Here is a 144,179-nt window from a genome sequence, read left to right as displayed (position 1 = left end):
CTGGGCAGGCACCATAGACATGCATATTAACCCTGGGCAGGCACCATAGACATGCATATTAACCCTGGGCAGGCACCATAGACATACATATTAACCCTGGGCAGGCACCATAGACATACATATTAACCCTGGGCGGGCACCATAGACATGCATATTAACCCTGGGCAGGCACCATAGACATGCATATTAACCCTGGGCAGGCACCATAGACATGCAGATTAACCCTGGGCAGGCACCATAGACATACATATTAACCCTGGGCAGGCACCATAGACATACATATTAACCCTGGGCAGGCACCATAGACATACATATTAACCCTGGGCGGGCACCATAGACATGCATATTAACCCTGGGCGGGCACCATAGACATACATAGTAACCCTGGGGAGGCACCATAGACGTACATATGTGATACTGTGATACTGAATACAGTATCACAGGGCATACGGTATGCACATACCCATCTATTTACCCTGCTGAATTACTGAAATGGATCCTACAGAGGGAGGGCTGTTAATTTAATGTTCTACAGCAGGAGAGAATCCAGATGATGAAAACTGGAAGGATCATTATCGGCAACTTAACTTAATAAATATGAACACAACTATTAACAACAATGAAAGGAACATTAAGGTACGAATAAGAATCAAGACTCAGTGCAATTTTGGAGGAGGGTCAGAGAGAGAACAGTCCAATAACATAGCCTACAGACAGGTATCTTGGCATACCAAAGTGCCTCGGAGACACGGGTGAGAGTGCCACAGAATCATACATGGTTCATTCTTGAATTGTGGTGGCCTTTGCAACCATGAAAAACGGACAAATAGTTAGACAATAATAAAACAATTTGTATTTATTATGTACCCCCATTAGCTGCTGCCAAGGCAGCAAAATGAAGGCAGTTCATACAATTATAAAAACAGTACATTCAGACTGTGTGCCCTCAGGTACCCTACTCCACCACATATATACCGTACAAAATCCATGTGCACGTGACTATATAGTGCGTATGCTATCGTGTGTTTATGCTCCAATGTTTGTATTGATTCACAGTCCCCGATGTTCGATAAGGTGTTTAAAAGATTTTAATATATATATATTTTTTTGTATCTAATTTTACTGCTTGCATGAGTTACGAGATGTGGAATAGAGTTCCATGTTGTCATGGCTCTATTTAGTACTGTGCGCTTTCCATAGTCTGTTCTGGATTTGGGGACTGTGAAGAGACCTCTTGTGGCATATCTTGTGGGATATGCCTGGGTGTCCGAGCTGTGTCCCAGGAGTTCAAACAGACGGCTTGGTGCGTTCAACATGTCAATTCCTCTCATAAATACAAGAAGTGATGAAATCAATCTCTCCTCCATTATTACCAGGAGAGATTGACCTGTATATTATTAACATTAGCTCTCTGTGTACATTCAAGGGCCAGCCGCGCTGCCCTGTTCTGAACCAAATGCAATTTTCCAAAGTCCTTTTTTGTGGCACCTGACCACACGACTGAACAATCGTAGGCCTGTAGGACCTGCCTTGTTGACAGTGCTGTCAAGAAGGTAGAGCAGCGTCTTATCATAGACATACTTCGCCACCTCTTAGGTACTGTAATGCAAGTCCATTAAACAATGTATTAACAAAAAGTTTTGCAGTATAAAGTACTTAGGGCAAGCAATCACATTGGCTTGTCCAGGTAGTGATGTGTGAAGTTGTAGTGACGTTTTGGGGATTTAGAGCTAAATATTATTTGGAATGTTAGAATATGAAAAAGGTATTTAAGATATTGTTTAGATCAATGAAAACAAAGGCTATTAAAAATATATATATTTTTACTACTATATCTGTCCCTCAGTTTTATTTCCTTGGAGTTACCGCCTGAAAAACCACTCATTACAAAGATATACAAGGACCTCGACCATTCCCTCCAGTGGAAAACATCGGGGGAGACGTCTTTATTAAAGAAAATTGTTAGCTAATCACACTATTTTTTATTATGTCATACATTTGAGGATTCCATTGATAATGTGGTGTGTCTGAATCCAGTGTCACTTGGGGTTAGTCAATTTAAAAAGGGAAATAACATTATGAGCTCAATTATTAATCATATCCCTTTAGTCAACTATTTTATGGGTTAATGATCTTAGATTTAAGTATCGGTGGCCTCCAATTTAAGAAAATCCTCAATAAACAAAATTCTCATTGGTGTTACAACTCCTACTGGTGGCACAATGTTATCCTAATGGTCAATACATTTCAATAAATACAAATCTAGAAAGAATGTTGCTTTTAATTACACCATACCCAAATGCCACCGTAATTCAAGAACGACTCTGGTATAAAAAATATTGATTTGCTGATGTTGGTAAACCCAGCTCTCAACACAGGTCATCGGTACTTGGTCTCCTCCTTCCCTCTTGTCCTCCAATGATTTTTTTTTATTTGACCTTTATTTAACCAGGCAAGTCAGTTAAGAACAAATTCTTATTTTCAATGACGGCCTAGGAACAGGTTAACTGCCTTGTTCAGAACAACTTGGGCAGAACAACAGATTTGATGATGTCGGAGTCTCCATCTTAAACCTCATCTGGAAGAAGTCTGTCGTGTCTGAGTATGTCAAACCTGGGAGTGAGTGAGAAAGTGAGACTATTTCAGGTGGGTGGCTTGGCAACTCAAATACAGCAGTGCAACAAGCTAGCTCACGAAGAGATTATTTGTTATTTTACAACACAGTCAAATACAAAACACTAGAGCATCCTACAAACAGGCCGTGAAGGCCAGAGGGGAAGTCAAACACAATGGAATACTGAGAAGCACTGTGACCTCTGCCCCTGTGTGATGTCAGAGATGACCCAGGACAGTGTGTGCTTTGGGATGCCTTCAAACAACTAAATAGCAGCTCAAAGGTCTCCATGATCCCCCATAGACAACAAAATATACACATCAGGGAAATTCCAAATAGGACAACATCATTACTGAGAATTCAGAATCAGAAAACAGATAATACATATAGTAGATTCTAGAATGTTGATACTCAGAATTGAAAGAAACCAGTGATCTTTAGGCCTGGCTGCCTCAGAAGGTTGCACAGAGAACCACTGCGATGGCACTGCCAATCTTCAGTTATCATAGTACTGTACTTGACAGGCACACAGCACCGGTACCATGATAACTGAAAATGGACAGTTCATAGTCTGAGGTCTAACTCTGAGAGGATTGATGATCCCACTGTCCTCCTGACTGAGACACCTGATGAGAAACTACAAGGTATAAAATGTCAGCACACACACGTAGAAATATCAATCTAACTGAAAACGGACCGTTCATAGTCGGAAGTCTGGCAGGAGTGATGTACTCCTCCTGAATGAGTCGCCTCCTGACTGACTGGTATCAGGGGATACAATGTAAACACATGTAGAAACACACACCAACATTCATATAGTCCTCTCTGTAGCTCAGTTGGACCAGCAGTACGTGAAATGTATGCACGCGTTAGATAAAAGCATCTGCTAAATGGCATATATTATTATATATTATGTACAAATGTAAACACACACCAACTTACAGTATATGTAGAAACACACCAATATTCAAGTAGATATGTGGTCCTTCTGTGGCTCAGTTGGTAGAGCATGGCGCTTGTAACGCCAGGGTAGTGGGTTCGATTCCCGGGACCACCCATACGTAGAATGTATGCACACATGACTGTAAGTCGCTTTGGATAAAAGCGTCAGCTAAATGGCATATATTATTATTATTATATTATTATTATAGATATGTTAAACAGAAGGTTACAAGCTATTTACCATTATGGCTTGGTCTTAACTTATTAACATTAATATGAGGATATTAATTGGTTAGATTACATTTCAAAATTTTCTCGCAAGATAATTAAATTAAAAATTAAAACAAAATGTGCTCTAAATATGAGTTATTTTTCAATATTTTGTAAAACGGCATTGTTGGTTAAGGATTGTAAGTAAGCATATCACTGTAAGGTGAACCTGTTGTTTTCCGTGCATGTGACACTTTAATTAAAAAAAATAATAATAATAATTATATTTTTAAGTTCGTAGAAGAATCCAAAGTATTCACCCTAAATGTTTTGCACAAACCGACCACCAAATGATTCTACAAAAATGCGACCAAATGTTTATCGGAAATGACAGAAAATATATTTGTTTGCGTTCCACCTTCAAGTTAGTCCCTGTTTTTTTGTTATGCTTTCAGCAGTTCCTGCTACAGGAGAGAACTTTGGATCGGACATCCTGCCAAGCTGACTGTTAAAAAACAAATAAATAAACGTACGTGTATGGAGAGAGAGGTGGCCGTGCAGCGCTTTACATACATGTTCTTGGCCCAGGGTCATGTCCATGAGTGCCAGGCTCTGAATGGTTGAGTCGATACAGCCGACCTGAAAGACAGAGTAAAGTGGTGGGGTGTTAGTGTATCAGAAACAACAGCACAACACACAAATGTCACAAGGGGAGCGACTTGATGTCCTCTAAGTGAAAGGCACCGCATGTGGCATTGTGGTCAAGCAGATTAGACTGATCATTTAGTGTTATACTGGTATTCAAAATTCAACATTGACATAACCCAACTAGGAATACTTACAATATTAGTGCTAGTGACACAACAAGTACAGACAGACAGGGTTCCAGACAGACAGACAGGGTTTCCAGACAGACAGATAGGGTTTCCAGACAGACAGAGAGACAGACAGGTTTTCCAGACAGACAGACAGGGTTTCCAGACAGACAGAGAGACAGACAGGGTTTCCAGACAGACAGACAGGGTTTCCAGACAGACAGACAGGGTTTCCAGACAGACAGGGTTTCCAGACAGACAGACAGACAGGGTTTCCAGACAGACAGACAGACAGACAGACAGACAGGGTTTCCAGACAGACAGACAGACAGGGTTTCCAGACAGACAGACAGGGTTTCCAGACAGACAGACAGACAGGGTTTCCAGACAGACAGAGACTGTTTTAGGTTTTTAGTCTGGAAGACACAGAGGGTGGGTAGTCTGGAAGACACAGAGGGTGGGTAGTCTGGAAGACACAGAGGGTGGGTAGTCTGGAAGACACAGAGGGTGGGTAGTCTGGAAGACACAGAGGGTGGGTAGTCTGGAAGACACAGAGGGTGGGTAGTCTGGAAGACACAGAGGGTGGGTAGTCTGGAAGACACAGAGGGTGGGTAGTCTGGAAGACACAGAGGGTGGGTAGTCTGGAAGACACAGAGGGTGGGTAGTCTGGAAGACACAGAGGGTGGGTAGTCTGGAAGACACAGAGGGTAGTCTGGCTGTGTATATCACATGCCATGTCAGCATGCAGTGTCAGTGACTGTGGCCTTTATGCCTAAAATCTGGTCTTCAGCTTGAATATGATTCAATTACTTAACCACTTTATCTAAGAACTAAGGCAACATTGTCTCAAGTCATTCCGTGTTCCATGAGACTACTGGGATTCCAAACTCAGTTTTTTGTCAGAACCAAATATCTAGGAAAGGTCTGTCCTGATGAAAACGTAACAGAATCAGGACATAAGAGCTACATTGAAAATCATATTATAAAACACACAGTCTAGACCGAGCATTTACAATGGTCATTTTCAAACCGTAACATTGCATAAGGAGATCTTCTCTCATGACAAAGTATCCCTCTCCCACTTCAACCAGTCTACAAACCTCCTAATGGGAGACTAAGCAACTGCAGTCACGAGACTTGGAAACAGCTGCTTTAGGTTAGAACCTCAAGCCTCATCATTGAATCATATCAGATTTTCCACTAAAGCCATCAACATAGATAAATAACCCTGACATCTCCTTAGATACGTGTAAACAAACACTACACAATATCAGTTTTAGCGTGAGGTTTTTGAGGTCGCTCATTAAACATGGCCCTGTTCTCAACTGTCATTGGGTGAGGCCTGAGGGGAAATGCCTAGAATCCACAACTCCAATATGTTTTCAGTTGCAGCCATTCTAGCCTTTCAAATGATCAGACCCTGTGACCCAGGCATCGCACACTACAATGAGTGAGTGGAAAGACAGGGGGGAATGTTCTCAATTCAAGCCATTGACATTATATTTGGCATCTCCTGACCTGGCCGATATGAAATTGTAAAATTGAATTAGTTCACATTGGAAGCCATTAATTTGATAAATAATTAAGCCAAGAAATGAGGAAGCCAATGGAGTGGTATAATCCCATGCCCAAGAAGCGTAGTTGTCTCTGAACAACAAGGAATATATATATTTTTTAAAGTATTCCACTATGTTGGTCTGGAAGACTCATAGTGACTCATAAAAACAGAAGTGTATGTACAATTTAGTTTTTTGGTTTCACACATTCAGAATTATTATTATTTTTTTAAGTTTTTAAGTTTTCATCATGCATAGAAAAATCATCAGAAGCACAAGGAGACATATGACATAAGGTAACATATGGTCAATTACTGGATGGAACAAACTTACAATCGGTCTTCAACCAGACATACAACAAACATGCAGATACTGTCAAATAATTTCAAACCGAAAAGTTCAAGCTCGCATACTTCATATAATATTTAACAATTTGCTAAATCAACTGAATTGAGTCAACTTTCAACAGATAAATAACTCACAAAAATAGTCCACCACTACGTACATCAGCTGTCCTCACCGGGCGCTCCTAAATGCAGTGAAGGTAACATAGCTCCCGTTTACTACGACCACTAAGATAGCTGCCCGCCTGCTGCCAGTTCTACTCATTAGCCACTGAACAAACACACAGAGGCCTCAAAAATAAACCTTATATGCTTCAAATATTAACCCAGGAGACCCCAGTGACTCCTCTATCGCCTAGTCTTCTCCTTCCCTCCTCTCGGCCAATGAGCAGACTCTCTCCACGGGCCTAGTTTAGTAGAAAAGAGAACAACAATACTGGGCATTCAAAATGATTCATCAAATTCTCCTGGCTAACTGGACTCACATGCTCTTATGAAGGGGGTGACCAGTGGGAGTCAGGAGGAGTAAATTGGTGTCAGACTCAGTAGCTAATTTAATATTTTTTTTTTTTATAAAGTGCATTTTGACTCTTAAAAGAGGAGAGTTCTGCATCACATTCACATCGTTATCATATCACCATATAGATACAGTGACTTAACTTTCAATTCTACTTATAAAAATGCGAAATAGGCATTGGTCAGAAGCGGGGAAAACGAAGGAAATTCACATGAGCACCACAATGCCTACTCCAGCCATGCTCTACCAAGGTTTTCCACCACACAGCTTTCACCTACTACAGTAGTTGTGTTACTTCAAACAATGTGTAGGCAGGATTCAAACCTTCTCAAAAGCCTAATTCATACTCTTGGACAAGGTGCTCCCACAATAATGTGATTTGTGCCTCATTCAAGTATTGTAATCTTCACACGTACACCACACTAATCCCATTACACTACCTTTTCAAACTTTTTATTTTTTGAAAACAGTATTTGCTTTTATACTTACAAGATGCTTGATTGATTGAGCTGTTTTGTATTTTAGTAATGTGGTGCCTGCCTGTATTTCCCTAAAACTTTATTTAGCAATTCATGTCATTGATAAAATAAGTCTAAATGTTTTTGGGGACTTTTTTTATTTAACTAGGCAAGGGGTCAGTAGGTACCCAACATAACCCCAACTCCATATCCACATACTACCTCAATCAGCCTGACTAACCAGTGTCTGTATGTAGCCTCGCTACTTTTATAGCCTCACTACTGTATATAGCCTGTCTTTTTACTGTTGTTTTATTTCTTTACCTACCTATTGTTCACCTAATACATTTTTTACACTGTTGGTTAGAGCCTGTAAGTAAGCATTTCACTACACCTGTTGTATTAGGTGCACGTGACAAATAAACTTTGATTTGATGTGGATGGAGTGTGTTGGACACAGTAACTCATACAGTGCCTTCACGCCACTTGACCTTTCCAACATTTTGTTGTGTTAAAGCCTGAATTTAAAATGAATTCATTTGAAATTGTGTTACTGGCCTAAACACTATACTTCATAATGTCAAAGTGGAATTATGTTTACAAATTAATAAAACATTTAAAAGCTGAAAATGTCAAGTCAATAAGTATTCAACTCCTTCGTTACAGCAAGCCTAAATACATTCAGGAATAAACATGTATTTAACAGGCAGTCTTGTCCTGACTGGCGGGATCCATTGCCACCTGTCAATATCCGCTGTTCAGATCCAGATTACTGAAAATAGTTGCTCCAGCCAGAGATTCCTGTATGACATTGATGTTCGGTAGAGGAAAGGCATCGCTTCAGCCTGAAATCAGTGCACTTCCAGGTTGAAGGGTCAGAGCGCAGCCAATGGGATGGTTCTGACATCGAAACTGATCAGTGCAATGAAGAACATATAGTCCAGGCCAAGGACCACAGCAAATGCAAAAGCCGGGATCTGGAATAGTCACAGGAAGGGTGATAATCTCCTCATGCAGCTTTATCAATCCAGCCCTAGGGATTGGTCGGTTCTCCATTGGCCAAGGACAATGGTCTTTCCTCCCAGGTTCGAAGCTCCTCATGCAGTAATACCATATTTCTCTAGAGGGGCTCCTGCATCAGGGTGTAAGTTAACCCTGTGTCCATTATGGCTTTCCCTCTCCAGTTCCTAACAGTCAAGGGGACCAACAGTTGTTGAGGAATAGGAATAAGACAGCCAGGGGTCTGAAGGCTTCATGGATGGCATTGAGGAATAGGAATAAGACAGCCAGGGGTCTGATGGCATTGAGGCCGACCCAATTGAATGAAAGCCACCATGCCTGTCGGTCTTCTGTCCTTTGAACATTTTCTGTGTCCTGACGCTGGCCATAGAGAGGGCAGGAACCTGGAGGATGTTGGATCTTACACCTCCAGCACATTACTGGACTCTTGTCTTGATTCTTGGGCACAAACTGTTGAGACGGTTTAGCCCCAGGAAATTTGTTGGGATACCGGGATGAGGGAACAAGATTGAGTTTAGAGCTGGGGCTTCCAGTCCTTCTCAAACTGGGTCCCAAGACACACCAGATCCTCCACATTCTGCACACGTACGTGAAGTTGGCTGATAAGGTGGGGAGATTCCTCAATCATAAATCGCATTTCCCCTGTGAGAGAGTTTTTCCATGTCATCCATACCATCTTTCAGGTGAGCACACACTTCTTTCACAAGAGGCCAACGCCTTTGCTTTCTGTTCCCCCTCAAGACAAGTCATGACTAAATGATGGTTAGTTTGGAGTGTTTTGAAACTTAGCATTTTCCCTTGAACATCCTGTTTAAGAGAGTCTTGCTCATTATTCTGTCTCTGAACATTTTGTTAACCTCAGCCACACATCTTTCTGATGGGCCTCCACACTTCCACTAAGTTTTGCGAATGGCATTCTTCTGCATTGTAAAACTATACTGAACAAAAATATAAACACAACGTGTAAGTCCCATGTTTCATGAGTTGAAATAAAAGATCACAGAAATGTCCATACGCATCAAAAAAAGCTTATTTCTCTCATTTTGTGCACACATTAGTTTATATCCCTGTTATTGAGCATGACAGGTGTGGAATATCAAGAAGCTGATTAAACAGCATGAGCATTACACATGTGCACCTTGTGCTAGGGACAATAACATGCCACTGAAATGTGCAGTTTTGTTACACAACACAATGTCTCAAGTTAAGGGAGTGTGCAATTGGCATGCTGACTGCAGGAATGTCTACCAGAACTGTTTCGAAAGAATTGAATGTTCATTTCTCTACCATAGGCCACCTCAAAACATTGTTTTTATAAAATTTGGCAGTATGTCCAACTCGCCTCACAACCGCAGACCATGTGTAACCATGCCAGCCCAGGACCTCCACATCTGGCTTTTTCACCTGTGGGATCGTCTGAAACCAGCCACCCAGACAGCTGATGAAACTGTGGGTTTGCACGACCAAAGAACTTCTGCACAAACTGTCAGAAACCGTCTCAGGGAAGCTCATCTGTGTGCTTGTCATCCTCCCTATAGGGTCTCGACCTGACTTCAGTTCAGCGTCGTAACAGACTTCAGTGGCAAAATGCTCACCTTCGATGGCCACTGGCACTGTACCGGGCAGATAGCGTGTATAGCATTGTGTGGGCGAGCGGTTTGCTGATGTCAACGTTGTGAATAGAGTGCCCCATGGTGGCAGTGGGGTTATGGAATGGGCAGGCATAAGATACAAGTGGAACAACACAATTGCATTTTATTGATGGCAATTTGAATGCACAGAGATACCATGATGGGATCCTGAGGCCCATTGTTGTGCCATTCATCCGCTGCCATCACCTCATGTTTCAGCATGATAATGCACAGCCCCATGTCGCAAGAATCTGTACAAAATTCCTGGAAGCTGAAAATGTCCCAGTTCTTCCAAGGTCTGCATACTCACCAGACGTGTCAGCCATTGAGCATGTTGGGAAGCTCTGGATCGACGTGTACGACAATATCCAGCAACTTTGTACAGCTATTGAAGAGGAGAGGAACAACATTACTCGGCCACAATCAGAAGCCTGATCAACTCTATGCGAAGGAGATGTTGCGCCTCATGAGGCAAATGGGGGTCACACTTGATACTGACTGGTTTTCTGATCCCTACCTTTAAGGTATATGTGACCAACAGATGCATATCTGTATTCCCAGTCATGTGAAATCCATAGGTTAGGGCTTAATTTATTTCAATTGAGCGATTTCCTTATATGAACTGTAACTCTTTGAAATTGTTGCATGTTGCATTTATATTTTTGTTCAGTGTATTAATGGTGTGTCCATTGTTGTTCCACTTGTTCAGTGAGCACAGAGACACCTCTCCCAGTCTGTCTGGGCAGGGTAACAGGAAGAGGTTGAGGGGAGGGTAACCTTGGAGAGGTTATATGCGATCCAGAAGCCTGGGGATAAGGGAGAATTCTCTCCAACTCCTGAATCCTGGTCAGAATTTCCATTGGGCATGTCCACCTTGACACTGTATGGGGTTCCAGTAAAATACACAATTCAACAATATTGTGTGTATGTTGTGTGTTCATAGGTGCTTTTCTCCAATGCTGTTTGGGCGCTAGTTCTGTAGCGGTGTTAGAGATTGCCGCTAGTTCTGTAGCGGTGTTAGAGATTGCCGCTAGTTCTGTAGCGGTGTTAGAGATTGCCGCTAGTTCTGTAGCGGTGTTAGAGATTGCCGCTAGTTCTGTAGCGGTGTTGTTAGAGATTGCCGCTAGTTCTGTAGCGGTGTTGTTAGAGATTGCCGCTAGTTCTGTAGCGGTGTTGTTAGAGATTGCCGCTAGTTCTGTAGCGGTGTTGTTAGAGATTGCCGCTAGTTCTGTAGCGGTGTTAGAGATTGCCGCTAGTTCTGTAGCGGTGTTAGAGATTGCCGCTAGTTCTGTAGCGGTGTTGTTAGAGATTGCCGCTAGTTCTGTAGCGGTGTTGTTAGAGATTGCCGCTAGAGATGGGCGCCATGCAGGTATTTACCCTACCGATATGAAAAGAGTAGGAGAGAAAGTACCGGTACACACACACACACAAGACTGGCTAGAGTGTAGCCTGTTTGCTAAATATCCTGTCTCTCCATTGGCTAAGGCACACCATATGAGCATAAGTACACAGCACAGAAGGAAACCAATCAACAACACCTCATACAATAATAGAACAACTCACAGGTGACTTCATAGAGGCAACTGACAAAGAACCCAGATATCAGCAGCTGAGAATTTGAAATAATGGGTATTATTTCCAGAGGGACGAGTGAGTGGGACATGAATGTGTGTCTGCCTGCGTAGACCAAAACAAAACAGGCCTTAAAATATCCGAAAGTCTCCGTGGCCAAATCACAAAATTCCCACTTAAACTCAATCCAGTTGAAACAATAATTAAAAATAAACTAACTTAATAACAACCTCCTCCCTTAAACACAATGGTCAATAAATTCTGCAGTGCAAAACCAGAAAAACGGATTGAAAGAGTGCAAGAGAGAGAGTTTGGCTACTCCAGTGTTGAAGTTATATTCGTCCCTCTGACACACGCTTTGGTTTGTTTGAATGTCTCCCAGAAGCTTCACAACAATGTTGCTAATCATCCATGAGATCTATGGAAAGAGCAGTCCCAACAGGTTTCAGTAACACTGGCGACCTGGTTTAAAACTTTAAAAATAAAGAATACTTCTGTAAGAGTTGTATCCAGAGTCAAAACTGCCTCGCCAACCCCGGGAGCTATCACACAGAAACTAAAGATAGATATTTATGTCATCCTTCCTGACAACTGGTGCACTTTTAAAGCGGCAGCGCATGGTGAAGGTTCCGTGCAGGATTTTGCCATAAGGTCACATACAGTAGCAAGAAAAAGTATGTGAACCCTTTGGAATTATGTGGATTTCTGCATAAATTGGTCATAACATTCTATATGATCTTCATCTAAGTCACAACAATAGACAAACACAGTGTGCTTCAACTAATAACACACACATTATTGTATTTCTCTTGTCTATATTGAATACATCATTTAACCATTCACAGTGTAGGTTGGAGAAAGTATGTGAACTCCTAGGTTCATGACTTCTCCAAAAGCTAATTGGAGTCAGGAGTCAGCTAACCTGGAGTACAATCACTGAGATGAGATTGGAGAAGTTGGTTAGAGCTGCCCCTGGGGCGGCAGGGTAGCCTAGTGGTTAGAGCGTTGGACTAGTAACCGGAAGGTTGCAAGTTCAAACCCCCGAGCAGTTAACCCACTGTTCCTAGGCAGTCATTGAAAATAAGAATTTGTTCTTAACTGACTTGCCTGGTTAAATAAAAAGCAATAAAATATCAAAAACTCACAAAATTTGAGTTTGCTATTCACAAGAAGCATGTGAACCATGACTGGAACAAAAGAGATCTCAGAAGACCTAAGATTAAGAATAATTGACGTGAATGAAGCTGGAAAGGGTTACAAAAGTATCTCTAAAAGTGTCTATAAATGGAGAAAGTTCCGCACTGTTGCTTCTCTCCCGAGGAGTGGCAGTCCTGCAAAGATGACTGCAAGAACACAGTGCAGAATGCTCAATGAGGTAAGAAGAATCCTAGTGTGTCAGCTAAAGACTTACAGAACTCTCTAGAGTCTAGACCATGCTAACATCCCTGTTGACGAGTCTACGATACATAAAACACTAAACAAGAACGGTGTTCATGGGAGGACACCACGGAAGCAGCCACTGCTGTCCAAAGAAAAACATTGCTGCACGTCAGAAGCTGTTCCACAGCGCTACTGGCAGAATATTCTGTGGACAGATGAAACTAAAGTTGAGTTGTTTGGAAGGAACACACAACACTATGTGTGGAGATAAAAAGACAAAGCACACCAACATCCAAACCTCACCTCAACTGTAAAGTATGGTGGATGGAGCATCATGGTTTGGGGCTGCCTTGCTATCAGACAGATTTCCCAAGTTTGTCAAGACATTTTGCAGGAGAATGAAGCTCAACAGGACATCACCCAGAAGTTGGGTGATGCAACAGGATAATGACCCAAAACACATAGCCTAAATAAGTTCAGGAGTAAAAATGTGCTTAACAAGTCACATAATAAGTTGTATGGACTCACTCTGTGGGCAATAATAGTGTTTAAAATGATCTTTGAATGACTCTCTCATCTCTTTACCCCACACATACAGATAATTGTAAGGTCCCTCAGTCGAGCAGTGAATTTCAAACACAGATTCAGCCACAAAGACCAGGAAGGTTTTCCAATGCCTCGCAAAGAAGGGCACCTATTGGTAGATGGGTAAAAATTTTAAAAGCAGACATTGAATGTCCCTTTGATCATGGTTAAGTTATTAATTACACTTTGGATGTTGTATCGATACAACAAGTCACAATGATACAGGCGTCCTTCCTAACTAAGTCGCTGGAGAGAACAGAAACCGCTCAGGGATTTCACCATGAGGCCAACGGTGACTTTAAATCAGTTACCAAGTTTAATAGTCGTGATGGGAGAACATTGAGGATAGATCAACAACATTGTAGTTACTCCACAATACTAACCTAAATGACAGAGTGAAAAGAAGGAAGCCTGTGCGGAATAAAATTATTCCAAAACATGCGTCCTGTTTGCAATAAGGCACTAAGGTAAAACTGCTAAATAATTCACTTTGTCCTGAATACAAAGTGTTATGTTTGGGGCAAATCGAACACACCACATCACTGAGTACCACTCTTCATATTTCCAAGCATAGTGGAGGCTGCATCATGTTTTGGATATGCTTGTCATTGGAAAGGACTAGGGATTTTTAGGGGATAAAAATAAATGGAATAGAGCTAAGCACAGGCAAAATCCTAGAGGAAAACCTGGTTCAGTCTGCTTTCCAACAGACACTGGGAGACAAATTAACCTTTCAGCAGGACAATCATCTAGAACACAAGGCCAAATAGAGATAGGGTGCAGCCTGCCAGCTTAGTGGAGACTGCCACTAGCACAGTCAGTGTAGTCAGCTCAGCTATCACCACTGAGACCGTGTCTGTGCCTCGATCTAGGTTGGGCAAAACTAAATATGGCGGTGTTCACTTTAGCAATCTCACTAGGATTAAGACCTCCTCCATTCCTGTCATTATTGAAAGAGATAGTGATATCTCACATCTCAAAATAGGGCCACTTAATGTTAGATCCCTCACTTCCAAGGCAGTTATAGTCAATGAACTAATCACTGATCATAATCTTGATGTGATTGGCCTAACTAAACTATGGCTTAAGCCTGATAAATTTACTGTGTTAAATGAGGCCTCTCCTCCTGATTACACTGGTGACCATATCCCCGCGCATCCCGCAAAGGCGGATGTATTGCTAACATTTACGATGCCAAATTTCAATTTACGCAAAAAAATGACTACGTTTGTCTTTTGAACTTCTAGTCATGAAATCTATCCAAGCCTACTCAATCACTTTTTATAGCTACTGTTACAGGCCTTCTGGGACATATACAGCATTCCTCATTAAGTTCCCTGCATTCCTATTGGACCTTGTAGTTATGGCAGATAATATTCTAATTTTTGGTCACTTTAATAATCACATGGAAAAGTCCACAGATCCACTCCAAAAGGCTTTTGGAGCCATCATTGACTCAGTGGGTGTTCTGGACATGTTAGTTATTTAGCACCCCCTAGTGGCAGTTTATGTTCAGCAGGCTAGAATTTACCTGTTTGTGTCATGTGACAGGAAGCAGTTTCAGAAGTAAAGCAATGCGTAAGATGTGCATGAGGGTAGTTACAATCCATCTTTATAAATTTCGTATGATGCAATGTCTGTAAGTACATTGGTTTATTAACACAATAAACATTTATCATATAATTTTCATGTTTCTGTAAAAGATGAGTAATTGAGTTAGCTAATGCAAAGTGGCTTCAATGCTATATCTCCCTAGGGATATCTAGCTGAGTAATATCAAGTATACAATTGCATTCTGGTAACTTTATTGTATATATATATATATATATATATATATATATTTGGCTCTAGATTGAGTACTCTTATTCCTTATTTAATACATTTAGGGCAGTTATTGTGGAAGACATTCTTTATATGTTTGACAGAGAAGTTTCCATTAAAGAAAATCCTTTGAGTTCTATTAGATAGCTCTGAATCCACGATGTCGCAGAGGTTGAAAAGGCATAACACATACATTTTTTCAACAACAGGTTATGGTCAATAATGTCAAAGGCTGCACTGAAATCTAACAGTACAGCTCCCACAATCTTCTTATCAATTTATTTTAATCAGTCATTTGTGCCAGTGCAGTACATGTTGGGTGCCCTTCTCTATAAGCATGCTGTAAGTCTTTTAATTTGTTTACAGAGAAATAGCGTTGTATTTGGAATACAGAAGATAGCCCTATTTAGTAAAAGACCAAGTCCATATTATGGCAACAGCAGCTCAAATAAGAAAAGAGAAATGACAGTCCATCATTACTTTAAGACATGAAGGTCAGTCAATCCGGAACATTAAGAACTTTGGAAGTTTCTTCAAGTGCAGTCACAAAAACCATCAAGTGCTATGATGAAACTGGCTCTCTTGAGGACCGCCACTAGAAAGGAAGACCCAGAGTTACCTCTGCTGCAGAGGATAAATTCATTAGTTACCAGCCTCAGAAATTGCAGCCCAAATAAATGCTTCAGAGTTCAAGTAACAGACACCTCTCAACATCAACTGTTCAGAGGAGACTGTAAAATCAGGCCTACATGGTCAAATTGCTGCAAAGAAACTACTAATAAAGCACACCAATAAGACGAAGAGACTTGCTTGGGCCAAGAAACACGAGCAATGGACATTAATTAGACAGGTGGAAATGTGCTCTTTGGTCTGATTTTTTGTTTCAACCGCCATGTCTTTGTGAGATGGAGAACGGATGATATCCGCATGTGTGGTTCCCACCGTGAAGTATGGAGGTGGTGGCGTGATGGTGCTTTGCTGGTAACACAGTCAGTGATTTATTTAAAATTCAAGGCACACTTAACCAGCATGTCTCCCACAGCATTCTGCAGCGAAACGCCATCCCATCAAGTTTGCGCTTAGTGGGACTATCATTTATTTTTCAACAGGACAATGACCCAACACACCTCCAGGCTGTGTAAGGGCAATTTGACCAAGGAGAGTAATGGAGCGCAGCATCAGATGACCTGGACTCCAATCACCCGATCTCAACCCAACTGTGATGGTTTGGAACCAGAGTGAAGGAAAGGCAGCCAACAACTGCTCAGCATATGTCCTTCAAGACTGTTGGAAAAGCATTCCAGGTGAAGCAGGTTGAGAGAATAAAAAATAAAAAAACATTTCACCTTTATTTAACCAGGTAGGCCAGTTGAGAACAAGTTCTCCTTTACAACTGCGACCTGGCCAAGATAAAGCAGAGCAACGCGACAAAAACAACACAGAGTTACACATGGGATAAACAAACTTAGTCAATAACACAATAGAGAAGTCTGTGTACAGTGTGTGCAGATGAAGTAAGGAGGTAAGGCAATAAATAGGCCAATAGTGGCGAAGTAGTTACAATTTAGCAATTTACACTGGAGTGGTAGATGTGCAGATGAGGATGTGCAAGTAGAAATATTAGTGTGCAAAAGAGCAGAACAACAAAAATGGGGATGAGGTAGGTAGTTGGTTGGATGGGCTGTGTACAGCTGCAGCGATCGGTAAGCTGCTCTGACAGCTGACGCTTAAAGTTAGGTGAGGGAGATATAAGTCTCCAACTTCAGTGGTTTTTGCTATTTTGTAAATGACATCGCCGAAGTCAAGGATCGGTGGGATAGTCAGTTTTACGAGGGTATGTTTGGCAGCATGAGTGAAGGATGCTTTGTTGCGAAATAGGAAGCCAATTCTAGATTTCATTTTGGATTGGAGATGCTTAATGTGAGTCTGGAAGGAGAGTTTACATTCTAGCCAGACACCGAGGAATTTGTAGTTGTCCACATATTCTAAGTCAGAACCGTCCAGAGTAGTGATGCTAGTCGGGCGGGCGGGTAGCGATCGGTTGAAGAGCATGCATTTAGTTTTACTAGCATTTAAGAGCAGTTGGAGGCTAAGGAAGGAGTGTTACGGCGTTGAAGCTCGTCTGGAGGTTTATTAACACAGTGTCCAAAGAAGGGCCAGATGTGTACAGAATGGTGTTATTTGCATAGAGGTGGATCAAAGAATCACCCGCAGCAAGAGCGAAATCATTGATGTATACAGAGAAAAGAGTCAGCCTGAGAATTGAACCCAGTGGCACACCCATAGAGACTGCCAGAGGTCTGGACAACAGGCCCTCCGATTTGACAAACTGAACTCTGAGAAGTAGTTGGTGAACCAGGCGAGGCAGTCATTAGAGAAACCAAGGCTGTTGAGTCTGCCGATAAAAATATGGTGATTGACAGAGTCGAAAGCCTTGGCCAGGTCGATGAGGACGGCTGCACAGTACTGTCTTTTATCAATGGCGGTTATGATATCGTTTAGGATCTTGAGCGTGGCTGAGGTGCACCCGTGACCAGCTCAGAAACTGGATTGCATAGCGGCGAAGTTACGAATGCCAAGAAATTGCAGGAATGTCAAGAGAGTGCAAAGCTTTCATCAAGGCAAAGGGTGACTACTTTAAAGAATCACAAATATATTTTGGATTTGTTTAACACTTTTTTGGCTACTACAGTCGTGGCCAAAAGTTGAGAATGACAAATATTAATTTTCACAAAGTCTGCTGCCTCAGTGTCATTAGATATTTGTCAGATGTTACTATGGAATACTGAAGTATAATTACATGCATGTTATAAGTGTCAAAGGCTTTTATAGACAATTACATGAAGTTGATGTAAAGAGTCAATATTTGCAGTGTTGACCCTTCTTTTTCAAGACCTCTGCAATCCGCCCCCTGGCATTCTGTCAATTAACTTCTGGGCCACATCCTGACTGATGGCAGCCCATTCTTGCATAATCAATGCTTGGATTTTGTCAGAATTTGTGGGGTTGGGTTTGTCCACCCACCTCTTGAGGATTAACCACAAGTTCTCAATGGGATTAAGGTCTGGGGAGTTTCCTAGCCATGGACCTAAAATATCAATATTTTGTTTGCCGAGCCACTTAGTTCTCTTTTTTGCCTTTTGGCAAGGTGCTCCATCATGCTGGAAAAGGCATTGTTCCTCACCAAACTGTTCCTGGATGGTTGGGAGAAGTTGCTCTCGGAGGATGTGTTGGTACCATTCTTTTTCATGGCTGTGTTCTTAAGCAAAATTGTGAGTGAGCCCACTCCCTTGGCTGAGAAGCAACCCCACACATGAATGGTCTCAGGGAGCTTTACTGTTGGCATGACACAGGACTGATGGTAGCGCTCACCTCGTCTTCTCTGAACAAGCTTTTTTCCCCCAGATGCCCCAAATAATTGGAAAGAGGATTCATCAGAGAAAATTACTTTACCCCAGTCCTCAGCAGTCCAATCCCTGTACGTTTTGCAGAATATCAGTCTGTCCCTGATGTTTTTCCTGGAGAGAAGTGGCTTCTTTGCAGACCTTCTTGACACCAGGCCATCCTCCAAAAGTCTTCGCCTCACTGTGCATGCAGATGCACTCACACCTACCTGCTGACATTCCTGAGCAAGCTCTGTACTGGTGGTGCCCCGATCCCGCAGCTGAATCAACTTTAGCAGATGTTCCTGGCGCTTGCTGGACATTCTTGGGTGCCCTGAAGCCTTCTACACAACAATTGAACCGCTCTCCTTGAAGTTCTTGATGATCCGATAAATGGTTGATTTAGGTACAATCTTACTGGCAGCAATATCCTTGCCTGTGAAGCCCTTTTTGTGCAAAGCAATGATGACGGCACATGTTTCCTTGCAGATGACCATGGTTGACAGAGGAAGAACAATTACATTTAACTCCAAGCACCACCCTCCTTTTGAAGCTTCCAGTCTGTTATTCAAACTCAATCAGCATGACAGAGTGATCTCCAGCCTGGTCCTTGCCAATACTCACACCTGTGTTAATGATAGAATCACTGACATGTCAGCTGGTCCTTTTGTGGCAGGGCTGAAATGCAGTGTAAATGTTTTTGGGGATTCAGTTCATATGCATGGCAAAGAGGGACTTTGCAATTAATCGGATCACTCTTCATAACATTCTGGAGTATATGCAAATTGCCATCATACAAACGGAGGCAGCAGACTGAAAATATATATTTGCGTCATTCTCAACTTTTGGCCACGACTGTACATGATGTGTTATTTCATAGTTTTGATGTCTTCACTATTATTCTAAAATGTAGAAAATAGTAAAAAGAAAAGAAAATCCCTTGATTGAGTAGGTGTGTCCAAACATGACTGGTACTGTATGTAAATGACATTCATTATGGGGTATTGTGTGCAAAAAAATAATATTGGCTTTGAATTTTTTATTCATTTTAAATTCAGGCTGTAACACAACATTTTATTTCACCTTTATTTAACCAGGTAGGCCAGTTGAGAACAAGTTCACATTTACAACCGAGACCTGGCCAAGATAAAGCAAAGCAGTGCGACAAAAACAACAGAGTTACACATGGAATAAACAAACGTACAGTCAGTAACACAATAGAAAGTCTATATACAGTGTGTGGAATAAGTCAAGGGGTATGAATACATTCTGAAGGCACATTATACACATCTAAGAAGTAGAAAACAAGTAACAAATAATGCCAGTTTATATACATTATGTTTCACTACTGGGGTTTCAAATGTATCAAAGTAATGAAGTGGGTTACCTTCTGTATTTGTACAAAATGATGAGCCTGTGAAAGCTGTTGTCGATGACAGGTTTGTCTAACCGGATACTTGCCAACATGTGGCTGACTGATCCATTCATAGTTATGCTCACAGTGAAGTCAAGTCTTCACTATGCTGCATGTTCTGCTGCCATCTGTACATCTCTCCAACAACTGCAACAGGCAATCTGATGAGATGGTGTTGGCTGGGAGGGCCTGTGACAGACAGGGTGATATAATAGAGAGCAAAGTGGTAAATTGCATTTTTTTTTTTCTAGAGAAAGGACAAAGCTTTTTGCTAGTGCACTTCACAACAAAAATGACTCTACTAGCTGTATCAGATTGGCTGGGGAATTAGCCTACTAGTTCATCAAGCCAGGTATTTTTGAATGCAACTTTTCAAACATACATAACCAGATGTCTATGGTCTAGCTACCGGTATACTCACCACCACTGCACTGGGGACCAACGAACTCCAACCACCTATTCCGCATGATGGGGTCCTTCGGAAGAGCATGCAAACCATAGTTGGTCAATCCGTGTCGGGATTTTCAGTCTCAAAACGGCTCTGAACACGTTGGAGCGATGAAAGGGATAAGTTGGTTTTTAGGGGAAGTCACTCTTTAAAAAAAAGGTATATTATTCAACATTTCCATGATTTTTTTTTGTTGAGAAAGCTAAAGTCTGTAATTGGCAGTGTTATTGGAACCTTTCATTCGGCCTCTGCCAAAAGGTCTGTGCCTTAATGGCACAGGTGATGTGCTTGCATAACTGCAAGGGTTGCTGGTTTAAACCCTGGTCTGCTGGCTGTTGCTCTCTAATAGCTCAAATCAGTTTTGGAATAACTATTAAAGTATGTGTAGAATTTACCACGCATAGTCAAAGGTAAATTGTCTGCAGTTTTCAGAAGGTGAATAACTCAATTGATTGACAGCCTTACATTGTAAAATATGGTCTCAATTACCATTGAAAGTTATATACACTGCTCAAAAAAATAAAGGGAACACTAAAATAACACATCCTAGATCTGAATGAATGAAATATTCTTATTAAATACTTTTTTCTTTACATAGTTGAATGTGCTGACAACAAAATCACAAAAATTATCAATGGAAATCAAATTTATCAACCCATGGAGGTCTGGATTTGGAGTCACACTGAAAATTAAAGTGGAAAACCACACTACAGGCTGATCCAATTTTGATGTAATGTCCTTAAAACAAGTCAAAATGAGGCTCAGTAGTGTGTGTGGCCTCCACGTGTGTGTATGACCTCCCGACAACGCCTGGGAATGCTCCTGATGAGGTGACGGATGGTCTCCTGAGGGATCTCCTCCCAGACCTGGACTAAAGCATCCGCCAACTCCTGGACAGTCTGTGGTACAACGTGGCGTTGGTGGATGGAGCGAAACATGATGTCCCAGATGTGCTCAATTGGATTCAGGTCTGAGGAATGGGCGGGCCAGTCCATAGCATCAATGCCTTCCTCTTGCAGGAACTGCTGACACACTCCAGCCACATGAGGTCTAGCATTGTCTTGCATTAGGAGGAACCCAGGGCCAATCACACCAGCATATGGTCTCACAAGGGGTCGGAGGATCTCATCTCGGTACCTAATGGCACACAGGCTAGCTCTGGCGAGCACATGGAGGGCTGTGCGGCCCCCCAAAGAAATGCCACCCCACACCATGACTGACCCACCGCCAAACCGGTCATGCTGGAGGATGTTGCAGGCAGCAGAACGTTCTCCACGGCGTCTCCAGACTGTTACGTCTGTCACATGTGCTCAGTGTGAACATGCTTTCATCTGTGAAGAGCACAGGGCGCCAGTGGCGAATTTGCCAATCTTGGTGTTCTCTGGCAAATGCCAAACGTCCTGCACGGTGTTGGGCTGTAAGCACAACCCCCACCTGTGGACGTCGGGCCCCCATTACCACCCTCATGGAGTCTGTTTCTGACCGTTTGAGCAGACACATGCACATATGTGGCCTGCTGGAGGTCATTTTGCAGGGCTCTGGCAGTGCTACTCCTGCTCCTCCTTGCACAAAGGCGGAGGTAGCGGTCCTGCTGCTGGGTTGTTGTCCTCCTACGGCCTCCTCCAAGTCTCCTGATGTACTGGCCTGTCTCCTGGTAGCGCCTCCATGCTCTGGACACTACGCTGACAGACACAGCAAACCTTCTTGCCCCAGCTCGCATTGATGTGCCATCCTGGATGAGCTGCACTACCTGAGCCACTTGTGCGGGTTGTAGACTCCGTCTCATGCTACCACAAGAGTGAAAGCACCGTCAGCATTGAAAAATGACCAAAACATCAGCCAGGAAGCATAGGAACTGAGAAGTGGTCTGTGGTCACCACCTGCAGAACCACTCCTTTATTGGGGGTGTCTTGCTAAATGCCTATAATTTCCACCTGTTGTCTATTCCATTTGCACAACAGCATGTGAAATGTATTGTCAATCAGTGTTGCTTCCTAAGTGGACAGTTTGATTTCACAGAAGTGTGATTGACTTGGAGTTACATTATGTTGTTTAAAGCGTTCCCTTTTTTTTGAGCAGTATATAACATTGACTGAGGTCGTATAACTCCGCCATAGAGACTAAACAAAAACATCCTATGTACACAAGAGCCACGTCTTTTTTGTGCCTTTTACATCTTGTTTCTAGCCTAAAGTGTTGCAGAGTTAAGCATCCTATACATTTATATGGTTGGATCAGAATCACCTTTATAATCATTGGCCAGTAATGGAGAATTAAGTAAAAAACCCATCTCCATCCATTGCTAATTTAGGAAATCGCTAGCTAGCCACCGGAGAACAACTACACGATGCAACAATTTAATGTTTTTCTGTCAATGACATTTGGCTTCTGATGCGATTGGTGTGAAGCCAAATCCAAACTGGCATCCCTTGACACTTTTCTTTGGTGCGCAAGGACCATTCGCAGCTGAGATCACTCAGTATAGCTGTTATTTTACAATTATTTATCAAGGGAAGACAATTGCTTGCTGGCTTCCCTTGCATTCAATGCTACGGGTACTGTTTCGTTCGCTCGGATGCTTTCTCCAGTGAGATATATTTAGCCTCTTGAAGGACATTTATGAAACACAGATGAAAGATAAAATAAATGTTTTCCCTTGGCATCACGCTAATGTACGGTAGCAGCGTGGCAATTTGCCCAAAGCTGTTGTTGGTTTTGAACTGATGTACATTAGCTAGCTATGTTTTGTGGAATATCGGACTAGCATTTGGACGTGAGCTAGCTGTTGTGTTCTGGCTCTATCTAGCTAGCTAGCGAATGACTGAAGTAATCTGTGTAAAAACATCCCATAACGAAATATAGCTAGCTACGTTTCTTACCCTGTTCAGTACCTAGCGAGCTTTTAGCTGACTGATGTTACCTAGCTACAGAGGCTAGCTGTTGGACAAGCAAGCTAACATTAGTTAGCTAATCAAAATATATGTTTGCATTTATTGATTAACATCAGCTTGAATACCACTATATAGATATCTATCTACAGTAGCCTAGGTTTGTTCCATACACTTCTGATTGGCAGCCTGGTGCAAGCAGTGGTGTTGTTGCAACAGAGTTGATCGACACGGTGTTAGAACTGAGCATTGGCAAAAAAAAAAAAAAGTTGTTAGCATTGTCAGAAATGCTACAAAAAAATGTAGCACATCATTGGTTCTTAATGGACAGAAATTAGCATGTGAGAGTGATAAATTATACATTTAATCAAAACGATTGCCCCTAAAAGGTCTAATGGTCACTTTATGGATGCTGTAGTCTCGTTCTTATCTGACGCCGAGATGTTGAGCTAGAAATTTTATTTTTTTCCTAATGCTAACAACCCTGTTAAAAATCAAGTATGTGGTTCTCTAATGGCCAGACGGCTCACAAGAGGCAGGGAGTGCATTGTGTACCTCCAACCAAGATGATTTGAACATTTTCATTGACATTGGTGTCATATTGGTTTAGATATTATGGTATTATTTAATTTAACATTAAGCTTCAATCAATGCAAATTATTGGTCAGCGCAACAATCCTAAATTCATGGCCTTTTTAAACCAACCACTTAGCTAACCAACATTAACACTTATTGCATTCCACTGGTGATTAAAGACGTGGGACACATTTCTTCACACGTTAAATCACAAAACTACAGTGCCTTGCGAAAATATTCAGACCCCTTGGATTTCTTCACATTTTATTATGTTACAAAGTGGGATTCAAATTGATTTGTCATTTTTTGTCAACAATCTACACAAAATCATCTAATGTCAACGTGGAAGAAAAATTCTAACACTTTGTAAAATCTTAATTAAAAAAAGGATATTAACTAAAATACAGTCGTATTCAGCTCCCTGAGTCAATACCTGTTAGAAACCCTTTGGGCATTGAGTCTATGAGAGCTTTGCTCACCAGGATTGTGCAATAAATGCCCATTTTACTCCTGAACTAATTTAGGCTTGCCTAAACAAAAAAGGGGCGGAATACTTAGTTACTAATATTTTATTTATCTTTAAAAATATATATAATTTATCTTCCACTATGAGTGTGTGCATATTGTTGACAAAAAAATAAATTTAATCCCACTTTGTAACACAAACAAATGTGAAGAAATCCAAGGGGTCTGAATGCTTTTGCACCCTCTTATAAAAACTTTAATGAACACTCCATTAAGCACATTACATAGAACATGCAGTGTAATGTGTCCCTAGATTGGTAGTCACTATAGTCTAGACTGACATCCTAACACAGTCTTAACATTTCTCACACCACAAGGCTTCATTGTCTGTCACCGACTCGTGTTCGATAAACCCATGCAGGCGCGCTGGTTATAACATACTGACCAGGGCCTGTGTTATCAAACCATCTCAGAGTAGGGGTGTTGATTTAGGATCAGTTTTGCCTTCTCAGTCATACTGAATACGATTATATGGACATGGGGGGAGAGACAACTCTCCGAGTTGGGCATCTCCGGCGCGGCCCACGCTTGGATTGCGTCCTACCTGACAGGTCGCTCCTACCAGGTGGCGTGGCGAGAATCTGTCTCCTCACCACGCGCTCTCACCACTGGTGTCCCCCAGGGCTCTGTTCTAGGCCCTCTCCTATTCTCGCTATACACCAAGTCACTTGGCTCTGTCATAACCTCACATGGTCTCTCCTATCATTGCTATGCAGACGACACACAATTAATCTTCTCCTTTCCCCCTTCTGATGACCAGGTGGCGAATCGCATCTCTGCATGTCTGGCAGACATATCAATGTGGATGACGGATCACCACCTCAAGCTGAACCTCGGCAAGACGGAGCTGCTCTTCCTCCCGGGGAAGGACTGCCCGTTCCATGATCTCGCCATCACGGTTGACAACTCCATTGTGTCCTCCTCCCAGAGCGCTAAGAACCTTGGCGTGATCCTGGACAACACCCTGTCGTTCTCAACTAACATCAAGGCGGTGGCCCGTTCCTGTAGGTTCATGCTCTACAACATCCGCAGAGTACGACCCTGCCTCACACAGGAAGCGGCGCAGGTCCTAATCCAGGCACTTGTCATCTCCCGTCTGGATTACTGCAACTCGCTGTTGGCTGGGCTCCCTGCCTGTGCCATTAAACCCCTACAACTCATCCAGAACGCCGCAGCCCGTCTGGTGTTCAACCTTCCCAAGTTCTCTCACGTCACCCCGCTCCTCCGCTCTTTCCACTGGCTTCCAGTTGAAGCTCGCATCCGCTACAAGACCATGGTGCTTGCCTACGGAGCTGTGAGGGGAACGGCACCTCAGTACCTCCAGGCTCTGATCAGGCCCTACACCCAAACAAGGGCACTGCGTTCATCCACCTCTGGCCTGCTCGCCTCCCTACCACTGAGGAAGTACAGTTCCCGCTCAGCCCAGTCAAAACTGTTCGCTGCTCTGGCTCCCCAATGGTGGAACACACTCCCTCACGACGCCAGGACAGCGGAGTCAATCACCACCTTCCGGAGACACCTGAAACCCCACCTCTTTAAGGAATACCTAGGATAGGATAAAGTAATCCTTCTCACCCCCCTTAAAAGATTTAGATGCACTATTGTAAAGTGGCTGTTCCACTGGATGTCATAAGGTGAATGCACCAATTTGTAAGTCGCTCTGGATAAGAGCGTCTGCTAAATGACTTAAATGTAAATGTAATGAGACACTGATTCTAGATCAGCATTCCTACTTTGACAAGCTTCGTAAATACCGGCCCAGATGTCCGCAGCACATAAGGGTCTGTAACACAGTTGAGGGCCTGACTCAATCACAACATGTAAAACACCGCATCCAGCCTGTTTACCTACATTCCCCTGTAATGATGAGCCAAGTCTAATCTGTATCTGAGGGACAGCTGTCTGTCTGTTTCTGTCTGATGGTACATACCACACTAAGAATGGCAAACATTTGTTTTATACATAAACAGATGGGGATTTAAAACGTGTGAATTAAGGAGTCCAAGTAAAGCCACACTGTGCCTGGCATGCAGTGTACTGTACACAACAGCTGTAATGAGAGTCATACATAGTCCAGGGCCCATGTCCACAAAGCATCTTTGAGTAAGAGCGCTGATCTAGTATCAGTTTAGCCTTTTAGATCATAGTGAATAAGATTATATGGACAGATCCTAGATCAGCGCTCCTACTCAAAAATGCTTTGTGGATACGGGCCTGGAAAAGAGGTCTTCTGACCTCTATGGGACATCAGGGCTAAATAAATAGTCCTTTCACCAAAAATAAGAGCTTAAACATGACTTAAAAGAGCTACAAACGAAGAGCCAGTTTTGTTGCTATTCTTAAAACTAAATTTTCAAGCAAATATTCTACAATCTCCATAAAAACAATATGCACATTTCCCCACCAGAGGTGTGTTTCCATCAAACGGACTTGTTGTGGATAAAAGGCTGTGAGTGATGACGTAGGGCACACAAATATAATATCTTGTTGGATGACGTAGTGCACACAAATATAATATCTTGTTGGATGACGTAGTGCACACAAAAATAATATTTTGTTGGATGACGTAGTGCACACAAAAATAATATCTTGTTGGATGACGTAGTGCACACAAATATAATATCTTGTTGGATGACGTAGTGCACACAAATATAATATCTTGTTGGATGACGTAGTGCACACAAATATAATATCTTGTTGGATGACGTAGTGCACACAAATATAATATCTTGTTGGATGACGCTGGGACAATTGGCCCCATGTCTCCTGGTCGTGTCCGGCTGAGACAGAGCCTGGACTCGAACCCAGAATCTCTAGTGGCACAGCTAGCACTGCGATGCAGTGTCTTAGACCACTGTGCCACTCAGGAGGCCCCTACATTTGGCTTTTTAAGCAAATAGTGGCTAACCAGGGATGGGATAATGTAGTAGCCAGGAACTGTAATTTTCTGACAGTTTGCAATGGAACACGTGAAAAAAATGCATGTACTTTCAGAATTGATTAGCGAGATGCTCATTGGTGGGCTATCTGTTGGAGACCCATGGGCTAAAGCCAGCAACAGGTCAGTGGAGCAGGCAGTGTGCTCGCGCTATAAGGAAACATCTGTTGGGCTGATAGACTTGATCTTCTCTCAATCAGTAGAACGACGTCAGTTCAATTACTTGAATTCCATTTTGTTAATTTTTTTGATTTCAGTGAGCTCAATGTGCAGTTTCTGTAGAGATAAATTAGATCAAGCCTGAACTGTGCGATGTAGTAGGGAGCTGTATTTTCACAGTTTAGCACAGAAAACATGGTAATTAAAATAAGCTTTTATCCAAGGTCTACCATTTTCCATTTTTAGAAGTGGGAGATTATGTTGTAGTTTACTCTCACATGACCACGTGGTCTAGAATGGAATACAATTGCAGCCCACAGGTGGAAAATGGGAGGACACATTCAACATGTCGAATCGTAAGTATTAGAGATAACTAGAGATAAAATTCTTTATTTTATTAATTTAAAAAAATGTATTTTACTAGGGAAACCAGTTAAAAACAAATTCTTATTGACAATGATGGACTACCCTCCCCCAGACAAATCCTCCCCTATGCCAGGCAACCCTGGGCCAATTGTGGGCCGCCCGATCACGGCCGGTTGTGACAAAGCCTGGGAACGAACCAGGGGCTGTAGTGACATCCAGCATTGCCTTAGACCGCTGCGCCACTTGGGTATGCCTCTGTTGACTGGAAACGTTATTTTGGTGATACCAAACAGTTTAGATATGGTTGATCAAGGACACCAGGCTACAGAAGTTTCTGCAACGAATCATCTCTAAACTATTTTCTTGTTGCGGGACAGAGGAAAAATAATAGCTGCAGTCCAATTCTGTACGAGTGCACACTTCTGAGAGAAGGGGGAAGAATTGGAACATAACCAATATCATCCTTTCAGCAGGCAGATATAATCAATATATTTATAAAGACATTTTTACGGTAGCAGTTTTCACAAAGTACTTTTAAGGTAGGAAAGGAACATGGTCTCACCGAGAAGTCAATGGGATTGTTGGTGATCCCCTTCAGCACAGCCTTCAAAGGATGCTTCATAAAGGGAGCCCACATGAGCAGGGAAACCAGGTAATAACCCAGAGAGCGCTGGGTGTTAGTCATGTTCCACCACGACGCCATACAGCAGGCCTAGCTGGTAGAACAGCACTGTTCCTACAGGGGCAGCATCAGGATACGATTGTGTTCAGTAGGGACATTTTTTTGAAACAGGGAGTTTCCACTTCAACTTAATCTGTGTCTGATAGCCTTGAGAGTTGTGCAGACCTCACTACCCTCTGGAGAGCCCTCAACCGTAAGGCTCTCCAGAGGGTAGTGAGGTCTGCACAACGCATCACCGGGGGCAAACTACCTGCCCTCCAGGACACCTACACCACCCGATGTTACAGGAAGGCCATAAAGATCATCAAGGACAACAACCACCCGAGCCACTGCCTGTTCACCCCGCTATCATCCAGAAGGCGAGGTCAGTACAGGTGCATCAAAGCTGGGACCGAGAGACTGAAAAACAGCTTCTTTCTCAAGGCCATCAGACTGTTAAACAGCCACCACTAACATTGAGTGGCTGCTGCCAACACACTGTCATTGACACTGACCCAACTCCAGCCACTTTAATAATGGGAATTGATGGGAAATGATGTAAATATATCACTAGCCACTTTAAACAATGTTACCTTATATAATGTTACTTACCCTACATTATTCATCTCATATGCATACGTATATACTGTACTCTACATCATCGACTGCATCCTTATGTAATACATGTATCACTAGCCACTTTAACTATGCCACTTTGTTTACTTTGTCTACATACTCATCTCATATGTATATACTGTACTCAATACCATCTACTGTATGCTGCTCTGTACCATCACTCATTCATATATCCTTATGTACATATTCCTTATCCCCCTACACTGTGTATAAGACAGTAGTTTTGGAATTGTTAGATTACTTGTTGGTTATCACTGCATTGTCGGAACTAGAAGCACAAGCATTTCGCTACACTCGCATTAACATCTGCTAACCATGTGTATGTGACAAATAAAATTTGATTTGATTTGTCCACAGACGCAACGAGCATGTGCCTTGCAAATGCTGTGTTTCAACATCTATGACAATGTGAGGGGGTCCAAGGCCTCCAAAATAGATTGGAAACATTTCCCAATTTAAAATACAGTCAAGAGCTGGTGGGCAACATTCATGTTACAAGGAGAGATCATTACTGATAATCAATAATATTACAGGGCCAGGGTTACAAATGATTATGCATGTTTTAGTAATACCAATATGTTCATTATCCTTGAAGGGCTGATGAGTTCATGTGTGTGACACTGAAGTGTGAACTGCCATGGACAGTTTGATGTACATGCATGCATTCACAGGTATGTGGCTGCAGAGTACAAACAACATCAGTCTTTTGGGGGTGTGATATGCACTGGCTGTAGCCATTCATCCAGTGTAGCCAATTTAGCGACTTTGTCGCTATATTTAGCGAGTATTCAGACCCCTCTAGTGAGACATTTTCAAAAAAAAGCGACTAGCGACAAATCTAGCGACTTTTTCTGGTGTTATTGGAGACTTTTGGAGCCCCGCCCCCGCCCCAAAGCACTCACAGGCGGCCCAGTCAGAGCAGGAGATGTTCAGTTAAAAAATCCAGTTAGATTTTTTTTGTACACAATGTAAAAAATGTTATGGTTAAAAATGTTCATGGTTTTACTGTGACTTGTTGTTGGCTCCTAAATGGACCATAAGGTTAAAAACCAAACCCCCCGCCAAAAATAATTAAATTAAACACTAAGTAACTCCGCCAGAGGGTCTCTTTTGCCGGTCCCAAGCCCGGATAAAGGAGGAGGGTTGGAATTGTGACATTTATTTTTTTTTTTTCAGTTCTAAACATATTTCGGGTGATATTTACTCACCTTTTGTCTCTCCAAGACGTTATTCCTACAGCGTCCATCACAATTACGTGCACATGGCCAATTATGCAAATTAAGCGATGACGTCAGTTAGGACAGCCAATAGCTACTTTCCTTACTGAGGAGTTGGCAACACTGCATTCATCCTTTCATGACCTGATTTCAATTTTGGTCCCTTAGGTTACCTTGTCCAGAAGCCTGATGAAGCTGGCTACAAAATCTAGAAGATAAGAGTCATTACAATCAGTCAATAAAGGTTTAGCTCCACCCCAGAGACAACCACATCTTGTCTATGGCATATGCAGCATTAAATGGACTGTGCGTCTACAAATAACTAATTTGTAGGATTAAATGTGTATGTGGTGATAAAAGCATATTCTACAAAAGAGACATCGTTAGTCTTTGGTTGAACACAAACAAAACAGATTATAAACTAGAGACAAACGACATGTCATCAAAAAGGATCACATACATATTTATTATTCTGTTCCCTATTCATCCTGCATACGATGTTGTTCAATAACTTGTCCGGTTGACTGATGTCCATGTTTTTTGTGCCAACAAGCAACAATTCAGTCTACTTGGGCGTGCTGGCATGGGTGAACTTGTAACTGCGTAGTAACAGCTAGCTCTCGTGTAATACTGCGACGATGTTTTGTAGCCCACTTACCTCGGAGTTCTGGGTTATCCTCTTTAGATCGTAAGTTTTGCTTTTGCAATTTAGCGTTGATAACACTGGTGTTTGTCTGAAAAGATTACAACCATCGTAGGTGAGCTCCCGGCTCGCCGTGTTGTTGTTATTTCCACACATGTTGATAGTAGTCACTAGTTACCACAACTACAAAGGCGTAATTGGCTAACCCCCGCCAACTTCTACATTTTATCTTAAAATAAGACTTTAAACCAAACCCTAACCACACTGCTAACCTTATGCCTAACCTTAAATTAAGACCAGAAACCATTATTTGTAATAATTAATTTTTACGATATACACTTTTGATTTCGTGGCTGTGGTAACGAGTGACAACCCAAAAGCAAGACGAAGCAGTATTTCTCCAGGTGGCGCTCCAACACTTCTTTATTTTAATTATTTTATACGACCATAGGCAGGCTATATCAAACTACGTAGCGCACAAGGTTCAGTAAGAGAGAGTCAACGCTGCTCACACAGTGACAGAAATGCTTTCTCACAATATTGACAAACCTGTTGACCGTGCAAGGGGTAAAAAAAAATATATATATATCATCAATTGTTCATTAATTTATCTAGCCTAAATCATTGGGCGCGTTCGAGCGGATCACTTTTGTCAAGTCTTCAAAGTGTGTTGCATTATGGTTATAAAAATCTTCCCACTGGGGACTAAGGATACTGCCGCGTTCAAGACAACTTGGAAATCTCTGACTTCTGACTTCACTGCGTTCAATTTTTTAAAAATAAACTCAGACTGGGAAAATCGTTTTGAATGGTCATTCAACTCAGAATTCCAAGTCAGAACGCGGACTAGCAACAACCCACTCTTTTCTGTACTTCAGGCTGTACAATTTTGATTGAGACATGTTGATTGAAGTAAGTTCTGTTCAAGATCAAACATTCGTGAGCAACTATATTCATTTGGTTTGGCTCGTCGAAGCCGTACTACTGCTGCAACTATTATCTGCAATTTACTGAAATTCTGGCTGGCCTGCTGCTGTCTGTGCACGAGCTGAGCGCTTGCTGTTGACGTCACTCAATGCCAGGCACGTGTGTAGTGACTGAGTGTGTGACAGAGAATTTCGTTTTTGTGTAATTTAGAGGGAAAATGCGTGCATTTTAGCGTTTGAGTCACTTTTCAAAAGTTGCTAAAATTTCCAAATACATTTTTAAAAGTAGCTAAATTTGTTAGTTGCTGTTTGAAAAAAAGGTAGCTAAATCTAGCAACAAAATTGCTAAATTGGCATCACTGGATGCACTTCCCCCGACTTCACTCGCTGACTTAAACATACCTGATAACAAGTTGTCTCTTGTTGAATGACAAAAATACTTTATTGAAGAATACCTACAGTTGACCAATCATTGACAAAGGGGAATACACATTGGCTCCGGAACTTCGGTTTGCCATGAGAAAAAATGTTGTGTGACAGAACATCCGAAAAAAAGACCTTACCGAAGTCCAAAACGAACAAAAACTTATTCTGATGTGTTTCTACTGGGAAGCATATGGACATCGCTTTAACCTACCCATTATCTCTCAACATGGTATTCTATGTTATTGGGATTTTAATTCGTATCCTCAGTAGCTGAAGCAGCAGCTTTTCATCCTGGGGTCCACACACAACATGACAAAATAAAGAACACTAATGGACCAGAACAGCAACACAAATTTAAACTAGGAATAATATGACTAAATAACAATAGGCCTACGACTATTTTGGTCTAAATAAAAGGCCATAAATCCACACAAAAAAACCATAGCATGTCCTTATTTAGAAAACACCAAACAGCAGAAAATAATGTGGTGCATATCTAGGGCAAAGGGTATTATTAATTTAATTCCTACAGAGTAGGCAATAAAGTGTGTTATACAATTCACAGGACAACTTCGACATTTGACATTTGAGAAACATGGGTGAACGTCTAATTCTGATGTAAAACTGTGAGCGATGGTAAAGCAGCCGGCGAAACGGTGGATGTCAGACCCAAAGACCGCCAGAGTGCGCTATTATTCCTGACGTCGTTAGATTGGGGGTGTGTGGATGCGAGCGTCCTCACCGAGTAGCGAGACAAAGCAGTTTTCTTGTTATGAACTTCTTCCTCCTCTATCCGCGTCAAGGTCTTCGAAAAAAGAGCTCATTTCAAGAGCCAAACTAGAACTGCTACAGGAGTCGTCCGCAGTAGGCGATTGCACTTTTGCACACAGTGGATAGACTTGGCCAGCAAGGGTGCATGGAGAATTCTGATCGAACAGAAGTTCTCGTCTAAACGCACAAATTACAGTTTTATGGGAAGGACGTGCTGATTACAACAATAACATTGGAAAATGGTTCAACAAAAGATATTCCGGGCGGTTATCATGGGACCTCCAGGTTCAGGGAAGGGCACAGTGTCGGGGCGCATAGTAAAACGTTTCGGATTATCGCATCTTTCAAGTGGAGACCTTTTGAGAGCCAACATTAAAGCCCAAACAGGTAAGATTAGACCATGGTGCAGTTCTAAACCTCTCCACATAAAGCAGATAATGGAAATGGCTGCTATGGCTGATGAAAACAAGCAGAATGTGAAGTAAACCATACCCTAGTCAGTTTTCTCTAAGTAGTCAGATTGTTCCCACTTGCTTGTGTTTGGTGTTGCTCATGCATGAACAGCAGCAGTTAACACATTGGATAGCGTAGATGTTGCTACCATGTTCAGACCCACTGGACACGGACGTAAATTCAACGTCTATTCCACGTTGGTTCAACAGATTACGTGGAAAACAACGTTGATTCAACTAGTGTGTGCCCAGTGGGTAAATTGTAGGTGTGATATTAATACTTGTAAAAAATAATCATTCATAAACTAAAATGAATATGAAAATATCGGATGCAATCAGATTCTTTTGGATGTTATGCACAACATGTAAACACTGTTATCCACAAGGTGATGCAATGAAGCATGCGATGTCTTGAAAACGACGATGGTGGTTGGTCATTATCCGACTCTCCTTGGGAGAAGGAAAGAGTTTATTTTTATTTATTTAAATTAAAGATTTCAGAGATTTCAGCTACGCAGTTACAATACATTGCAAACAAAATTCTCCCCAGCAGTAACAAAAAAAGTGTTGTTCTGGTCTGGCTATGATAAGAGAAACAGTTCAGTCCAGTTCCACAATCATATTCTTATCTTGCTGCAAAAAGCTCGAGTCTGACTGGTGAGCAGACAAGACCCTGATCTTATATTATCGAGTGGAAAGAAGAGTTGTTAAAGAAAAAAACGATTTCTACAGCTATAGTAGACCTGTGCACAGGTAACCTGATATCTGAACTACCTGCCACCTGAGCTTTCTATAGTGAAGGTAATGTGGTCCGGTATGTAACTGCAACTTATTATCACGCTGCTCAAGCTCTTATCTTGACTGAAGTCCCATCAGATGTGAGGACCATCATAAACTGAGGAGTAGCCTATAGCAGACCACTGACTTTCAAGGACTTTGTTCCCACACGCCCTTGCTCCTTTTTCTCCCACACTGGAATGAAATGAAACCCATAAAGGACTATAGAGTTCTTTCAGAACACCCACATTTAAAACATGACAAAATACTTTGTTTTATTGCCCATACAATCTGTGATCTAGTTATCAGTTTAATAGTACATTTAAAAAAAAAAGTACACACACACTTGGCACACAGCAAGCCATGTGCCAAGTCCTCAAAGAATGTAATAGTTCAAAGAATGCAAGCCTGAATTATTTTCAGTGTGGTGTGTAGCTTCTTTGTTCTAGCCTGAGATGAGCTCCACTGTGCACAGTAGGCTAGCATTCTATGCTGCTCCTTAAATGGCCCAGGCCTGCAAAACCTCCTCCCCCAACTGTTATAGGAATTATTTTCTGTATTATAGTCAGACAGACTCAAACTTTTTTGGGGCCGGGGACCGCTTTTATGATAGCAAATGAATCAAGGACCCCCTCATAATCAGAACACTATTCGAGTGAGATGAAAAAATAGCAAACAAGGAGTTATGACTTCGGCAGTGCATTGCCCTCGGGGCCTGGGAATTAACATTTTAAAGGCCCGCCTCTTGGCATTGGAGAGAACATTTTGTACCTTTTCAAGCTAATTTCCTGCAGTTCTACAAATTTTTACATGAGGCAGAGAGAACTTTGTAATTTGAATAATTTATTGACAGAGCTGAGCTCTTTGTGTTCCTGTATCTCTTCTTCTGGCAGAGCAGGAAAATATATATGACAGCTTTGTGTTTTATCCTTTCAGAACGGGGTCTTCTGAGATAATAAAAAGTTAAGATCACAGCTCTGATCCTTGTGTTATTCTGCATCCTCTCCTGGCAGAGCTAGATCTTAGCTTTATGTTGCTCTGAGTACCTCCTCTCCTGGCAGACCTAGGTCTTAGCTTTATGTTGCTCTGAGTAACTCCTCTCCTGGCAGAGCTAGATCTTAGCTTTATGTTGCTCTGAGTACCTCCTCTCCTGGCAGAGCTAGATCTTAGCTTTATGTTGCTCTGAGTACCTCCTCTCCTGGCAGAGCTAGGTCTTAGCTTTATGTTGCTCTGTGTATCTCCTCTCCTGGCAGAGCAAGGTCTTAGCTTTATGTTGCTCTGTGTATCTCCTCTCCTGGCAGAGCTAGGTCTTAGCTTTATGTTTCTCTTGAGTACCTCCTCTCCTGGCAGAGCTAGGTCTTAGCTTTATGTTGCTCTGAGTACCTCCTCTCCTGGCAGAGCTAGGTCTTAGCTTTATGTTGCTCTGAGTACCTCCTCTCCTGGCAGACCTAGGTCTTAGCTTTATGTTGCTCTGAGTACCTCCTCTCCTGGCAGACCTAGGTCTTAGCTTTATGTTGCTCTGAGTACCTCCTCTCCTGGCAGAGCTAGGTCTTAGCTTTATGTTGCTCTGTGTATCTCCTCTCCTGGCAGAGCTAGGTCTTAGCTTTATGTTGCTCTGTGTATCTCCTCTCCTGGCAGAGCTAGGTCTTAGCTTTATGTTGCTCTGTGTATCTCCTCTCCTGGCAGAGCTAGGTCTTAGCTTTATGTTGCTCTGTGTATCTCCTCTCCTGGCAGACCTAGGTCTTAGCTTTATGTTGCTCTGAGTACCTCCTCTCCTGGCAGAGCTAGGTCTTAGCTTTATGTTGCTCTGAGTACATCCTCTCCTGGCACACCTAGGTCTTAGCTTTATGTTGCTCTGAGTACCTCCTCTCCTGGCAGAGCTAGGTCTTAGCTTTATGTTGCTCTGTGTATCTCCTCTCCTGGCAGAGCAAGGTCTTAGCTTTATGTTGCTCTGTGTATCTCCTCTCCTGGCAGAGCTAGGTCTTAGCTTTATGTTGCTCTGTGTATCTCCTCTCCTGGCACACCTAGGTCTTAGCTTTATGTTGCTCTGTGTATCTCCTCTCCTGGCAGAGCTAGGTCTTAGCTTTATGTTGCTCTGTGTATCTCCTCTCCTGGCAGACCTAGGTCTTAGCTTTATGTTGCTCTGTGTATCTCCTCTCCTGGCAGACCTAGGTCTTAGCTTTATGTTGCTCTGTGTATCTCCTCTCCTGGCAGACATAGGTCTTCTGATGAAGTGCATAATGTGTACATGTTTAAATACTAAAGATGACAGCTCTGATCTTTATGTTCCTCCGTGATTTCTTGCAGAGCTGGGTCTTCTGATGAAGTCATGCATCGATCAGGGTCAGCTGGTACCTGATGATGTCATCTCCCGTCTCATCCTGACAGAGATGAGGAGCATAGAGCAGAGCAGCTGGCTGCTGGACGGTAAGCAGTAAGCACCTGCACCACACGCATTTCGCCAACAGCGAGCGAGAGGGAGGATGACAATGGGGAAAGATAAAGTTTGTATCAAAGGGCAATATAGGTCGGACTTAAACAATGTGTTGGAAGCTGCAGCATTACCGCTAGACCAGCCAGGCCACCCATTACTCAGATTTAGACACATCAACATAGACAAGGCAATAGGCATATGTTTTAAAAAGGCATTCAGTACACTCCAGACACCTTCAAGTGAGTAGGAATATGCTTTGGATTTGTTTCTAGGAAACATTTAAATTATTTGAACAGCTTGCTGCTGAACAGTAAGCAGCACCTGCACTCGTTAAGCTATTCTTGATAATGGTGCCAGAAGGGATGGCTGTCGTTTTACGGGCTCCTAACCAACTGTGCTATTTATTTATTTTTTTGCATTGTTTGCAGCTTATTTTGTACACAAATTTGCTGCTACCGACTCTTATGACCGAAAAGAGCGTCTGGACATCAGAACAGCGATTACTCACCACAAACTGGACAAAGATTTTTTTCTTTAATAAGTCCGACACAAAGGATATGCTGCTTTCCGGAGAACAGGCCCAAATCTCCGTCATTAGCGTGAAGAAAGGGGCGGAGATACCGAGGGAGAAGGTCGGGGTGCCCTGTTAGGATTTGTAGGCGAGTGAGTAAATTTACATTATCATTGCCATTACAATTATTGGGCAACGTGAAATCACTGGAACGTGAAATCACTGAAAACAAACTTTATGATCTACGGTCAAGCTTATCCTATCTACGGGACATAAAAAACTGTAATATCTTATGTTTCACTAAGATGTGGCTGAACAACGACATGGATAATATAGAGGTGGCTGGGTTTTCCGTACATCGGTAGGACAAAGCAGCTACGTCTGGTAAGAAGAGGAGCTGGGGTGTGTGTCTATTTGTCAATAACTGCTGGTGTGCGATGTCTAATGTTAAATAAGTTTCTAGGTATTGCTCGTCTGAGGGAGATTACCTAATGATAAGCTCTACCAAGAGAGATCTCATCTATATTATTCATAGCCGTCTATTTACCACCACAAACTGATGCTGGCACTAAGACCACCTCAGTCACCAGCTTCATCATTAAGTGTATTGACGACGTCGTCCCCACAGTGACCAATACGTACAAATCCCAACCAGTAGCCATTGATTACAGCCAACATCTGCACCGAGCATGTCAAGCCCGCTGAGGCACGGGAGCCTGTCGAGCCCGCTGAGGCACGGGAGCCTGTCGAGCCCGCTGAGGCACGGGAGCCTGTCGAGCCCGCTGAGGCACGGGAGCCTGTCGAGCCCGCTGAGGCACGGGAGCCTGTCGAGCCCGCTGAGGCACGGGAGCCTGTCGAGCCCGCTGAGGCACGGGAGCCTGTCGAGCCCGCTGAGGCCTCCCAGGTAGCTCCGGGTCGGACACCCGGACCCGACATCACCTCCAACACCAAAACTAAACAAACAAACATTCCCTGATGCTTCCCTTTGTTGAGTCGTCATTCTGTGACGATGTACGCTGAGAGTCGGGAAGCAAGTTCAGGGAGTGACTACATAAATAAATGAACAAAACTCCACAGAGGAACTCTAGTCAGAGTGACGATTGGGTTCTTGGTCAACCCCCTGACAAAGCCCCCCCGATCGCTCAGTTCGGCTGGGCGGCCAGCTCTAGGAAGAGTTTTGGTGGTTCCAAACTTCTTCCATTTTAAGAATAATGGAAGCCACTGTGGTCTTGGGGACCTTCAATGCTGCAGACATGTTTTGGTAGCCTTCCCCAGATCTGTGCCTCAACACAATCCTGTCTTGGAGTTTTACGGACAATTCCTTCCACCTCATGGCTTGGTTTTTGCTCTGACATGCACTGTCAACTGTGGGACCTTATATAGACAGGTGTGTGTCTTTCCAAATCATATCCAATCAATTGAATTTACCACTGGTGGACTCCAATCAAGTTGTAGAAACATCTCAAGGATGGTCAATGGAAACTGGATGCACCTGTGGTCAAATTCAATTCTCATAGCAAAGGGTCTGATTACTTATATTAAGGTATTTTATTTTATTATATATTTGCAAAATGTTATTTTGTCATTATTGTGTGTGTGTGTGTGTGTGTGTGTGTGTGTGTGTGTGTGTGTGTGTGTGTGTGTGTGTGTGTGTGTGTGTGTGTGTGTGTGTGTGTGTGTGTGTGTGTGTGTGTGTGTGTGTGTGTGTGTGTGTGTGTGTGTGTGTGTGTGTGTGTGTGTGTGGCTGTATATTGCTGAGGATTTAAAAATAGAATAAGGCTGTAACGTAACAAAATGTGGAAAAAGTCAAGGGGTCTGAATACTTTCTGAAGGCACTGTAAGTAGGGGTAAAGTGACTATGCATAGATAATAAACAGCGATTAACATTTGAATAATTGTTCTGCAATCTCATGGCTTGGGGGTAGAAGCTGTTTAGGAGCCTTTTGGACCTTGACTTGGCCCTTTAGTACCACTTGCCGTACTGTAGCAGAGAGAACAGTCTAAGTTGGCAATTTTTGGGCCTTCCTCTGACACCACCTAGTATATAGGTCCTGTATGGCAGGAAGCTTGGCCCCAGTGATGTACTGGGCGCTACGCACTACCCTTTGTCGTGCCTTGCGGTCGGATGCCGAGCAGTTGCCATACCAGGCGGTGATGCAACCGGTCAGGATGCTCTAGATGGTGCAGCTGTAGAACTTTTTGAGGTTCTGGGGACCCATGCCAAATCTTTTCAGTCTCCTGAGGGGGAAAAGGCGTTGTCGTGCCTTCTTCACGTCTGTCTTGGTGTGTTTTGTGACAGTTTGTTGGTGATGTGGACACCAAGGAACTTGAAATGCATTGAAGAAGAAGGTACGAGGGAAGGAACCTTGGACCTTTTCCACCTATACGGTTAAGGAGGAGGCGAGAAGAGATGAGAGGAATCGCAGAAAGATGAATTGGAAAAGAGCCATGTCTCTGGGCCTCTACTTTCCTGTCAGGGTTCCCCCTTGGGAAGATTGTGAACATAAAACTCTGGAATGGACATTCTCAAGCTATGAAGGTTTATAACATCAACCAGTAGTGTATTATATATCTCTATGCTTCCACTGGTCTCTCCTGTCTGGAAGGGTTCCCCCGCACCGTGACTCAGGCGGAGACTCTAGACGGCGTGTGCAGGGTGGACACAGTCATCAACATGGACGTTCCTTTCCAGACCATCAAACGGAGACTGACCTCTCGCTGGCTCCACCTGCCTAGCGGACGCGTCTACAACATCGACTTCAACCCACCCAAGATCTCTGTAAGTATAGTCTGAGTCACGGATGTATTTGACGGCTACATACGGGGCGGCAGCGTAGCCTAGTGGCTAGAGCGTTGGACTAGTAACCGGAAGGTTGCGAGTTCAAACCCCCGAGCTGACAAGGTACAAATCTGTCGTTCTGCCCCTAAACAGGCAGTTAACCCACTGTTCCCAGGCCGTCATTGAAAATAAGAATGTGTTCTTAACTGACTTGCCTGGTTAAATAAAGGTAAAATAAAATAAATTTAAAAAAATACTACTGAGCTATATTAAAGCTTCTGCTCCAAATGTATGTGGCCAAGTTTTAACACACAGGCCTTATTACAACATAATTAGAATGATTACACATGTAATAACCATGTAACAGGATAGTAGAAACACACGTATACACTGTGTGTATTTAAAAAAAAATATTTGATAAGACCTCTTTTTTTAAATTGTTCCATCTCTCCCACCACACAGTTGCTCTTGTCGTTCGCTAGCTTTAGCTGAATCTCAAGCTGCTCTTTCACCATGCAACCACCTGACAGCGCCTGGCTCACTTACAAGTCATGCTTTCAAAATATGGGTACTAAAATAAAAAAAACAATCCTTAAACGTTAAAGTAGGGCACAGACTGCGTGTACCTGCGGCGTGGAGAGATTTAGAGGAGAAAGAGAGACAGATGGAGGAAGAAGGGATTAGACAGATAAAACAATGGTGCATCCCAAATGACACCCTGTTCCCTATATAGTGCACTACTTTAGACCAGAGCCCTATGGCCTATACAGGGAATAGGGTGCCATTTCCGAACGCATCCAGTGTGGCATTTGTTTGCTGTGGCAATCCAAGTGGGGACCTTTTGCTCTCGTCCATGCATTTTAAACTGGAGAAAACAAGACATTGTTAGTACACCTGGGTTCAAATAGTATTTGGAATCATTTCATATACTTGAGCTGTGTTTGATTGAACTTGCCTGGCGCAATGAAACCAATAGAAAAGTCCTAAAATTGCAAACCCTGCCCACCTGGCACTCCAAACAGGCTAAAGCCTGTGCTCAAAGCATTACGATTTCAAAAGGTGGTAGCATGGTGAATTAGGAGCTTTTAAAAGAGCAGCTTGATATTTAGCTAAAGCTAGCTAATGACAAGAGCGACTGTTCTTAACCATGAAAAGAACACTTAATGAAATCTCCTTCACCTCTCCCAGCAGCTTTCTGTATTCTGCTCTTTAGAGCCTGTGCATTGTGAGCCTGTGCATTGTGAGCCTGTGCATTATACCTGTGTTAGTGTTGCTTTTTTGCAATTACAAACATGCTGGTAGGAGGTTGAATGCAATTTGAATAGTAAGACTTTCAGGTTAAACACTTACCTACAGTAGTGTTTGTATTCCAACGTGTTGAGTCTGAGAGGACTAATAATTCATACAATAGAGGTGCAAATGTAGTCAAAAAAGCAGTGTTTCATGTGAATTGTGCAAACAGGATGAAACTTCAGTAGATGACAGCCTCTTACTAATCTTTGCACTTCAGAGGCTGCTTGATCTGGGAGGGAGGTGTATATGGTCTACTTTCTCTTTCTCAAGGGTCTGTTCAAGTTTGCTTTCTGTGCCACCTAAGGCAAGGTCATGATAGGTTGTTTTCTTTTCTTCTACTAACCATACAGGTTTCTGCATGATTGTTCACTTCCCCCTCCATGCATTTCTTAAATCAGGCAGTACTGGCTTAGGCTGTGTGATTTACACTTTTACGTACCACTATGTCAGTATGTTGGACTACTAAATCGTACAATATTTAAATATTTTATGATTTAACCTTTGTTTAACTAGGCAAGTCAGTTAAGAACAAATTCTTATTTACAATGACGGCCTAGGAACAGTGGGTTAACTGGCCTAGGAACAGTGGGTTAACTGGCCTAGGAACAGTGGGTTAACTGGCCTAGGAACAGTGGGTTAACTGGCCTAGGAACAGTGGGTTAACTGGCCTAGGAACAGTGGGTTAACTGGCCTAGGAACAGTGGGTTAACTGGTCTAGGAACAGTGGGTTAACTGGTCTAGGAACAGTGGGTTAACTGGTCTAGGAACAGTGGGTTAACTGGTCTAGGAACAGTGGGTTAACTGGTCTAGGAACAGTGGGTTAACTGGTCTAGGAACAGTGGGTTAACTGCCTTGTTCAGGGGCAGAACAACATTTTTTTTTACTTTGTCAGCTCTGGGATTTGATCTCGCAACCTTTCGGTTACTGGCCCAATGCTCTAACCACTAGGCTATATACCTCAGTGTAGCTCAGTTTGTGTAAGATGCTAGCAACGCCAGGACCGTGGGTTTGATTCCTGCTTGGGCCCCCTATATGAAAATGTATGCACGCACCATTGTAAATTGCTATGGATAAAAGTATCTGTTAAATGGCATATCTTAACACGCTCACTGTTTGGTCTGTTTTGGTTGGTCCTCCTGGCTAAAGGGCCTTGATGATGTCACTGGAGAGCCTCTGATTCAGAGAGACGATGACACACCAGAGACCATCACCAGGAGGCTGAGGTCCTACGAAAACCAGACACAACCCGTGTTGGAGTACTACAGGTAATGTCCCAAACTCTGTCTGTCTGTCTGTCTGTCTGTCTGTCTGTCTGTCTGTCTGTCTGTCTGTCTGTCTGTCTGTCTGTCTGTCTCTGTCTGTCTGTCTGTCTGTCTGTCTGTCTTGAAAGCATTATGTAGTTGAGTACTAGGTTGTATTCAGTAGACTAGACTGTAGCAAAAACATTTTGCAATGGAATGCGGAAATATGTGTTCTTATTGGAGACAATCAGGGAGTACCTACCTGTTTCAAAACGTTTCAAAACTAGTGCTTATGTTTATTATGATGACTGTTTCTACCAACAGGAGCAAAGGGATGTTGGAGACATTCTCAGGAACGGAAACCAACAAGATCTGGCCTCACATTCAGGCATTTCTGTCCAAAAAACTCTTCCCCCAAAATGATAAGGTTGTTGGGAAAGCCTAGAATCCACCCTGGGAACGGATGGATTAGTTTAACACACCTTAAATGGAACTTAACTCTTTGGTCCAAACCATAGCAGTATCTCTGTGCCTATATAAGACCATGCCACTTAGTACAACATATTGTAGTTGGATAAGGACCACTTGTTCAACCAATGTCACATTCTCTCTGTTCATTCCATGTCGCCTGATCCCAGATCTGTTTATGCTGTCTTGCCAACTCTTATTGTCACTGTCAAGCTAAACATCGATCGTAGTATCTGGGATCAGGATACTCCATATGTAACTTGTTGCTAGGTGATGTGGATTTGTGTCCTTGGTCTGTGTGTGTGTGGGTGGGTGGACAGGACAAGACTTGAGGCTAAAGTGCCATTATGTGAAGTGGTCTTGAATTAATCCATGTTTGTAGGGCCAAGTGCCTGTTGTCGACTGTACTTTATCATGTAGTAGAAGTTTTTAAATGATGGAAAATGTGAATCACCATGCAGTTATTAATACATTAAAAAAATACTGATTTTATGCCTATGACTGACGACACTGATTGTAGGGAAACATTTGTCACCATTTTAAGCTGACATTTTAAATTGTTAAAGTGAAATGTTATATTATTACCATAGTAACCACATTTCCATCCAGTTTTATTTGAGTGAAGTCATATCCTATAAAATGAAATAAAATCATCACGACAGCTGTGATGGAAACAGGTTTCGATGTAATTTTGTAAATGCTGACAGATCATTTGTTGGTTCGACATGGTGGGATCTTTTTGTGTCAGTAAAATAAATGTATTATGCGGTAAATAGTGGTGGAAACGTCTATGCGCAAAATATTGAAATAACCATATGAAAGTACATTTGGAGTCACGCGATGATATAGTGTGTATGATCCTCCAACTACGACTCAGGAAACCATACAGTTTATTAGGCTACAGATGAAATAAGTCATGAAGGGTGGTGGAACTGCACGGTGATAAACTTGATGCTGCCAAAATTCACACAGAGTCAGAATAATCAGGACAAGGCTCAAACTCTGCCTTCGCCGCACCTGCCATTGCGGTTAATTCATCCTCACTCGTGTCACGTTCAAGTTCCTTCTGTAGCTCTTCCAAAGGTTCTGTGATCCAACACTCCATATTCACTCAAAACATGTTCCACTTTTCTCATTTTTTCCCCCATCCACCATCTTACCCACTCACCTCATGGCCACACGGGCGTAAATATCTTTTCCCCTCAAATTGTCTCAAGGCTTAAAAATCCTTCTTTAACCAGTCTCTATGTGAAGTGGGTTTAGGATTTAACAGGTGACATCACTAAGGGATCACAGCATTCACCCAGTCAGTCTGTCATGGGAAGAGCAGCTATTCCTAATGTTTTATACACTTTGTTTATTATGTGTATTTAGTCTGAGTATAGATTTGTCATCTAATGGCTGTCTCTATATTGAAAAGCTATTATATGCAGTATTTTTTGTAGCACATTATGACCTGTTCTTTGACAATCTCTCATGGGCAGAATATGTAAACATAAAATGCAATAGATCTATTATGAGCACTGATAGTTAATGAGCAGCTATAGTTTTGGTGCCTCGTTTTTTTCCATCACTGGTTATTTGGACAAATCACAACTGAGGTGTTACCATTTTTTTTTCAGATTTTGGAAAGGCAGTCATTAAGCCCATAACTTGCAGAGAGGATGGAGCTACTCGTTCTAGCATCTCACGGACCCAGAATTTAATCGAGCAGACTTTAGTTCTGTGTTACCCTGAGATTAGCTCTTTAATAATCAGTGATAAATGACTTATATATCCATAAATGTATGAATATACAGTATCTTAAACAATATACTTGTTCTGTAATAAGTTATTATCGAGTCTCACTATCTGGAAGAGACTGATCAGGCTGATAAGATTTTATTATAACTATCATGAAAAAAACAAAAAACAGTGAAAAGCAACAACAGATTTCAATTCATTTATTTCATTAGATTTTTGCAGAACGTTTCAAATGTGTTCAGGTAGACCTAACGTATTATAGCCATTTACTCTGCACAGTTGTTTTAAAGCGGTTCTATTTCAAACAGCACAGACTAGTACAGGATGTTTTCACATTATGGCAGCCAAAGTCAGTTCTACAGGTTGTTTCCAGTTTCACAATCAATTATGTGAGCAGTTGCGTTTAGCAGCCATACATTGATATGTTGAGAAGCTTATTCTTCTGTGATGGACAGAGCAATACATTTTATGAGTGTTGGTTGAGGATGAGTGACCAGCAGTAACAAAAGTAATAACAGCTAACTCATTGCTTTGCATAGTGAAGTCGTCATTATACTACCATGGTAGTATATCACCATTAAATATTGTCCTAATGACAAACTGGACACACAGGAGCTGAAAGAGCACAGGGCCCTCATCCAGAGTGTCAGAATAGGAGTGCTGATCTGAGATCAGTTTAGCTTTTTAAATCATGAATTAGAGGGGGGAGGGGCAGACCTTTTAAACCATTATGAATGAGAGGGGGGAGGGGCAGACCTTTTAAACCATTATGAATGAGAGGGGGGAGGGGCAGACCTTTTAAACCATTATGAATGAGAGGGGGAGGGGCAGACCTTTTAAACCATTATGAATGAGAGGGGGAGGGGCAGACCTTTTAAACCATTATGAATGAGAGGGGAGGGGCAGACCTTTTAAACCATTATGAATGAGAGGGGGAGGGGCAGACCTTTTAAACCATTATGAATGAGAGGGGAGGGGCAGACCTTTTAAACCATTATGAATGAGAGGGGGAGGGGCAGACCTTTTAAACCATTATGAATGAGAGGGGGGCAGGGAGAGGGGGAGGGGCAGACCTTTTAAACCATTATGAATGAGAGGGGGAGGGGCAGACCTTTTAAACCATTATGAATGAGAGGGGGAGGGGCAGACCTTTTAAACCATTATGAATGAGAGGGGGGAGGGGCAGACCTTTTAAACCATTATGAATGAGAGGGGGAGGGGCAGACCTTTTAAACCATTATGAATGAGAGGGGAGGGGCAGACCTTTTAAACCATTATGAATGAGAGGGGAGGGGCAGACCTTTTAAACCATTATGAATGAGAGGGGGAGGGGCAGACCTTTTAAACCATTATGAATGAGAGGGGGAGGGGCAGACCTTTTAAACCATTATGAATGAGAGGGGGAGGGGCAGACCTTTTAAACCATTATGAATTAGAGGGGGGCAGACCTTTTAAACTATTATGAATTAGAGGGGGCAGACCTTTTAAACTATTATGAATTAGGGGGGCAGACCTTTTAAACTATTATGAATTAGAGGGGGGGGCAGACCTTTTAAACTATTATGAATTAGAGGGGGAGGGCAGACCTTTTAAACCATTATGAATTAGAGGGGAGGGGGCAGACCTTTTAAACTATTATGAATTAGAGGGGGAGGGCAGACCTTTTAAACCATTATGAATTAGAGGGGGAGGGCAGACCTTTCAAACCATTATGAATTAGAGGGGGGGCAGACCTTTTAAACCATTATGAATTAGAGGGGGGAGGGCAGACCTTTCAAACCATATTGGAGGTGTTGACCAGACCTTAGACTAGCACTCCTATTCACACTTAGTGAATATGGGCCCAGAGCGTTTGCACGTGTCTATGACAGTTTTCTGTCTATGACGAGTGGCTCAGTGGTGTTGGACAGAACGTTAGAGACTGCAGAAATAGGACTCCAGGATTAGGCCTCTTGTTTCTTCAACCAAAACATGGTGCACTTTTATTTACGACAAGAGCAAGTTTGATTGTAATGCTCAGGCTTTTCCCCTCCTACTAAAGGAAGGAAAGGGGGATACCTAGTCATTTGCCCAACAATTCATTCAACCAAAATGAGTCTTCTGCTTTTAATCCAACCCCTCTGTATCAGAGCGGTGCGGGGGGCTGCCTTAAAACAACGTCCATGTCGTTGGCGCCCGTAGTTATTGTTGGGGGTTAACTGCTTTGGTCGAGGGCAGAACGGCCAATTTCTCTGTTACTGGCCCAACGCTCTTAACCGCTAGACTTCCTACTTGTGAAGCCTACTGTAGATGGACTGTTATCTCCCTTCTTCACACCCATAAGGTTGATTAACGGAGTCACAGGAATACCCCAAAATATATAAACAAAAACAATTCTAAAAAGTTTGAAGTAGTTCTTGTAAATTCATGTGTAAAGATGACTTCCTTACAAAGCAAGGTTCACTCTGCTAAAACAATCAAGATATGACATGAGTAGAGATACTCTAGCTATATGAGAAAAGGTAAGGTAAGTGCCTCAAATTACCTACCACTCGCTTTCTTTAAATAGATTGTTTTGAACAAATATAAAGTGCAAGACACATTCAGGCGCAGATTCTGCTGCATACAAAAATAAGTCTCTGTGGGGAGCTCAGCCCTTTTCCTATTGAGAGTGTCAATTCCTATGGGAGAGATGGAGGGAGTGTGCACCACAGTCGTTATGTCTCCATCATGCGCAGGTCGTCTGTTTCTGGATTAACTTCCTCCTTGGACCGTCTCCCTTCTTTGTTCGTCCACAAGCCGGACTCCAGACAACGCTTCACATGGTACTCTGCCACCTGGTGGTACAACCAAAACAGCAACTTCAACTCACGAGATAAAACCAAAATAACTTAAAATGCAATAAGCCATAACTGAGTAATCTAAAGAAGAAACAGACACCTGTATATGATATGATATGATTAATGCATCTTTATGGGTTAGTTCTAAGGTTGCCTGTTCCAAACACCATTTCCCCTGGGAAGTGTGTAGTCTGGGACGATAATCCACCTGCTGTGGGGCATCTTGACACTGACACTGATAATTCCCCATTTCATCAGCATTCATCAGGACCAGTATTCAACAACCCTCTCAGAATAGGAGTGCTGGGCCCGTATCCACAAAGTGCCTCAGAGTAGATAATTGGTCTTAAGTTCTGAGGAGACATTTTACTCCTACTCTTAAGGGTAAAAATAAAAGCTATGCATGAAACATTTTTAGTCATAAGAGTCTCACCTTGTCGACAGATATTTAGGAGACCTCACGAGCTGTCCTAATCAGTTAACCCTTTACACTTGTAGGAATTGGCCTATATGGATAGGGCTAAATTGAAAGGTTTCTTATAGAAGAAATTTGAAAAGCATATGCATAACCATGGTAGCAATTAAAAGGGAACAGTTTGGAGATAATGGGGAAATTATTAGACCAAAGTTGAATCCAAAACATTACACTTGATTTTACAGTATTTTATTTTTTTACTGTACTGTTATTTGTTGATAACAAAATCTGAAGGTAATCTGGATACATTCAGTAATATATGAATCTTCCTGGAAAATGTGGTGTAGGCGCAACATACGACAAATAAAGTACAAGGGTTTGAGTGAGAGGTCTAACTGGTGTCTCCAAGTGGCTACACACTTCTCCAAAGTGTGCACAGTACATGGAGAGTCTACAATTGTAAAATACTTTTTGAGCCCTCATAGCTGGACCATTGAGGAACTACAGCAAGCACACTTGTAATAGTTGTGTTTGGAATGCAACCCTGCATCCCCGCAATCACAGAATGACTTGATGTTTATGCACTCTAAAAAAACGGTCCATTATAAATCACAATCCGGGTCAGATGGGCATCCTTTAAAAGCTTGTTCTATTGCCAACGAGACTAGCTTAGTTATAAAATATGACATTTGTGTTAGGCTTTCACAATGCAATTCAGGGAAAAATATCCTTTTGGAGTGTACACAAAGGAGTCATAAGTGCATTTATGTACGTGTACCGCAGAAAACCCTCTTTACGTAAAGAAACATGGGCTCATTCTGTTCAGAACAACCCAGGGTATGACGCCATTTCATCTTGTAACTGTACATCAAACGGTGATTATACATGTTGACACTGTATATGACCGGAGTTTTATGATATGAAATGTGAAGTGCACATTAGGAATCATGGGTATTTGGCTTGCTTCTATTGACATTAATGCAGTATTTATCATCATCATCGTCTCATATTTCAAAATTCACAGTCCTCTAAATTTACAGCATTCCCCCTCACTAAGACAACAAAAACATTTGCTAAAGTTGCCCAATTAGTGGGAGGGATGGGGGCAACTTAATGTAGCGTGCAGTGCTCAAGTTCAGAACGGCTGTCAGTCAAAAGCCTAGTGCTGTGAGGCAGAGCATGTTACTGTACAGTCACTGCGTTCCAATGTATGCATTTATCAGTGACCGAATCTTCCATTGGAGTGTAAAGGGGTAAGAGTTGCCAGCAGGTGTCTTGATAATAGAAAATTGCAGCGAGGCAGTGTTTTCCTGCGCCACATGCAACTGCTTTGGAGTTGATAACATTTTGATAGGATCAATCCATTAATAATCTCTTGTGCTTTTGACAATGATATGACATGCATAAATACTTAGAACCACTAGGGTAATAAATCAAACATTTTAGATTAGATTATTTAATTACCTACATGTTATTTCAAGTTATCCCTTTGGAGTGCAACATCACATTGCAATTAAATGAAAAAGCCTACACTGGGCACGCCTATAATTTGGGCAATTGACGGCATCTAGGGCTTATGTTTACTTTGATTGTGTTAGATGAAAATGATAGATCTTTCAAAACGTTATACGCAATGGACTTCATGCCTACTGTGTCAACACGATTTAGAGTTGTAAAACGAGTGACCAGTGTGTTGATATAACAGTAATATTGTCAATTCTACTTTTAACAACCATCAGAATTGGTTAAAGAAAGGTTATGCATGCCAACATATTAGGCAATAATTAACAGTAGGCAAAGTGATCTTGTCAGGCGACAGTTATATCAAACACTTTAACATGGCAACATTTGATGTACCTTCACAGTGCGCGTCTGAATAGAGTTCACAGCTGGCGATGGCTCATCGCAATTGGTTATTCTCCATCATTTGTAACAATGTAAATGAGGGTCATCACTATCTTTCCTTTGCGGAACCGCAAACTGTTGTGATTACCAGCTGTGATAAACTTTTATGACTTGATTTTACTCGTGGCTCAGAGTTTGTCTGGGAAGTGTCTTAAAACAGGTTCAGTTTTAGGATGATGTCAAGACTAAAAAGGTAACCGGATTCCTAAAACCTTTTCATCTAGGATCAGCTCCTCACTCCCTGTCCATATAGTTGTATTTATTATGATCCAAGAGGCTGAATTGATCTGGGACTCTAAAATAGGCCCAGTGCTTAGTGAGACGGTGGGGGAGAGGTTTGGAAAGTTGACCTGCCTGAGCTGCTCTGAATGGATGTACATGGGATGTGTACCAAACGGCACTCTATTCCCTTTATAAAGCACTACTTTTGAATGAGTCCTGGGCAAGAGTAGTATAATATATAGGGAATAGGGTGCCATTTTGGGACACAAAGGGATTAACCCAGTCTACTGCTCAAGCTGATTATAATGCTTATGTAACAGGAGTTTCTTTTCTGCGTTCATTGGCCCACATCTAGTTCCAACAGGGGCCCAACTGCTAACTAAGTGTTATTTGTGGAGGAGGACATGTTTCATTTCCTTGTTTCACTCTCTCTTTTAGGATTTGACATAGAGTCAGGTTTCAGGGGCCAGTTGGGGGTGATTCTCTCTCGCTCTCTCTCTCTCTCTCTCTCTATTCTGTTCTAGAGAAACACACTGACTGAATTTACTTCAGTTTTTAAAAATAGAGAGCACGGCTTGAAACTTGAACATTAACTTGAGCTCTTTGGATATTTCCATCTTTTAACTCAATGTTTATATAAGAAATAAGGCCCCTCGTCTCACAGTATAGCTGACATTTTTTAAGCTTCCCGAGGTTATACCTTGTACATGTGGTAGCAATTGGCATAGGAGTAAATAATAGTTATTAACAAATAGTGTGGCTGAATAAAGATCTATTTCCCATGTACAGTACGTGTCTGACTCTGTAGTCAGTCTACTAAGAAAACAGACCTGTAGCCATTACCTGTGGATTCATGGTGCTGAGAACATTCTGGAGAATCTGCATGTCTTGCAGCTGGAACCCTGCCTTCAGATCCTGTTTCAGAACGGAAGAAATATATCAGAACAAAACATTGAAATTACTATATTAAATTGTTACCATACAGTTGCATGTCAAAAATTCAAATATGTCATTTAGAATACTCACTGGGGGTAAAGATTCTAGAACCTCTTTGGGATCCAGATGACAGCGTGCTGTACTGCTCTGGAGCGGTGTGTCATTGGAGAGGGTCTCTCCTTTGAACTTGACAGTGTACTCTTTTACTCTCTGCTTAAAGGCCTCTAGCTCAGCATGGAAGACATTTAAGTACCCCTCTTGTCCTGCCTTACACAGGGGAAAATATGACAATGGAATTAAAGACTTACTTGATCATCCTCGGGTTGACAAGAGGAACTTGGAATCATAATAAATAAAAATATATTTTACCCCCTTTTTTCCACCAATTTGGTGATATCCAATTGCGATCTTGTCTCATCACTGCAACTCCCCAATGGGCTCAGGAGAGGTGAAGGTCGAGTCATGAGTCTTCCGAAACATGACCCGCCAAACTGCGGTTCTTAACTTCTTTGGGGTAGGGGGCAGTATTTTCACATCGCAATGAAAAGAGTGCCCAGAGTAAACTGCCTGCTACTCAGGCCCAGATGCTAGGATATGCATATTATTAGATTTAGATAGAAAACACTGAAGTTTCAACATTTTTTTGAATGATGTCTGAATATAACAGAACTCATATGGCAGGCAAAAACCTGAGAAACAAATCCAATCAGAATGTGGGAAATATGAGGTTTGTAGGTTTTCAAGTCTTAGCCTATCCGATATACAGTGTCTGTGGGGTCATATTGCACTTTCTAAGGCTTCCACCTTGTTTCAGGCTTCTACTGTGAAGTAGGAGAGAATGAGAGCTGATTGAGTCATGGGTCTGCCAGAAGGCCATGTGCACAGTCAGGTGCTCGCCAGTGAGAGTTAGCTCTGTTCCCTTTCATTTCTAAAGACAAAGGAATTCTCCAGTTGAAACATTATTGACGATTTATGATAAAAACATCCTAAAGATTGATTATATACATCGTTTGAAATGTTTCTACAAACTGTAATACAACTTTTTTGACTTTGCCTGGTCCATTGCACATTTGGATTACTGTACTAAATGCGCAAACAAAAATTAGGTATTTGGACATTTATTGTGGAACTGGGATTCTTGGGAGTGCATTCTGATGAAGATCAAAGGTAAGTGAATAGTTATAATGCTATTTCCGACTTTTGTTGACTCCATAACATGGAGGGTATCTGTATTGCTTGTTTTGGTCTGAGCGCTGTACTCAGATTATTCCATGGTGTGCTTTTTCCGTAAAGCTTTTTTGAAATCTGACACAGCGGTTGCATTAAGGAGAACTATATCTTAAATTTCATGCATAACAGTTGTATTTTCATCAACATTTATGATGAGTATTTCTATAAATTGACGTAGCTTTCTGCACTTTCACCGGATGTTCTGCAGGCAAAACATAACGCGCCAATGTAAACAGAGATATTTGGATATAAATATGAACTTTATCGAACAAAACATAAATGTATTGTGTAACATGAAGTCCTATGAGTGCCATCTGATGGTTAGTCATTCATTTTCTCTCCATTTCTGCTTTTTGTGACTCCTCTCTTTGGCTGGAAAAATGGCTGTGTTTTTTTGTGACTAGGTACTGACCTAACATAATCGCATGGTATGCTTTTGTCGTAAAGCCTGTTTGAAATCGGACACTGTGGTGGGATTAACAACAAGTTCATCTTTAAAATGGTGTATAATACATGCATGTTTGAGAAATTTTAATTATGAGATTTCTGTTGTTTGAATTTGGCGACCTGCACTTTCACTGGATGATGGTCAGATGGGACGTTAGCGTCCACCCCCAGCCAAACCCTCTCATAACCCGGGCCAATTGTGCATCACCCTATGGGACTCCCAGTCCCTGCCTGTTGTGACAGTCTGGGAACGAACCCGGGTCTGTAGTGACGCCTCAAGCACTGCGATGCAGAGCCTTTGCTCCGCTGCACCACTCGGGAGGCCTCTTATAAAAAAATAATAGTGTTCTCTAAACATTAAGAGTGTGTTACGCAGTTGTAGATGCATGATTACAGCTGAGAAAAGCAACAAATATTTTGGAATTAAACCATGCAGCCTCTTAAAATCATATCAATATGTAAAACACTGGTAATCATACAGAAATTCTTACACTGTTTTGGCATGAAAGCATGTAGCTGTATATCATTGTGATGTTGTAGGAGTCTGTTGTGACTCCTGTCTCTCTCTAGTGGTAATTTGACCACATTACATCACTGTACAGTACAACTTTTTAGTGAATGACAGTTAGTTACATAACATGAAATAATAACATAAAATCTGTCAAAACATTGACAAGTTTGATCATTAAATCACGCATTAAAACATTTGATCAATCCTCAACTTAGCTTATCAATAACCACTGGTTATATGGTGGGTGAACAATTTGCCTTATATTACTTTGCAGTATAATGACTTGACAGTGACTCAGCAGACAGACAGGGATGGTTAGAGAGAGCCTTTGCGTAGTCTTAGGATGCCTCAAATAGCACCCTATTCACTTTATAGTGCATTATGTTTGACCAAAGCCCTACGTGACCCCCGTGTCAAAAGTAGTGCACTATTATATAGGGAATAGGGAGCCGTTACACCCCATTCTTAGGGTGCCTGATGTGGTATAATGACTTAACCGTGACTCGTCAGCAGACAGACCAGAATAGCTCGATGCTTACTTTGGCTTTGTGGAAGAAGTGACGGAAGCAGCCTCTGGGATCCTGCTGGGAGGTGCTGGCCATCTCCAGGATAAACTGCATAGCAACAGCCTGGTGAGCGACCTGCTCCATCAACGCCTCTTTCTGTGGTTGAATAGATCAAAGTGGAGAAAAAATGTGAATCCAGCCGTATAACACAAATCAAGTCTGTAGGTTATACTATAAAGTCAATGTTCGTAAACCTGAACAAATATCTGTCAGGAGGAAGGGAACAGGATAGAATCTCTAACATAAGTGACCCATAGTCATAAGTATAAAATTATCTCATTCAGAAATGTAATTTGTTAGAAAAGATGCTGAAGGATCAGTCTGGCCTTTTAACAATAGTTAGATCTGTCGGTCAGTAAACAATAGTTTACACATCAACACTGAACAGGAAACATACGGCCGGCTGATATTGGCGTTTAGAAATCTAAAAATCTATTGTACCAAATTCTAGCTGCAAATAAATTCACAGGACAGTGTGATATTTTTCTGACCTCGTCGGCCTGAAGTCTAAAGCACCAGAGGATCAGGTAGTTGGCCGTCTCCTCACAGATGAGGTGATGCAGGTCAGACAGGAAGCGCTGGCTGTCATCCCACCTCCGCAACATGCCTGACCAATCACAATGGAGACACATCGGACCAATCACAATAGAGACAACGGACCAATACCATTCCACAATGCCACACCTGCTGCATCACCATGATAAACAGTAGACTAAACATTTCACTCACCAAAATGTCTCAATTCTTTTTCATACTTCTGAACAAAGGTTTTGCTCTTGTCGTGAACCTCCAATTCAACGTTTTTACTATTAATAATACTCTATAGGAGAAGGAAAGAGAAGCACAGTCCACTGAGAAGAGGGTAGCAGCATTCCAAATATAGCGACCGGAGTAAGGACGAACGGGTGTGTCGAAAGAAAAGGGAGTGGGTCAAAAAGCACTCTGCGATAGTTTGGACTTTGTTTTTAAGAAAGAGTCAGTTGTATTTCATTGTTAGTTTAATAACTGAAAATGTGTAAAACTGACTAAAAGTATTGATGGTGGTGTACTGTTTCTTCATGAGTTGTATGCGTGTGCTTACTGTGACGGTCACCCTAATATTGGCTACCACGTAGTTACTTCGCACGCAGTTGCCAGACAATAGCGCTTGGTCAAGCGGCAGTGAAGGGCACTGTGTCACCATTCATGCCCTACCCATTGAGTAATATGTATGTAGTCTACGTATCAAGGTGACATCTAGATGGCTATCAATATTAGTTATTTCTTGTGTAGGCTACTTTAGTACTTGAAATAAAATAGTGTGAGAAAATGAACGGCCACGTTAGTTACCACCGGCGACACTACAGTGATACCAAGTACGAAGCATTTCAAGTCGGCAGGCACGTAGATACAACACCGGTGCACAGGTCGCTGTCTTATCGACTCCTAGTGCAGCACAACCAGCCACGCAAAAAACGTGGCTGATTGGCAACAAATCTGCCCAATTAGCAGAGTCGCTATACACACACCCACTCCTTTCGACACACCCACACTCCGGTTGGCATATTGGGCTGCAGCTACACATACTTGATTCATTCCTCGCTTTCTCCTCTGACCTTCTCATTCAATGTGCTTTGATGAAGTGAGAAGGGCGCACACAAGGCATCAAGGAGATACAATTTAGAGAAATCTAACTTGGTTTGCATGTCCATCATTCCTCACATCTTTTCTCTTCGGCCTTCTTAAAACCCATTTGATCAGAAGTTCTGAGGGGAGGGATCATGGACTTTCTCATCCAATGGAGTTTGAGGAGGCGGCGAATAACGCAAGGAATAAAGGAAATGCAATTGAGATTCCCCAAACGTGTGTCTGTAGGTTCCCTTTCAGTCTGTCAACTTCGGTAAAACATACTATGGGGGGGTTGCACTCTTGCAACTTCGGTTGAAGGATCTACAAATCACACCTGACAATGAAATCCATGTCTCGCTGGAAGCTCCGCCTTCCACAGTTGATAAGCATGAGAATCGGATTCATTCCTTCACTTATGCCATTCTTCACCTTGGTGTGAACAGGAATGATTCAAGCTACGTCTGAGCACGTGCGCCATCGTGCATAAATGTATTTTGTCCCACTACACCAAACACGATCACGACACGCAGGTTAAAATATCAAAACAAACTCTGAACCAATGACATTCATTTGGGGACAGGTCGAAAAGCATTAAACATGTATGGAAACCAATGAGGAGATGGCACGTGAGTACCTGCTTTTATAAGCCAATGAGGAGGTGGGAGGCAGGACTTGCAGCACGATCTGCGTCAGAAATAGAACTGATTTCTATTTTAGCCCTTGGAATAGCAGACGCTCGTTGGCATGCGCGAGCAGTGTGGGTGCAATAATTGAATAACATGGATTTATAAATTTATTTAGCAACGCTCGCGACGTGTCCGGTCTGGTCAGCATGTTACGTTGCACCAACTAAACTGTCCCTTTGTGGTAGACCAAAACCTGAGGACTCTCCTTCACTGCAGCCGACGTGGGCAAAACATTTAAACGTGTTAACCCTCGCAAGGCTGCAGGCCCAGATGGCATCCCTAGCCGCGTCCTCAGAGCATGCGCAGACCAGCTGGCCGGTGTGTTTACGGACATATTCAATCAATCCTTATCCCAGCCTGCTGTGCCCACATGCTTTAAGAAGGCCGCCATTGTTCCTGTTCCCAAGAAAGCTAAGGTAACGGAGCTAAACGACTACCGCCCTGTAGCACTCACATCAATTGTCATTAAGTGCTTTGAGAGACTAGTCAAGGACCATATCACCTCCACCCTAGACCCACTCCAATTAGCTTACCGCCCTAACAGGTCCACAGACGACGCAATCGCAACCACATTGCCCTAACCCATCTGGACAAGAGGAAAACCTATTTAAGAATGCTGTTCATCAACTACAGCTCAGCATTTAACGCCATAGTACCCTCCAAACTCGGCATCAAGCTCGAGACCCTGGGTCTTGACCCCACCCTGTGCAACTGGGTACTGGACTTCCTGACGGGCCGCCCCCAGGTGGTGAGGGTAGGTAACAACATCTCCATCCCGCTGATCCTCGAGTGGTTTAAGGGGAAACATTTAAATGTCTTGGATTGGCCTACTCAAAGCCCAGACCTCAATCCAATTGATAATATGTGATATGACTTAAAGATTGCCGTACACCAGCGGAACCCATCCAACTTGATGGAGCTGGAGCAGTTTTGCCTTGAACAATGGGCAAAAATCCCAGTTGCTCGATGTGCCAAGCTTATAGAGACACACCCCAAGAGACTTGCAGCTGTAATTGCTGCAAAAGGTAGCTCTTCAAAGTATTGACTTTGGGGGGAGTGAATAGTTATGCACACTCAAGTTCTGTTTATTCATCTTATTTCTTGTTTGTTTCACAAGAAAAAATATTTTGGATCTTCAAAGTGGTAGGCATGTTGTGTAAATCAAATGATACAAACCCCCCCAAAATCCATTTTAATTCCAGGTTGTAAGGCAACAAAATAGAAAAATGCCAACGGGGGGTGAATACTTTCGCTAGCCACTGTATGCGTTGCCATCCTAGGGTCACACACTACTCATAAAGCAAAATATTTTACCTGTATTATTCAAAAACATTAAATACTGTACATTTTTATATATATATATATATATATATATATATATATATATATATATATATATATATATATATATATATTGGCCAAATCACACAGCCTTATTTAATACACAAGTGAATTTGCCCCAATACTTTTGGTCCCCTAAAATGGGGGGTGGGGGACTATGTACAAAAAGTGCTGTAATTTCTAAACCGTTCACCCGATATGGATGAAAATACTCTCAAATTCAATCTCAACATCTGCACTTGAACCTTATAGTCATTATATCATTTAACATCCAAAGCACTGGAGTACAGAGCCCAAACAGCCAAATTGTCACTGTCCGAATAACTTTGGAGCTCACTGTTTATTTCCACCTATATGGCCCTGTGCCCTCCCTTCCGGGGCTCTGAAGAGATGTTTTAAATTGAAAGAATGAAACCAAGCCTTACACCCATCACCCGTGGTAGGCGGGGCTTCCACCGAGGCGTGGATTTCATTGGCCTTGTCAGGCGTGAATTGTCGATCCTGCAACAGAACACGCAAGTGTGCAACTCCCCATAGTATGCTGTACCTTGTTTTCCCCTCCTTCGGGGAACTGTAGTTATAGTCATAACGTTACATTTTCTAAGGCTGTGTCTAGACTTGACAGTTCATGCAGCTTTAGTATTCTGATCATGAATTCCAAACCCCTCCTGCATCTACACCTACATTTAAAATGTGTCTACCATGTCCGGATTCCTTTTTCCCTGGCTATATTCAAATGTTAGTATACATTGTACAAACGCTGGTGGGAGGAGTGCTGATAACGTCGCCCACTGTATGTGCTTTCTGTAGCCTGATTGGGGGGGGTTCTCCTCAGTCTGGACACACACGCAATGCATTCCTAACCACCTCTTGAAGTGGTCAGCCAGATCTGAACACTATCAGACCACAAAGCGACTTGGTGTCTAGAGCGGTCTTTCAATGCGATCTTCGATTCTGATAGCAGAAGTCAAATGTAAGTGTCAAGTGTAGACACGACCTTAGTTACCTTGTCGAACATGTCCCGGCTGCTGTCAGCGCTGAGCACGGGGCTCCTGCTCCCTCCCAGCATGCTCTCCTTCCGGCGCCACTCATGTTCAGTCTGCGAGAGCTCCGATTGGCCGGCGACAGCGCGGGCGCGCTCCTGCTCGACGCTCTCGGAGCCGTGCAGCTCCATCCCACACAGCTGGTCCTGAGCCTCCACTAACTGCCAGCTGGAAACAGAGGCCTTCACACACTGCTGCTGTCTCTGGCACAGGGACACCATGGACTCTGCACTGGCATCCTCCTGGAAGAAGATAATTAGCTTATTATGAACTGGTATCAGAATATCTTTGTAAGGAGACCCTCACACACTGCTGCTGTCTATAATCATGGCCAGTATTCCTAAAGCCTCTCATTCTCCTCCTCCTGATGACGATGCATTGCTGTAACTCTGTTATGGCGAACTGTGTGCAATAGTTATACATGGACATGTAAAACCAGAGGTTGTGAGCTAATAATAACATGAACACCACCCACAAGCTTCAGCTGTCAACTCAATAGCGCATTAATGGATATAACTATCAGGGAATAGAGATGACAGCACACACTAGATATGGATGCTTATGTTATCCACAGTAGCTGGGAAAGCTATGCAAGTAGCTAGCTGTTACTGCTTGACTGGCTAAAGAAGAATTACAGCAAGTATTACTGAGAAACAAATTTGGTGTAGAGAAACAAATTTGGTGTAGCTAGCTAGTGCCATATTCACCAATTTGCTGTGTAATACCTGTAGACCACTGTAAATTAGTCAGTGACACTCACTTGTCTGGGTTAAGGACGACTGGCTTAGACTCGCTAATGTCAAACCTGGCAATGAGACAATGTCATGAAAATAACCTGACAAGCTAGCTAAATCGTATTGAGTTTAATTGGCTGGCTACTAGCTAAATAACTAGCTACTGTAACGTTAGTGTATGTTCAGTCATTAAACGTCGTTCGTTAAGTAGAAAGTTACAAATGAAGGAATCGGACTCAATTGCTCAGACTCGTTTCCATTGTTGACATTATGTAATGTACTTGACTTGTTAGCTAGCTAACTAATTACATCTTGACTGTAACTATTTTTATCACTGATTTAACATCACGTAAGGGTTTATCGAATAGCTAGCGGCAGGCTAAATAACTAGCTAATAACAGGGGAGGTGGTGGGTTGGGTTGGCTTGCCTTTATTTCCTCCATGACTGACGTACCTACCAAGCTGGCTAACAACGTAAAGAATGAATTGGTAAATGTGCATTGGCATTTAGCCTCACAATACCTGCAGTGATGAGCTGTGAAAGCTACTTGGCACAGAAGAGGCAGAGGCACTGTAACCCTCTTCTTCTTCGGGAAACATAGGGGAGTTTCCAGTCCCGAACCACTCCATCGCTGCTGCTGCTGCTGCTCCGTCTCGACCCGCTCAAAACACCCGAGGCCGAATCTATCAATTGGGAAAATATCGATATCGGTTAAGTTCTTCCAAAGAAAGGCAAAGCGCTAGCAAAAGTGATATTTGGATCAGAGCACAAATACACAGCAGCCTCCATGCTTTTATTCAAGTACCACGTGGTGAGGAACTTTGATCACGTGGCAAATATGTTTTGGCATTTTATTTATTATTTATATTGATGACCAATTTTACTATACGTGTTTTAATGTGGAGCACGTTTCAGGACAGAAATAGCCGAGCATTTCTGTACTTAAAAATAAATGAAATCGCCGTGAGATTATTTTATTAACGGGAGGAAACGTTTACCTGTTTTCAAATATCTATGTAAGTATAAAATTATATAATGATAAAAACTACCAGGTAGCCATTTCCATCACTATACTATCACAGTGCCATCCGTTTTGTCACCAAAGCCCCATACATTACCCACCACTGCGACCTGTACGCTCTCGTTGGCTGGCCCTCGCTTCACACTCGTCGCCAAACCCACTGGCTCCAGGTCATCTACAAGACCCTGCTAGGTAAAGTCCCCCTTATCTCAGCTCGCTGGTCACCATAACAGCACCCACTGTAGCACGCGCTCCAGGAGGTATATCTCTCTGGTCACCCCCAAAACCAGTTCTTCCTTTGGCCGCCTCTCCTTCCAGTTCTCTGCTGCCAATGACTGGAACGAACTACAAAAATATCTGAAACTGGAAACACTTATCTCCCTCTAGCTTTAAGCACCAGCTGTCAGAGCAGCTCACAGATTACTCCTTTGCACCCCATTATTTCTATTTCTATTTTGCACATTCTTCCACTGCAAATCTAAAATTCCAGTGTTTTACTTGCTATATTGTATTTACTTCGCCACCATGGCCTTTTTTTTGCCTTTACCTCTTATCTCACCTCATTTGCTCACATTGTATATAGACTTATTTTTCTACTGTATTATTGACTGTATGTTTGTTTTACTCCATGTGTAACTCTGTGTTGTTGTATGTGTCGAACTACTTTGCTTTATCTTGGCCAGGTCGCAATTGTAAATGAGAACTTGTTCTGAACTTGCCTACCTGGTTAAATGAAGGATAAATAAATAAAAATAGTACATTCTATTCTATTCTGTTATTTTCTAAACCTCGCGAGACATAGACGAGAACGAGAACTTGGTGGTGTCCGTTCTGAATCCTTCCGGGCAAAACCTCTATCATTTCAATTTCATTTCCTTGCTCGTGCTAGCTAGCTAGAGGCAAGTTATAACGTAAGTCTATTTTTTCACCTTCAAAACATTGTAAGATAGCATGTATTGTGGTTAATTCGGTTAACATTCAACCCATGTCACATCACATTGACATAGAGTTGATAGGTAGGTAACGTTCACACGTGAGATAAATGCTTTAAAATGCTAGCAAGCTGCCTTGCTAATTTGTGGCCAGCTGGGTGGGCCAGTTAGCTAGTTGGACATGGGTTAGCTAGCTACTGGTAACAACCCACCATGCATAATATGTCACATCTCGCACCACTCTGGGCTAGTTGTCAAATTAGTGAACAAAAACAGGATGTTACAACAGAGAAGATTCTCTTTGGGTACATGTTGTGTATATTTCCTCATCTAGTATGAGCCGTCTAACAGAGGGCTTCCCATCATGCTGTACTGTTCGATAGTGGCCAATAGGTGGCAGGAGAGTACAGTAGAGCTCCCTGCATCAGAGTCTGCTGCTGCTGTACGAGTCAGTTGTGAGAGCCAATAACATACCACGAGGAGAGAAACAATCCAGACGGCAGACCTAAAATAACATCCTCAACCTCAAAAGCATGTCTCACAGCCAGCTGGCAGCAATGCCCTTTCGTGGTCTGCTGTTCCCACAGGGTGTGCGCGCGCAGGGACGCTTCAGCTCTGGTTCATAACTTGTTCAAGTGAAATTCTGAAATATGTAGGACATGGGTCTTCAACCTTCTGCTGCCCATGGACCCCATCTCAGGCAAAATGGCGTCCCAGGGACCCTCATCACACGTTAGCAAAATAAATGTTGCTCCAAATGTCTTGTCTTATCATCAGGTGAATGATAATAGCAAGGAGAAGTAATCAACATTTGAAAATTAATAGATTTGCTATAGTTAAAAAACATGTTTTACCTCCCACATTATAATTGGAAAAGGAAATGTAAATAACATAGGAGTTACCTTTCTAGCTAATAGGCTAACACATTTTTGCTAATAGTAACTGTTTAGCTGGTAAACAAAGGTTAGCCATGTATTAAGTCAAGAAAGCTTACCAGCAGCCAGCACCACTTGCCGCACTGGTAGCCTATTGACTGGTAGCCTGTTGACTGGTAGCCTATTGACTGGTAGCCTGTTGACTGGTAGCCTGTTGACTGGTAGCCTGTTGACTGGTAGCCTATTCGTGGGTGCTTTTTCAAAGCCTATGTCAGATACTCCAGTGAGTGTATTTGACTCCAGTGAGTGTATTTGACTCCAGTGGGTGTAATTTGCTCAAAATTAGGAGTTGAGAAATAAAGTTAGTTTATTCTGTTGTTGCTAGAGATATTCATGACAACATTCATGACAAAATGTATGGACCCCTTGTAGTATCTTGGACCCCCGATTGAATACCCCTGATGTAAGATAAGGGTTTTTTCAAGTTAATTCAAGTTTTTTTTTTTTTATAGTGATAGAGGAAGAAATCGATAGTCACACACCGGGATATTATTTTTGTGCTAGTCAGCTGTACATGCACCAAAACTCAGTATTTTTCTTCTTAATAGCTTGTCCTCCATCTTTAAAAAAAATAGGGAGCCAATTTGTTTTCATCACTTTTATTTCCATGACTGATCAAACTCATTTTGTCATGGCTCTCTCTTGTCCCTCTGCTGCAGACATATGGTGAGCAATATGTTTGAACATGGAATCGCAGTATAGAATCTCAATACATAGAGAATTACAATACATATCATATCGGTAACCTAAGTGTGATCCTCCTAAGTGCGGTCCTTCTGTAGCTCAGTTGGTAGAGCATGGCGCTTGTAACGCCACGTTAGTGGGTTCGATTCCCGGGACCACCCATACGTAGAATGTATGCACACATGACTGTAAGTCGCTTTGGATAAAAGCGTCTGCTAAATGGCATATATTATTATTATTATTATTATTATAAGTCGCTTTGGATAAAAGCGTCTGCTAAATGGCATATATTATTTATTATTATTATTATTAGATTATTATTATTATATTACTAAGTATTGTGATAATATTGTATCGTGAGGTCCCTGTTAATTCCAATTTATGGACCCTTTTTTTATACATTTCCATTTGAATTAAGGCTGGGAATTGCCAGGTAATCACGATAGAATATGTTTTGCAATTGTATAGGTATTGCAATTCGATACTGTGATTTTATTGCGGTTTGATGCTCCAAACATATTGCTCACCGTAAGTGTTGATCAGTCATGGAAATAAGTGCTGAAAACAGATTGTCTCCCTATTTAAAAAGATGGAGAACAAGCTATGAAGGAAACATACTGGAGTTTTGGTGCAGCTAAGGCCCTCTAGTGCAAAAAAATATTTTGCGATATGTAACTATTTTTCCCCCAATCACTAATATGAATACAGCTTGTGAGAAGTTCTGGTAATAGGGTAGCAACTAGAGGTCGACCGATTAATCGGAATGGCCGATTAATTAGGGCCGATTTAAAGTTTTCATAACAATCGGTAATTGGTGTTTTTGGGCGCCGATTTCTGATTATTATTATTATGATTTTTAAAATGTTTTTTTTTTTTATACCTTTTATTTAACTAGGCAAGTCAGTTAAGAACACATTCTTATTTTCAATGACAGCCTAGGAACTGTGGGTTAACTGCCTTGTTCAGGGGCAGAACGACAGATTTTCACCTTGTCAGCTCAGGGATTCAATCTTGCAACCGCACAGTTAACTAGTCCAACGCTCTAACCATTGCACTCCACGAGTAGCCTGCCTGTTACGCGAATGCAGTAGAAGCCAAGGTAAATTGCTGGCTAGCATTAAACTTATTGTATAAAAAACAATCAATCATAATCACTAGTTATAACTACTAATTCAGTTTAGCAGGCAATATTAACCAGGTGAAATTGTGTAATTTCTCTTGCATTCATTGCACGCAGAGTCAGGGTATATGCAACAGTTTGGGCTGCCTGGCTCATTGCGAACTAATTTGCCAGAATTTTACGTAATTATGATATACATTGAAGGTTGTGCAATGTAACAAGAATATTTAGACTTAGTGATGCCACTCGTTAGATAAAATACCGAATGGTTCCGTATTTCACTGAAATAATAAACGTTTTGTTTTCAAAATGATAGTTTCCGGATTCGATCATCTTAATGACCAAAGGCTCGTATTTCTGTGTGTTATTATGTTATAATTAAGTCTGATTTGCTAGAGCAGTCTGACTGAGCAGCAGCAGGCCCGTAATCATTCATTCAATTAGCACTTTTGTGCGTTTTGCCAGCAGCTCTTCGCAAGCACAGTGCTGTTTATGACTTCAAGCCTATCAGCCTAATGGCTGGTGTAACCAATGTGAAATGTCTAGCTAGTTAGCTGGGTGTGCGCTAATACTGTTTCAAACGTCACTCGCATTTAGATTTGGAGTAGTTATTCCCCTTGCGCTGCAAGGGCCGTGGCTTTTGTGGAGCGATGGGTAACGATGCTTAGAGTGTGGCTGTTGTCGATATGTTCCTGGTTCGAGCCCAGGTAGGGGCGAGGAGGGGGACGGAAGCTATACTGTTACACTGGCAGTACTATATTGCTTATAAGAACATCCAATAGTCAAAGGTATATGAAATACAAATGGTATAGAGAGAAATAGTCCTATAAATACTAATCCAGGCACTTGTCATCTCCCGTCTGGATTACTGCAACTCGCTGTTGGCTGGGCTCCCTTCCTGTGCCATTAAACCCCTACAACTCATCCAGAACGCCCCAGCCCGTCTGGTGTTCAACCTTCCCAAGTTCTATCACGTCACCCCGCTCCTCCGCTCTCTCCACTCGCTTCCAGTTGAAGCTCGCATCCGCTACAAGACCATGGTGCTTGCCTACGGAGCTGTGAGGGGAACGGCACCTCAGTACCTCCAGGCTCTGATCAGGCCCTACACCCAAACAAGGGCACTGCGTTCATCCACCTCTGGCCTGCTCGCCTCCCTACCACTGAGGAAGTACAGTTCCCGCTCAGCCCAGTCAAAACTGTTCGCTGCTCTGGCCCCCCAATGGTGGAACACACTCCCTCACGACGCCAGGACAGCGGAGTCAATCACCACCTTCCGGAGACACCTGAAACCCCACCTCTTTAAGGAATACCTAGGATAGGATAAAGTAATCCTTCTCCCCCCCCTCCCCCTTAAAAGATTTAGATGCACTATTGTAAAGTGGCTGTTCCACTGGATGTCATAAGGTGAATGCACCAATTTGTAAGTCGCTCTGGATAAGAGCATTTGCTAAATGACTTAAATGTAAATGTAAATATTAACTACAACCTAAAACCTCTTACCTTGGAATATTGAAGACTCATGTTAAAAGGAACCACCAACTTTCATATGTTCTCATGTTCTGAGCAAGGAACTTAAACGTTAGCTTTCTTACATGGCACATATTTTACATGGCACATATTACTTTCGTCTCCAACACTTTGTTTTTGCATTATTTAAACCAAATTGAACATGTTTCATTATTTATTTGAGGCTAAATTGATTTTATTGATGTTTTATATGAAGTTAAAATAAGTGTTAATTCAGTATTGTTGGAATTGTCATTATTACAAATAAAACAAATAAAAGAATTGGCCGATTAATCGGTATCGGCTTTTTTGGTCCCACAATAATCGGTATCGGCGTTGAAAAATCATAATCGGTCGACCTCTAGTAGCAACTATGTCATTTAAATGAATATAACAACAAGAAATGTGAAAATTATTTGATCAGAAAATAACTCAAAATTTCTAATGTGGATGAAATTATGGTTTGAGTTTGGGATGCATAACTGAACTTTAGTCAATAACTAATTAAATGTTCCCAGTCAGGAAGTGTCTACGCATTATATTGTGAATTCCCACCAATCAGGTGCTGCTAATCAGGCCTGCAATGCCAGTCAGGGTATGTCCCCATTCACCCTGATGTTTGTTTGTATACCAGAACAGGCATTCCCGTCTGTTGCTGAACTCAACTACCAGTATGTATCTCCGCCCAATACTGTCTCCCCCTCCCTCACATTGTCTCCCCTCCTCCCCCCTAGGAACGTGAGACCCCTCAGACTTACGACGCAGCACAACCCACTGGAGAGGAATGAGCCAGGCGACACAACAATTGGGTCAGTAGTTAAGCCAAACAAACACTTGTCTGGGGCCTACACACACGCATCAGTCCAGACACCAAGCTTAAATACACAAACACACATGTTCTGGTATAGTTTTGCCTCTGTCGGAATGACAGGAAGGATAGTCCCGGCAGGTGTAAAGGTATAAAAGTTGACACACACACACACACACACACACACACACACACACACACACACACACACACACACACACACACACACACACACACACACACACACACACACACACACACACACACACACACACACACACACACACACACACACACACACACACACACACACACACACACACACACACACACACACACACACACACACACACACTCCCAAGTGGAGTGCTCCTCCATATACAGCTCTGAGTCCCTGCTTACCTGTCACTCAGCAGCTCACCCAGACAATTGAGAAGCGACATGTTCCACATTCCTGAGCCCCCCCCCCCCTCTTTTTTTCTCTCTGTGGAATTAGGTTGGGGGATAACTGCTAAAGTAGAGAGAATAGCAACGGAGAGGGAGAAAGATGTATACGATTTCTATGAAGTGTGCTATGTTCTTCCGCCATGCATTGTGTTTTGCTTTGCTTTGGTGAGTCTGGAAAGTGTCTCTGTTGTGTAGGCATGAACCAGCTCTGATCCATGAAGACCTGAGAGTTAAAGTGTGGGTAGGGAGAGAAAGAAAGAAAGAGAGAGAGAAGCCCTTTGGTCTGCTTTCCCAGGCTGTCCGTCAGGAAGGCTGGATTTTGTACACCGTGACCACCGCGTTGCCCTTTCCTGGGGAAATCCGAGACAAACAGACAGCAGTGGGGGGAGGGGAACAGGAACACTAGGCCTGGGAAGGAGAGGAGGGGGGAGAGCGAGGCAAGAGCTTTTGGGAATGCTTAGGAACATACCCAGTCTACACCTCCCCTTTTGTTACAAGGCCTTTTTAAACCCCAGCCCTCCAAAATATGTGCCCTGTCCTCTGTTCTCAGAGGGTGTTATGGCTTTAAATCAAACCAAAAGCAAAGCAGAACTTCTCCAAAACTCGGTCAGTAACCCTAAACAACTGCTGTTAATACTATCCTATCCCACTCCTTTTGAGTTAATGATAATCCAGTTATTCTTAAAGGGGAACTGACAACGTTTTAACTCGTTTGCAGTCGTCCCCACAGTGACCGTACGTACATAAGTTTGCTGATGACACAACGGTGGTAGGCCTGATCACCACATTCACATCGATGGGCTGTTGTGGAGCAGGTGGAGAGTTTCAAGTTCCTTGGTGTCCACATCATCAACAAACTGTCTTGGTCCAAACACACCAAGAACGTTTTGAAGGGGGCACGACAATGCCTTTTCCCCCTCCAGGAGACTTATTTGGCATGGATCCCCAGATCCTCTAAAAGTTCTGTAGCTGCACCGTCGAGAGCATTGCCTCACCGCCTGGTATGGCAACTTTTGGTTACTGGCCCAATGCTCTAATCACTAGGCTACCTGCCTCCCCTTACCCTCTACAGGATCAGTGTCCTTCCCCATGGGATGGTTAAGCTAATGTAGACTAATGTGATTGGCATGAGGTTGTAACATTTCCCAGGACATAGACATATCTGATGTGGGCAGAAAGCGCAGAAAATACATCTTTACGTAGCAAAGACATATAGATGACCTGGAGCCAGTGGGTTTGGCGACGAATATGAAGCGAGGGCCAGCCAACGAGAGCATACAGGTTGCAACTAAGGCTGGTAATGTCAATACAGTCAAACTAGCTAATAGGCTAGTGTATCTATTTAGGTAGCAAGCTAAAACGATGGAGCCTAACGTTAGCCAGCTAGCTGGTAGAAGGATGTCATGTCATTGGACAACTAGAGATGCAGGTGTCATTTGGTTATCTGGCAAGAACTGGAACAACATATCTCCTACATTCGCAAATTCACTCTGGCTTTCTACTCCAATTCAGAGCACTCTCGTCTGTGTGCCAGAGTGCAGAATAGCTGATGAATTTACGATCACACAACACCCACTGAATATGACCGTGTTGGTAAATCAAATCAAATCGAATTTATATATATATATATATATATTTATATAGCCCTTCGTACATCAGCTGATATCTCAAAGTGCTGTACAGAAACCCAGCCTAAAACTCCAAACAGCAAGCAATGCAGGTGTAGAAGCACGGTGGCTAGGAAAAACTCCCTAGAAAGGCCAAAACCTAGGAAGAAACCTAGAGAGGAACCAGGCTATGTGGGGTGGCCAGTCCTCTTCTGGCTGTGCCGGGTGGAGATTATAACAGAACATGGCCAAGATGTTAAAATGTTCATAAATGACCAGCATGGTCGAATAATAGTAAAGCAGAACAGTTGAAACTGGAGCAGCAGCACAGTCAGGTGGACCGGGGACAGCAAGGAGTCATCATGTCAGGTAGTCCTGGGGCACGGTCTTAGGGCTCAGGTCCTCCGAGAGAGAGAAATAAAGATAGAATTAGAGAGAGCATATGTGGGGTGGCCAGTCCTCTTCTGACTGTGCCGGGTGGAGATTATAACAGAACATGGCCAAGATGTTCAAATGTTCATAAATGACCAGCATGGTCGAATAATAGTAAGGCAGAACAGTTGAAACTGGAGCAGCAGCATGGCCAGGTGGACTGGGGACAGCAAGGAGTCATCATGTCAGGTAGTCCTGGGGCATGGTCCTAGGGCTCAGGTCAGTTGAAACTGGAGCAGCAGAATGGCCAGGTGGACTGGGGACAGCAAGGAGTCATCATGCCAGGTAGTCCTGGGGCATGGTCCTAGGGCTCAGGTCAGTTGAAACTGGAGCAGCAGAATGGCCAGGTGGACTGGGGACAGCAAGGAGTCATCATGTCAGGTAGTCCTGGGGCATGGTCCTAGGGCTCAGGTCCTCAGAGAGAGAGAGAGAGAGAGAAGAGAAAGAAGGAGAGAATTAGAGAACGCACACTTAGATTCACACAGGACACCGAATGGGACAGGAGAAGTACTCCAGATATAACAAACTGACCCTAGCCCCCCAACACAAACTACTGCAGCATAAATACTGGAGGCTGAGACAAAGGCAAAAAAAAAAACGTAGGCAAAAAAAGTCAGTTAGTCACGAACCCTCTAGATAACATGTAAACAGCCTAGCTAACCAGCCCTGCTAGGGCGAGTAAACTGGTCAAAGTGTTCTCTCATTTGTGTCTGAAAGGAGCAAGCTAGCTAACTTTAGCCAGTTAGCTTAGGTGTTTGGTTGGGATAAGTATGCATTGGCAGGCAAGCTGCAGAAGGATTAATAGGCTACAATTCTACATCGTTTCAGTGCAATTTCATTCAGGTGTATTTTGTGGCTTTTGGCAAATACGTTTGAATGATTTTAAAGTCTCGCTGTTGCTACTGCCTGTAAACACACAGTCCAGTTCAAAGTAAATGATGGCAGGCTTGTGTGGCAATTGGCTTGTTTGTATAAAGGGCTATTGTAGCTCTGATTGGTCTGTGGTGCACCAGTTTGCGTCCACTCCGGTCCTGGACGAGACAAATGTTTTATTTACTGTCTGAATGTACGTCCGCTTTCCTACTCTATATTGTTATATCATTTTCACATGCCTTACTATACGTAATTCACAAACATTCTAAGAATTTGTGAAAATGACCATATCTAAGTGCTGGCTTGTCAGAAAATGTTTTTTAAAAGTATATTCTTCCTGGGGGGTGTATATGAACCGATTTTAATAAGATGTCATGTTGCTAAAATTCTGTCAGTTCCACTTTCAGTAGTAGTGATATAAACATTGATGGAGTGGTTAGTGTAGCAATAGGCTGACTTCAGAAACAACATGTGCTAGTGTGTTTGTTATGCTTCAGGATTCGGGAGGTTAGGCATATCTAGTGTGAGTGAAAAATGGAGCTGAAAGAGAGTGAGAAACACACTAACCCCTATGCCAATGACAGGTTGGGGTGAGAGGTCAGTAGGGGTCAGTGTGTAACCCCATATCAACTGTGTGACCTCCAGGTGCTGACCCCACGGCACTGAGAGAACAACTCTTTGACTTCTGGACCAGGAAAGAGCTAGAGCCGGTGAGACAGAAAGCTGCATTTACAGTGTGAATGTCGTCAACTTCACAGTGTATGTGTGTGTGTGAGGAAAAAGCTTGAGGGAAGGAATGAGCCAGCAGTGCATCATCATGTCGCATGCCAGGTCTATACTGGGTATATCTATGAGAATGTTGAGTGAATGACTGTGCGTCTGAAATATTGTGTAAAAGATCAAGCCTCAAGATTACAATCTCTCAAACAGACACGCATTGTTTGTAGATATTGACTAACTGTGCAAATTGTGAGAGATGTTGAATGAGAAAGGGAAAGTGTGTGACAGAGTACTGTGAGTACCAAAATCTAAAAAAAAAATCTAAATCTAAAACAAGATTCAATACTTTAATGCCAAACAAAGTGTTATGCAACTGATAGCTTTATGTGTGAATTTGAGATTTTAGCATAAAAGTTAATATGCAGAGATTGATTTGACACAGATGGAGAGTGTGTATCTAAACCCCCCCCTTCCCCTGCCTTCCATTCATCTCTTCCCCTGTCCTCTCAGCTGCGAGCTGTAGCCTTCAAGGGCTTCTCAGACTTCCAGACACCCCTAGAGGACCTGCTGTGTGTCCTAGAGGGCTGTCCAGGCAGGCAGAAGGGGAAGGCCACCACCATGGGCCACAGCATCCTCATGGAGTTTGAGCGCTGGAGACGCACACATCCCAAGGTCCGTCTCAGTAAAGGAAAACAGCACGCTCCGTTCCACTGAAGATCCTCTATTGTAAACAAGTATAAAGGGTGCCAGGAACCAAAAATAGTTCACATAAAATGGCCAGCACTTTATTTCACTTGAATATGATTTAAAAAAAAAACTTGGTTCTGTTTTGTCATTATGGAGTATTGTGTATTGATTGATGAAAACAACAAACAATTGAATCCATTTTAGGATAAGGCTGTAACGTAACAAAATGTGGAAAAAAGGGGGTAGGGGTATGAATACTTTCCAAAGGCACTGTATGCTTGTGGTTTATTAATTAAGACATGTCGCTACTTTGAGCTAAAGAAAATAATCACGAAGCGCCAATTGTAAATCTCACCTACCTCCAGGTGACCCTCCAGGCCGTCCCAGAGGTCTCTAAATTGGGATTGCAGCGTCGTGCTCTCAGCCTTCTCACGGACGCCCAGCCCAGCTTCATGGATCCTCTCATAGACATCTACCAGCTGGGGAATCTGGACCGGAGCATCCTGAGGCTGCATATCATCAAACTGCAGGCTGTCAACTGCTACAGGGAGGTGGGTTGGTGTTCTGCTATTCTTCTTCATCTGGTTGTTGTGGTGTGACGGGGTGGATGGGAATCAAATGGGTTAATCATGATGGAGTCAGACAAAGCTATATTAGGTGAATGAATAAAAACTATACATATTTTTTTTGGGGGGGAATCAAAATTAATGTTTGGGGATTTTCACAATTTAAATAAACGTTTTCATTGTTTTTCAGGCTGCGTTGTTAAGCATGAAACTGGAGCTTCAGAATGAAGTGGATATGGAGGAGGTGAGCGATCAGAACCTGTTATTAAAAGCAAAGTTGTGTGTTGGTACTAAACCGTGACACCCCCCCCCCGTGTGTGTTGCAGATGTGTGTCCCTCTGATTCTACAGGACAAGCTTCCTATGGCCGAGTCGTTTGTAAGGGGCCATCCTAGACTGGAGGAACGTATGGTCACACTGCTGGACTCCTGGTGCCATCCTGACTTCAGCATAGCACAACTACGCAGGTATTTTGTGTGTGTGCGCGTGCGCGCAACTCTTTCTGTGTGTGTGTGCGCAACTCTTTCTGTGTGTGTGTGTGTGTGTGTGTGTGTGTGTGCGCGCAACTCTTTCCGTGCGTGTGTGTGTGTGTGTGTGTGTGTGTGTGTGTGTGTGTGTGTGTGTGTGTGTGTGTGTGTGCGCGCAACTCTTTCTGTGTGTGTGTGTGTGTGTGCGCGCGCGCAACTCTTTCTGTGTGTGTGTGTGCGTGCGCGCAACTCTTTCCGTGCGTGTGTGTGTGTTTGCGCGAGCAACTCTTTCTGTGCGTGTGTGTGTGTGCGCAACTCTTTCTGTTTGTGTGTGTGTGTGCGCGCAACTCTTTCTGTGTGTGTGTGGCATTAGTGGGTGGTTTATGTTTCCTTGTGCTTCACTGCAGGCAGTTTCCCCGCTTGTCCCTCTCCAAACATCAAACTGATCAAATCCAGCCCAAGATGCTCAGCAAACAAGTGTTCCGACTGATGGAGAAATTCAACATTGACCCAGGTGTGTGTGTGTGTTCGTTCTGATAGTGCCCATGTGTATCACCGATCATCAGTGTGCCTGCTCTACATTTTCATTGGTTTCAATGGTTTCACTTTGCAGGCCTGTGTCCCAACTCTGTGTACAAGCGTAAATCAGACTCCATGCGTTTCCTCATGTATAAAAGGTTTGTAGAGGTAAGCAGCAAACCTGGGTCCGTTTAACGTGATACATTTCAGTCCTTTAGCAGGCGTTCTTATGCAGAGTTACTTGCAATCAGGTCAATTAAAGTATGTTACCTTATGTTCTGTGAGGCCTCTGCTTCCCGTCCCATTCACATGTCCTCACTTCTCACCATCTCTGACTTTCAGAAAGGCATGTCAGAGGAGAACTGGAGGGACCATGTACAGGTACGACGTGTGAAATCAGCTTCTCAATTTGCTTAGTTTAGTCTTTTAAAAACACACACAACAGGGCCCATGCATGATATAATTTCAGTATCTCCGTCATTGGTTGGTTGGTTGATTGGTGTGTGTGTTCAGTGTTCACTGCATTGACGAGTATGATCAGTCGACAGTGGCAGACGACCCAGAGCTGCAAATCCAGTTGGTTGAGTTGATGGTTAAGTATGGTGGGATGGTCAACGCTGCCCAGTGGTCACTACACTACGGTCTCCCCAAAGATCGTCTGCCGTTTGGGGTGTGGGACACACAGGAGAGCCTACCACCCTCGCTGAGGTACAGAGCTGTAGAGAGAATGAAGGAAAATAAATGTAATCTATCAGTCAATCTACGTCTCTGTTGTCCGCAGTCCACATATTTCTCATATATTCATTCATTCAATCTGCCTCTTCTTCAGGGAGGTATCTAAAGGCTGCAATGCTGAGTCGTGGGACCCGTCCCAGGCACACCGTGATAGGTTCTACCAGCTGCCAATCACCAGGGACCATGTCCACTTCCTGGAGACCGTGGAGGGGCTACAGCGCTGCAGAGACACAGTGCTACAGGTATCAATCAATCAGAGAGGTGGTTCCACAGATGACTCCTCACTGGCTTGTGTGTGTGTGTGTGTGTGTGTGTGTGTGTGTGTGTGTGTGTGTGTGTGTGTGTGTGTGTGTGTGTGTGTGTGTGTGTGTGTGTGTGTGTGTGTGTGTGTGTGTGTGTGTGTGTGTGTGTCCGACAGCACGTCATTTTAGTTTATAAAGGATCTCTTGTAGAAAACTTGCAGACTAAATCCCATGTAAGCACCTATGAAAAATGTAAACAGTGTAAAATAATAACATTTATCAAATCAAATTTTATTAGTCACATGCACGGAATACAACAGGTGTAGACCTTATTCACAACCCCAAAATATCTTCCCTCCTCTCCCCTGTTCTCCAGCCTGGTTGTATAGTAGGGGTGGATATGGAGTGGAGGGCAGGGTTCGGTGCAGTGTCTCCCCAGCAGAGGGTAGCTTTGATCCAGATAGCAGTGCCAGGCCAGGTGTTCCTGTTGGACCTGTGTGCCCATGGATTCTCTCAACATAACATCACTGTCACCTTCATCAGGAGCCTCTTCTCTGCTACCACGGTCCTCAAGCTGGGTGAGTGAAGGGATTGGTGTATATTGGATTTATTTTTGTCTTCAAAACATTTGTGGAATGGGTCTTGATATGCCTTCTGTTGTCTGTCCATGTGTCGACCAGACCTACAGTACCAGTCAACAGTTTTGGACACACCTACTCATTCAAGAGTTATCTTTATTTTTACTATTTTCTATATTGTAGAATAACAGTGAAGACATCAGAACTATGAAATAACACATGGAATCATGTATTAACCAAAAAAGTGTTAGACAAATCAAAATAAATTCAGCAAAAACTGTCAAATGCGTTTATTTTCAGCAAATTTAACATGTGTAAATATTTGTATTAACATAACAAGATTCAACAACTGAGACATAAACTGAACAAGTTCCACAAACACGTGACTAACAGAAATGGAATAATGTGTCCCTGAACAAAGGGGGGGTCAAAATCAAAAGTAACAGTCAGTATATGGTGTGGCCACCAGCTGCATTAAGTACTGTGGTGCATCTCCTCCTCATGGACTGCACCAGATTTGCCAGTTCTTGCTGTGAGATGTTACCCCACTCATCCACCAAGGCACCTGCAAGTTCCCGGACATTTCTGGGGGGAATGGCCCTAGCCCTCATCCTCCGATCCAACAGGTCCCAGATGTACTCAATGGGATTGAGATCCGGGCTCTTCGCTGGCCATGGCACCCACAGAATGAGCAGTATGGCTGGTGGCATTGTCATGCTGGAGGGTCATGTCAGGATGAGCCTGCAGGAAGGGTACCACATGAGGGAGGAGGATGTCTTCCCTGTAACGCACAGAGTTGAGATTGCCTGCAATGACAACAAACTCAGTCCGATGACGCTGTGACACACCGGCCTAGACCCTCTCCCTCCAAATAGATCCCGCTCCAGATTACAGGCCTCGGTGTAACGCTAATTTCTTTGACAATAAACACGAATCCAACCATCACCCCTGGTGAGACAAAACCGCGAATCGTCAGTGAAGAGCACTTTTTGACAGTCCTGTCTAGTCCAGCGACGGTGAGTTTGTGCCCATAGGCAACGTTGTTGCCGGTGATGTCTAGTGAGAACCTGCTTTACAACAGGCCTACAAGCCCTCAGTCCAGCCTATTGTGGACAGTCTGAGTACTGATGGAGGGTTTGTGCGTTCCTGGTGTAACTCTGGCAGTTGCTGTTGCCCTCCTGTACCTGTCCCTAAGGTGTGATGTTCAGATGTACCGATCTTGTGCAGGTGTTGTTACACGTGGTCTGCCACTGCGAGGACGATCAGCTGTCTGTCCTGTCTCCCTGTAGTGCTATCTTAGGCGTCTCACAGTAAGGACATTAAAATGTATTGCCCTGGCCACATCTGCAGTCCTCATGCCTCCTTGCAGCATGCCTAATGCACCTTCACACAGATGAGCAGGGACCCTGGGTTTTTCAGAGTAGAAAGGCCTCTTTAGTGTCCTAAGTTTTCATAACTGTGACCTTAATTGCCTACCGTCTGTAAGCTGTTAGTGTCTTTGTAACAGTATTTTTATTGGAATTTCACAATTTTCACCCATAATAAGAGATACAACAACAGAGACAAAGCAAGAAAAACAGCACTCACGTACACATACCTGCATATATATATATATATATATATATATATACATACATACATACATACATACATACGTACACCATTTTCCTCTTCCTGCTCGGCGCTTCTCTCACCCCATCACCATCATTGCGTCTCTCAATATATACATTTTAAACAAATTTACAAACAGAAATTAAACAAGAAAGCTCAGTTTAAACCAAGAAGTTAGGTTCCACACACGGAACGTACAGTGTAATTATGAAATACATAGATCACCACCATTCTAAGAGAATCCTTGTAGCATAATAGCTGATACCTCAGGTTCTAGGTCATTTAGATAAGGTTCCCATACTTTGTAGAACTGATCTGTTTTAGAATGCAATGTACATGTCAGATATTCCAGAGGCACCCATTCAAATAGTATCTTATGCCAATCTTTAATAGAAGGAACCTTATCACTAATCCACTGTAAAAGGATGTTTTTCCTCGCTGCGAAGGTAAGGATGTTGTAAAGCCTCCTCTTACCCACAGAAGTAACATGCCTACTAGGGAGACCTAACAGTAAAGAAACTGGGTCCAATTCTAGATCAACCCCTAGGATCTTTTCAATTTCTTGCAGAACACCAGACCATTATCTTTGTATTTTGGTACATGACCATAAACAATGTGTTAGGGTGCCTGTATCAGTTTTACATTTAAGACACTGAGGAGAAGAGGAAGAGGGGCTAAAAGCATGTCTGTGATTTGAGGATATATGCAATCTGTGTATTATTCTTAATTGGATTGCTCTAGTACGATTACATATAGATGTTGTTTTTGCATATCTCCAAATGTCCTCCCACCTCTCTTTGTCAATAGTAACAGACAATTCTTTCTCCCACACTTGTTTCACCCTCTGTGTTGACAGCAGAAAAGGACCTTACAGCATCATAAAACAGACTTACAGACATTTTCCTTTGTGGGAAAAAAAACGTTATTTCAATGACAGACATATCAGGGTTACCAAATAAGGTGGTGCTCTTCAGAATATGTCTTACTTGTAGGAAGTGGAAAAAGTCCTGCTTTGGGAGTCAATATTTCTCGACCATCTGCTCAAATGACAAAATCTTATCAGCAAATAAGTCATTTAGTCTGCGTATGCCCTTATTAAGCCAAAAGTGAAAGCCAGCAATCCTGGACCAAAATCTGGGTTGTTAAGAATTGGGGTAAGAGCAGAGGTTGGTTTGGACCTTCCCAGGAAGCGTTGAACTGACCTCCATACTTTGAGTGTGTTAAATGTAATGGGATTATTGCAGTGATCTTCTACAGACTTGAAACTTCTGAAAAATAAAATATCCTGTTAGGGGTATTTTGAAAGAGAAGTCTCAATGTCTACCAAATAGAGGAGTCATCGTTTGTGATCCAGTCAGAAATATAACATAGGTGGGCACACCACTGATAGAACCTGATATTGGGCAGATCCAAGCCACCCATAGAACTTGGCAGCTGCAATATTGCTATTTTAAGTCTTGGCTTGTGTTTACTCCATATAAAGGAACTTAGCCATCCATTTACATCCTTTATTACCTTATTTGAGAGTAATACTTGGATCTCTTGGATTGGGTAAAGTAGTCTAGGTAAAATGTTCATTTTCAAGAGGGATATTCTACCCAACCATGAAATCGGGAGAGAGTTCCAGCGCTCCAGATCCTGTCTTATTGTATCAAACAAGGGAACAAAATTGGCTTTGTACATTTGCTAAAATTTAGGCGTTACAAATATACCCAGATACATAAAACCTGAGGGAGACTATTTTAGGTACAGAGTGTAGGCTACCAAGTGGCATAGCCTCTGACTTAGTTAGGTTAATCTTGTAGCCTGAGAATTCAATAATATTAATAAGAGATGTAATTGAAGTCTCGGGACTAGAGATGAATATCAGGACATCATCAGCATACAAGCTTATTTTATGGTGAACATCACCAATGAGCAGCCCCTGTATAGCAGGCGTTACCCTGATGGCCTCGGCCAGTGGTTCCATAACAAGTGCAAAGAGGAGAGGGGACAAAAGACAGCCCTGTCTGGTACCTCTGTATATAGAAGCTATTTGACCGTAGCCCATTAGTAAGGACAGCAGCCTGAGGATCATCATATAAAACTTTCACCCGTTTTATAAAGTTGTCCCCCAGACCAAATTTATTTAGAGCAAAGAATAGGTAAGACCACTCCACACGATCAAATGCTTTCTCAGCATCTAGGGAGAGCACAAGACCATCCATAGCACTTTGTTGGTAGGCTTGAATTACATTAAGAAGCCGCCTGACATTGTTGCATAACTTACGGCCCTTAATGAAGCCAGTTTGGTCTCCTTTCACAATTAGTGGCAGTGAGTCCTCTAATCTTGTGGCTAAAATTTTAGAAAGCAATTTTCTATTCACATTCAGAAGGGAAATTGTTCTGTACGAGGAACAAAACTCTGGACATTTTCCCTTTTTTGAGAATAAGTGATATGTTGGCTTCTCTGGTCCTGGGGACTTACCATTTTGCAAATTCTTAATTGCGAACATGATCTCTTCCTCGGTAATAGGGGCATTAAGGAGAGACCTCTGTTCTTCGGAGATAGTAGGGAGCTCAATTTTAGAAAATAAGTTCTCCATTAATTTGGGTGCATCATTTGGCAGTTCTGAGGCATAAAGGTTTGCATAACATTTCTTAAATGAGTCATTTATAAATTTATTTTCATATAATTGATTGCCATCAGAATCAGTTATAGTGTCAATTGACTGAGAGTGAGTTCTCTTTTTAGCTAGGTATGCCAAGTACTTTCTTGGATTATCGCCATGTTCATAAAGCTTTTGCCTGACAAATCTCATTTTTCTTTTCAGCGTCCTGTGTTAGAAGAGAGTACGCTTTACAGGTTTCCCAAAGGAGCGAGGGGTTATCTGTTGATTGAGAGTTAATAGAGAAAAATGCTTTAAACTCTGTAATAAAATATGATGTGAAAATGTATTCTTTTAATGCTGAGTTTATATTTTATATTTGAGATTATTCAAGTAGCCACCCTTTGCCTTGACAGCTTTGCACACTCTTGGCATTCTCTCACCCAGCTTCAATACATAAATAAATACAAAATTCACCTGGAATGCTTTTCCAACAGACTTGAAGGAGTTCCCACATATGCTTGTTTGCTGCTTTTCCTTCCCTCTGCGGTCCAACTCATCCCAAACCATCTCTATTGGGTTGAGGTCGGGTGATTGTGGAGGCCTGGTCATCTGATGCAGCACTCATCACTCTCCTTCTTGGTCAAATAGCCCTTACACAGCCTGGAGGTGTTTTGAGTCATTGTTCTGTTGGAAAAACAAATGATACTCCCACTAAGCCCAAACCAGATGGGATGAGGTATCGCTGCAGGATGCTGTGGTAGCCATGCTGGCTAAGTGTGCCTTGGATTCTAAATAAATCACTGACAGTGTCAACAGCAAAGAACCCCCACACCATCACACCTCCTCCATGCTTCACGGTGGGAACCACACATGCGAAGATCATCCGTTCACCTACTCTGCATCTCACAAGGACACGACAGTTGGAAACAACAATCTCAAATTTGACTCATCAGACCAAAGGACAGATTTCCACCGGTCTAATGTCCAGTGCTCGTGTTTCTTGGCACAAGCATGTCTCTTCTTATTGGTGTCCTTTAGTAGTGGTTTATTTGCAGCAATTTGACCTTGAAGGCCTGATTCACGCAGTGTCCTCCTGAACAGTTGATGTTGAGATGTGCCTGTTATTTGAACTCTGAAGCATATATTTGGGCTGCAATTTCTAAGGCTGGACTCTATTGAACTTATCCTCTGCGCAGAGCTAACTCTGGGTCTTCCTTTCCTGTGGCGGTCCTCATGAGAGTCGGGATTCATCATAGTGCTTGATGTTTTTTTGTGACTGCACTTGTAGAAACTTTCAAAGTTCTTGACATTTTCCGAATTGACTGACCTTCATGTCTAAAAGTAATGATGGACTGTCGTTTCTCTTATTTGAGCTGTTCTTGCCACAATATGGACTTGGTCTTTTACCAAATAGGGCTATCTTCTGTATACCCACCCCTAACTTGTCACAACACAACTGATGTGGATCAAATGCATTAAGAAGGAAAGAAATTCCACAAATTAACTTTTAACAAGGCACACCTGTTAATTGAAAAGCATTCCAGGTGAAGCTGGTTGAGAGAATGCCAAGAGTGTGCAAAGCTGTCATCAAGGCAAAGGGTGTCTACTTTGAAGAATGTAAAATATATTTTGATTTGTTTAACAAACTTAACAAACTTGGTTATGACATGATTCCATATGTGTTATTTCATAGTTTTGATGTCTTCACTATTATTCTACAATGTAGAAAATAGTAAAAATAGAGAAAAACCCTGGAATGAGAAGGTGTGTCCAATCTTTTGACTGGTACTGTATGTTCAAGTAATTGTCCTAACACTTTAGATGCGCTTTATTGAGCTCGTCTGACATGATGTAATGAACCAATGGAATAATCCAGGCAGACTCGATGAAATACTATTTGAACCCTGGTGTGATATTACTCTGTCTGTGTCCAGGTTATGGGATGGCAGGGGACCTGAAGTGTCTTCTGGCCACATGGGCCCAGTTCTCTGAGGAACCTCTGAAGATGGAAGGAGTGTTAGATCTACTGAACGTGCACCAACAGGTACAGTACACTTCACCTCAGACCCACCTGGTCTCCTGTAGCGTGATGGCCCTAGAGAGTGTTATGTACATACTGTATATCTGACCAAACATGACCAAGAACATCTGATTATTTTCACTATCTAGCTGCAAGTTTGAGGCACGGTCATAACTACAATCAAGTTCTTCTGGGGGTATAGATTTGTATTTTTAGATGGTAGGCTATATAGGTTAAAAAGCAACAAAACTACATTTAAGCAATAATGCTTGGGGGGGGTGTGATATATAGCCAATATACCACGGCTAAGGGCTGTTCTCAAGCACGACGCAACGCGGAGTGCCTGGACACAGCCCTTAGCTGTGGTATATTGGCCATATATCACAACCCCCCCAAAGTGCCTTATTGCTATTATAAACTGGTTAGTAACTTAATTAGAGCAGTAAAAATAAATGTTTTGTCATGCCTGTGATATATATACGGTCTGATATACACGGCTGTCAGCCAATCAGCATTCAGGGCTCGAACCATCCAGTTTATAATATAAGATTATATAAAAACAGGCTGTGTTACTATAGCATTGAAAATAGGCCTCCCCTGTTCTGAAAGTGACCAGTATGCTGTATGATCCCTAGATGCAGCGTAGCACCAGCAGTCGTGGTAGCGGGGGACCTCGCGGCGTGCTGGTTGGGGAGGGCCCAGCAGAGAAGGGTCTCAGTCTCCTGGTCCAGCAGGTCTTGGGGAAACCCCTAGATAAGATGGAACAGCTGTCTAACTGGGAGAGACGACCACTGAGGACGAGTCAGCTACGCTACGCCGGTAAACCCACACACACATTCTAGTACTGCTATGCAGGCACACACACATACCAACTGTGAGATACGACCGCTCCGGGCCAGCCAGCTCCGCTACGGAGGTGTTCACACACACACATACCAACTGTGATCAGCCTGTTGTCATCTTCTTTACCATTCTCACTGTGCTCCAGAATGCCAGACACATCTCTCACGCTCTTTGTCTCTCCTTGTTCTCCTTTCTCTCTCGCTCGCCACTCTCTCTCGCTCTCTCTCGCTCGCCGCACTCTCTCATTCCTGCAAAGGCCAATTTAGGGAACTGAACTGGAGCCTCATTCCAATGTCCATACTTCCTTTCATAGCTACTTCTTAGAATGCATGCCAAATATATGTCCTCATACTTCAGTAGTATTCTAGTGTAGACATTTTAAACGCTGTCTGTCTCTGAAGAGATAAAGGGACAGACGATACTATCTCTCTCTTTTGATCTTCGGTCTTATCTTTATGGCTCTCATCTCTTCATCTTTTATTTTTTCCAGTGTTTTTCTCTCACGCCTTCTCACGTCAATCTCCTCTCTCTCTCTCTCGCTTCTCTCTAAACCTCCTCTCTATCTCTCGCTCTCTCACCTTCCTCTCTCTCGTCTCTCTCTCTCACACACTCCTCTCTCTCTCTCCTCTATCCCTCCTCTCACCATCACCTCTCTAGCTGTCGATGCATACTGCTTACTGGACGTCTACTCGGCCCTCTCTCGTGACCCAGCAAGCTTTGGGCTGCCACAGGACTTGTGCTCCATCTCCTCACTTCAGACGGAGAGGAGTAAAGAGGAGAAGAAGCGGAAAGAGGAGAAGAAGAAGCAGGCCCGGCGCCGAGGGGTCAGAGGCTAACTACAACTTCTTCACATTGACACCACTGTTGTTTTGTTTGGTTAAGGGTTAGCCAGGGTTGTCATGGCTACATTTTTTTAAAAACATCACGAAACTTGAATTCCAAGTGTGTTACTCCCTATAAAAGGTCAGGAAGTATCTCCCCATTTCAAAACATTTCTCTCTACTGAACACAACCGATGTTTAAAGCTTTCTCTCTAATATCAGGCACACCAGGAGTCAGACCCAGCCCCAACCCCAACCCTAGGCCCAGAGAAAAGCCCCCAGCTTGGGGAGGACAGTCAGAGTCCACTGCCCCCACGCATGGCTCCTCAACAACTGCGTGTGGTGTGTGACAACATGCTACAGGGTCTGGGGCGCTACCTGCGCTGTCTGGGGGTCGACGTGGTACTGCTGGAGAATACGGATGACCATAGGGTGGCTGCACAGGTAGGATAGACAGTAGGACAGACACACTGAGGCAGAAAACGGCTCAGATGATGACGCTAACTCTCTATATTTTCTTCTGTTCCTCAGTTAGCCCGAGAAGATGGACGAGTCATACTCACCTGTGGTCAGCCGTACCAGACGGTAAATATGAACTGCATGTTATAGAGTGTGTGTCTCACGTCTGTTTTTGAGCAGGGTTCTGACAATACAGTTTGTATATGCGGAGTCAGGAGATGTTCCGTGTGTGTTTGTGTGTCTAGCTGAAGTCCCAGGTGGGAGAGGGTCGCTGCATTGCGCTGGACTGCTCAGAGAAAGCCCGGGACCAGGCAGTACGAGTCCTGAAACACTTTAACGTCCAGCCAACCCAGTCGGACATATTCAGCCGCTGTCAGGTCGGTCAACAGTGTGTGTGGGTGTGATCGTTTGTACTTGTGTGTGTGCCATGGTTTCTGGTAGGAAAGTTTGGCACTGGACAAAGTGTCCGGCAAGATTTTCATTTACCGGATATTTGAGAAATTTACCAGATATTTACTTTTTAAGTTACTCTGCCATTTTGAAAGTGATGTCCACCCTGTCCTGGACTTTACCCAAATAAGTCTATGAAAACACTGTCGTTGTTAGAATCTTAACATCCCTAACAGAATTTGTGTTTATAAGCAGTTTGTAAGAATTTGCCCCTTACTCTCTGCTAGTCAACCTACACAGCTGATGGCCCATTGAATCTACACCTAAACTACACAGAACAAAATAGAAACGCAACATGCAACAATTTCTAAGATTTTATTGAGTTACAATTCGTATAAGAAATCAGTCAATTGAAATAAAATCATTAGGCCTTAATTTTTTTTAATGTATTATTTATTTTAACTAGGCAAGTCGGTTAAGAACAAATTCTTATTTACAATGACGGCCTTTACAATAACTGGCTTGTTCAGGGGCAGAACGACTCAGGGATTCGATCTCGCAACATTTTGGTTACTGGTCCGACACGCGGCCCACTAGGCTACCTGCTGCCCCTAACCTATGAATTTCACAAGACTGTGAATACAGAGATGCATCTGTTGGTCACAAGGTAGGGGTGGGTGTGGATCAGAAAACCAGTCAGTATCTGGTCTGATATCCATTGGCCTCATGCAGTTCCACAATTCTCCTTCGCATAGAGTTGATCAGGCTGTTGATTGTGGCGTGTGGAATGTTGTCCCACTACCCTTCAATGGCTGTGTGGAGTTGCTGGATATTGGCTAATTGATAATCATATATTTGACTTTGAAGTTGGAGCATATTGACTGGTATTTCCATCAATGAATATAAAGCATTATTTTACCTTTTTTTTCCTTCTCCTGGACAGTTTGACCCATCAACAATTGTATTTATTGGCTTTTCATTTTGGGGGAGGGCTAAAAGCTGGCAATAACCAGCTGCGGAAACCCTGCTACGTGCATATATGTGTGTGTGTTCACTTACATTCATTTTCACATGGACGGTTTCATCATTTCTGTCTCACTTTGAAGATGACAATCTACATAATGAAATAATTAGATAGAACACACATCTTATTTCCAGGTCACTTCCTGTTCATAACATCATGTGACTGTGGTTGTGCATTATGTCATCATAGACTTGTTTACATTATTCTTTAGGTATAATACATTATTCTTTAAGTGTTATACCTAAAGAATAATGTATTACTGTTGAACAAGGGTGTGGAACTCTTATGAACATAAACAACAGAAACATTTTGGTTGCTAGGGTGACGTGTACAGAATAAGCCAGCTCGTGGTGGTTTTCTTTAATGTATTTGCCGTGAATGATAAACAGAAATACAGTTATGACGTGTTAACAGAGTTATTTGTCAGTCATTTGTCCAAGAGGATGTCCAGTACTATACAGTATCTCTAAGACACATGTCATGTCCTGGAATGGTGGAAAGGAATTGAGTGTGTCAGGAAGTAGCAGACGGATAGAACGGCGCTGGAGACCAGTTTCCTGTAAATCATCATGTTTGAAGTGCCTACTGTGGTAATATCACTGGAACAATGGGATCTTTACTGTGTGCTGTAAACAGGAGGCGACTGCTGGGAACCGACAAGACAGACAGACAGACAGACAGACGGACTGAGCAGAGAGAGGGGTCAGCCACAGAGAGGAGGAGGAGGAGGAGGAGGAGGAGGAGGAGGGCAGAGAGGAGGAGTAGGGAGACTGAGGAGGATGGGGGAGGAGGATGGGAGAAACTGAGTAGAATGGATGTGAAGCAGAGGAAGGTGAAAATATGCAGAAAGAGGATAAATGAGATTGATAGAGAGAAAGTGAAATATGTAGACAGAGGATAAACGAGATTGATAGAGAGAAAGTGAAATATGCGGACTGAGAGGAAAAAGAGATTTGAAAGAGAGGGCCCGAGAGAGGATGAAATGGGAAAGGTAGAGGGGGTAGAAAATCCCAGAAAATGATGTTCAGACATGATTCATTAATAGCATAATCCCTTCAAGTCGTCTGTTAATTCGTTTATTTCAAATCAAATAAATCAAATCAAATCCAATTTTATTTGTCACATACACATGGTTAGCAGATGTTAATGCGAGTGTAGCGAAATGCTTGTGCTTCTAGTTCCGACAATGCAGTAATAACCAACGAGTAATCTAACAATTCCAAAACTACTACCTTATACACACAAGTGTAAAGGGATATTTGTACTCTCATAACTACAGAAGTCCATCCCTTCATGTTCTATTGGGCCAGACCTATAATGTTTTGATGTTTTCTACTTTTAAGTGTGGGAAAATAAGATATGCTTCTTATTACAGTGCCGCCGGAAAAATATTTTGACCCCTTGACTTTTTCCACATTTTGGTCTTGTTACAGCCTTATTCTAAAATGGATTAAATTGTTTTGTTTTTCTCCCTCAATCTACTCACAATACCCCATAATGGCAAAGCAAAAACAGGTTTTTAGAAATGTTTGCAAATGTGTAAAAACACAACAACAAGCCAGTCAGACCTACAGGACATATTTTAGACCAGACCTGGGTGTTCTGTCCTCCTAGGTATTGTCTCCTTCCCGAATGTGTCCTTGTCTTTAACCTCCCGTAACGTCGTAACTCGTGACTGACTGACTACTGGACAAGTATCTCCCTCCTCAATGCCTCCAGCCACCATTTGTCCAAGGCAGTTTGCCTCAAATGGTTCTGTCTCTGACCACACTGCTTTTTCTAACCCATACAGTATCTGTGGAAGCGAAAGGACCTTAGTTTAGTTTAAGAGTTGGTTTGTGGTCTGAAATATGTTAGATTGCTGCTGAAGACTCATGAAAAGCTGCTACACAAAACCACTGTCTTAAATTAAGCCAAGTGAGCAGCTTTCTTGTTCTGATCAAAATATACAATAGACTGAAATAAATACACCCTTAAAGTCCAGTTTGTTGTGTAACGTAGGCCATTGACAAACCACTTCTATATAGTCAGTGGTGAAACAGTGAAGGGAAAGGGTATGTTAAGTCATGTGAAGGCATGCGTGATACGACGGGGCAGAGGGGCTTATATTGGGAAGGAAGGGTGCGTGTCTGAGCTCTCGTAGGCACCCCTGGGGCTGGGGGTGTGTTGAAAGCCCACCCAGGGGATGTTAACCCCTTTGTTATCTGATTGTAAAGTCTTTTGATTCGCTTTGTGGTGGGTGTCTTTCTCTTGACCAGGCCTCAACTCCCACGGACACACACTCACCCTCACACACGAGCACGCACGGACACACACACAGTGGATGGGTGTCTTTCTCTTGACCAGGCCCAGTCTCAACTCCCACCAAAACCCTACTTAGCCCCTCTTCCCCGTTACACACACACGCGCGTACACACACTCACCCTCACACACGAGCACGCACGGACACACACACAGTGGATGGGTGTCTTTCTTGACCAGCCTCAACTCAGACCCCTCCCCCTTTCTGCTCCCCCGTTCCCCCTGAAAGCCTCTCTCTGGGAGGCACTAGAGGTCATTCCTGGTCGTGGACCTCCTCTATACCCCCTGTGTGGCCCATTGATACATAGCCTGACCACAGCCTGAGAGAAGACCATGTCATTTATAATCCCCTTTTTCTCTCTCTTTTTCTCGCTTTCTCTCTCTCTTGCTCTTTTTCTGTCTATCTCTCCTCTCCACTCACTTGTCTTTGACTGTTTTGAAGTTGTGTGTGCAAATGTGAGATTGGATTCCATTTTGCTTCTCTAAAAGCTGACCTTTCTACCACAGTCTTTACAAACCCAGCGATAATTCCCAACTCTGACTCTCTTCCGCAGGACTTTCATCCAAATGACACAACAGTATTTAGTGAAACGACCACTCTAACAACTGGGAGAAAGGGGTAGACTAGCTCTCTGTAACAGTAGTTTCTGAGATGAACTCAGCATGTGCTTAGATCAGATAATTGTGTCAGTCTGCCAGCCTTTGGTCTCTGTATAGCCAGACATGTATTTTTTAGTAGACACTCTTATCCAGAGCGGCTAACAGTAGTGAATTCATACTGGTCCCCCGTGGGTATCGAACCCACAACCCTGGCATTACAAACGCCACGCTCTACCTACTGAGCTACACCTGGCCAGACCTCAACAATATAACCAAGGCTCTCAGGAAGGGCTGGTGGGTTACTCATAGAAATCATCTGGGATTCCTACAGTAACAGAACGACAGAGTCCATTCCAGACCGAAGGTTGAGCAAATAAGTCACGGAGCACTGCACTACCGTCACTCTAGCTGTCAAATATCACAATGTGTTTTTATATCTTATCGCCTGAGACGAACAGTCCATTTAGTGCCCAACGGTCTACTCCATTGTCGTTAATGTAAACACCTCGCATCATATTACTACAGTTGGTTTACCATTAACTTTACTGATAACTAAGTAGTGAATCATGAATTTATTCATATTATTGTGGACGCATGAGAGATTCAAGTGTGTGTGTGTGGTGATTCTTATATACCAAGGAGGTTTCACTTCTGTTCTGCTGACCTTATTTATCCTTTTAGATCTCTGTAGAATTGACCCTTGACGTGCCCATATCATTTTAATCTCTGAACTCCTTCCGCTCTCTGAATTCCATGAAGGGGATAGGTGGATAGAGTTAGGTTCACAGCCCACCACTCCCACCAGTGGAGGACGGCTTATTATAATGTCTGGAACAGAGTAAATGGAATGGCATCAAACCATGTGTTTGACACCATTCCACTGATTCCACTCCAGACGTTATTATAAGCCGTCCTCCCCTCAGCAGCCTCCACTGGTGATAGTGGTGGTGAGGGAGTGGTGGACTCTATTCGCTTTATAGTGGACTACTTTTGACCAGAGACGTAGTGCACGAAGGTGCGTTTTGGGACGCAGGCTTCTGACTCTACCGTACCCATCCCAATCTATATCTAGGACGGGGGTGGGCAATTCCAGTCCTCCAGGGCCTGATTGGTGCCACAGTTTTGCCCCAGCTAACACACCTGACTCCAATCATCACCTAATCATGATCTTCAGTTTAGAATGCAATTTGATTAATCAGCTGTGTTTGCTAGGGAAGGAGAAGAAGTGTGACACCAATCAGACCCTCGAGGACCAGAGTTGCCTACGCCTGATCTAGGGAATAAGGTGCCTTTTGGGACGCAGAACTCTGACCCTGCTGTACCCTTCCCAATCTATATTTTCCGTCAAATGCATCAGATGTTTGCCCCGGACTTTAAAATAAATAAATAAATGAGATAGACATCTGCTTGCCTAGCTGCCTGTCTAGCCCCAGCCCTAGACAGACGCAGCAGTGCAGGACTCAGGTTCCCACGAGCCACAGTGAGAGAAGTGAAAACAGCAACAGGAACTGCAACAGCGTGAGAGAGGGTGAGAGTAACAAACGAGTGAGGGATTGATAGTGAGAGAGAAAGGGAGAGATTGATAGTGAGAGGGAAAGGGAGAGATTGATAGTGAGAGGTGAGAGAGAGAGAGAAAGGGAGAGTGATAGTGAGAGGTTAGAGAGAAGCGGTGAGAGAGATTTCTAGTGTGGGGGGAGGAAGAGGGAGGGGAGAAGTACGAGAGAGGGAGGGAGAGGCGATTGGAGTACTCGGTGCTTTGAAATTTGATCTACAAAGAGGGCAATGGGCTGAGAGAAAAAAAGGAAGAATGTAAGAGGATGAGACAAGTTTTAAATTTCCCTTCACTGGGTGGGTGTGTGAAGTGTGTTACCCTTTACTGGGAGTGTGAGAGTGTATCTGTGTGTTAGAATCTGGGTTTGGCCTTGCCACACAATTAACACCTTATGCTCAATCACTTACACACACACATGCATACATACACACATACATACATACATACATACATACATACATACATACATACATACATACATACATACATACATACATACATACATACATACAGTGGGGCAAAAAGTATTTTGTCAGCCACCAATTGTGCAAGTTCTCCCACTTAAAAAGATGAGGCCTGTAATTTTCATCATAGGTACACTTCAACTATGACAGACAAAATGAGAAAAAAAATATCCATAAAATCACATTGTAGGATTTTTAATGAATTTATTTGCAAATTATGGTGGAAAATAAGTATTTGGTCAATAACAAAAGTTTATCTCAATACTTTGTTATATACCCTTTGTTGGCAATGACAGAGGTCGAATGTTTTCTGTAAGTCTTCACAAGGTTTTCACACACTGTTGCTGGTATTTTGGCCCATTCCTCCATACAGATGTGATTTTCTGGATTTTTTTTTTCTCTCCTCATTTTGTCTGTCATAGTTGAAGTGTACCTATGATGAAAATTACAGGCCTCATCTTTTTAAGTGGGAGAACTTGCACAATTGGTGGCTGACTAAATACTTTTTTGCCCCACTGTACATCACACACTTACAGTGCATACGGAAGGTAGTCGGACCACTTCTCTTTTTCCACATTTCGTTACAGATGTATTCTAAAATGGATTAAATAAATAAAAATTCCTCATCAATCTTCACACAATACCCCATAATGGGGCGGCAGGGTAGCCTAGCGTTGGACTAGTAACCGGAAGGTTGCGAGTTCAAACCCCCGAGCTGACAAGGTACAAATCTGTCGTTCTGCCCCTGAACAGGCAGTTAACCTGTTCCTTGGCCGTAAGAATTTGTTCTTAACTGACTTGCCTGGTTAAATAAAGATAAAATAAATAAATAATGACAAACCCTTATTTACAGACGTTTTCAGACCCTTTGCTATGGGACTTGAAATGGAGTTTATTTCCATTGCTCATCCTTGATGTTTCTACGACTTGATTGGAGTTTGATTGGACATGATTTGGAAAGGCACACACCTTTCTATATAAGGTCACACAGTTGACAGTGCATGTCAAAATATTTAGGTCCTCAAGAACAGTGGCCTCCATCATTCTTAAATGGAAGAAGTTTGGAACCACTGAGACTCCTAGAGCTGGCCGCCCAGCCAAACTGAGCAGTTGAGGAAGATGGGCCTTGGTCAGGGAGGTAACCGACACAGCTCCATAGTTCCTCTGTGGAGATGGGAGAACCTTCCAGAAGGACAACCATCTCTGCAGCACTCCACCAATCAGGCCTTTATGGTAGAGTGGCGAGACGGAAGCCACTCCTCAGTAAAAGGCACATGACAGCCAGCATGGAGTTTGCCAAAAGGCAACTAAAGACTCTCAGACCATGAGAAACAAAATTCTCTGGTCTGATGATGCCAAGATTGAACTCTTTGGCCTGAATCCCAAGCATCACGCCTGGAGGAAACCTGGCACCATCCCTACGGTGAAGCATGGTGGTGGCAGCATCATGCTGTGGGGGTGTTATTCAGCGGCAGGGACTGGGAGACTAGTCAGGATCAAGGGAAAGATGAACGGGGCAAAGTACAGAGAGATCCTTGATGAAAACCTGCTCCAGAATTCTCGGGACCTCAGACTGGGGCGAAGGTTCACCTTCCAACAGAACAACGACCCTAAGCACACAGCCAAGACAACGACCCTAAGCACACAGCCAAGACAACGACCCTAAGCACACAGCCAAGACAACGACCCTAAGCACACAGCCAAGACAACGACCCTAAGCACACAGCCAAGACAACGACCCTAAGCACACAGCCAAGACAACGACCCTAAGCACACAGCCAAGACAACGACCCTAAGCACACAGCCAAGACAACGACCCTAAGCACACAGCCAAGACAACGACCCTGAGCACACAGCCAAGACAACGACCCTGAGCACACAGCCAAGACAACGACCCTGAGCACACAGCCAAGACAACGACCCTGAGCACACAGCCAAGACAACGACCCTGAGCACACAGCCAAGACAACGACCCTGAGCACACAGCCAAGACAACGACCCTGAGCACACAGCCAAGACAACGACCCTCAGCACACAGCCAAGACAACGACCCGAAGCACACAGCCAAGGCAACGACCCGAAGCACACAGCCAAGACATACAACAAGTATGAATCGCTGAGTTGCGTGGTGAAAAGTCTGTGCCCTTGAGCTAGGTGCTTGATAAGTGTCTGCTAAATTACTAAAATGTAAAATGAGGAGGGGTGAAGGAGGTTAAGAGGGGGAGAGAAGTTCCTCAGACATGCCAAGACATTCCTAGGAGAAACAATCCCAAATATTTCCCACTATGTGGCGAAGGGTTGGTGTCTCCTGTTACTGACTGGGCTTGGAGCAAAGTCACACACACACCTTTCATAAACACTGACTGACAGGCGGTCTGCAGACTGAGGAAAGACTGAGGCCCTGTAGATGATTGTGTCTCTGCCTGGTGTGTGAAAGTCGAGAGACAGAGAGAAAGTCGAGAGAGTCGAGCGCGTGAAAGTCGAGCGAGTCGAGCGCGTGAAAGTCGAGCGAGTCGAGCGAGTGAAAGTCGAGCGAGTCGAGCGCGTGAAAGTCGAGAGAGAGACGAGCGCGTGAAAGTCGACAGAGACGAGCGCGTGAAAGTCGACAGAGACGAGCGCGTGCTAAAGTCGAGAGAGAGAGGGAGCGCTAAAGTCGAGAGAGAGGGAGCGCTAAAGTCGAGAGAGAGGGAGCGCTAAAGTCGAGAGAGGGAGGGAGCGCTAAAGTTGAGGGAGAGGGAGCGCTAAAGTTGAGGGAGAGGGAGCGCTAAAGTTGAGGGAGAGGGAGCGCTAAAGTCGAGAGAGAGAGAGAGAGCGCTAAAGTCGAGAGAGAGAGAGAGCGCTAAAGTCGAGAGGGAGAGAGCGCTAAAGTCGAGAGAGAGAGAGAGCGCTAAAGTCGAGAGGGAGAGAGCGCTAAAGTCGAGAGAGAGAGAGAGCGCTAAAGTCGAGAGAGAGAGAGAGCGCTAAAGTCGAGAGAGAGAGCGCTAAAGTAGAGAGAGGGAGGGAGCGCTAAAGTTGAGGGAGAGGGAGCGCTAAAGTTGAGGGAGAGGAGCGCTAAAGTTGAGGGAGAGGGAGCGCTAAAGTCGAGAGAGAGAGAGAGAGAGAGAGCGCTAAAGTCGAGAGAGAGAGCGCTAAAGTCGAGAGAGAGAGAGCGCTAAAGTCGAGAGAGAGAGAGAGCGCTAAAGTCGAGAGAGAGAGCGCTAAAGTAGAGAGAGAGAGAGAGGGAGAGAGAGCGCTAAAGTCGAGAGGGAGAGCGCTAAAGTCGAGAGGGAGAGCGCTAAAGTCGAGAGGGAGAGCGCTAAAGTCGAGAGGGAGAGCGCTAAAGTCGAGAGGGAGAGCGCTAAAGTCGAGAGGGAGAGCGCTAAAGTCGAGAGGGAGAGCGCTAAAGTCGAGAGGGAGAGCGCTAAAGTCGAGAGGGAGAGCGCTAAAGTCGAGAGGGAGAGCGCTAAAGTCGAGAGAGAGAGCGCTAAAGTCGAGAGAGAGAGCGCTAAAGTCGAGAGAGAGAGCGCTAAAGTAGAGAGAGAGAGTCGAGAGCGCTAAAGTCGAGAGAGAGAGCGCTAAAGTAGAGAGAGAGAGAGCGCTAAAGTCGAGAGAGAGAGAGCGCTAAAGTCGAGAGAGAGAGAGCGCTAAAGTCGAGAGAGAGAGAGCGCTAAAGTCGAGAGAGAGAGAGCGCTAAAGTCGAGAGAGAGAGCGCTAAAGTCGAGAGAGAGAGAGCGCTAAAGTCGAGAGAGAGAGAGCGCTAAAGTCGAGAGAGAGAGAGCGCTAAAGTCGAGAGAGAGAGAGCGCTAAAGTCGAGAGAGAGAGAGAGCGCTAAAGTCGAGAGAGAGAGAGTGCGCTAAAGTCGAGAGAGAGAGAGTGCGCTAAAGTCGAGAGAGAGAGAGTGCGCTAAAGTCGAGAGAGAGCGAGAGAGCGCTAAAGTCGAGAGAGAGAGGGAGCGCTAAAGTCGAGAGAGAGAGAGAGAGAGAGCGCTAAAGTCGAGAGAGAGAGCGCTAAAGTCGAGAGAGCGAGGAGCTCTAAAGTCGAGAGAGAGAGAGAGAGAGAGGAGCGCTAAAGTCGAGAGAGTGAGCCGCTAAAGTCGAGAGAGTGAGCCGCTAAAGTCGAGAGAGTGAGCCGCTAAAGTCGAGAGAGTGAGCCGCTAAAGTCGAGAGAGTGAGCCGCTAAAGTCGAGAGAGGGAGCCGCTAAAGTCGAGAGAGGGAGCCGCTAAAGTCGAGAGAGGGAGCCGCTAAAGTCGAGAGAGAGAGAGAGAGCGCTAAAGTCGGGAGGGAGGGAGAGAGGGAGCTCTAAAGTCGAGAGAGAGAGAGAGAGAGGAGCGAGTCGAGGTGAGCGCTAAAGTCGAGAGTGAGCCGCTAAAGTCGAGAGAGTGAGCCGCTAAAGTCGAGAGAGGGAGCCGCTAAAGTCGAGAGAGGGAGCCGCTAAAGTCGAGAGAGGGAGCCGCTAAAGTCGAGAGAGGGAGCCGCTACAGTCGAGAGAGGGAGCCGCTAAAGTCGAGAGAGGGAGCCGCTAAAGTCGAGAGAGGGAGCCGCTAAAGTCGAGAGGGGGCCGCTAAAGTCGAGAGGGAGAGCGCTAAAGTCGAGAGAGGGACCCGCTAAAGTCGAGAGAGGGACCCGCTAAAGTCGAGAGAGGGACCCGCTAAAGTCGAGAGAGGGACCCGCTAAAGTCGAGAGAGGGACCCGCTAAAGTCGAGAGAGGGAGCCGCTAAAGTCGGGAGAGGGAGCCGCTAAAGTCGAGAGATGGTCGAGGGCGATAGAGAGCGCGCGACAGTCGAGGGCGATAGAGAGCGCGCGACAGTCGAGGGCGATAGAGAGCGCGCGACAGTCGAGGGCGATAGAGAGCGCGCGACAGTCGAGGGCGATAGAGAGCGCGCGACAGTCGAGGGCGATAGAGAGCGCGCGCGCGACAGTCGAGGGCGATAGAGAGCGCGCGACAGTCGAGGGCGATAGAGAGCGCGCGACAGTCGAGGGCGATAGAGAGCGCGCGACAGTCGAGGGCGATAGAGAGCGCGCGACAGTCGAGGGCGATAGAGAGCGCGCGACAGTCGAGGGCGATAGAGAGCGCGCGACAGTCGAGGGCGATAGAGAGCGCGCGACAGTCGAGGGCGATAGAGAGCGCGCGACAGTCGAGGGCGATAGAGAGCGCGCGACAGTCGAGGGCGATAGAGAGCGCGCGACAGTCGAGGGCGATAGAGAGCGCGCGACAGTCGAGGGCGATAGAGAGAGCGCGACAGTCGCGCGTGAGAGAGAGAGAGACCGCGACAGTCGAGCGTGAGAGAGAGACCGCGACAGTCGAGGGAGAGAGAGAGACCGCGACAGTCGAGAGAGAGAGAGAGACCGCGACAGTCGAGAGAGAGAGAGAGACCGCGACAGTCGAGAGTGAGAGAGAGAGACCGCGACAGTCGAGAGTGATGGAGAGAGAGAGACCGCGACAGTCGAGAGTGAGAGAGAGAGAGACCGCGACAGTCGAGAGTGAGACCGCGACAGTCGAGTGAGATAGAGAGACCCGACAGTCGACAGTGAGAGAGAGAGCGCGAAAGTCGAGTGATGGAGAGACCGCGACAGTCGACAGTGAGAGAGAGAGAGACAGTCGACAGTGAGAGAGAGAGAGAGACAGTCGACAGTGAGAGAGAGAGACCGCGACAGTCGAGAGAGAGAGAGACCGCGACAGTCGAGAGTGAGAGAGAGAGAGACCGCGACGGTCGAGAGAGAGAGAGACCGCGACGGTCGAGAGTGAGAGAGAGAGAGACCGCGACGGTCGAGAGTGAGAGAGAGACCGCGACGGTCGAGAGTGCGAGAGAGACCGCGACGGTCGAGAGTGCGAGAGAGACCGCGACGGTCGAGAGTGCGAGAGAGACCGCGACGGTCGAGAGTGAGAGAGAGCGCGCAACGGTCGAGAGTGAGAGAGAGCGCGACAGTCGAGAGCGAGATTGTTGAGATTTTTGTTTATTTCACTTTTGTATATTATCTACCTCACTTGCTTTGGCAATGTTAACACATGTTTCCGATGCCAATAAAGCCCCTTGAATTGAATTGAGAGACCGCAACAGTCGAGAGTGATGGAGAGATACTGCGACAGCCGAGAGTGAGAGAGAGACCGCGACAGTGACTGCTGTCCCATGTTCAAGTTGATTCTCGCGCCTGTCTGTCTGTCCTGTAAGACAATAGAGTAGAGTCTCAGGAAGTGAAGCGGGCTGATGTTGACATCCCTGGATGAGCCATAAGATGAGCTGTCTGTCAGCAGCATCTGGTCTGAAAGGAACCACGTCTCCTCTGTTTTCTCAGTCGTTTTGGCCTGGGGATCACATAGTACAAGGATGACACCTCTAGGTGTGTGTGAACCGCTTGTCTGTGTGTGTGTGTGTGACTGTGTGTGTGAGAGAGGCCGTTCCATGCATGTTACCTTACACTGTTAGCCAGAATGACGGACCCTGTGTGTCTTGGTGTGAGAGACTGTGACTGTGTGAGGACGGACCCCGGGGTTGGCGTGTTCAAGGACACTTCATTAAAGATCCTGGGGATCGTTTTAGAGTTAATAATCTGGCCACCGCTTCCTGTTCACACCCCTCCCTCCCCCGTCTCCCCCACACTGGGCCCTCCAGCTCTCCCTCTCTCTCTGATTCAGATTAGCCGTGGCGAGGAATCCGGAGCACCTGGCTGCTGGAATGTCCTGTTTGTCTTTGCTCTGTTTGTGCTTTTGTACGCTGTGTTTTGATTGGCTGGCTGGCATTGTGTGTGTGTGTGTGTGTGTGTGTGTGTGTGTGTGTGTGAGACTGCCTGCGAAAGGTCCTGGGCTGGCCTGATGTGTCCCATTGTCTGGGAGCCAAGCTGCTTCCTGCCACTGCTTTCTCCTGTAGCCAGACCAGAGAGGTGTGTGAGAGAGGGGGGAGGGGGGACCCTCAATGGGACTTTTCCTCCAAACACCAATACAATGAAGTAGTGCGTAATTTCCGCTGTACCCCCCCACCACATCTTTATAACACACACACTGCTTCTCATGCACTCAATAATGAACCTATATTATTCCACCAGTTGCTCTGAGCTCTTTCTCCAGTTCTAGAATGGACTCTCCTCTCTAGCCTACACTGTTCTGACTTACTGTTCCTAGTGTTCTGTGTAGTAGTCAGTTACGTGTGTGTGTTCTGAGTTGTAGTCATGTTGTAATGTATTAAATTACAGTGAGTGTTGGGGTCTGACACCGTCTAAATGGAAAAGGTCTGACTAAGGGGCCAATGTGAGGCCTTCAGCAAAATAATGACAGATCGAGAGAGATGGGGGGGGCATGGAGGGGGAGATAGAGGGGGAACAGTTGGAGAGAGAGGGGGAGCAGTTGGAGAGAGGGGGAGCAGTTGGAGAGAGGGGGAGCAGTTGGAGAGAGGGGGAGCAGTTGGAGAGAGAGGGGGAGCAGTTGGAGAGAGGGGGAGCAGTTGGAGAGAGGGGGAGCAGTTGGAGAGAGGGAGGGGAGCAGTTGGGGAGAGAGAGGGGGAGCAGTTGGGGAGAGAGAGGGGGAGCAGTTGGGGAGAGAGAGGGGGAGCAGTTGGGGAGAGGGGGGAGTAGTTGAGGAGAGAGAGGGGGAGAAGTTGGGGAGAGGGGGAGAAGTTGGGGAGGGGGAGAGAGGAGAGAGAGGGGGAGCAGTTGGGGAGAGGGGGAGTAGTTGGAGAGAGAGGGGAGCAGTTGGAGAGAGAGGGGAGCAGTTGGAGAGAGGGGGAGCAGTTGGAGAGAGAGGGGGAGCAGTTGGAGAGAGGGTGGAGCAGTTGGGGAGAGAGGGGGAGCAGTTGGGGAGAGGGGGAGAGCAGTTGGAGAGAGTGAGGGGGAGCAGTTGGGGAGAGGGGATGAGCAGTTGGGGAGAGAGGGGGAGCAGTTGGAGAGAGCGATGGGGGAGCAGTTGGGGAGAGGGGGAGAGCAGTTGGGGAAAGAGGGAGAGCAGTTGGAGAGGGGGGGGCAGTTGGGGAGAGAGAGGGGGAGCAGTTGGAGAGAGGGGGCAGTTGGGGAGAGAGAGGGGGAGCAGTTGGAGAGAGAGGGGGAGCAGTTGGAGAGAGGGGGCAGTTGGAGAGAGAGGGGGCAGTTGGAGAGAGGGGGGCAGTTGGAGAGAGAGGGGGAGCAGTTGGAGAGAGGGGGGCAGTTGGAGAGAGAGGGGGAGCAGTTGGAGAGAGAGGGGGAGCAGTTGGAGAGAGAGAGGGGAGAGCAGTTGGAGAAAGAGGGAGAGCAGTTGGAGAGGGGGGCAGTTGGGGAGAGAGGGGGAGCAGTTGGAGAGAGAGGGGGGCAGTTGGGGAGAGAGGGGAGCACTTGGTGAGAGAGGGGGAGCACTTGGTGAGAGAGGGGGAGCACTTGGTGAGAGAGGGGGAGCACTTGGTGAGAGAGGGGGAGCAGTTGGGGAGAGCAGGGAGAGCAGTTGGAGAGAGTGGGGGCAGTTGGAGAGAGGGGGAGCAGTTGGGGAGAGGGGGAGCAGTTGGAGAGAGAGGGGTGAGCAGTTGGAGAGAGAGGGGGAGCAGTTGGAGAGAGCAGTTGGAGAGAGAGGGGGTGAGCAGTTGGAGAGAGAGGGGGTGAGCAGTTGGAGAGAGAGGGGTGAGCAGTTGGAGAGAGAGGGGGGGCAGTTGGAGAGAGCGAGGGGGAGCAGTTGGAGAGAGCAGTTGGAGAGAGTGAGGGGGAGCAGTTGGAGAGAGTGAGGGGGAGCAGTTGGAGAGGGGATAAGCAGTTGGGGAGAGAGGGGAGCAGTTGGAGAGAGCGAGGGGGAGCAGTTGGGGAGAGGGGGAGAGCAGTTGGGGAAAGAGGGAGAGCAGTTGGGGAGAGAGGGAGAGCAGTTAGAGAGGGGGGCAGTTGGGGAGAGGGGGGGCAGTTGGGGAGAGAGGGGGAGCAGTTGGAGAGAGGGGGAGCAGTTGGGGAGAGAGGGGGAGCAGTTGGGGAGAGGGGGAGGGGGGAGCAGTTGGGGAGAGCTGGGGGAGCAGTTGGAGAGAGGGGGGCAGTTGGGGAGAGAGAGGGGGGAGCAGTTGGAGAGAGAGGGGGAGCAGTTGGAGAGAGGGGGCAGTTGGAGAGAGAGGGGGGCAGTTGGAGAGAGGGGGCAGTTGGAGAGAGAGGGGGAGCAGTTGGAGAGAGAGGGGGAGCAGTTGGAGAGAGAGAGGGGGAGCAGTTGGAGAGAGAGGGGGAGCAGTTGGAGAGAGAGAGGGGAGAGCAGTTGGAGAAAGAGAGGGGAGAGCAGTTGGAGAGAGGGGGGCAGTTGGAGAGAGGGGGAGCAGTTGGGGAGAGAGGGGGGAGCAATTAGATGGAGGGATAAAATATGGAGAGCGAGCAAGAGACAGAGGAAATATGAATTCCTGCTGTGTGGTGATGTCATGAGAACTGGCCCAGGGCAGACAGAGCTGTTTATGTTCTCCAGAGTAGAAACCGCTCTGGGGGTGGGGTGGGGTCACTTTTTTGCACCCGCAGCACAGGGAGAGAGCCGAGCAGTGTGCATTCTCAGAACGGAGTGGAGGGAACACCAGCAAGGAACTTAGTCATAGCCTACAGTAGCTAGCTAGCAGGTGTGTGTCTGTGACACGCAACGACCCCAATTATACATCCTGCAATATCAACTAACCAAGCTTCTAGAGCTGCCTGGCATTCTTTCCAGTTATAGTAATAATATGCCACTCGTTTTATCCAGAGACTCACACTAGTAGTTTAGGGCTATCCCTGACTAAAAAAAAATATATTGGTCGACCGAAAGTGGTCTGTTCTTCAGATCAATAAATTGTTTGAAAATGTTAAAGATGTATTTTTCCATATATAGAGACATCCGATGTGTTTTAATAAAATCACCTATTTTTTTAAAAATTGAATTGTTTTATTTTACCTTTATTTAACTAGGCAAGTCAGTTCAGAACAAATTCTTATTTACAATGATGGCCAAACACGGACAATGCTGGGCCAATTGTGCCCCAGGTGGCATTGAGCTTGTCTGATGCTTAACTCTTACAGTCTTCATGAAATAAGACCAATGCCTCCGATGGCACCAGAGATCTAGATAACCAGAAGAAAAAAACCTTCAACTGACTCAACTATTCTCCTCCTGCTGGCTTTCACAGATTCTGCCACTACTCTCCTGAAGTTGCCGGTAAAAGGCTACACGAAGAGTCAGCAACCTTTCTCATGTTGAATGCCAATTCATCTTACCATTTCTACCGATCTGCATGCCAGTTATGGTTTTCATGTGCACATTTTTGTGAAACAGTTCTATTTCATTTATAATAACGTATCTCAAAACCATGTGGTTAATCAAAATTATATCCAAATCGAAATGAAAATGATACAAACCTAAAAAAGTTACTTCTATTGCCATTGCCAACAATGTACAAATAGCCTACATAAAGCCAACAAATAAAAGCATTGCATCCTGCAGGTAGAAAATATCCTGATTTAAAAAGAAATATCCTTTAAATCATATTGGCTACACATGGCCTGTCTGCAACCAACTTGAAACATTGTATCAACTATTAACTTGGGTCTGGCCTGAAGCTTGAGCTACTGAACTGAACTTGGGCCAGTGAGCTTGGGACAGACACAGCTGTAGGCTATTTACGCAAGGGATAAGAGCGGAGTACTGACACCTCAAATGTTCTACTGTTTGAGCTCCTGTTCCTCTTTATAGAATATTAGCTCAAAAGTATTGAGGAGCTCCTGCACCTAAATATAAACAGTACTAGCACCCAAAATGAGTACCAGAACATATTTCAGTTCAAGTCAAGCACTGATGAGAAGAAATCAGGTAGGCCTATTTTATGACTTTTCCACTGAATCAGAGCATAGCATTTTTCCCCTTCACTCTGAGTTGTTATCGAACGGGAGAGAGCTGGAAAGATTTTTCTAATTAATTGAGGAACTATTGTCATTCTCAATGTATGTAAAAACAGACTTTGTTTACTTGCTGTTTGAGGTGAAGAAAACATTACTTTAGGAAGCTCCACAGGTCATTAGTGGTGTTGCGTTAAGCCAATCAGAAATCAGATCCCCAAATAGGCACCTGTACAGTGCATTCGGAAAGTACTCATACCCCTTTACTTTTCCACTTTTTGTTACGTTACAGCCTTATTCTAAAATGTATTAAATAGTAGTTTTCCTCATCAGTCTACACACAATACCCTATAATAACAAAGCAAAACCTTTTTTTTTTATGTTTGCAAATGTATAAAAAAAAATCATATTTACATAAGTATTCAGACCATTTACTCAGAACTTTGTTGAAGCCCTTTGGCAGCGATTACAGCCTTGAGTCTTCTTGGGTATGATGCTACAAGCTTGGCACAACTGTATTTGGGGAGTTTCTCCCATTCTTCTCTGCAGATCCTCTCAAACTCTGTCAGGTTGGATGGGGAGCGTCGCTGCACAGCTATTTTCAGGTCTTTTCAGGGATGTTCGATCGGGTTCAAGTCTGGGTTCTGGCTGGGCCACTCAAGGACATTCAAAGACTTGTCCCGAAGCCACTCCTGCATGGTCTTGGCTGTGAGCTTAGGGTTGTTGTCCTATTGGAAGGTGAACCTTAACCCCAGTCTGAGCTTGTAGCGTCATACCCACGAAGACTTGAGGCTGTAATCGCTGCCAAAAATCTGTCAACAAAATCATGAGTGAAGAGTCTGAATACTTTTTTATTTGTTCTAAAAAACAGTTTTGCTTTGTCATTATGGGGAGAGAGAGGGGGAAAAACAATGTAATCAATTTTAGAATAAGGCTGTAACGTAACAAAATGTGTGAAAAGCCCAGGGATCTGAATACTTCCCGATTGCATTGTATATATATTTGTTACTGCTCGACTACAACATTCTCGGTCGACCAACAGCCTAACAAACAAACAATTGACCATTTGACTATTTGGGGTCTGCCCTAGTACAGAGAATACAATACACGTTTAGGTATGTGTAAATGATCCCTGCAGGAATTGAACCCACAACCGTGGCGTTGCTAGCGTTTGACTTATATACATATACAGTCTTCAGTTTAAAAACGTGCTTTTTTCATTCATTGTTGGAATAAAAATACAGTTCCTAATTCAGTTCAAAGACCCTAAAAGCCAATACAAACTGCAAATGCATCCAATGCGTTTGTAGATTCACAAGCTTGATGTAGTTATTGCATGCTAGGAATATGGGACCAAAGAATAAATGTTTGGTAAGTTACATTTTTCCAAATACTTCAGTGGGGTACTAGATCTATACAGTGCTTTCATTAGTAAATGGTTCATCAGGTGTATGAAAATAACCTCAAATATAAGTTTATATTCTGTACTTTTGCGCTCAAATCCAAAATGTAGTATAGAGTCAAATTTTGAGCATCACTGTCCAAATACACATGTAGGGAAGTGTACATTGTGCAGAGACGGACATAATTTCCATTACAGAATTGCAGAAGTGGTGGGACTTTTTAGTAGAGGTGTCTGTGTGCTTCTGTAGACGTGTTTAGTCTCCTTGACTCAATGTTATTGATGCATCTCAACTGGTTGTGTCTAGTACTTTTACACTAGTTACGACCAATAAACTTTGATTTGATTTGACTGTGTTGGGTCTCCTGGTCTGTGTTGGGTCTCCTGGTCTGTGTTGGGTCTCCTGGTCTGTGTTGGGTCTCCTGGTCTGTGTTGGGTCTCCTGGTCTGTGTTGGGTCTCCTGGTCTGTGTTGGGTCTCCTGGTCTGTGTTGGGTCTCCTGGTCTTGTCCCCAGTGTTCTGGTCTCTCGCTGCTTGGTCTCTGGTAATATAGCTTGTGTAAACATAACATGACAGGCATTTAAAGAAATTGCTCTCAGGTCATAGTGTAAGAGGGACATTAAGAAGAGATGTGGATTCCTCATACACACACGCACATACTCTCACACAGAGACACCCACACACACTCACACAGAGACACCCACACACACACACACACTGTGCAGGGGAATGTTAACTGTGTAAGCAGCACCAGGGTTTAGACTCACGCTGTTCCCTGAGGAGGCCCCCAGCACTAGTGCTGAGTGATTAACCGAGAGTCCACGCTGATCCCTGAGACCCCCAGCACTAGTGCTGAGTGATTAACCGAGAGTCCACACTGATCCCTGAGACCCCCAGCACTAGTGCTGAGTGATTAACCGAGAGTCCACACTGATCCCTGAGACCCCCAGCACTAGTGCTGAGTGATTAACCGAGAGTCCACGCTGTTCCCTGAGGAGACCCCCAGCACTAGTGCTTAGTGATTAACCGAGAGTCCACGCTGATCCCTGAGGAGACCCCCAGCACTAGTGCTTAGTGATTAACCAAGAGTCCACACTGATCCCTGAGACCCCCAGCACTAGTGCTTAGTGATTAACCGAGAGTCCACACTGATCCCTGAGACCCCCAGTACTAGTGCTTAGTGATTAACCGAGAGTCCACGCTGTTCCCTGAGACCCCAGGAGACCCCCAGCACTAGTGCTGAGTGATTAACCGAGAGTCCACGCTGATCCCTGAGGAGACCCCCAGCACTAGTGCTGAGTGATTAACCGAGAGTCCACACTGATCCCTGAGACCCCCAGCACTAGTGCTGAGTGATTAACCGAGAGTCCACGCTGTTCCCTGAGGAGACCCCCAGCACTAGTGCTGAGTGATTAACCGAGAGTCCACGCTGTTCCCTGAGGAGACCCCCAGCACTAGTGCTTAGTGATTAACCGAGAGTCCACGCTGATCCCTGAGGAGACCCCCAGCACTAGTGCTTAGTGATTAACCAAGAGTCCACACTGATCCCTGAGACCCCCAGCACTAGTGCTTAGTGATTAACCGAGAGTCCACACTGATCCCTGAGACCCCCAGTACTAGTGCTGAGTGATTAACCGAGAGTCCACGCTGATCCCTGAGACCCCCAGCACTAGTGCTGAGTGATTAACCGAGAGTCCACGCTGATCCCTGAGACCCCCAGCACTAGTGCTGAGTGATTAACCGAGAGTCCACACTGATCCCTGAGACCCCCAGCACTAGTGCTGAGTGATTAACCGAGAGTCCACGCTGATCCCTGAGACCCCCAGCACTAGTGCTGAGTGATTAACCGAGAGTCCACGCTGATCCCTGAGACCCCCAGCACTAGTGCTGAGTGATTAACCGAGAGTCCACGCTGATCCCTGAGACCCCCAGTACTAGTGCTTAGTGATTAACCGAGAGTCCACGCTGATCCCTGAGACCCCCAGTACTAGTGCTTAGTGATTAACCGAGAGTCCACGCTGATCCCTGAGACCTCCAGCACTAGTGCTGAGTGATTAACCGAAATGTAGGTTATTTTTTGTTCAATTATTTGAATTCCATTTTGTTCCGTTTTTTTCTTCTTCTGTGAGTTCAATGCACAGATTGCACTGCAATATCTCTAAAATGTCTCTAAGATAAATCAGATCAGGACCAAACTGTGCAATGTAGTAAGTAGGGAGTTGTAGTTTCCAACGGGCCAATATTCTATGTAGTTTAGCGCAGAAAACGTGATAATTAAGTACAATGACCATAATCCATTGAGTGGCTACTTGTCCGGTCTGTGTTACTTGTATGCTTGCTATGTGAGGGGATACGTAGAGAGCAGTTGCTTCGTGAGGTATCGCTACCTGAAAATACATTACCTAAGTGATTGATAGTTGGTATTCAGCCTTGTTTACTTTGATGAACTACTAAATAGTGATTTTGTCAGACAGCAGCTCTATAGAGATGAGCTGATGACTTGGAATTAAATAATACATTCATCAAATAAAACAAATGTAATATACACTATAGGTCGACCGATTATGATTTTTCAACGCCGATACCGATTATTGGAGGACCACAAAAGCCGATACCGATACTTATTTATTTGTAATAATGACAATTACAACAATACTGAATGAACACTTATTTTAACTTAATATAATACATCAATAAAATAAATTTAGCCTCAAGTAAATAATGAAACATGTTGAATTTGGTTTAAATAATGCAAAAACAAAGTGTTGGAGAACAAAGTAAAAGTGCAATATGTGCTATGTAAGAAAGCTAACGTTTCAGTTCCTTGCTCAGAACATGAGAACATATGAAAGCTGGTGGTTCCTTTTAACATGAGTCTTCAATATTCCCAGGTAAGAAGTTTTAGGTTGTAGTTATTATAGGACTATTTCCCTCTATACCATTTGTATTTCATTAACCTTTGACTATTGGATGTTCTTATAGGCACTTTAGTATTGCCAGTGTAACAGTATAGCTTCCGTCCCTCTCCTCGCTTCTCCCTGGGCTCGAACCAGCAACACAACGACAACAGCCACCATCAAAGCAGCGTTACACATGCAGAGCAAGGGGAACAACTACTAGAAGGCTCAGAGCGAGTGACGTTTGAAACGCTATTAGCGCGCGCTAACTAGCTAGCCATTTCACTTCAGTTACACCAGCCTCATCTCGGGAGTTGATAGGCTTGAAGTCATAAACAGTGCAATGCTTGACGCACAGCACAGCGAAGAGCTGCTGGCAAAACGCACGAAAGTGCTGTTTGAATGAATGTTTACGCACCTGCTTCTGCCTACCACCGCTCAGTCAGATACTTAGGTACTTGTATGCTTGTATGCTCAGTCAGGACACGCTAGATAATATCTAGTAATATCATCAACCATGTGTAATTAACTAGTGATTATGATTGATTGTTTTTCATAAGATAAGTTTAATGCTAACTAGCAACTTACCTTGGCTTACTCCATTCGCGTAACAGGCAGTCAGTCTCCTTGTGGAGTGCAACGCGAGAGAGGCAGGTCGTTATTGAGTTGGACTAGTTAACTGTAAGGTTGCAAGATTGCGTCGCCTCATGGGTCTCCCGGTCACTGCCGGCTGTAACACAGCCTGGGATCGAACTTAGAGGCTGTTGTGATGCCTTCGACCACTGCGCCACTCGGGATGCTGAAATCGAAAATCTTTATTGATTTTGTAGTAATTGAACCGGAACCTAACCGGCCTCAAAAAGCAATAATCGCTCAGCATTACCCAGCACAAACCCAGTGTGTGTGTGTGTGTCAGAATGATGTGTGTTTTTGACGTATTGCTGGTTGACATTTGGCTATGTGCTGTCTTGTGTGATCCATCACTGTGATGTATTGTTGGTGTGTGTGTGTTTTACGTGTGAGAATGCTCATGTGCGTGTGTGTGTGTGCGTGTGCGTGCGTGTGCGTGTGTGTGCGTGTGTGTGTGTGTGCGTGCGCGTGTGAGCGTGTTTGTGTGTGTTTTACGTGTGAGCATGCTCGTGTGTGCGTGTGTGTGTGCATGCGTTTGCATGTTCGTACGTGTGTGTGTTGGGAATGGAGGTCAGCCTGATCCTGGCAGCGTTTCCCCTCTCCGCTATCCAGCCTGCTATGCTGCCTGCGTGATGTTATCAGGGTTGGGAGTCTGTTTGCTTTGGGAGTGCTGGGCAGTCCGGGGTGGAAACGAGACACCCCCAGGGGACAGCCGAGGTAGAGGGCCCAGGAAGTTAAAGACTTTGGCCTGGGAAAGGGCTGCTGGGGCTGGGAGGCTGGGAGAGGGAGAGACCCGGACCAGTACTGAAAGACCGAGTGGATAAAAATGGAATGGAAAAATAGCTAGCTAGCCCCGGTTGGGTTGAGATGATGATGCGCTACTTGCGTCTACCTTCCCTCCCCTCCTTTCCTCAAGACAAAAGCAGTTTTCTCACAGGAACAGGAAATGTAGGCTGCGCCAGCAGTTTAACTCTTGTGGTGAAAGAAGAACAGAAAGAGGATTCACCTTTTTATGTAACCTTCATTTAACCAGGTTAGACTAATTAGGGTTAACTTAAGTGCCTTGCTCAAGGGCACAGAGATTTTCACCTAGTCGTCTCAGGGATTCGAACCAGATACATTTCAGTTACTGGCCCAACTCTCTTAACTGCTAGGCTACCTGCCGCCAGGTAGGTTGAGGGGTGGGTGAGGGCGTATAGAGGGGTGGGTGAGGGGCGTGGCAGTGCCAGTACAGGAAGTCTAAATATGGTAATTTGAAAGACTGTTAAATTGAAAGTGACTTACAGAACTGTCTTGTTCAGTATGGCCCATACATCAATCCAAAACAAAATCTGATGCTGTGACTCCATGCTCTCTAACCCACAAAATGTGATGTTATTATATAAACATTATCAGAAGCTTATGCATAGACAACAGGCTGCGTTGAGACAATGACTTATCAATGGCCCAAGCCCAGCTCAGTTAATACCTACCATTGTGTTGCTGAGTCATCATAATGCTTCAGCAAATGTACATTATCCTTGGGGCGTTGGTAGACACAATGTAAGTAACCTAATTTATGTACCTCTATCTGCCCTGAATTCCTCTGCTGATCCTACAGCTATTGTATGCTGTAATCATATGCCTATATCATGTGCCTTTGAACCAGATTAATACTGTTTGGACTGAGGGGGTGGGCCCTAGTAGGAAGTCCACTGTGTGCAGTTCACCCTGCACTACTAAAAATAACCTGAGCATGTCTTCCTCTGCTAAGCTTTCCAGTAAAGCACGAAAAATAATCAAGCATCCCAGAAAAGTTTTTAAAAAAGCCCACGTTAACATATGTAGCTTTAGAAACAAGGTTCATAAAATCAATAATTTGCTCGTAACAGATTACATTCATGTTCTGAAAATCACTTAGACAGTACCTTTGATGATACAGTGGTAGCAATACATGGTTTAAGAAATACATAAATGCCAAAGGTGGAGGTGTTGCTGCTTATATTCAGAACCACATTCCTGTAAGCTTAGAGAGGATCTCATGTTAAATACTGTTGAAGTAATATGGCTACAGGTTCATCTGCCTCACCTAAAGCCCATTCTGGTGGGAAACTGCTATAGACCACTAAGTGCTAACAGTCAGTGTCTGGATAATGTATGAAATGCTTGATAATGTATGTGATATCAATGGAGAGGTATACTTTCTGGGTGATTTTAAATATTGACTGGCTTTCATCATCATATTGACTGGCTTTTACACTATGAAACAAAGATAAATGAAATAACGAATGATAGTAATAAGCTTTGGAGCACCTTAAAATTAAAAAATCTATATATTTTTTTACTCCTTTTTCTTCCCAATTTCGTGGTATCCAATTGTTTAGTAGCTACTATCTTGTCTCATCGCTACAACTCCCATATGGGCTCGGGAGAGACGAAGGTTGAAAGTCATGCGTCTTCCGATACACAACCCAACCAAGCCGCACTGCTTCTTAACACAGCGCCATCCAACCCGGAAGCCAGCCGCACCAATGTGTCGGAGGAAACACCGTGCACCTGGCAACCTTGGTTAGCGCGCACTGCGCTCAGCCCGCCACAGGAGTCGCTGGTGCGCGATGAGACAAGGATTTCCCTACGGCCAAACCCTCCCTAACCCGGGTGACGCTAGGCCAATTGTGCGTCGCCCCACGGACCTCCCGGTCACGGCCGGTTACGACAGAGCCTGGGCGGGAACCCAGAGTTTCTGGTGGCACAGCTAGCGCTGCAGTACAGCATCCTTAACCACTGCGCCACCCGGGAGGCCCTAAAATTAAATTTTGGGCAAAAAGGCAAAAAGGCAAAAAGGCAAACTCTACTCCATTTATTCAATCAGATGGCTCATTCATGGTTCTGTAGCTCAGTTGGTAGAGCATGGCGCTTGTAACGCCAGGGTAGTGGGTTCGATCCCCGGGACCACCCATACGTAGAATGTATGCACACATGACTGTAAGTCGCTTTGGATAAAAGCGTCTGCTAAATGGCATATATTATTATATATATTATTCATTACAAAACCCACTGAAATGACCAACTACTTTAATGATTTTTTCATTGCCAAGATTCACAAACCTAGGCATGACATGCCAGCAACAAATGCTGACACTACACATCCAAGTATATCTGACCAAATTGTGAATGACAAGCATTGTAAGTTTGAATTCCATAAAGGAAGTGTGGAAGAGGTAAAAAAAAAGATTGTTGCCGATCAACAATGACAAGCCACTGGGGTCTGACAACTTGGATGGAAAATTACTGAGGATAATAGCAGACGATATTGCCACTCCACCCCTAAATTTAAGCCTACGAGAAAGTGTGTGCTCTCAGGCCTGGAGTGAACCAAAATGTATTCCCCTACCTAAGAATAGTAAAGCCCCCTTAACTGGCTCAAATAGCCGACCAATCAGCCTCTTACCAACCCTTTGTGAACGTTTTGAAAAAATGATGTTTGACCAGATACAATGCTATTTTACAGTAAACAGATTTTCAGCATGCTTATAGGGAAGGACATTCAACAAGCACAGCACTTGCACAAATGACTGACTGGCTGAGAGAAATTGATGATAAAAAGATTGTGGGGGCTCTTGTGTTAGACTTCAGTGTGGCTTTTGACATTATCGATCCTAGTCTGTTGCTGGAAAAACTTGTGTTATGGCTTTACACCCCCTGCTATGTTGCGGATAAAGAGTTACCTATCTAACAGAACACAGAGAGTGTTCTTTAATGGAAGCCTCTCCAACAAAATCCAGGTAGAATCAGGAATTCCCCAGGGCAGCTGTCTAGGCCCCTTACTTTCTTTCAATCTTTAGTAGTGACATGCCACTGGCTTTGCGTAAAGTGTGTCTATGTATGCGGATGACTCAACACTATACACGTCAGCTACCACACCGAATGAAATGACAGCAACACTTAACAAAGAGCTGCAGTTAGTTTCAGAAGAGGTGGCAAGGAATAAGTTTGTCATAAATATTTTAAAAACTAAAAGCATTGTAGTTGGAACAAATCATTGACTAAACCTATTGGAGTAACCCTGGATTGTAAAACTGTCATGGTCAAAGCATATTGATACAATAGTAGCTAGGATGGTGATACATCTGTCTATAATAAAGTGCTACTCTGCATTCTTAACATCACTATCAACAAGGCAGGTCCTACAGGCCCTAGTTTTGTCACACCAGGACTACTGTTCAGTCAATGCGGTCTGGTGCCACACTTAGGAAAATTGCAATTGGTTAAGAACAGGCCAACATGGCTGGCCCTTGGATGTACACATAGAGCTAACATCAATAATATGCACGTCAATCTTTCCTGGCTCAAAGTGGAGGAGAGATTGACTTCATCACTACTTGTATTTGTGAGAGGTATTGGCATGTTGAATGCACCAAGCTGTCTGTTTAAATTACAGGCATTACTCGGACACCCATGCATACCACACAAGACATGCCACCAGAGGTCTCTTCACAGTCCCCAAGTCCAGAACAGACTATGGGAGGCACACTGTACTACATAGAGCCATGACTACATGGAACTCTATTCCACATCTTGTAACTCATGCCAGCAGTAAAATTAGATAAAAAAAACTGATAAAAATACACTTTATGGAACATCGGGGACTGTGAAGCAACGCAAACAAAGACACATGCATACAAACACACAATGACTTACACATTATACACATGTATTTTGTGTTATAGATATGTGGTAGTAGAGTAGAGGCCTGAGGGAACACACTTAATATGTTGTGAAATCTGTTATGAATGTATTGTGATGTTTTTAAAATGTATAACTGCCTTAATTTTCCTGGACCACATAATAAATACAAATGAACTCAGAAAAAAATTAACATCCCTTTTTCAGGACTCTGTCTTTCAAAGATAATTTGTCAAAATCCAAATAACTTCACAGATCTTTATTGTAAATGGTTTAACTTCTTAAGGTATAGGGGGCAGCATTTTCACTTTTGGATAAATAGCGTGCCCAATTTCAACTTCCTGCTACTCATGCCAAGAATATAAGATATGCATATTATTAGTAGACTTGGATAGAAAACACTCTGAAGTTTCTAAAACTGTTTGAATCATGTCTGTGAGTATAACATAACTTATGTAGCAGGCAAAACCCAGAGGACTAACCGTTCAGATCTTTGTTTTTTTGAGGTCTATGTCTGTTCAGTGGGTTCTCGTTGGGAAACGATATTTCTTAGGAACTTGTTTTCAGTTCCTACCGCTTCCACTGGATGTCACCAGTCTTTGGAATTTGGTTGAGGTTAATTCTTTGTCAAATGAAGAAGTACGGCCATCTAGGAATGGCGTAACACTGTTGAGAGTTGCGCAACACTTGAAAAGTAGCTTGGTTTGTTGTCTTCCTGTATTGAACACAGATAGAACCGTCTTCAATTTGATTGATTATTAACGTTTAAAAATAACTAAAGTTGTATTACAAAAGTAGTTTCAAATGTTTTGCCAAAGTTTACAGGCAACTTTTGAAATATTTTGTAGTGATGTTGCGCAATTTGAAAGCTGTTTTTTGGAGATGCCGTGACGCCTCTTCCACTGAGATGCAGCGCCTCGCCACTCGGGTGCCCTCGTTTCTAATGAGGTAGGACAGTGCCAGACCAGGTCTCTCGGCCGTCCACCGCTTCCCAGAGCCAGTGTGTCTGTGTGTGATCACCAAGGTGACAAAGATTCGACTGATTCCAATCAAAGCAGCAGCTCCATTGATGTGAGAGATGGGGCCAAGATGAGGGTTCCAGGTGATTGGACACCCGTGTACCTGTCCATCTAGATAAGCCCCTCCCCCCTGGATGGATTCCTTTCTTTCTGTTCTCTTCCCGTCCTTTTCCTCCGTCAGCCTCTGTCTATTTTTGTGAACTTGTGGCCGGTTCCCACAGTGTGGTTCCCATGGTTATCAGCATGGAGATAGCGAGCGAAGGGAGTGAGATGGGGGGGGGTTGACAGAGAGCGGGAGAGAGCAGTGCTGCACTGACTGCTTTGAGAGCGAGCATAGTGGGCTCAGCTCTGTCACTGGAGGGAGAGAGGGTGGGGGGGTGCAGTTCATGAATATCAGTGTAGTGCAGGCTGCTGGAGAGGGGAGGGGTGCCCTGCCTCTGAGATAGAGGGCTGAGGTGGGGTAGGATGGAGCGAGGCGGAATAGAAGGGGGAGGGAGAGCTGTTTAGGGGGCGAAGGGGCACTGAAAAAGGGACAGATTCAGTTCCCACACTTATAATTACTGTGTCACAGGAGACTGAAAGGGACTGCCGCTGGCCCTGGGGAATTTAGCCGGGGGGAGGGAGGAGAGTGACACAGGAACTCTCTGCTCTTTCTATTGACTTTACCTCATTGCTTTCACACCAGTAGAGGTGACCCCCCCCACACACACACTCCTTTCCATACCACCCCAATTCCTTAACCACCTCCTCCTCGCTGCTTTTTAACATCCCCCTCCTCTCTTCTCCTTCTTAACCTCCTCCTCCCCTCTCTTCTTTCTTACCCTCCCTGTCCTCTCTACTTCCTCTTCATCTCCCCCTCCTCTCTACTTCTTCTTAACCTCCCCCTCCTCTCTTCTCCTTCTTAACCTCCCTGTCCTCTCTACTTCTCCTTCACCTCCCCCTCCTCTCTACTTCTTCTTAACCTCCCCCTCCTCTCTTCTCCTTCTTAACCTCCCTGTCCTCTCTACTTCTCCTTCACCTCCCCCTCCTCTCTACTTCTTCTTAACCTCCTCTCTTCTCCTTCTTAACCTCCCCCTCTCTTCTCCTTCTTAACCACCCCCTCCTCTCTTCTCCTTCTTAACCACCCCCTCCTCTCTTCTCCTTCTTAACCTCCCCCTCTCTTCTCCTTCTTAACCTCCCCCTCTCTTCTCCTTCTTAACCTCCCCCTCTTCTCCTTCTTAACCTCCCCCTCTTCTCCTTCTTAACCTCCCCCTCTCTTCTCCTTCTTAACCTCCCCCCTCTCTTCTCCTTCTTAACCTCCCCCTCTTCTCCTTCTTAACCTCCCCCTCTTCTCCTTCTTAACCTCCCCCTCTTCTCCTTCTTAACCTCCCCCTCTTCTCCTTCTTAACCTCCCCCTCTTCTCCTTCTTCACCTCCCCCTCCTCTCTTCTCCTTCTTCACCTCCCCCTCCTCTCTTCTCCTTCTTCACCTCCCCCTCCTCTCTTCTCCTTAACCTCCTCCTCCCCTCTCCTCCCCTCTTCTCCTTCTTAACCACCTCCTCCACTCTTCTCCTTAACCTCCCCCTCCTCTCTACTCCTTCTTAACCTCCTCCTCTTTCCTTCTTAACCTCCCCCTCCTCCTTCTTAACCTCCCCCTCTCCTCCTTCTTAACCTTCTCCTCCCCCTCTCCTCCTTCTTAACCTTCTCCTCCCCCTCTCCTCCTTCTTAACCTCTCCCTCCCTCTCTCCTCCTTCCTAACCTCCTCCTCTCTCTTCCTTAACCTTCTCCTCTTCCTTCTTCTAAACTCCTCCTCCCCTCCTCTCTTCTCCCTTTTAACCTCTCCTCCTCCTTAACTCCCCCTCTCCTCCTTAACCCCCCCTCTCTCCTCCTCCTTAACCTCCCACTCCTCTTTCCTCCTTCTTAACCTCCTCTCCCTCCTTTCTCCTCCTTAACCTCCACCCCCATTCTCCTCTTTTAATGGTGCTTTTGTTGCTTTTGGTGCTTTTGTTTTGTCTTTCTCTCTCCCCATCTCTTCCTCCGCTGCGTTCTACCTCCTCAGGCCGCTGCATCTCTTGTTGACTATGGCGCTCTGAGGGAGAGCTTTGATGTCCCTTTGCGCGCTCTCTCACACACACTCTCCATCAACTCAATCCTACTTCTATCTAGGTAGTTTCAGCCATAATTGTGTGAGACAGTAAAAACATTGTACCTGAGGAGGCGTAAGATCAAAGTGTAGAAATTCACTTCTCCTTCCCCGTCCCACAGCTTCCTCATCTTTCTCCTGCACCTCACCCTAGTCTCCCAACCCTGGCAAGGTCCTTGTCCACCACCCCACACACCCTTCCCAGTCCCATCCCACAGCTTTCTCAGGGAGAGGCTCCTGCATTGCAGAGCACCAGCCACTGTCAATATTTACAGTTGATTATGAATCACGTAACATTACAATGTCATCCCGTGCATGCTTGTGTGTGCTTGTATCAGAACAAAGGTGTGAAATATGCGTCCGCGGTAGCGGGGTTGCGCAACGGAATCTGGTGGCGCTCCCATGACGGAGCCGTCAGACAGAAGCTTGGGAAGAGACAAGACAGAATGTTGACTTTGAGTGAGTGGGCGGGTGCACTCACTAACCGTTGTTTTGGAACAGTTATGATCTGATTGTCTGTCGTAGGGAATCCTGTCCGCCGTTCATTCCATTTATATCTGCAACATTGTCAACATTGTTCTTATCTCTCAATAAACCCGTGGGAGTGCCGATTTAGGATCAGTTTCATATCTTAGTTCATATTGAATAAGATTACGTGTACGGGGGGGTGATCCTAGATCAGAGAGGACAGGGGGTGAGAGGACAGGGGCGTGATCCTAGATCAGCACTTATCCTCTTAGATGCTTTATAAATACGGGCCCTGGTCTCTGAATTCTCAGTATATTTTATGAGATATGACTAGTGGTTCTATTGAACCTGATCATTACAGCACTATATGTGTTGCTAATAAAAACACAATGTTAGCACAGTAATAACACTGCCTTAACACAGTTAGGGTTGGCACACGCAAGGTGTTGTTGTGAACAAGTCTTTTGGTTCCCTTGGCAATGCCCACCACAATGCAGCAGCAGCACACATAGAAATATAATGAATAGAAGGGTCTTAGAACCTCTAACCCTAACAATTAGCTTAGTAAATTCCTGGGTATTGTAGAATGTTCATTCAAATGATGTTAACTGATGTGGCTCATGCAATGGAATGTATTTATTTTGTAATGTCAGTTGCGTTGAATCAACAAATTACAGAACATATTGATGGGTACACTTCCTACTTTTACTTCCTGCTTTTCTCCTATCGGTACACTCCCAATGGCCGCCGGTCCTCCCCATCAAGCCATCATTGACTTGAATGGGGATACCCATTCTATTCATTCAATTTCTATGGCAGCTCATGCGGAGGAGAGTGGATTGCTATTCCAACGGTTATTACGGAGACTGCAGTCATTTGGTTGAACAATTACCGTCATCCAAAACTCCATGAAAATGGAATGTAGTATTCTAGGCTCCAGTTACAGCATGTTTCAATCTATAGCTACTACTTGTCCCTTAATCTATATTCCCAAAACAGTTTCTTCTGGTCAGCAACACTCACAGACTAGCTGTTGAATACATTTTTTTGGGGGGGGGTTAGCTGTTTTTAAACTCCTTCAAAACTCATTACCCCAATCGCATTGTCCAAGGACCTTTTCAACATGTTGGTTGCCTGAGCTGTTTTGAGTTAGTAAGCCTCACCTATCTGGCCTGGTAAAGAAAGAGAGAGAGAGAGAGAGAGAGAGAGAGAGAGGTGAAAGGGAAAATAGAATGAACTCATAGGGCCAGGGAACAGTATTTGTGACTATCTAATGCTGAGACTACACTGAGGGCTAGGAGGGCAACAATCAATGGGGGTTTCTGTGCATGTGTGGAGCCCCTGTCTGTTCCCAAGCCACTACCAAACAAAGCCACTACCGGCCGGGATCCTGGGGCTAAGCCAAGGACATAAAGACTCCTCTTAATCAATTGCTCTGTTTCCTGGCCCTCTTTTTGCACTCGAACCTAAAGTACCCTTTTGAGCTCCGTATGCTAGGCAGAAGAAAGAATGGGATTCTTCCTGATGAATCATGAATTTCTGTTTTTCTGACATTAACCTCCACTGATATAAAATTGGAGCTGACCCATCCCTAGACAAACTCCTGTTGTCCTGATTACATTCCTGCCAAGAAAATAACTAGAGATGGCCGAAACCAACAGTGAGCACAACCCAACATTATCTAGGCTACATAACCCAACACTATTAACATAGCACAACATTATCTAGACTCCATAACCCAACACTATTAACATAACACAACATTAACTAGACTCCATAACCCAACACTATTAACATAACACAACATTAACTAGACTCCATAACCCAACACTATTAACATAGCACAACATTATCTAGACTCCATAACCCAACACTATTAACATAACACAACATTAACTAGACTCCATAACCCAACACTATTAACATAACACAACATTAACTAGACTCCATAACCCAACACTATTAACATAGCACAACATTATCTAGACTCCATAACCCAACACTATTAACATAACACAACATTAACTAGACTCCATAACCCAACACTATTAGCATAACACAACATTAACTAGACTCCATAACCCAACACTATTAGCATAACACAACAATATCGCAGTTCACAAAGTTGGAGGAAAACGGAAAGGAAAAAGCATGTTTGAAAAAACCCAGAAACTTGCACCGGCATCAAAAGTCAGCAAAACCCAACATTATCTACGCTACTGTGCCTTCGGAAAGTATTCAGACCCCTTGACTTTTCCCACATTTTGTTGTGTGACAGATTTATTCTAAAATGGATTAAATAAGTAAATAAATCACAGCAATCTACACATAATACCCCATAATGACACAGCCCCATTTTATGTTTTATGTTTTACATTTTAGCAAACAGAAATACCTTATTTACATAAGTATTCAGACCCTTTCCTATGAGACTTGAAATTGAGCTCAGGTGCATCCTCTTTTCATTGATCATACTTGATGTCCACCTGTGGTAAATTCAATTGATTGGACATGATTTGGAAAGGCACACAACTGTCTATATATATATATATATATATATATATATATATATATATATATATATATCCCACAGTTGACAGTGCATGTCAGAGCAAAAACCAAGCCACGAGGTCGAAGGAATTGTCCGTAGAGCTCCGAGGCAGGATTGTGTCGAGGCACAGACCTGGAGAAGGGTACCAAAACAATGTCTGCAGCATTGAAGGTCCCCAAGAACACAGTGGCCTCCATTCTTAAATGGAAGAAGTTTGGAACCACCAAAACTACCCCTAGAGCTGGCCGCCCAGCCAAACTGAGCAATCGGAGGAGAAGGGCCTTGGTCAGGGAGGTGACCAAGAACCCGATGGTCACTCTGACAGAGCTCCAGAGTTCCTCTGTGGAGATGGGAGAACCTTCCATAAGGGCATTCATCTCTGCAGCACCAATCAGGCCTTTATGGCCAGACATGACAGTCCACTTAGAGTTTGCCAAAAGGCACCTAAAGATTCTCTGGTCTGATGAAACCAAGATTGAACTCTTTGGCCTGAATGTCAAGCTTCACGTCGGGAGAAAACCTGGCACCATCCCTACGATGAAGCATGGTGATGGCAGTATCATGCTGTGGGGATGTTTTTCAGCGGCAAGGATTGGGAGACTAGTCAGGCAAAGATGAACGGAGCAAAGTACAGAGAGATCCTTGATGAAAACCTGCTCCAGAACACCCAGGGCTTCAAATTGGGGCGAAGCTTCACCTTCCAAAAGGACAACAACCCTAAGCACACAACCAAGACAACGCAGGAGTGGCTTCGGGAAAAGTCTCTGAATGTCCTTCAGTGGCCCAGCCAGACCTCGGAATTGAATCGAACATCTCTGGAGAGACCTGAAAATAGCTGTGCAGCAACGCTCCCCATCCAACCTGACAGAGCTTGAGAGGATCTGCAGAGAAGATTGGGAGAAACTCCCCAAATTAAGGTGTCAAGCTTGTAAGCGTCGACTCGATGCTGTAATCACTGCCAAAGGTGCTTCAACAAAGTACTGACTAAAGGGTCTGAATACTTATGTAAATATGATATTTCTGTTTTTTATTTGTAATAAATTTGCAACAGTTTCTATAAACCTTTTTTAATTATTATTATGGGGTATTGTGTGTAGATGGAGGAGAGAAAAATAATGTAATCCATTTTAGAATAAGGCTGTAACATAACAAAATGTGGAAAAAGTCAAGGGGTCTGAAAGGCACTATTAAAAAAAAAAATATTTAACTAGGAAAGTCATTTAAGAACAAATTCTTATATTCTTATTCTTATTTTTTTTGTCGGCCTAGAAACAGTGGGTTACCTGCCTTGTTCAGGGGCAGAATGACAGATTTTGTACCTTGTCAGCTCGGGGATCCGATCTTGCAACCTTTCGGTTACTAGTCTGATGCTCTAACCACTAGGCTACCAGCCACGTACAGAACCTATCATTATCAACATAACCCAACATTGTCTAGATTGCATAACCTAACATTATCAACATAACCCGACATTATCTGACTTCACAAAGCTGTATGTTGGTGGAAACACAAATGGAAAAACATGCCAAGCTGCTGACCTGTCTGTGACATTAGCCGGAGTTAGACTGTAGATATTCAGTCATGACAGGACCCTAGCTGTTCAGGGTTCATCACAGGTCAGACCTACTCATTAACCCAGATGCACTAATCAAAGAGCTGCAGGGTCTCTGTGATGTGAAAGTGGGGAGTTCAAACTCAATGAGTTTTCTACTGCAGAGCAGCAAAATGCACACACATTACCCCCTTAAACAAGTCATTTCCATAGTTGTAACTGGGAAAGTCAACAACAAAAAAGCACTTTTTGATGGTTTGAAAGGTTTTGTTTATGTGCCATCATATCAGTTCATGTATACATACAGAACCAGTCGAAAGTTTGGACACACCTACTCATTCAAGGGTTTTTCTTAATTTGTACTTTTTTCTACATTGTAGACTAATAGTGAAGACATCAAAACTATGGAAATAACACATGGAATCATGTAGTAACCAAAAAAGTGTTATAAACAGATGTGCTTTTTATTTTGCATCTGTATCAATGTGTTGGCTATCGTTCCTAGCATACCAACTACCACATAGCAGAGACGTCAGGTAACTAACTACTAGTCGAGAGAGAGGCTGATCCTGGAGAATCTCTCGCCTGCTCTCGTTCTCTGTCTCCAACACCCCTCCCCCCAGTTCCCATGCTGTTACTCTTCCCTCCCTAGCTGATCTTTACCTGAATCACTCCACTCTCCTCTCGCTGCAGTTTGAATCAAATCACTAATGCTCCATTGGCTAGCGACCTAGGTCACTCGCACTCCATTGGTTAGCGGCCCAGGTCACTAACAGTCCATTCGCTAGCGGCCCGGGTCACTAGAGCTTCATTGGCTAGTGGCCCGGGTCACTAGTGCTCCATTGGCTAGCGGCCCGGGTCACTAGCTCTCCATTGGCTAGCGGCTCGTGTCACTAACACTCCATTGGCTAGCGGCTGGCTCACTCGCTCTTCATTGGCTATCGGCACTGGGTTGTGTGACCCAGCAGTCGGCCAGTCCTGCCTCCAGTGTGCGGTCCAGGATTTTCCCATGGGAGCGGCCTGAGGAGAGGAGAGCGGGACTGTGCGTCGGTCGAAGAAAAGTCTCTCTCCCACCACCTCCCACCTTTCCTCTCCCTCTTCACTCGCTAGCCCTCTGCCTTTCTCCTCTCTAGCCTTTTCTCCACCACCTCTCCTTTCACACACAGTATCACATTCTTAATACCCTTATTGTCACAACAACGAACATTCTCTTTGTCCCCAAAAAGTGTGAGATACCCAGACTTGTAAGAAGAGTATAGAGAGCTGGGTTACAAGTGTATCTTAGCAACACTCATGAAACATTTGACACATTTGTTGTGTTTATGTGTGGACAACATGTATGTATTTTTTAAGTACTATTTTATGGTAGTGTGTGTGTGTAGAGAGGGAATGGTGTGTGTGATGAGGATGGTGTGTATTTGTGTCAGAACGGTGTGTGTGTGTGTGTGGACAGTGTGTGTGTATTTGTGTCAGAATTGTGTGTGTGTTTGTGAGGGCTGTGTGTGTGTGTGTGTGTGTGTGTGTGTGTGTGTGTGTGTGTGTGTGTGTGTGTGTGTGTGTGTGTGTGTGTGTGTGTGTGTGTGTGTGTGGGAGGACGGTGTGTTTGTGTCTGTGTGTTGTGTCTGTGTAACAAACGTGGATGGAAGGAATAAAAACAGCACATGGATAAGCTGGGAGAGTTACGGGAGCAGGTTGTGACTTGCTCAACCATGGGAAACTTTGAGCTGAGTAAATAGTGACTGTTTTCCTGGCTGAAATGCTGGTGTGAGTGAATGAGAGATCAGCCAAGGTAGAATACTGAGGGCGTGAGAGCGACGTCTCCATTCAGAGGTTAACACCTGTGTCACTCCCACACCTCAATGGACTACACTGCAGTCTCTACACTCACATCGCTTATATCCCTTTTCCCACCAACTGTTTTCCTACTTTTCTTTATATCTGAAAGGTATTGTCAGTATCAAAGCAGAAACTTTTATTTCCTCCAAATGACTAGTAATTTCAGTAACGTTCTGACTACGGCTTAGAATGAAAAGTAGCCGTAATGCTGAGGCTGCATTGACACGGACTACACTCTTAATCTCTTGATGTTTGCTAGGCAGCGCCTGTTACTACCATCTTCCTGGCAGTTCTAAACTTTGCAAGGCATGGTTTTCTCAAACACAACTAGATGGATCCATGAAGAATTAATGTGGGAATGAATAGCACTGAATGACGAAAATATTGGAACAAAGTAGGCTAATGTATCCACATCACCAACAAACTATCATGGTCATGAAGATGGCACGATAATGCCTATGCCCCCTCAGAAGACTGAAAAGATTTGTCATGAGTCCTCAGATCCTCAAAAAGTTCAACAGCTGCACCATCACCGCCTGGTGTGGCAACTGCTCGGCATCTGACCACAAGGCGCTACAGAGGGTAGTGCGTACGGCCCAGTACATCACTGGGGCAGAGCTCCCTGCCATCCGGGACCTCTATACCAGGCGGTGTCAGAGGAAGGCCCTAAAGTCACAGACTGTTCTCTCTTCTACCACACAGCAAGCAGTAATGGAATGCCAAATCAATGTCCAAAAGGCCTCTTAACAGCTTCTACCCCCAAGCCATGAGACTGCTGAACAGTTAATCACATGGCCACCCAGACTATTTACATTGACCCCTTTTTTACACTGCTGCTACTCTATATATAGTCACTAATAACTCAACCTACATGTACATATGACCTCAATTACCTCAACTAACCTGTACCCACGCACATTGACTCTATACCGGTACCCACTGTATATAGCCCCGTTATTGTTATTTTATTAACTTTTTTTAAATTTTAGTTTATTTAGCAGATAATTAGGACTTGTAAGTAAGCACTTCACTAAGGTTGTATTTGGCGCATGTGACAAATACATTTTTTATTTGATTTAATGCAATTGAATGCATGTATCAAATTGTTGCTTACTGAAACTCCCAAAGTCGTCCAATCGTTGTAATACAATAGCCTATCCGCGTGTAGTCAACTAGACTATCATTTCAGCACCGTTTTGATTGGGTCAGCGCTGCTTTGAGACCAGCGTTGGGACTCATCTTGATAAATCAGTTTTCATTGAATCTCCATTTGGATATTGGGTAGACTACAATTAGGCTGTGGACATGTTAGCTAAGTTCAGCTGAATGCTGCTCATTATCATCTTGTCTGGTTGACTCATTTATTAGTAGTGATCAGAACATTTTGCCAGGATGTTATGTAGTTTAACAAGGGGATTATTTGACTCTTCAGTCGTTTAGTAGCCAAGGTTTACTCCCGATCAAAATCCTGTGACTTCACTGACTTGTCTGATAATCAATCAATGTGATTTTGTTTCACTGAATCTGTCTGTATAGGCTATTTGGTTCATCTGTTTCTGGCTGGGCAAATAAGTGGAGCCGGTATGGCAAATAAGTGGAGCCGGAATGGCAAATAAGTGGAGCCGGTATGGCAAATAAGTGGAGCCGGTATGGCAAATAAGTGGAGCCGGTATAGCAAATAAGTGGAGCCGGAATGGCAAATAAGTGGAGCCGGAATGGCAAATAAGTGGAGCCGGAATGGCAAATAAGTGGAGCCGGTATGGCAAATAAGTGGAGCCGGAATGGCAAATAAGTGGAGCCGGTATGGCAAATAAGTGGAGCCGGAATAGCAAATAGGTGGAGCCGGTATGGCAAAACTATTAATTTGCTCATCTATCACTGATCATAAACATTTAGCATGCAACAATTTAGCCTAAATCAAAAGTAGGCCTTTCATTTTGATCGATCTCATGTCGGCAACTCTAAAAGCCAGAGGTTGTGAAATACGAGCACGAGACATTCTTGATACACACAGGAAACTGTTGAGCGTGAAAAACCCAGCACCGTTGCAGTTCTTGACCCAATCAAACCGGTGCGACTGGCATCTACTACCATACCCCGTTCAAAGACACTTAAATCTTTTGTCTTGCACCTTTACCCTCTGAATGGCACACACACACACACACAATCCATGTCTCAATTGTCTCCAGGATTTAAAATCCTTCTTTAACCTGGCGCCTCCCCTTCATCTACACTGAATTGAAGTGGATTTAACAAGTGACCTCAATAAGGGATCATGGCTTTCACCTGTATTCGCTTGGTCATTCTGTCATGGAAAGTGCAGGTGTTCTTCATATTTTGTCCAATCAGTGTACATTCATGGCCAAAGGTTTTGAGAATGACACAAATATACATTTTCACGAAGTCTGCTGCCTCAGTTTGTATGATGGCAGTTTGCATTTACTCCAGAATGTTATGAAGAGTGATCAGATGAATTGCAATTAATTGCAAAGTCCCTCTTTGCCATGCAAATGAACTGAATCCCCAAAAACATTTCCACTGCATTTCAGCCCTGCCACAAAAGGACCAGCTGACATCATCTCAGTGATTCTCTCGTTAACACAAGTGTGAGTGTTGACGAGGACAAGGCTGGAGATCACTCTGTCATGCTGATTGAGTTTGAATAACAGACTGGAAGCTTCAAAAGGAGGGTGGTGCTTGGAATCATTGTTCTTCCTCTATCAACCATGGTCATCTGCAAGGAAACATGTGCCGTCATCATTGCTTTGCACAAAAAGGGCTTCACAGGCAAGGATATTGCTGCCAGTAAGATTGTACCTAAATCAACCATTTATCGGATCATCAAGAACTTCAAGGAGAGCAGTTCAATTATTGTGAAGAAGGCTTCAGGGCGCCCAAGAATGTCCAGCAAGCGCCAGGAACATCTCCTAAAGTTGATTTAGCTGCGGGATCGGGGCACCACCAGTACAGAGCTTGCTCAGGAATGGCAGCAGGCAGGTGTGAGTGCATCTGCACGCACAGTGAGGAGAATACTTTGAGGATGGCCTGGTGTCAAGAAGGGCAGCAAAGAAGCCACTTCTCTCCAGGAAAAACATCAGGGACAGACTGATATTCTGCAAAAGGTACAGGGATTGGACTGCTGAGGACTGGGGTAAAGTCATTTTCTCTGATGAATCCCCTTTCTGTTTGTTTGGGGGATCCGGAAAAAAGCTTGTCCAGAGAAGACGAGGTGAGCGCTACCATCAGTCCTGTGTCATGTGAACAGTAGAGCATCCTGAGACCATTCATGTGTGGGGTTGCTTCTCAGACAAGGGCGTGGGCTCACTCACACTTTTGCCTAAGAACACAGCCATGAATAAAGAATGGTACCAACACATCCTCCGAGAGCAACTTCTCCCAACCATCCAGGAACAGTTTGGTGATGAACAATGCCTATCGCAGCATGATGGAGCACCTTGCCATAATGCAAAAGTGATAACTAAGTGGCTCAGCAAACAAAACATTGATATTTTAGGTCCATGGCCAGGAAACTCCCCAGACCTTAATCCCATTGAGAACTTGTGCTCAATCCTCAAGAGGCGGGTGGACAAACAAAACCCCACAAATTCTGACAAACTCCAAGCATTGATTATGCAAGAATGGGCTGCCATCAGTCAGGACGTGGCCCATAAGTTAATTGACAGCATGCCAGGGCGGATTGCAGAGGTCTTGAGAAAGAAGGGTCAACACTGCAAATATTGACTCTTTACATCAACTTCATGTAATTGTCAATAAAAGCCTTTGAAATCGACGCCCACCACTTCTACCACTCATCCCAGAGATTTTATTTAACATTTCTATAACTAGGCAAGTCAGTTAAAAACAAATTATTATTTTACAATGACTGTCTACCCCGGCCAAACCCTAACCCGGACAATGCTGGGCCAATTGTGCACCGCCTTATGGGACTCCCAATCACGGCCGGTTGTGATACAGCCTGGGATCAAACCAGAGTCTGTAGTGACACTGAGATGCAGTGCCTTAGACCGCTGCGCCACTCGGGAGTGCAAAATACAGTGAGTCCTATGAGAAAGGAGTATTAGCAATAGACAGAATAGGATCATGATTGGTCCAGAAAATGATCAAACTCATATCATTTTAATTTTACCTTAATTTAACTGGCAAGTCAGTTGAGAACAAATTCTTATTTACAATGACGGCTTAGGAACAGTGGGTTAACTGCCTTGTTCAGGGGCAGAATGACCGATGTTTACCTTGTCAGCTCGGGGATTCTATCTAGCAACCTTTTGGTTACTGGCCCAGTGCTCTAACCACTAGGCTACCTGCCGCTCCGGTATAAGGCACTTCATCTCAGTGCGAGAGGGGTCACTACAGACCCTGGTTCGATCCCGGGCTGTATCACAACCGGCCGTGATTGGGAGTCCCATAGGGTGGCGCACATTTGGTCCAGCGTCGTCCGAGTTAGGGTTTGGCTGGCGTAGGCAGTCATTGTAAATACTAATTATTTCTTAACTGACTTGCTTAGTTAAATAAAGGCTAAATAAATAGACCGCTGCGCCACCTGGGAGCCCATCATATCATTTACACACGTTATATACATGTTATTAAGGTGTTGTGCACCGCCTTATAGTTAGATCTGTCCACAGAGGACAGGAACTGAGCTGGCTGGTATTCATTAGGCACCAAGCCGGGGACGGAATACCTGAACTTTTGCAATGAAAAACGCTCATTTTCATTTTCGTTGCTCCACTTTCCCCTAATGAATACAACCCTGTTTTCACTCTACTGACTGTCTGTTGATTTACAGCCCCCTTCTTTAAGTGGTGTTGTTGTACAGGGGTGGAGTTCAGGTGTATGTACAGGGTGTTTAGCACCAGTGTGCTGCCAGGGGGGTTGGAGACAGGAGAACTAGAGAACACAAAAGCACCAAGGACGTGTGAATTCTACCCAGGCGTCAACGCTGTCTCCACAGTTCCTCTCCATCCCCTGGGTGGGGTGGGGGGTGAGGTGTGTGTTGTGTGTGTGAGAGAATGGGCTGTGGGGTAGACACTGGTTGACTCTCGTCTGGTGTGTGGGTGCTGCGGAAATGCCTGATGGTCTTCACAACATCACACGAAATGCCTTACCTTGGAGAGGAAGGTTTACACAGGCTTTCTTTTTGGCAAGCAAAGTGACTTACAGTTGACACAGCTACATTTATTCAGTGCATGTGGTGTTGCCAGCTCCATGCTTCATTCATGTCTCTTGTGAATACCATGCCGATGTCATACAGTAGATAAATATGGACTTTTCTTTCTGTATTTCAAGGTGTGTTGGAGGGCTGGGCGTGTAATGTTGTCCGCATGCCTCCGTTCCGAAACAGTTTGGAACAGTTCTTGCATTATATTGTGACTAAATTGTATGCCGTTTTATTTAGTTTTGGTGTTCATAAGGGTTTGTGCTGTACCAAACAGCTTAGTTAGATGTCAAATTGCGCGACCTATTTTTATATTTAACCTTTATTTAACTAGGCAGGTTAGTTAAGAAAAAAATATTATTTACAATGATGGCCTAGGAACAGTGTGTTAACTGCCTTGTTCAGGGGCAGAACGACACATTTTTACCTTGTCAGCTTGGGGATTCGATCTAACAACCTTTCGGTTACTGGCCCAAAGCTCTAACCACTAGGCTACCTGCCGACTAAGATCTCTGCAAAAACGTCACAATTAATGACAGATTTCTTGACCTATCTTAGATTCATTCTGACTTTTGAGGAAGTGTATATTGGCTACGGAGTCTCAAAATGGACAAACTATTGAAGCTAAGCTCTTTTAAGGGAGTATGATCGAAACACTTGTTTGGTTCGCTAGAACACTCATTGGGTTCTCGGCTAGGCGTCAGCCGAACCGAAGCATGCGGAAGCGTTAACAGTGACCAGTATCTTTATGTATTTCAAGGTGTGTAACAGTGACCAGTACCTGAAGATGCCTAGAGAAAACATGACACGCTTGCTGAAGGAGAGAGGTACGTTCCCTGTCCTTTCCTCAGACTCCTTTTGGTTTCAAAGGTGAGACATTTAATTTAGAAAAGTAAATGAATGGAGTTCCTATGGGACAAATATTTTCTATTCAGTGAGTTTTCTATTCCTCTCTGCAGGGTTTCTACAACAACAGCAGCAGGCTCCTGTTCCACCAGAGGGTGAAACCTGGGACGACCCCCCTTCCCCGGCCCCATTCCTGGCCCCAGGGGCCCCCAGGTACTCACCTCATTGTCGCTGGGCCCCTCTGTCAGACCTGGACTCCTCCACCCTCACCTTCCCTAGGGGAGCGGTGTTACAGCTGCACACCGTGCCCCCCGGCCTACTACCCAGGATACCCTTCTTCTTTATCTGCACCGGCTGTGGCAAGATCTTCTGGGAGGGCTCCCACTTCAGCAGGGTCTTGTCACAGTTTCAGGAAGTGTTGTGTATCACTGAGGATACTGAAGATACTCTGAGTTTTTCAACCCAATAGGACCGACCCCTAACCTCTGACCGCTAATCTCTGTCCATCTTGCAGGGATCAAAATGGCCGCTGACTGAACTAAGCCTACTGTACTGATTACTGTCTTCACACACCTATTTTGGTGCTTTTCCATTTCGTCAAACTTTATCTTCCGAGTTTACTACGTCCCGTTCTACAGACCGTTATGTTATTACAATGGAATTAACACAAATTTGACCTTCAAATTTCCTTCAGTTTTGAAGCCATATGTTATTATGAGTTGAAAGACTGGTTTGTCTTTTTATGTGTGAATGGATCTGGTTATGTCTGCGGTCTACTGTCTGGGAAGCTTTTTTACGAGTATATGTTTTATGAAGACACAGTACCAGTCAAAAGTTCAGACACATCTACTCATTCAAGGTTTTTTTTATTTTCTACATTGTAGAATAATAGTGAAGACATCAAAACTATGAAATAACACATATGGAATCATGTAGTAACCATAAAAGTGTTAAACAAATAAAAATATATTTTAGATTTAAGATTCTTCAAAGTAGCCATCCTTTGTCTTGATAACAGCTTTGCACAGTTTTGGTATTCTCTCAACCAGCTTCATGAGGAATGCTTTTCCAACAGTCTTGAAGGAGTTCCCACATTCTGAGCACTTGTTGGCTGCTTTTCCTTCACTCTGCGGTCCAACTTATCCCAAACCATCTCAATTGGGTTGAGGTCGGGTGATTGGAGGCCAGGTCATCTGATGCAGCACTCCCATCACTCTCCTTGGTTACTAAAGATTCCATATGTGTTATTTAATAGTTTTTATGTCTTCTATTATTCTACATTGTAGAAAATAGTTATTTTTTTAAAGAAATACCCTGGAATGAGTAGGTGTTCTAAAACTTAACTGGTACGATATATGTTCTTCATCTTAAACTCGGTTTGATTTTAACTACTTTTCCATAAGTGACAAGGGGCTTCATACTATTCTATATTCTGTGAATCCTGTATTTTATTGTTGATTATGAAATAAGTTGTTTTATAAAAAGGTAACTCTCGTTATCACTGATGGCGTTTCGTATTTCGGTCAATTATTTATTTCATCCTTATCTTAGGATGGTGGTAGACAGGCTTCAACCAGCCTGAGATGAGGTGTAGCCAACATCATAGTTCGTTTTCTTACTTTTCTTGAATTATTAGCATAACGTTTTGGATGTCTATGGCTATTATGTGCTGATCTTATTGCTCTATTTCAACAGGAGGTATTCATTGACTTTTAGGCAATCTAAAGGCAATCTAAAGACTATTACTCACCTAAGATGTCTGGAGACACTTCTCATATTGGATGGTGATAGTGGTTTACTTGACTTCACCTCTGGGACTGGTGTTGTAACGTGACCCACCGCTCACCTCTGGGCCTGGTGGTGTAACGTGACCCACCTCTGGGACTGGTGTTGTAACGTGACCCACCGCTCACCTCTGGGACTGGTGGTGTAACGTGACCCACCTCTGGGACTGGTGTTGTAACGTGACCCACCGCTCACCTCTGGGACTGGTGGTGTAACGTGACCCACCTCTGGGACTGGTGGTGTAACGTGACCCACCTCTGGGACTGGTGGTGTAACGTGACCCACCTCTGGGACTGGTGGTGTAACGTGACTCACCTCTGGGACTGGTGGTGTAATGTGACCCACCTCTGGGACTGGTGGTGTAACGTGACCCACCTCTGGGACTGGTGGTGTAACGTGACCCACCTCTGGGACTGGTGGTGTAACGTGACCCACCTCTGGGACTGGTGGTGTAACGTGACCCACCTCTGGGACTGGTGGTGTAACGTGACCCACCTCTGGGACTGGTGGTGTAACGTGACCCACCTCTGGGACTGGTGGTGTAACGTGACCCACCTCTGGGACTGGTGGTGTAACGTGACTCACCTCTGGGACTGGTGGTGTAATGTGACTCACCGCTCACCTCTGGGACTGGTGGTGTAACGTGACTCACCTCTGGGACTGGTGGTGTAACGTGACCCACCTCTGGGACTGGTGGTGTAATGTGACCCACCTCTGGGACTGGTGGTGTAATGTGACTCACCGCTCACCTCTGGGACTGGTGGTGTAATGTGACCCACCTCTGGGACTGGTGGTGTAGCGTGACCCACCTCTGGGACTGGTGGTGTAGCGTGACCCACCTCTGGGACTGGTGGTGTAGCGTGACCCACCGCTCAAGGTCACCTGGTAACTCAAACCGTCCCCTGGCCCCCTTTCTGTTTCAGTTCCTGGTCAAGAGGTGTGAGCTGCTTTATCCTCTAATCCATCCATGCTAAACAAATGAACACAAAAGGACCAAACATCAAGATAATAAAGGCTTTTGTTGCTTCAGTTGACGGTTACGGTACTTTGTTTTGTCAAGTAAAAGTGCTTCTCTGTACATCAACTGTTCTTCTGTGACAGTAGTTCATCAACTGTCAGTCAGAGCAGGTTAAAGGTTAAAGCAACATAAGGAAGAATATTAGAATACACCAGGTGCAATTTATTGTTTTCTCGTCAGTCACTCACAGTCACTCAATTAGCCATGTCAGCGAAGCTTTTGTAGATTGGTAGTTAGTCTAGCCAGCTATCTAAACTTTTAGAAATCATGGCCCAATACCGAACCGTCTCCCAGTCCCTGCAGCTGAAAAACATCCCCACAGCATGATGCTGCCACCACCATGCTTCATTGTAGGGATGGTGCCAGGTTTCCTCCAGACGTGACACTTGGCATTCACGCCAAATAGTTTCATCTTGGTTTCATCAGAGCAGAGAATCTTGTTTCTCATGGTCTGAGAGTCTTTAGATGCCTTTTGGCAAACTCCAAGTGGCTGCCATGTGCTTTTTTACTGAGGAGTGGCTTCCGTCTGGCCACTCTACCATAGAGGCCTGATTGGTGGAGTGCTGCTGAGATGGTTGTCCTTCTGAAAGGACCTCATGGCTTGGTTTTTGCTCTGACATGCACTGTCAACTGTGGGACCTTTATATAGACAGGTGTGAGCCTTTCCAAATCATGTCTAATCAATTTAATTTACAACAGGTGGACTCCAAGTTGTAGAAACATCTCAAGGATGATCAATGAAAACAGGATGCATCTCAGCTCAATGTTGAGTCTCATAGCAAAGGGTCTGAATACTTGTTTAAATAGGTCCAGTAAATCACTGGGACCGAGCTCCCTGCCATCTAGGACCTCTATACCAGGCGGTGGTAAAAGAAGGCCCAGAAAATTGTTAAAGACCCCAACCACCCAAGTCATAGACTATTTTCTCTACTGCCGCATGGCAAGAGGTACCGGGGCATAAAGTCTGACACCAACCGGCTCTTGAATAGCTTCTACCGCCAAGCAATACGACTACTAAATAGCTAACAAAATAGCTACACAGACTGAGTTTACCTTGTACCTTTTATTTCAATTGTTTCACTGTCTCTATGCACACTCACAGGGCCATACACACACTGCCACTCCAACACACAAACACTCACTCCATCATTTGCTTACACACACATAATATGAACATACATTTATACTGACTCTACATACACACACCCACTCACATACAAGCAGCTTATATCCTGTTGCCTCGTCCCCTTACCTCCACTGCAGTATCCCTGCACATTGTAAACATGGCATTGGAACGGACTTTAAAAATATATTTCCTGTATAAAGTATGCTTACTTATTTAATATTTTTATTTTTTATTTTAATACATTATTGATTATTGCATTGTTGGGTTTTGAGATTGTAAGAAAGGCATTGCACTGTACTTGTGCATGTGACATTAAAACTTGAAACTGTTGCTTGGCAATTTGCCCGAAAAATGTGATCTCTCTGGGGGAGCCTCCGTCTGTAGAGAGAGACAAATGATTTAGGTCAATTCGCGTTTTGTTGCAAGGGAAAGAAGACTGGATAATCTATCATCTAAAACGGAAGTGCATGGTGCGTTCTTATGGTTTCCCCGAAGTGTTCTGTGCTCCATTCAGTCTACGTCTAACTTTGAAGGTATAATTTTGTTTAAACATGTTTCAATGAACCCTGAATAGTAGGTTAGTATTTGAAGTATTTAGCACCACTATTTTTTTCTCCAGCCCTCCTGAAATAAACTGCCCCGCCTGGCAGTCCCTGTCCGGTTGCAGGGTCTATCTATCCCTGGCCGCGCTGCGTATAGAAAGAAGCTGCCTGCTCGCAGTTTTTTGCTGCACTGTTATTTGATCCTCGCTCTTTCTTTGCTGGGAAGAAAAACTCGCCTCTTTCCCACGCTCCTTAAACACGTGGTGCTGTAATGAATTGGCTTCTGAAGCCCCTCCCTCCATTGAACCGTCACAGCCCGCTTCACAGAATCCCTGTGCCCTGAGTCAGTGGCGGTTAGGGGCTCCTCCCGTCCTGTCTGTTCTGTCGCCCCGGCGCCAAACCTTACATGACGGCCTGACTCTCTTCGGTTTCTACACATAATATCAAGTCACGCTTGTGTGTTTTCTCTTCCGTCGATTATAAAAATGTTTTTTTTTTTAAATATTGTTTTGTCAGGAATAGAAATAGGATAGATTTGGTATTTATTTCACATAGCTTATTATATACCATTCAGTAACTGTCCATTTAGAAGTTTGAGAAGTATGATACGCTACTAGGCTAATGTTGTTTTGACTTTTACGAATCGATACCCTCTTGAAATTACGGAGGGCCTCCAAATATGGGAGATTACCGTTGCGCTACCAGCACCAACACATTTGTCACATTCCTCTCACATGTTTGTTTATTGGTCATCCTATGGAGACCGCTGATTCTACTTTGCGTACGGATTGCACGTGGATTTGGGTAGGGTCAAATGCTAAATTTGGAATGATGGTGTGAGGTAAAATGACAAAGATTCCACTCCAGTAGATACCATGTAGACTTAATAGACCAGTTATATACCTGTCTAAGCATTTTAGAGAGAATGTTATATTACGTGTTTTGGCATCACGATGAAAACATTAATTTGCTTATTTAATTAAAAAATGTATCCACAATTATTGTTTGAGTGCTTTCATTTGCTCCATATACAGAAAATCCCTTTATTTTTATTTTTATGACATACACAACATATCGTTGCTGTCTTTACAAAGGAGCGTAATTACATCCACATGTTAAGGGTGTATTTTGGTTGTATCGAGCAAATGTTTCAAGAGTCTGAATAAGAACACCATGTGGATAAAGCCACAGAAACAAGCTAAACAAAATCCGAATAAGACCAGTACGTCACGTCAGGAACTCTGACCAGACACCTTCCTTTGTCCAAAGGCTCCTGCAGGGTTCTGTGCAAATGTTTTCCAACTGGCCTGACACCGCTTTTTGATTAGTGGACAGATGTTCCTGAGATGTTTAGGATCTCTGCTGGCTAGTTTGGGGAGCTCTATGACTCTGGGCTATGGTTTAGTGTTGTCTAAAGATGCCTATATATGACATTAAATAATAATAAAATAGTCATACACATCACAGACACTGGAAAGGAGTATGTCAATGTTACTATTTTTGCCTGCATTTTGATATTCCTTCTGTCTCAACAAGAACCAAAGGTCTGCACTTATTGATATGTGATTTCAAAATGCACCTGGTTTCTCTCAGCTATGGTACAAATAAACGGAAACGTGTGCAGACTGATTAACACACACACACACCAGTAAATACCACGTAGGTGTATGATGAAACCATTCAACTGTGGCTTTTCCGTTAGGTGAAGTTGTCAGCTAAATTGTTGTCATATTACATACATCATAGATTTACTAACATAGCCAGCAAAGTTCTGAGTTTGTTTTGTTATTTTTTTGTCGGCTACTATGTGCTACTATGCTACCTTTGTGGTGAGGCTGGTGGTGAGATAAAGTGGTCCTACGTATCGGATGTTATTAATCAACAGACTGAGTCATCGCATACGTGCACCAAATGTACATTGGAGTGTACAGTGGAGTGTGTGGGAACCTGAGGACAAACGGAAACTGCTTAACTATGAAAAGACAGGGTGTTTCAAGTATCATACATCGGTCTATAGATAGGACTCCCAGGCTAGTGAAGCCTATACCAAACGGAGCAAAAGGTTCAATTTACCTTGTGTGGTTTCCAGGCCAGCAAGGCGCGACAACAATTTACAATCGCAGCCCTCCGGTTCCCACGGTAGCTATGCTGCGGCTGAACTAGGCTGATGCGTGCCATTCTATGCGCAACGTCACCTCTTTTCACTTGCAAAAGGAAGTCGCACGGGCTTTTGTTATTTGAAGTTCTATTGCTTCTTGTCACTTTAAAACAACTGGAATATCCGCAGATGACATTTAGATGGATTGTAAACCGCCAGAGAGGTGTCTCTCCTCTTGGCGTTATTATATGGAGGGAGGCTATACCACTAGACTTGGGCTCGAGTTGTTTTACAGAAGTTTCAGTGGCCATTTGTTTTTCTCTGTCCAATGTATACATCGTTATTGCCAAAAGAACTAGACTGCAGACAAGTAAATAACCCAAATATGTTTATTTCCTAAAGTAGGCTCATGCGTATTTTGTCACCCTATTTTATATACGATACGGAAAAACATGATCTGTTTGTGTGAAATGTATAAACAAAGTTTTAGTTTTTAGTATTTTAGAGTCGTGAGTCTATGGAAGAAGCATATGTTATCTATATTTGGCCACGTTATGTGTACAGTATCAGATCTCTAGCGATCTGCAGTAGCACACACAGTTTTATATTCTATACCACTGGTGACAATTACAATGTAATTCCATTGTTTCAGAAGAAGTTGGACATCGTTTTTGACATATAGTAGCAAACCACAACTCGGCTTTACTAGTTTGTCGCGTTTAACGCCGAATGAGCCCGAATTAACATCATGGGACGAAATACGACGCATAACAGGCCCTTTTTACAGTACAGTATTACTCCTTTGTTTTTTTACATTAATATATATATATATATATGCTTGTGTGGTTGCACTATTCGTCCGTCGAAATACAACTTCAGATCCGAATAGTTTTTGCAACATGCCCTATGACTCCATGCGCAATAGTCCCGTTAATCCCTTGGATCCGCTGCTCTCCTAAACAACATATTGCTTTTCTCTACATTTTTTCACGATGTCGTTTATGACTCCTTCAACACCATCCTCCCTTGAGTCACGTCTCTCATGCGAGGGAGTAAAATTGTCAATTTTATAGATGTTTTATTTTATAGATGCCATTTGTTTCCACGAGACCACGCCTTACTCTAAGGTTTCACACGTGTGGACCCTCCCCAAAACGGACCCAGTAGCCAATTACCTCGCTCCATTTCCGCCCATTTCACAAGAGTTGATTCTATGGAATACCATTGTCATGCAAATAAAGGACGCGTAAAATATCCCCCTCGCGCGCACTGCAGAGCAGAGACTCACTGGGATCGCACGAAGGACGCGAAGCACGGGGCACGCGGGGGAATTTCATACTACGTCGTCGCCAGAACCCGTCCAATTGTCACAGGCAAGTAGTACCCACATTTTTTCTATTTTAATCATAACAGTTATCGGGAATTGTATCTCAACCGTATTTTTTAAAGTGTGCATAAAAGTGTTTTTGATGTAGACGTTGGAATGTAACCGTTGGGGAATATTGTTCAGTGCGCTTACGTGGATCCTACCTGTCTCACAGCCACCCTTGCAAGACGAACTGCGGCGGCTCCAGGATCCTGCAGGCAAGAGGGTAAAATCGCAAGAAGAACCAACCTGCCCAGATTCAACTGCATTTTATTCATCTTGTTTGGAGATAACCGTGGCCGTTCTTCCAGAATACCTACAGAAGAAAAGTTTCAACTGTCGCTCTGCTCCATCTCTGCAATAAAACATATACTACCTGTTGCTGCTAGTAACAACTGAGGAGAAGAGGGGGAGACTACACCTTGCGACACTTGGATCTCTTATAAACACGCTTTGTAGGGAGTTGGATTTCGCAACCTTTAATCTTTTGCACACCAAGTGTGTTATTTGTCTATGTCCATTTTGGGATATTAGTGGTTTTACCATATCTATAGTATATACGTTTTTAAAGTGCCTTACAACTGGTATTAATCCAGTATTTGGGGGGTATTCCAACGCCAGAGACTCCAATCAGTGACTATCAGATAGACAGGCACAGGATCTATCTCTATATCCCGGTTTCACCATGAGTCAAGGGGATGTATCAACTTGCTCTGCGCCTCAGATCGTATTCCAAGAGGCGGTGAAGCAAGGCAACACAAAGGAACTCCACTCGTTGCTCCAGAACATGACAAACTGCGAATTCAATGTCAACTCCTTCGGGCCCGAAGGACAGACGGCGTTGCATCAGTCAGTCATCGATGGGAATCTCGAACTTGTAAAACTGCTGGTGAAATTCGGAGCTGATATTCGATTGGCGAACAGGGAAGGGTGGAGTGCCTTACACATTGCCGCTTTTGGAGGACATCAAGACATAGTCCTATACCTCATCACTAAGGCAAAGTACTCCTCTGGCGCACGGTGATGTGCTACACTGCTGTCAGGTAAACACACGGAAAGCCAGGCTCTTGTAAATTAGCGTTTCGATCTATAGTTGTGCCAAATTATAGCCTACAAAACACAGTGACTTCCCTTTCATTAAAACCAAACGGGGGTCTCTCTCACTCGTGAGTCAAACGCCACATGGTTCTTGTATCCGCTTCAGCATAAAAAACGCCATTTTGTTGGGTTGGTACTAAAGCTTTTTCCTTGAACGTGTATAATAGATTGGGACGTATAAAATAACTAAACCAGTGTTTGGGTCCCGAGACCTGATATAGCAGCCTGGTTTTACGCAGCGATAGACTTTCTATATTTTTTTTGTCACGGTTACATTGAAACAGTTCTTTATTGGGCTTCGTATTGAGGTGTCGCCTTGTAACTGCGGTGGTCACACAGGACCCTTTTAAAATAATTGTATATACTAAAAGATGGCACTTGTTGCTGTAGCTGCATGCTGGAATATATGAAAGGGAAGAAAAGGTGAACACGGGAAATGAAGGCCATACTATATTTGGCTATTATTTCTTTTTAAATTATAGGATTTGATCTATTTCAAAGAGCAGCATTATTAGGCCTATATATATTACACCCAACCGGCATTTCCAGATGTGTAATCATTGTAACAACTATTGACTTAATGTTGTTAAGTACTTTACACAATAGCTTTACTTTGTTTCTTTATAATAAAAAAAAGTATCTAAATGCGCCCTGCCTTCAAGCAGGCTGCTGGCATGTATCAATGTCTTTTCAGGCCAGTGCGACCGCAGTGTCAATGGTTAATGTGATATAAACCGCTGCTTTCGCTTTGTATCAAAACGTCAGGAAAGTGGCATTTGGAATTCACTTTAATCTCCTTTCAGTATTTTAACGAACAACACCCTGGTCATCACTGTGAATACAGGCTGGGTTCTATTTATGAAGGTACATTGACCAGATGCATTTTGAAAATTCTGTGGTTATTCTTTTCAAATCAAATCTGTTACGTTTAAGAATATTTAGGGTGACTTATAAAGCTGCTTCAGACTCTATGCTTATCATAGTATAAACTATCCTGTTTGGAGACCCCGTGTTACAATAAGCCCAAATTTGACCTTGCTAAAGAGAGACTCTTCTTTGTCCCTCATTAACTTCTTGTTTGGTTTTATTTGCCAACTACCTCGACTGTAAAGTATTCAAAACCATTGGACTCCTGCTCACTCCAATATGGGGAGTCACACACATCCTTTAGCACAGTGGATCCCAACCATTTTTGGTTACTGTACCTGAAGTACCCCCTCAGGTGCATTTTACCAGTAGGCCTATGGTCTGATGAGTCTTCTCAAGTACCCCCTGTTGATAGGCCACCCCCAGGGGTCCTAGTACCCCCCCTAGTTGGAAACCACTGATCTAGCTATCCCCAAGCCAAGCCTGCTCATACCCACACAGACATTTGAAGTAATAGCTATTTTAGCAGTAGGCCACAAGCCAATGTTATTTAACCCAGTGATATAGGCTAGGAGACAACTATGGTGTTTCTTCTGCAAAGCAATAATTTCTATTTCATATTAATCAAGCCCGTTTCTTATCTTCATCTGGGATTAATTTATTTCCCACACTACAACCAAACTTTAATCTGACAAGCAAAGTGTTTTTTCTTTTTTGCCTTTCTGTGAAGGTATGGTTGCAAACACACATTGCCTTTTTTTGGTTTTATACATTATATAGTCGTTCTGTTTGAAGTTTCTATTTAGTCACAAAAATTGCATTTTATTGCCTGACTTATAAATGCAGGGAGTTTTATTGCACAAAATGCAGAGCCTTTTACGCCCCCTGGTGCCTGTCCGGGTAACTGCAGGAGTTAAGGCTTAGAAATAGTTACTACTGAGCAGGAGTAAAACATTTTATTACTCATGTTATGATGACTAACATCTACATGACTATTGCAGGATATATATATAAAACAAATGGTTTAAACTGCCTGCTTCAGTTTGAAAGTCATGGCACCCTAATGTTTGTTTCAATGCTGCTTGTATGTTTTATATTAGATTTTACTCAATGGCCAACAGTAAGTGAAAGAAAAATATCTGATAGCATCTGTGTCTGTGTGTGTGTGTGTGTGTGTGTGTGTGTGTGTGTGTGTGTGTGTGTGTGTGTGTGTGTGTGTGTGTGTGTGTGTGTGTGTGTGTGTGTGTGTGTGTGTGTGTGTGTGTGTGTGTGTGTGTGTGTGTGTGTGTGTGTGTGTGTGTGTGTGTGTGTGTGTGTGTGCGTGCACATATGTGCATGAATGTGTGTGTGTGTGTCTGTGTGTGCTGCATTCATCTGACTGTTGTGTCCTGAGTGAGTTGAGCTGTGTTCCCCTCCCTGGCCTGTGTGTGGCCTGCTCCTCTCCTCGAGTGTGTGGCTTTATGTTGCTACCTGGGGGTCTTCCCTCCCTACAGTAAGGAGAGACACCGGGGATGAAGGACTGTCCTTCCATGTACCTGGAAAAGCAAACTAAATGGATTAGAAAGAAACATCAAGGAATAGATTGGTTTTAGTGGAACAAAAAAATATGCATCGCTTGTCTTAAACTTGATATTTTTTATATATATATATTTTAAATATTGCACTGACTGTTGTTGATTAAGTTGACTTTTTATCAAGTCAAATTGTATTGTTTTTCCGAATAGAAAAAAAAAGGAACACAACAAAATACTATTGTATAAAAACAACTCCAGGTTGTAATGTTTTGTGTGTTAACTTTGTGAAACATTGTGTTAAGGCAAAGATTGTTTGAATCTTTGTGATCGGGTATGTGTTTATATACAGAACCAGCCAAACGTTTGGACTCATTCAAGGGCAGGTATAAAGAGAAACCCTGGAGTGAGTGGCTGGGTCCTGACTTTTGACTGGTACTGTTTATATATAATATGCTTAAATATCTTGGAGCACTTTCTTTTCTGAAGTGCTGTCCTCCTCCTGTTGTTATGAAAGGGGAAAAATACATTTGATGGTAAGATCATTGTTACAAAAATAATTGCACAGCGTATGGTTGTTCTACTCAAGTGTCATAACATTTATGGCCCGAGAGAGGACGACTGGATAGGTGTAAATGAATGAGAGAAAGTGCTGACGTTTAAATAAATAAATTGGGCCGGGGCGTGTTCTGTTTTTGTTTGGCTTTTTTTCGAGTGAAACAAAAACGAATGTCTTGAGTTTAATGAGTGATGCTGAAGTTCCATCGTGTTTTGATTTTGGGTTTTCTTGTTTTTGTTCTGTATTTTGTTTTTGAACGTTTGTAACACTGTGATCATGATGTGTGTTGAGAAAATGAGTGCTGTAATATTTTTGTACGTTTGTGTACAAGCCAGTAAAAAAAATCTTTAAACTCTGTGTGTCTATGCATGTTTTTTTTTCCTACCCCCAGGCAGTCCCAGCCCCCGTTACCCATAGAGAAGAATAGTGACGGGCACATACCCCTCTTCTCTCCCGTTCTCCCAGGCTAGCCCAGATCCCCTCTTCCCCCTCTCCCAGGCTAGCCCAGATCCCCTCTTCCCCCTCTCCCAGGCCATCCGGTTCCCCATTCTCTCCCTTTTGTTATTCAGTCAGTCTCATCTTTTCACATGGTGGATAAAAGAGCCACGCACATGATTGTGGGTAGTTCTGGTTTATAGAAGGCAGGGTTCCCTCCCCAGTGTATGCCGGTTTTATGTTACTCTCTCTCTGTCTGTCTGTGTAGTCTGAGGAAGGTCCCTAGCTCAACTCTCTGGCTCTGCATCACTATTCCTCTTCTCTCTATTAACCCCCTGGGCACTCGTCTGTTTCTCTCTTTTTCTGTCTGTCTGTCTCGCTCTCTCTCTCTCCCTCTGGCGGTCTCTCTCCCTCCCTCTGGCGGTCTCTCTCCCTCCCTCTGGCGGTCTCTCTCCCTCCCTCTGGCGCTCTCTCTCTCTCTCCCTCTGGCGCTCTCTCTCTCTCTCCCTCTGGCGCTCTCTCTCTCCCTCTGGCGCTCTCTCTCTCTCTCCCCTCTGGCACTCTCTCTCTCTCTCTCTCCCTCTGGCACTCTCTCTCTCTCTCTCCCTCTGGCACTCTCTCTCTCTCTCTCTCCTCTGGCTCTCTCTCTCTCTCTCTCCCTCTGGCTCTCTCTCTCTCTCCCCTCTGGCTCTCTCTCTCTCCCTCCTCTGGCTCTCTCTCTCTCTCCCCTCTGGCGCTCTCTCTCTCCCTCTGGCTCTCTCTCTCCCTCTGGCGCTCTCTCTCTCCCTCTGGCGCTCTCTCTCTCTCCCTCTGGCGCTCTCTCTCTCCCTCCTCTGGCGCTCTCTCTCTCTCCCTCTGGCGCTCTCTCTCTCTCCCTCTGGCGCTCTCTCTCTCTCCCTCTGGCGCTCTCTCTCTCTCCTCTCTCTCTCTGGCGCTCTCTCTCCTCTCTGGCGCTCTCTCTCTCCTCTCTGGCGCTCTCTCTCTCTCTCTGGCTCTCTCTCTCTCTCTCTGGCGCTCTCTCTCCTGGCTCTCTGGCGCTCTCTCTCCCTGGCGCTCTGGCGCTCTCTCTCTCTCTCCCTCTGGCTCTCTCTCTCTCTCTCCCTCTGGCTCTCTCTCTCTCTCTGCTCTCTCTCTCTCTCCCTCTGGCGCTCTCTCTCTCTCTCTCCTCTGGCGCTCTCTCTCTCTCTCTCTCTCTCTCTGGCGCTCTCTCTCTCCCTCTGGCGCTCTCTCTCTCTCTCTCTCTCTGGCGCTCTCTCTCTCTCTCTCTCTCTGGCGCTCTCTCTCTCTCTCTCCTCTCTGGCGCTCTCTCTCTCCCTCTGGCGCTCTCTCTCTCTCTCTCTCTCTGGCGCTCTCTCTCTCTCTCTCCTCTGGCGCTCTCTCTCTCTCTCTCTCTCTGGCGCTCTCTCTCTCTCTCTCTCTGGCGCTCTCTCTCTCTCTCTCTGGCGCTCTCTCTCTCCTCTGGCGCTCTCTCTCTCTCCCTCTGGCGCTCTCTCTCTCTCTCCTCTCTGGCGCTCTCTCTCTCTCCCTCTGGCGCTCTCTCTCTCTCTCTGGCGCTCTCTCTCTCTCTCTGGCGCTCTCTCTCTCTCTGGCGCTCTCTCTCTGGCTCTCTCTCTCTCTCTCTCTCTCTCTCTCTCTCTCTCTCTCTCTCTCTGGCTCTCTCTCTCTCTCTGGCGCTCTCTCTCTCTCTCTCTGCGCGCTCTCTCTCTCTCTCTGGCGCTCTCTCTCTCTCTGGCGCTCTCTCTCTCTCTCTCTCTGGCGCTCTCTCTCTCTCTCTGGCGCTCTCTCTCTCTCTCTGGCGCTCTCTCTCTCTCTCTCTGGCGCTCTCTCTCTCTCTCTCTGGCGCTCTCTCTCTCTCTCTCTCTCTGGCGCTCTCTCTCTCTCGCTCTCTCTCTCTGGCGCTCTCTCTCTCTCTCTGGCGCTCTCTCTCTCTCTCTCTCTCTCTGGCGCTCTCTCTCTCTCTCTGGCGCTCTCTCTCTCTCTCTGGCGCTCTCTCTCTCTCTCTGGCGCGCTCTCTCTCTCTCTCTGGCGCTCTCTCTCTCTCTCTCTCTCTGCGCTCTCTCTCTCGCTCTCTCTCTGGCGCTCTCTCTCTCTCTCTCTCTCTGGCGCTCTCTCTCTCTCGCTCTCTGGCGCTCTCTGGCTCTCTCTGGCTCTCTCTGGCTCTCTCTGGCTCTCTCTGGCTCTCTGGCGCTCTCTCTCTCTCTCTCTCTGGCGCTCTCTCTCTCTCTCTGGCGCTCTCTCTCTCTCTCTGGCGCTCTCTCTGGCGCTCTCGCTCTCTGGCGCTCTCTGGCGCTCTCGCTCTCTGGCGCTCTCTCTCTGGCGCTCTCGCTCTCTCTCTCTCTCTCTCTCTGGCGCTCTCTGTCTCTCTCTCTCTCTCTGGCTCTCTCTCTCTCTCTCTCTCTCTCTCTCTCTCTCTCTCTCTGGCTCTCTCTCTCTCTCTCTCTCTCTCTGGCTCTCTCTCTCTGGCGCTCTCTCTGGCGCTCTCTCTCTCTCTCTCTCTCTGGCTCTCTCTCTCTGGCGCTCTCGCTCTCTCTCTCTGGCTCTCGCTCTCGCTCTCTCTCTGGCTCGCTCTCGCTCTCTCTCTCTCTGGCGCTCTCGCTCTCTCTCTCTGGCGCTCTCTCTCTCTCTCTCTCTGGCGCTCTCGGCTCTCTCTCTCTCTGGCTCTCTCTCGCTCTCTCTCTCTGGCGCTCTCGCTCTCTCTCTCTGGCGCTCTCTCTCTCTCTCTCTCTCTCTCTGGCGCTCTCGCTCTCTCTCTCTGGCTCTCGCTCTCTCTCTCTGGCTCTGCTCTCTCTCTCTCTCTCTCTCTGGCTCTCTCGCTCTCTCTCTCTCTCTCTGGCTCTCTCTCTCTCTCTGGCTCTCTCTCTCTCTCTCTCTCTCTCTGCTCTCTCTCTCTCTGGCGCTCTCTCTGGCGCTCTCTCTCTGGCTCTCTCTCTGGCTCTCTCTCTCTGCTCTCTCTCTCTGGCTCTCTCTCTCTGGCTCTCTGGCTCTCTCTCTGGCGCTCTCTCTCTCTCTCTGGCGCTCTCTCTCTCTCTCTCTCTCTCTCTCTCTCTCTCTGGCGCTCTCTCTCTCTCTCTGGCGCTCTCTCTGCTCTCTCTCTCTCTGGCTCGCTCTCTGCTCTCTCTCTCTGGCGCTCGCTCTCTCTCTCTCTCTGGCGCTCTCTCTCTGGCTCTCTCTCTGGCTCTCTCTCGCTCTCTCTCTCTCTCTGGCGCTCTCGCTCTCTCTCTCTGGCTCTCTCTCTCTGGCGCTCTCTCTCTCTCTGGCTCTCTCTCTCTCTCTCTCTCTCTGGCGCTCTCTCTCTCTCTCTCTCTCTGGCTCTCTCTCTCTCTCTCTCTCTCTCTCTCTGGCTCTCTCTCTCTCTCTCTCTCTCTCTGCTCTCTCTCTCTCTCTCTGGCTCTCTCTCTCTCTCTCTCTCTCTGGCGCTCTCTCTCTCTCTCTCTCTCTGGCGCTCTCTCTCTCTCTCTCTCTCTCTGCGCTCTCTCTCTCTCTGGCGCTCTCTCTCTGGCGCTCTCTCTCTCTCTCTGGCGCTCTCTCTGCTCTCTCTCTCTCTCTCTGGCGCTCTCTCTCTCTCTCTCTGGCGCTCTCTCTCTGGCGCTCTCTCTGGCGCTCTCTCTCTCTCTCTCTCTCTCTCTCTCTCTCTCGCTCTCTCTCTCTCTCTCTCTCTCTCTCTCTCTCTGGCTCTCTCTCTCTCTCTCTCTCTCGCTCTCTCTCTCTCTCTCTCTCTGGCTCTCTCTCTCTCTCTCTCTCTGGCTCTCTCTCTCTCTCTCTCTCTCGCTCTCTCTCTCTCTCTCTCTCTCTCTCTCTCTCTCTCTCTCTCGCTCTCTCTCTCTGGCTCTCTCTCTCTCTCTCTCTCTGGCGCTCTCTCTCTCTCTGGCGCTCTCTCTCTCTCTGCTCTCTCTGGCGCTCTCTCTCTCTCTCTCTCTCTCGCTCCAATTCAATGGCTTTATTGGCTTGGGAAACATGTTTACATTGCCAAAGCAAGTGAAATAGATAAACAATAACAGTAAACATCATAAGTTCCAAAAGAAAAAAGACTTCATGTTACAGTGCTGTAGCGATGTACAAAAGGGAAAATAAACATAACTATCAATTCAATTCAATTCAAGGGCTTTATTGGCATGGGAAACATGTGTTAACATTGCCAAAGCAAGTGAGGTAGACAACATACAAAGTGAATATATAAAGTGAAAAACAATTAACAAAAATTAACAGTAAAACATTACAAATGTCATACAACAGTTTCAAAACTTACAGTAAAGACATTACAAATGTCATATTATACACACATATATATATATATACAATGTACAAATAATTAAAGGACACAAGATCAAATAAATAAGCATAAATATGGGTTGTATTTACAATGGTGTTTGTTCTTCACTGGTTGCCCTTTTCTCGTGGCAACAGGTCACAAATCTTGCTGCTGTGATGGCACACTGTGGAATTTCACCCAGTAGGTATGGGAGTTTTTCAAAATTGGATATGTTTTCGAATTCTTTGTGGATCTGTGTGATCTGGGGAAATATGTCTCTCTAATATGGTCATACATTGGGCAGGAGGTTAGGAAGTAGATACTGACAGTATCTCTGTCAGTCGCTCTCTGTCTGATTCTGTCTGTGTCTGTGTCTCCCTCTGTCTCTCCCTCTGTCACACACGTGTTTTCTAATTAACACAGTTTTTTTTGTAGGGGTTGAGACATTTTTCGTAAGGGTAAATCAAGTCTGACATTTCAAAGTGGAAATTACAGACATAAGCAGCCTTTTAATCCTCAAACACAAGACAAGTTTGACATTTCCTGCTTTGGATTTAAATGTGACCGTCTTAAGGAAGTGTGCTGCTTACAGTGTGCGGTCTCTGTCTGCAGCCTCATCTGCACTACATCTACTAAAGTCACCCCTGCTGTTGGCTTGAGACCACATTGTTGCTCCTTGCCCTTCTATTCTACCTCCTCTCCCTTCCCCCTCTCTCTCCTCCATTCTCTTTCTCCCTTGCTCTCCTGTCGCTCTCTCGACCCCTACCTCCGTCTCCCTTGCGCTCTCCCTCCACCCCTTTCCATCTCCCTCACTCTCTCTGTCTCGCTCTCTCTCCACCCCTCTCTCCGTCTCCCTCGCTCTCTCTGTCTCGCTCTCTCTCCACCCCTCTGTCTCTGTCTCGCTCTCTGTCTCCCTCGCTCTCTCTGTCTCGCTCTCCCCCTTGCTCGCTCTCTCCACCCCTCTCTCCGTCTCCCTCGCTCTCTGTCTCGCTCTGTCCCTTGCTCGCTCTCTCTCCACCCCTCTCTCCGTCTCCCTCGCTCTCTCTGTCTCGCTCTGTCCCTTGCTCGCTCTCTCTCCACCCCTCTCTCCGTCTCCCTCGCTCTCTCTCCACCCCTCTTCCGTCTCCCTCGCTCTCTCTCTCTCCTCCATTCTATTTCTCCCTTGCTCTCCTGTTGCTCCCTCCACCCCTTTCCATCTCCCTCGCGCTCTCTCTCCACCCCTTTCCATCTCCCTCGCGCTCTCTCTGCACCCCTCCATCTCCCTCCCCCCTCGCTCTCTGTCTCGCTCTCCCCCTTGCTCGCTCTCTCCACCCTCTCTCCGTCTCCCTCGCTCTCTCTGTCTTGCTCTCTCCCTCGCTCTCTCTCTCTCCACCCCTGTCTCCGTCTCCCTCTCTCTCCTCCATTCTTTCTCCCTTGCTCTCCTGTCCCTCTCTCCATCTCCCTCGCGCTCTCTCTCCACCCCTCTCGCCGCTTCCCTCGCGCTCTCTCTCTGCACCCCTTCATCTCCCTCCCTCGCTCTCTCTGTCTCGCTCTCTCCACCCCTCTCAGTCTCCCTTGCGCTCTCAATTCTGCAGGATGTTTTTGTTGAGTTGGATTTTCATTGTCCCGCGGCTGAGTTGGCTGCTGTCCCAAAGCAGAGCTGCTATACAGCAGAGCAGAGAGGTCCGCTAATAGATTCTTCATGTGCCTGCCACACATCCGAGCAGGAATTTGGAAATGATTTGAACAGTCCCCCCAACGAAAAGAGAGACAGAGAAGAGGACTGTGTGTGTGTTTCAGTGGGGAGTGTGTCGGGGGTAGGGGGGGGGTTTCATTTGCTCAAAGTATGTTTTGTGTATGCTTTTGGTGGGTGGTGAATGTGTTAGCACTGTTGTCAAGTGCTCTCTCATACTTCAGCAGAGGTGAATGAAGAAGGTGAACTGAACATTGCTCATACAGCTCCACCCGATCAATGCATTATCTACAGAATTAAAGGATTATTTTATTTATTTAACTAGGCAAGTCAGTTAAGAACAAATTCTTATTTACAATGATGGCCTACCGGGGAACAGTGGGTTAACTGCCTTGTTCAAGGACAGAATGACAGATTTTTACCTTGTCAGCTCTGGGGATTTGATCCAGCAGTTACTGGCCCAACGTTCTAACCACTAGGCTATCTGCCACCCCAAAGAGTCATCACATGATGTAAAACTCGTCATACCGTCTGTATTTCTGCCCTTCTTGAACGGCAATAGCTCAGATAAACATGAAATGACCCCGCAAATCGATAGAATCTCGCTCAGACATGCACAAAAATGATCTAACATTCAACATGTGTGAATCTTTTCTTCAAGAACATTACCATAAGGTCACTCCACAGCTAGCTTGAAATGTGGTCGATGGTGCCAAGAACATTACCATAAGGTCACTCCACAGCTAGCATGGAATGTGGTCGATGGTGCCAAGGTCACT

The 144,179-nt window shown here is 44.3% G+C and overlaps 4 protein-coding genes and 4 long non-coding RNA genes across 16 annotated transcripts in view; 3 read left to right on the top strand and 5 right to left on the bottom strand.

Moving 5' to 3' along the window:
* Positions 1-6,891, bottom strand: part of LOC118391556 (uncharacterized) — a 12,687-nt gene extending 5,796 nt beyond the window's left edge. The window contains exons 1-3 of the long non-coding RNA XR_004827164.2: positions 6,620-6,891; positions 4,300-4,405; positions 1-2,613 (exon numbers count right to left, since the gene is read on the bottom strand). The exon at positions 1-2,613 is cut by the window's left edge and continues 5,796 nt beyond it. This is a non-coding gene — a long non-coding RNA (uncharacterized LOC118391556). The remainder of the gene's footprint in view (positions 2,614-4,299; positions 4,406-6,619) is intronic.
* Positions 6,892-26,879: 19,988 nt separating this feature from the next.
* LOC127906400 (uncharacterized) lies at positions 26,880-31,661 on the bottom strand. The gene is made up of 4 exons (XR_008061211.1): positions 31,335-31,661; positions 30,668-30,884; positions 28,725-28,898; positions 26,880-28,424 (listed from the first exon to the last, which is right to left on the bottom strand). It is a non-coding gene; the product is annotated as an uncharacterized LOC127906400 (long non-coding RNA).
* A 1,659-nt stretch (positions 31,662-33,320) lies between these two features.
* Positions 33,321-43,889, top strand: LOC118391554 (GTP:AMP phosphotransferase AK3, mitochondrial-like). The gene is made up of 5 exons (XM_035783052.2): positions 33,321-33,829; positions 36,979-37,098; positions 40,223-40,395; positions 42,835-42,953; positions 43,254-43,889. The coding sequence occupies exons 1-5, from the start codon at positions 33,682-33,684 to the stop codon at positions 43,372-43,374; spliced, it is 681 nt and encodes a 226-aa protein (XP_035638945.1). The 5' UTR covers positions 33,321-33,681; the 3' UTR covers positions 43,375-43,889.
* Positions 43,890-45,288: 1,399 nt separating this feature from the next.
* Positions 45,289-46,391, bottom strand: LOC118391555 (uncharacterized). Its single transcript, XR_008061212.1, has 2 exons — positions 46,290-46,391; positions 45,289-45,935 (listed from the first exon to the last, which is right to left on the bottom strand). It is a non-coding gene; the product is annotated as an uncharacterized LOC118391555 (long non-coding RNA).
* A 451-nt stretch (positions 46,392-46,842) lies between these two features.
* cdc37l1 (cell division cycle 37-like 1) lies at positions 46,843-60,427 on the bottom strand. Its single transcript, XM_035783050.2, has 8 exons — positions 60,126-60,427; positions 58,833-59,111; positions 54,921-55,011; positions 54,683-54,798; positions 54,165-54,287; positions 51,528-51,704; positions 51,345-51,416; positions 46,843-47,956 (listed from the first exon to the last, which is right to left on the bottom strand). Exons 1-8 carry the CDS (start codon positions 60,231-60,233, stop codon positions 47,837-47,839), a joined length of 1,086 nt encoding a protein of 361 aa, XP_035638943.1. The 5' UTR covers positions 60,234-60,427; the 3' UTR covers positions 46,843-47,836.
* A 1,009-nt stretch (positions 60,428-61,436) lies between these two features.
* Positions 61,437-127,211, top strand: exd3 (exonuclease 3'-5' domain containing 3). 2 transcript variants are annotated; one of them, XM_035783049.2, is made up of 22 exons: positions 61,437-61,536; positions 66,537-66,611; positions 70,615-70,679; positions 71,200-71,361; positions 71,742-71,927; positions 72,133-72,186; positions 72,269-72,408; positions 72,816-72,922; positions 73,022-73,095; positions 73,270-73,308; positions 73,469-73,635; positions 73,757-73,904; positions 74,281-74,482; positions 80,619-80,728; positions 81,340-81,523; positions 82,205-82,371; positions 82,591-82,812; positions 82,900-82,953; positions 83,073-83,204; positions 124,989-125,055; positions 125,188-125,287; positions 126,770-127,211. In XM_035783049.2, exons 2-22 carry the CDS (start codon positions 66,587-66,589, stop codon positions 126,906-126,908), a joined length of 2,544 nt encoding a protein of 847 aa, XP_035638942.1. In that variant the 5' UTR covers positions 61,437-61,536; positions 66,537-66,586; the 3' UTR covers positions 126,909-127,211. The 2 variants fall into 2 exon arrangements, with proteins under 2 accessions (XP_035638942.1, XP_035638941.1); XM_035783048.2 differs by lacking the exon at positions 126,770-127,211 and having other exon boundaries at positions 125,188-126,584.
* On the bottom strand, positions 126,851-127,749 carry LOC127906399 (uncharacterized). Of its 8 annotated transcripts, none has more exons than XR_008061209.1 (5): positions 127,572-127,749; positions 127,482-127,511; positions 127,205-127,384; positions 126,988-127,144; positions 126,851-126,950 (listed from the first exon to the last, which is right to left on the bottom strand). It is a non-coding gene; the product is annotated as an uncharacterized LOC127906399 (long non-coding RNA). The 8 variants fall into 8 exon arrangements; XR_008061208.1 differs by having other exon boundaries at positions 126,868-127,017; positions 127,055-127,144; positions 127,542-127,746; XR_008061201.1 differs by having other exon boundaries at positions 126,868-127,017; positions 127,055-127,144; positions 127,572-127,744.
* Positions 127,750-132,910: 5,161 nt separating this feature from the next.
* On the top strand, positions 132,911-137,399 carry LOC118391551 (notch-regulated ankyrin repeat-containing protein A-like). The gene is made up of 2 exons (XM_035783047.2): positions 132,911-133,016; positions 133,185-137,399. The coding sequence occupies exon 2, from the start codon at positions 133,695-133,697 to the stop codon at positions 134,031-134,033; it is 339 nt and encodes a 112-aa protein (XP_035638940.1). The 5' UTR covers positions 132,911-133,016; positions 133,185-133,694; the 3' UTR covers positions 134,034-137,399.
* The last annotated feature ends 6,780 nt before the right edge of the window (positions 137,400-144,179 follow it).

Source organism: Oncorhynchus keta, chromosome 12 (assembly GCF_023373465.1).
Source record: "Oncorhynchus keta strain PuntledgeMale-10-30-2019 chromosome 12, Oket_V2, whole genome shotgun sequence".
Taxonomy (NCBI): domain Eukaryota; kingdom Metazoa; phylum Chordata; class Actinopteri; order Salmoniformes; family Salmonidae; genus Oncorhynchus; species Oncorhynchus keta.
This window is presented reverse-complemented; position numbering and strand designations above follow the sequence as displayed.

Coding starts and splice junctions, on each gene's coding strand:
- LOC118391554 (XM_035783052.2), top strand. CDS start 33,682: ATGGTTCAACAAAAGATATTCCGGGCGGTTATCATGGGACCTCCAGGT. Junction 40,396..42,834: donor TCAACCCACCCAAGATCTCT/GTAAGTATAGTC, acceptor TCCTGGCTAAAG/GGCCTTGATGATGTCACTGG. Junction 42,954..43,253: donor CCCGTGTTGGAGTACTACAG/GTAATGTCCCAA, acceptor TTCTACCAACAG/GAGCAAAGGGATGTTGGAGA.
- cdc37l1 (XM_035783050.2), bottom strand. CDS start 60,233: ATGGAGTGGTTCGGGACTGGAAACTCCCCTATGTTTCCCGAAGAAGAA. Junction 59,112..60,125: donor TTCACAGCTCATCACTGCAG/GTATTGTGAGGC, acceptor ATCTTCTTCCAG/GAGGATGCCAGTGCAGAGTC. Junction 54,799..54,920: donor AAAAGAATTGAGACATTTTG/GTGAGTGAAATG, acceptor GTGATTGGTCAG/GCATGTTGCGGAGGTGGGAT.
- exd3 (XM_035783048.2), top strand. CDS start 66,587: ATGAGCCAGGCGACACAACAATTGG. Junction 71,928..72,132: donor CTGTCAACTGCTACAGGGAG/GTGGGTTGGTGT, acceptor ATTGTTTTTCAG/GCTGCGTTGTTAAGCATGAA. Junction 82,372..82,590: donor AGCAGGCCCGGCGCCGAGGG/GTCAGAGGCTAA, acceptor CTCTAATATCAG/GCACACCAGGAGTCAGACCC.
- LOC118391551 (XM_035783047.2), top strand. CDS start 133,695: ATGAGTCAAGGGGATGTATCAACTTGCTCTGCGCCTCAGATCGTATTC.